General features: G+C 42.4%; 1 protein-coding gene across 1 annotated transcript; it reads left to right on the forward strand.

Annotated features, from left to right (window-relative positions):
- Window positions 1-13,943: 13,943 nt before the first annotated feature.
- Window positions 13,944-63,791, forward strand: RNF144B (ring finger protein 144B). The gene is made up of 8 exons (XM_074897905.1): window positions 13,944-14,043; window positions 30,829-31,017; window positions 44,130-44,234; window positions 53,983-54,043; window positions 59,504-59,708; window positions 60,864-61,008; window positions 62,701-62,790; window positions 62,987-63,791. Exons 2-8 carry the CDS (start codon window positions 30,853-30,855, stop codon window positions 63,125-63,127), a joined length of 912 nt encoding a protein of 303 aa, XP_074754006.1. The 5' UTR covers window positions 13,944-14,043; window positions 30,829-30,852; the 3' UTR covers window positions 63,128-63,791.
- Window positions 63,792-144,179: the final 80,388 nt, after the last annotated feature.

Consider the following 144,179-nt stretch of genomic DNA (forward strand, 5'->3'; position numbering starts at 1 on the left):
AGCATATGTATTTGACTAAAGGTTGTCTAACACTCCAAATGTTGATGACATGCTGTGTGAGCCTTTTGACTTTTGGGCTAGACTCTGCTGTCAGCTGTTGCTAGTTGTACTGCAGCTTTATTCAATATGGGGCAGTTCTTGTGAGAGGAAGTCTACAAGTGTAGCACAGCCCTGAAAAGGCAGAAGAGCTGCAGGGAGCACAGATGGACTGATCAGGTGTTCTTGTACTGGGTGTCAGTATGGTGGGAAGGGACTGAAAAAAAAAAAAAAAAAAAAGGAAAGCTTGTTCAGTTGGGGCTGGCTGGGAAAAAGATAAATTGTTCTCACTTGGAAAGAGGAGGTGGAAGTGGAGTAGGAGCTCTGGAGTCTGTGTCACTTCTCAAAGACAAAAAGCTTTCCTAGAGTCTAAAAACACTGCAAAGCAATGCTCAAGAGGAGATATGAGCTTTGGGGGAGCAGGGTACCCTTCTGTACACATTAAATTTCAGTTGCTCTGCCAGGTAGTATTGAGAATCTTCCACTTGACTGAAAGCAGGCATGATAAAGGCAGTGTTCATGATGATTAAATGGCTCAAATGGACTTTGAAAAGGAGAAACTTTTAACTGAAAAATGTTTGAGATCAACTAATGCTGAAGTGTTCCGTGTAGCTCTTGGGTCCAGAAAACCGTTCTGCCCAATTCATAAAATCTGCTTGAAAAAGCTTTTTTTTTTTTTTTTTTTTTTTTTTAAGTGACAAAATGAGCAATTCTGGAAACAGTGAAAGGAAATGTATGGTTTGGGTTTTTAGTGTTTCTCAGGCATTAGGTGTTGCCATCAACCATGCTGTGGTGGTGATGTGGCTGTTCGGCTGTGGCTGTTCAGTTCCTATGCTGACTTGTAGCTCATGCCGAGCGCCCTCTCTCTCACAGGGAGGATTGATGCTTCCCTCTAGTTTTCAGGTCCTTAAAAACTTATTGCTGCTCCCTTGTCTTCTGCCAACGATGTCAGCCTTGCTCATATTGTTATGATCTTTTATGTGACCCCTTCTGTAAATAAAGCACCTTGCCTTATTATTCATAAAGGAAACATCTTCTCTTCCTTCAGCTTCTTCACTTCCTCTATGACTTCTACCTGTGGCTAGCCAACAGTGATGACTAGTTAATATTGGTCAAGAATTGCAGTTATTTATTTTCTTGATGAGGAGAAAAGGAGGCTGAAGAAGAAATGTCAGTTGTTCTGAATCACTTCATTTTGTACAAAGGTAGCTTGTACCTTCTTCCAGTCATATTTCTCCTGTCTCACTTGTCTTGTTTCACAACTCTTCCTTGTTCCCTCTGATTGCAACTCAAGCTATGAACTCTTTCTGACAGTGCAGCTTCCTGCGTGTTTGGGTTATGCCTTGCATGGGGACCACAGTTTGAAGTAGAGTACAGAAAATCCGTAAGTTAAAATGTAATGATACCAAGCTGCTTAATTAATTTCTCATAGTCTCACAAAATATGGCCTCTTGTGATTACTTACATTTTAGTAGTAGAAATCTTAGTAGTTAGAAATTGTCAAATACACGTTACCTAAAGGAGCTACGTTCTGATAATCCTATGCACACATTAATGGCAAGCATAAAAATATCATGGTCATGCATATTATACTTCCAGTAAAACAGGAACTCAGATGTATATACTGACGGAAAAACTGTTGGTTCAGCACATTTCACAAAGAAAGCTTTTAAGGCAAAACCAAAATCAGACACACTGAAGCATGTTATATATTTCTACAGATACAAAAAATCATATACTACTGCCTGTAGTGCTAGGGCCTGAGTAATAGGCCCTGAAACAAAGTAGATCTCTAGATGAACCTCAGAACAAACGTTATCCATTATTAGTATCTGGTCATTAGTAAAATCTGTATTACCATTAGCATTTATTAATTACTATCTGATCATTAATGAGATATGTATGCTCACTAGTGAAAGATGTAGCTTAGGCAAAATGTAATCAGTAGTGAGAATGAAATGTTGCGAGAATGTGTATCCAACTCCCTTCTTTAGCATTATTCAAGGCTGAGAACCCTCAGTGTTTGGCCTTGTTAGAAACTCCCTTGGTTCTCTCCCCCCAGCCCTGGACACGTTTTGGGTGGAATCCAACAGGAGGATGAAAACAGATGTTTCCGCTCAAAGAAAAGTGCGAGTCATCTTGACTTGCTGATTTTTTTTGGTATATAAGGCTGGGCCTGTTTGCAGCGACTTTGGAAGCCTCACCTATGGATGGACGCATCATGTAGCACTTCCCACTTGCAGGGAAAGGTACTCCAAATCCTCACTGCAGCTGGGGCTTCCCAGTGACTGCGGATCTGGATGTTGGTAATGTATGCAAGTGGTGATGTATCTTTCTTAATCACTGTTCTCCCCATCATGTAGTAATGATTAGGTGCATGACCTTGCTTATTTTATATAATTAACTGTATATAGTAATAATTAAGTGTACTATTCTGTATTTTTCTTATTGCATATTTTCTATATTACTTGGTTATATCCTTTAACAGTAAAATAAGCCTACTTTTTTTACCCTGGTGTCTGAGTTTAATTGGCATCCCTGATCAGCAGAACACTGCCATACTCACAGTGGGATATTTGGGGTTTTGCTGACTGAGTGAAATGACTATTCTGAAGAAAAAGTGAAAAGATTTAGACTTTTAGAGTAGATTTAGCTAGGTTTCAGTAGATTTAGCTAGGTTTCAGTAGATTTAGCTAGGTTTCAGGCAGGTAGTGCAGGGATGACCAGTGAGGTGGCTTTAGGAACTGCCTGCCAAAGTCTTTGTGTGGCTGAGATAACAAGACATGCATGGTATACATTGAAGAGTCAAAGGGAAAATGGTTGGAAGTTGGACAGAGGAACTCAGGGAGAGATTCAAAAATGAGAGGTATCAGTGGCCCCTCCTGATCCCATGGATCCTCTGCAGGCATTCAGTATTCATTTTGTATTAGCATCTAGTATTCAAGTGGTTAGAGTATGCATGGCATTTATCTATTGTACCTTAGGTAAGGCTGGATTGATTGAAATATGCCACATGTAGACACTTTGTATTGTTTGAATGATCATTTGTATTCCAGACAAATATAATCCAGTTCATCAGATCAGTGATGTTCACTAGAAAACCTTTGTTGTAGTGACCAACTTTTCATTCTGTTAATTCACTTCATATTTCCCTGTTGAACATTTCTCTGCTTTGCGCTTGAATCCATCTAGCCTGGAAATCATAGAATGTAAGACGCTTTACAGTCTGTAACAAAGTATACAAGACACTTGGGGCACAAGTAAGTAAGTAAGGGTTTTTTTGTGGTGTTAGAGATGATAAAATTAGTGTACTTTTCCAAGGTCAGAGGATGTTTATGGCAAAGCCTAGGAAAAAAAAAAAATCTAAATCTTGTATTTGTGCTGCGGGTATTTTGTGTTAAGGAGGTGGAAAGCCTGTTTCAGAACTCCTGAAATTGGCTTCCCTTGGTCAAAATCAGAATGTAAAATGAAAGCTTTTCCTCTTTGCTTCTTACTGTGTATAATGAAACAGAAAAGTAACCATGAGATGCAAACGTTGTACTTAGTCACAAGTCTGAAGAGTACTTGGTAGAGTGTAGTGACTTTTGCTACAATTTTGTGAAATGATCAGTCTAATCCTTAAAGGTTTGAGCTCAGTTAAGTCTCTGCTTACCAAATTTCTTAGGGAAATAGAGCTCATGTGGATTACACTATTTTTCTGCTGCTACACTTGATAGCTTTTTAAGCCACTGATGTAAAAAGGCAGGTAGCACTCCACTGTTGTACATTTTCTGGTAGCATCCAGTCAGAAAACCACCATCATATATGAGGCTTACTAATCAGCATGCATGTGGGTCAACACAAGTCATAACTTAGGTTTCCCATGGTCCAGGGGCACATTGTAAGTGATATCAGGGAGCTGGAGGTTATTGTTTAGTAGTGTTAAGGCACAGAAATCCTTAGAAACCAGGCTTCATCAGCTGTTCTGCTCACCCATTTCTTCACATACAAGTTTGGAGCATAAAATCTACCTAATAAATCTTCATTCCTGAGGAAAACCACAGATTATCTTCTGAATGAAGAAAGTAATTTTCTCATTGACTTTTTTCCAGCAATATGCCTGGAAACACTTGTACAACAATCAAGTCATTCATTATTTTAAATTCATCAGCATTTTGTAATCTTCCCATAGAATTTTCAATTGAAAAAATAAAATTGTTTGGCAATTGATGGTACAGAGACGGAAGCGATCTTCGTCATCAGTTTGGGGACACTCTGATGTGAAGCCATCTTAAACCTTGATAGATCATCAGTGACAAACTTTGGGTGGTCTGAGTGATGGATGGGCCTCTTGGCCCATAATAGTATCCAAACTCAAAATGTCATGGTATGTGGAGTGTTGCACATTCAGGTTATCACTAAATGACAAAAGATTTGTTGTGCACTTGTTGCCAGTTGAAGGAAGCTAAAATAACTTCTGTGTTTCCTGGACAGACAATCAAAGCTGATTCGTGGAATTTTTCCTTCACCATCACAATCTCCATACAGACCATACTCTGCTGTGTTTAGTGGAAACTAACTGCAGCAGAACATCATCTAATTTCCTGTAAAACATTAATTTTATTTATTCTTCCCACATGTTTTTCAGTTCCCTCCTCTCCCTCCTAATCCTATTGACAGCAGAAGAAATGACACAAAAGATCAACTGTTGGCTTTATGTAAAATATTGCATCAAAATAGTGAGTCACTAGAAAAAGATTTCCCATAGTCAACACACACACAAATATTCACTCAGGTCACAAAACCAAAAATGTTATCAATAAGGGCAAAGGAAGTTCTAATTTTTGTTTTTAAACAGTCTTGATTCATGCTTCCTGTCATTTTGCTTGGGAGGAGAGAAACGACTGTTCCTAAAAAAACAGTTAAACAGAACTGCCAGAAACCAGAATCAGGAATAAAACCATAGTGGAAATAAGTTATCTTCTCCTGCTGTCCACATTCTGTGTACAAAGTTTTGATGCTACATATCATGTCATGTTCTGATAATTTTTTTATCCCAAAGACAAGAAGCCATGACTATAAACCTGTTTCTATGGCATATTCTGGTGGAACTTCTTGGTTCTTACCAAGTTGTGCTGGATAATTTATCTGAGGTTTGCTCAGTAGGAAGGAGTGTATTTGTTCCAGTTTCATCAGCCCAGAGAGGTGCTTCCTGCTGCTTTCACAGCTGAAGCCTGTGGCAGCTTGCTCCCTGGGGCACCTAGAGACTGGTGAGATGTTTGTGCTCACCAACAGGGATGTCGGAGGTGCTACACGTCTGGATTCCGTCACCGAGATTGCTTTCTGTGAGGCTACTAGGAAATGCTCTTTGTCATCTTTTTGGTTAGTTGCTCAAAAATCCATGAAGTTATACAAAGCTAAAAGGTTATTTTAAGAGTTGGTCTTAGAAAGGAAAAAAATCAGTTAGCAAAATTGAAATAGTTTTTCCCTATTTTTGGTATGTTTTCATGAAATGTTAGAAATATTCTGTAAGTGTGTATGATTTTTCCTCCCTTTCACTTGCTTTTTTTTTCAGTATAGCAAACGTACTCTATGCATGAACCAAGAGCAGGGAGAGAGCTCAGTCTCTTCATGCTGTTAATTTCATATTTAAGAGAGACAAATCGTTTCCCTGCCTTTGGCCCTTGTTCCTCCTTAAACTTCATGTTCTCTCATACCTCTTTGGCACACTTCAAGATCCTGGAAATTTCTTCCCATCTGCCTCCTGCAGGTAGGAGTTGACCTAACTTTGGTCATATGGGAAGTGTGAGAGATGTCAGGACTTTCTCCCTGCAAGTAGACCAGTTGTTTCTACTCTTGTCTAAAGCCTCTTTTTCTTCTTCCATGATGCAGCATTTCCACTCCCCATGACTTGGGAAATTTCATTTTCCTCACATTTGTAAATTGCAGTCATGTAGACAGTTATCCTAAGGATAATGTAAGGAGGAATTTAGTGATTTACTCATAAGCAGAGTTCATTGAGCATGTTTTCTTCCCTTTGAATTCATATACTCTGATAAAGATAGAAATCATGGCATCTATACAGATTCAGAGTTTATACTTGAGAGCTTTTTTTATATTATACATTATGAACTGATTCTCTGTGGGAACAAATTTATTGATAAATTTTGCCCCTGACTAGTTTATTTTGTCATATGCTGGGAAATACATATGTATGTATAAAACAAAAAGTTGGAGGATATGCCTAAATCTCTTTAAGTTTCTTCCTGACAAGTATAGGAGAGTTAGTGGAGCCAGTGGATTTTCACAGATTAAATCATGCTTAACAAAAAGATGAGTTCCCTTGTCATTTCTTAAATGACCACAGATAGTAGTGAAGCAGAAAACACGGTTTGCTTGGATTTTAGCAGTGTTTGGAAAAGCAAAGGTTTTGGTATGCTTCTTGCCCTTCTGTCCCTGCTCAGTCTCATAAAACTTGTGTTTCTTTTCCTAGAGATTCAGTCAGCCCAAATGGGTATATGTAGTTTTATAAGAGACGTTTAAAAAATTGCTAGATAAACCCAGATATTTTTAATAAACTTACATGGCACTTGAATGTAACAGACACAAAAATAAACAACATGAAGTTAAAACCCCCAAATTATTTCAGTGCAACTGAATAAATTGTTTCATCACTTGCAGCAAGCAAGCAATCTGCTAGTTTTTGAGTGCCCACTACTCTAATTTCGGGATTGTTGAATTTAAGAACTGCTTGCTAGGTGGTGCATGTTAAAGATGACCTCTCAAAGAGATTATTGTAATTGCTGTCTTCTCTGCTCTGAGCAGAGGAGGGGAAAAATTTTTATCACTATCCTAACAAGGGACCTGAATGTGGCGCAGTCCTGGATTTTGTTACTATAGCTGTGATATGGTAAGATGACAGCAAAGAATTGCATGTGTTTTAAGAAGTTGCTGCTTCTTATCTGGGAGCTGGTACAAGTGTCCTTGTTGGATGCTGCCATTGCAGAGGTGGCCAGAGCAAAACAAGGAGAAGATAGCTTCACTTAAACAGCCCTACTGTGGCACACTGAGAGGCTGAAATCCTTAAAAGCTCTTATTAGTTGAGATCAGCTAACGACATGATTAAATTCCGTAGGGAGAAAAGTGGATCTGGACAAACCTTTTCACATCTGGTCTCACCATAAATAGGGGAGAAGTGAACTAGGGTAGAGAATGATAGGGTAAAGATGAGGGGAACAGCATGGCGAACCCTCCTTGGAAGCTGAGTGAGGGGAGGGATGCTGGGAGAGAAGGAGAAGTTCCTGGTTTTCCTATGTGGGTGTTTCAGTTCCAGCATTTCCCTGCATAGCCAGGCATAGCTAAATACTAGGGAAGAGGTACGAGTCAAAGGTATGCTTTACCTCCACACCTTGGTCCTGCCTGTTGGATGTCTGTGGAAGCCCCATTGTTGGCTTTAATAGCTGTAGAAGTAGGTGCCTCAGCTCTATCTCATTTCTGACCTGCCTATCCCCGACTCCAGAAGGTATAGTTAAAACAAGGTCTGGGCTGAAATGTATTATCAAGCCCCTCCTGTCGGGGGAGGCAGTGGGTCTGCCAAATGCCTGACAGAGAACGAACAGTTTGACCTTGACCAGCTTGTTGTGTACCCCTGAGCAGCTGGAAAAGTCCCGGAGGAGTGGTGTGTCAGCCTGAGAAAGGAACTGAAGATAAGTAGAAAGAAGAAAAATACTGTGTTTTTCAGATACCTGAACAGTGGGGGATTTCAAGAAAAGTAGCCAATGAAGTAATAGACAAACAGCCATGTAACCAATGAGAATGATGTGTGGATAAAAGGATAAAGTATATAAGATATGAGAGGAGCAATAAAGATGGCTATTCTGCTGCAAAAACATTGTCGTGTCCGTCTCTACCGCGACACCCCCCCATTCTAGCTGTTTTTTAAGCCTGTAGATAGAGACTCACCAGGCTAAGGTGAAGCCATGACCTAAGAGACTGGAAGGAATAAAGCTCTCTTATATTTCCAAAAAAGGGCAATTAAGAGCTTGAGGCAGGACAGAAGAAGCAGCAGAAATGGAGAAGTGAAAACAGCATGCACATTTTTTTCTCATGACAAGGACAGGTTAGTGACCTCCTCTGTTGCAGAGGAGGCTTCCTGTGTTGGCTGCCAGGATTTGCCCTCTCAGTTTTGAAACTGATGGTGATTCCGAAGTCTGGAATCACTGCAATTCTAGGTGCATTACTAAAACACCTGGGTAAAAGTCAACAGATTGTGTCACTTTGGGCACACAGTCAAAAGGAAAAAAACCCCACCTGTGCATAATTGAAAGTCTGTGCCATGCTCTGAAGCTAGCTAGCTGTGAGCATAGTTAATAGAAAATAAATTAATTTAATCAAACCTTAAGTTTTTCCCATGCAGTCTTTATATACTCTTGCTAAAATGTCTGCTTACTTTAAGAGAGAGCAGAAGAGGACAACTTAAGTGTTTCCTCTTTTGTATGTATGTATGTAATATGGTCCCCTTGATACTATTTTATAAATTATTCTTTTTTCAGCTAGAAATTCTCACCTGTTACCTGATCCTCGGAAGAACTGAGCAGCTCCATGTATGTGTTGCACATGAACACAAGAGCAAGGCAAGCTGTTTGGTTTTATTTTAATTTTTTCCAGCAGTTCATGAGGTAGCACTGGTTTGGAGGAAGCAATGTGTGTTGTCCAACTGGGGAATTGGACCCACTTGCACAGGGTGGCCTCTGAGCCTGATGCTGCCATGTCACTAGAAGCAGTGCCATCACATTATTGATGTGCCAGGTCTTCTTGCCATCTGGAGGATGTGTGTCTGTGCTCACTGTGCGTGTGGGGAGGGACGTGACTGCTTTGTGAACAGATGACTGACACGTCTCATGTCACAGGAGAAGGTCAAGGGGAAGAGTGACAGTAACCTGCTTCTTCCCTGCATCTGAGTGCAAAGAGATGGCTGAGGATGGGCACTAGGCTGAGGGTGTTGTGCTGGCCTCCCCTGGACTGGATGTCTGCAGTTCATCAACATTTTATTTATGGCAGACTCATATCAACTCAGCTTGGGTTTTTTTTGCAGGCTGGGTCTTCACACATTTAGTGACCAGGCAGGAGTTAGCAGAAGTTAAACATTTATGTAGAGCAGTTGCAGAGCTGTTCAGTTGCTGGTGGCAAAATGCCTGCCCCTAGCGGCATTACCGATAGAGCTCTGCCACCAGCAGCGTTTCCTGTGCAGGGGCAAATATGCTTTCTCTTAATGCTTCCAGGTCCCGAGAACACAAGTTGCATTGGAACTCCAGTACAGTACTGTCAAAGCCATCGGTCTGGAAATTTAAGCTGAGATTTCTAAGCACCCCAAATGCAGCTACCCCACTGGGGTAGCAGGCTGTCTTCTCACTGTTTTCTGGTGACGCTGTATGGTTTTTTCCTCTGTCACTGTTCTGTATGGATCAAATACCAAAAGCTAGTTTCCAGTATGTCATGAAGTCCTTCAGAGTATAACAAAGGAAAAAATATCAATAGGGAAGAAATACAGAGCTTCATGGAAGCTATATGATCATGTTTTGATTGGAGATGGTCTCCTGTGCCAGCAAATTTTAATGAATATTGCATTTTATCTTGTTCATAAGGCAGGATGAGTGTAAGTCACTTTCCACTTTTCTTTGTCTCTGAGACAAATCCACGTGTTTTGAGATCATACTGATTATAAATGTTCAGTAGACAGTGTGCCATCCCACTCACTTTTTTACTGTAAAATACAAAGGTCTTTAGATTCTTTCCAAATAATTTAACTTGATTTATTTCACTCCAATACAAAACATCTTATAATAATAAAGTTTTACTAGGTTTTAGCTAAAGGGAATAATGATGATTTCAGGACTGGTTTGTCAGTAAATGACTTGCATACTAAGTTAGAATTGCAGAACAATAAGGTTATTTAAACAGGAAAAGATGTGATCCTGATTTTCTTGTAGCTATTCTGAGTAAAGCTTGTCTGCATGCAAAACATTACATAGGTCTGTATTTTTTGCCCTGACATCTGATTTCTAGCATAGTGTGGTTATATAAATACATATATTGAATAGATTCCTTTTTCAGAACATTAGGTTTATGAAGGTACCACAAATTACTTTTGATAGTGTAATCCCCCTTTAAAATAGTTCCTGCTGAAAACTATTCTTAGCCCATGACATCAGGGGTGTCATACTTGCAACTTCAGATAATGTATGTATACTCACTGTGCAAAAACCCTTTCTGTTTTGTTTTCAGCGTTGGTTATGTCACACATTATTACCTATTTTTCTTGTGAAACTCTATCTTGCATATACAAATACTTTTTATTTATAGGAAGATGGATTATTTGCATGTAGAGTAAGTGGATAAAGACACATTTTTCTTAGGCTCTGGTTTTAGAAAGCTTGTTACAAAACCTGTTTTTACACCTATGGATAGAAATTATTTTTCAGGATATTTGTTTTTTATATTTGTTTGTTGAGAACTGTGAATTGGGGTAGTGAAAATTTCTCTTTTTTTGTAACAACCTAATCTTAGTTCTTTATGTAGAATTATAATGAAACTGTTTGTTAGTTATACACTAACTCAGTGTTTTCACTTGCTGTTAATAGAATTCTGTTTGTGCGATGTGAGAGATCTTTTCAGTGGTCATGCTATTACTTTTTAAATTTTATTAAATTTTAATTTTAAATTTTAATTTTATTAATTAGTAATTTTAGTTAATGCCAGAGTGGCTTAGTCATTTTGTAAGTATTTCAAGTAGCTGCAAGTATGACACAGCGATGTTAGTAATTAACTGGCTAGTAACTCAACTAAAAATTCATGGTGATGTTGTGTTTTGGCATGTATCGTCTTGGAGGCTCAGCCATTCCCCCAGCCCTGGAGTTATAAAAGCATCAGTTAGAAGTGTCCAAAAAATTAATTATACCCTCTCAGTTCTGTGCTTTATATCACTGTTACTGAAGAAGAAAGCAAATGGGGAGGGCTTAGCTTGTGCCTTGACTGGCATTGCGTGACATTCTGAACTTGTGTTTTTTATTTATTTGTTGGCTCAAAAAGGAAATCAATCAATCAGAGTTAAGAAATGCAGGGATTTGAGCTGGGTAGCAATTTTAGCATGACTCATAACACGTCACAAAATTAACTTGGCAAGAAGACGTGCTTCCGTGAAACTATGAAGTACCTGGGCTTGAGGTATAGCTGGAAGAGAAATCATTTTGACAGAAGAGCTCATAACAGTCCAGCTCATGCTTTTTGGTGATGACAATGGAAAGAATCATCGGTATTGATCATCTCAAGTCCTTATAGCCCGAGGTCTTGCACAGTGCCACATCACCTTCAGCTCCTCTTTGCTGCGCAGATCCTGTATAAGCACAGAAGCAGGGGCAAATACAGAAGTGAAGATGAAAGCAAGGGAATAGCCAGCTGTTCACAGAGGATCAGTAAGTGATTGTCCTGCATGTAAATCCAAGGACCACAGTTTAGGATTTGATACTGTAGAAGTGGAGTGCTTCAAATAAGTGCATCTTAGTATTTTCCTGAAAATTAAATGTCTTTAGAAACATTCATGATGTTTTTCACCACTTTTGTGATGTTTAAGGAAAATTAATTTTGCTGTAAGCAGTTTTACATGTTTCTGCAGTCACATTATATCTTTCATGCATAGAGATATATAGTAGGGAACTGGATAAAAATACCATGTGATGTTTGCAGCTGAAGTTTCCAGAATTTATCTGCATTTTAATGGACTAATCTAGCTTTCTTAATCCAAAAGAACAGCCCCCCTAGATACAAGTTGGCCTCATCATTTATCTGAAGGAAAGATGATTAGCTTTTATTTGCAGTGGTTTCTCTTGACTGGTGGAGGCTACTGCAGTGAGGCTCCTTTTTGTTTCATTGTGCCAGCAAGAAGTACCAAACCAAATGCTACTTTTGCTACTTTGCTACTGACAGCTGCCCTGCTCTACTTCTGGACCTACTGCCCTGCCATTTTCACTACACCTGCATGAATGACTTGGTTTCTTTCATCCTCCCTCTTTTCACTACCCTCCTCCTTGAGATAATTGTCCTTTTGCTGTTGGGGTGCTGTGGTGCTGCGCACAGGAGCTGAGAGCAGGAAGATTTTTCTTGCTGCACTTCATCTGTGGCCTAACAAGTGCCTATGTGGTGGAGACAGAGTAGCAAAGGTGGCGGCTGCAGGAAGAAAATATAGGACATGGAACAGAGGGAGGGAGAAGAGAGGGGAGGTAGTGAAAAGACAGTGATAGAGGCTTAAGCTATTTCATACTAGAACAGAAGATGGAGGATAAAAATCTAACCACTGAAGGAGACTCCTTTTCTAATTGTGAAGTTTGACACAGAATTCCACATTTTCACTACTGCTCTGCAGCCTAAAAAATAGCTCTGAGCGCCAGCTATTTCTTGAGTACTGTTTAGGATTGGTTACTGCTGAGGATAAAAGTCTGCTGCTGCTGGGAAATACTCTACTAGCTCAAGTGGCAATATCTGTGACATGGCTCTAGGTTGCCTAATCCTATTGTAATCCTGTGGATGAATACTGTAGGGATCAACATGATCCCACATGTTAGTACTGCTGTATTTTTTCTGGTGATTATTCCCTCCCTCCCCAGATATAAAATTATATATAACAGCTGATGTAAAATAGATTGATAAAGTTTGTACTTATTCCAAGGAGAAAAGAGTATCTGATGATAATTCAAGCAAAGGTATAATGCATAGGTGCAAGGAGACTGAATTAAAGTTGCATGAGCTTTCTGCCTTTTCCTTAAATTAATCTGATGTACTGTAATTGTCTGAAAATGACTGAAATCTCATCTGTGAGCTTCTGTACATCCTGGAAGAAATGCCTCTACATCAGTCTTCACAGAAAAGTACTGAAGGCAAAATGCTAGCAATAAGTGTATGAAGTACAAAGTAAATTTATTTCATCATACAGAGGAAATCATAGATTAGCATCTATATTTGTTTCTCCCTCTGTTTTTCTGCACCCCCTGCACTCCAGTGTATCTGTACTTCTTATCTGTGGGTGTGGTGCATTTCCTACAGCAGGAAAAGTTCTTGAGGGTTCTGTGTCATGTGGCACAATAATACCTTCCCCTGCTGCTTGGCTGGTGTGAATCACACCCGTAGGTTTGGAGTACAGAACTGCAGAATTTCCAGGCACTCTTGCACACAAGCCCATCTTAAAGAGTTAAAATTTAGTATTGGTGGAATAAGAAGAGCACCATCATCATTAAGCACTTGGATTTGAAATGTCACTGATACTTTACTTGTGAGTTTAGATTTGTTGCTCCCTTCCCCTCCAACGTGAGGAAATCAGTTTTGTTTCAGATGACATTTTTCACATGTGGAGATAAGCAGAAGCCAACAATGATTCAGACATCTGCTGGTAGGGCAGCTACTATACAAACTGCTACCCTACAATAGGTTAAATGGCAATTGGGAGGGTTTTCATGAGTGTTGCGTCTAATGCCTTATCTCTTTCAGTTTTATCTTGCCTGGGCTCAGATGAGAGTTACGATTAAAAGCAGCACAGATATCCAAATAAGAATGTAGGGCATACATTGGCTGGAAGCTGACAGGGTTTAAGTAATCACCTGCAGTTGAATTGAGACTCAGATGGGAAGTAGGAAGTGCTGTACTCAAGCTTCCTGTATAAATAAATGCAGCTTTCCCACAGCTACTGCATACAAGCTGTGACGTGCTTTTAAGATATAATGGCAGCATGCTCTTAATAGCAGGGAGGGGATGATTTATCAAAGTGGCAAAGGGGCTGGGAGACAAGTCCTGCTGCAGTCCTAAAAAGTGTGCGGCTGTCAGATACCCGGGGAGAAGGAAGGGCGTGCGAGAGCAATCCGCCTCCACTCCTGGTTGCAAGCTTCAGGGGTTTGTGACATCGTGGTTCTTTGGAACGCTGGAGTGTGAGTGCAGCTACTGAAAAGTCACACAGCTGGCAGTGAATGCTGTTCTCCTTTCAAGGTATGGTGGAATACAGCTTTCTGTTTCTTTTTTTTTTCCTTAAAAGCAAAGGATACCCTGAAAACATCAGAAAGACACCATTTGATTCTAATGGAAGAAAGTAGAAAAGGGTTAGTTAAAAAAAAAAAAAAAAAGGAAGAACTAGAATGATTAAAGAGCTAAAATAAATGTTACTTGCTAAAGTTGAACTGTATGGTGTTCAGAGCTGAGGCAAAAGGAAATCTTGGAAGTCCCGACTGTTAAAAGGCACAGAAAATTAAATAGATATCAAGTACTCACCCTAAAGGGTGAAATTACTTTTGCCAGTGTAACTTTTAAAGACATATCTGTGTGAAGTGTTTGCTGTAGTATTAGAACATATTCTGTGTGGAAAGCAGTTGCTAAGATGGCATACTGTCAGTCATTTATCTGGTTTAGTTTAAATACAAGAACTTCGTTCATACTGAAAACACATCTAATTAAGCTGGATGGAGCCCAAGTTTGAAATGCAGATATTTTCTCCTAGTTTGAAGTAATTTCTTCTGCCACAGTCTTGTACAGCTGGTATTGGGAAGGAAAAATATGCTGACCTGTATTATAAGTGTTAATGTACACTTTGATCTGTTCAGGGTTTAGGGTTATGTGGTTTATGTAAGCACATACTAAATATGTCATACATTTATTTTCTAGTTTATGGTTTTTAGGTTTTTTACACTAAACCCAGAAAATTGCATTTACTGGTATGTTTGTACTGCTTTCTCAGCATAAGGCTTTCGCAGTACAAGGCTGCTTCAGTAGTGAGGATGTTTCAGTCTGGTTTATTATAAAGCTCCGTATTTTCTGTAATACAAAGGCACTCTGCTTCCTAACTGCATACATCAGTTATCAAATATCGTCCTTCAGAGAGCACTGTAAGTAGTAAAATATTTAGGATGGCTATAGTTAAGGAAGCATTGTAGGGTGATTTCCCATCCTCTTGGTAAGTAGACACTGAATGCTTTTAAGAAGTAAATTTTAGCAGAGATATAGGCCATGACTGGCATACCCCCATGCAGCTTTGCAACTGACTGTGAGCAGGCACAGCAACACGGTATGTTTGGCTACCCTCAGCCTGAAGGGCAAGTGGTCTTAGTTAAGGGTTTGGGGATATCAGTATTTATGGAAACAGAAGCTTCAAAATCCTGTCCTTAAATATTTTCCAAAACAAATATATTGACAAATATATAGGACAAGAATCACGTTTAGGACTTGTCTATGCGTGAATGTGAGTGGGTGTATGGGTTGTTATAGCATGAAAGTGGCTGAAACCCTTCCCTCAGTGAACATAAGCTATGCTGGAAAAAATACAGCACGTTGGTAAGGGGCTGCAGTTACGTTGCTGAAAGTAATGCTTTAGATTGTGGATCGAGAAATGTGTGTTTGTACAGTGTCTAAAGCTGTGGTAAAGTGGGAGGTATTCCTTCAAATTAAACTAGAACTATTCCGGAGCCAAGGCAGTAATGATGAGAATCAGACTCCTTTTCTCCCATACATCTTACTGTCTGATGGGGTTGTTTAATACAAGGTGCTGTTTACTCATACAAGGACACAGAAACCTCCCTACACTTCATGTAGGAATAGTATTTGGCAACCTGGTATAATTTCTGTTCCCTGTGCATGCTCCTCTCTGATAGTCAAGGTCTTCTTTCCCACAGATGGTGACATTTTAGTGATTTTGTTTGTGTGGTGGTATGCTTTGGAGCAAAAGTTAATAATATAAATAGCAAACAATACAAAGTTGTTTCTCTCTAGCTAGGTTTTTGGATTAGACTATATTCTCTAAAAGATTTGTAGAATTAAATAAACAGCACCCAAGTGGTTATCTAGCCTTTCCCTTCTGGTGGAGGAGGAAAGTATATACTTGTCCTTATTTATCATCTTAAGTTTAAAATGCAACTGTGAGAAGCAGCAAGTCACTTTACAGAAAAACAAGCAGGGCTAATACTTAACCTCGTTCCCAGTTCATTAGTATGGCTCTGATAATATCTGTGGTATGAGTCTGAGCCTGCAATTCACCTTGTCCAGACCTTTCAGTGACTTCTAGTGGTAAGACCCAGTGGACTGTGTTGCTTAGGTGTGTAGCTCAAAAAACTGCTATAGACTTGCTGTCTCTCTTCTTGAGTGGGGATTTTTCTTGAATGTGTCTGAAACTACACAGTGCCTATAGATTGTACGTATCAGATCTATAAATAGCTCCTGGGCTAGTAGTACTGTGACATCTGAGACCATAGTTACAGCTCTGGACCCATAGATGCCACAAGCACATGTGAACAAAACACTGTGGCAGGCTGCCAGTGTCGCTGTGAACTGAGTCCTTTGGACCTCCTTGCACATACCGAAGAAGACGTTGCCTTCAGCTTCATGACTCTGAAAATGGTTCTGGATCTGTCCTCTCCCTCTGTGTGCTCACTGGGGGGTGGGTGCAGTTCCCTGCTCTCCCTCTGGCTTCCCCATGCCAAAGCCCAGCCCTGTGTAATGCACTTCACAAATTCTCTTCATTACCAAACAGCCAGGAATAACCTTACATTCATTCAATCTCAAAATTAATCTTCTTTTTGTTTGTGGAGAGGAACATTGAACAAAATGAAAAAGAACAGATCCAGAGGGAAAGATAGCAATGTTTTGTAGTTCTAGGTCCAGTGCTAGACTACAAGCCTTCTCACTTGATAGAGACAAGTAGAGGTCTGAGGGCCATCGTACACTGTGAATTTACCCAGTCATGGACAAATATTTACAGACATGCTTGTGCCAAATAACTTTGTGCTGATCAGTTAGAAAATAGCGTTCAGTATCTTTCTCAGTGTCTCTTGTAAATGGTTTCAGCTCAGTGGAAACTGAGTGGGCATTACATTCATAAAGTAGATCATTGCTAGCAGATACTAAAACATTCATTAAAAAAAAAAAAAAAAGATAGTATCTCAAATTACAAAGGGCCTGATCCTTTACTTCCTGCTGCAATGGGACTTTTCCAACTCTCAGTCTTCCAGGGCAAAGCAGAGGTGCTGAGTGGAAATTTTGAGGCTTGAAAGCATGACAAGGTTAACTGCATTGCAAACACGCTTTCAAATAAAAAATGTGGCTATATAAAACACATTTTGTTGGTGCAGTTTCCTAGATCTCTTTGTATGTGTTGATACTTGCACACAATGATGTAAGTGTTCCCCCTTTTGGTTCCTCTTATTTTATTTTAGTGAAGAAAAAATATTGTGGGTTGCCCAAGAGCTGGGTGTTTTTTACTGTATTTCTAGGGGAATCTGCTCAGCCTCCAAGGGAAAATCCATAATCCATAATTAGAAATACCGTCAGTTTACCTGATTCTTTGAATGTCCTTGGTGCCTGCAAGTACAGTTTTGACTTTGGTGGAGTTGAGCTACTCAATTATGGGACCTACAAGCATCCTTGTGCCTCATGTTTCCGAGTGGATCATTATGTCTGGAGTCCCAAAGCCAGCCAGCCAGCACCAGGCACAGCGATTTGGGCCATGTGAATTTGGCTCTTGCTACCCAACGGTTAACCTCCCTCAAGTAGGGCAATCTCAGACATGCTGTAGTCGAGGGACTGTTTGTATAAATTATGTTTATATAAAACCTAGTGAGAAATTCTGTACCTGTCCAACAGACTTCAGAGACCAGAAATAAGGGCAGTTGGGTGGGTCAGAGTGGGATTATTGTGTGGCTCCAGAACTGCTGGGACTTGTTAAGGGGTATTTTTTGGTGTTGGTCTGGAGCTGTTACCAGTGAAGATGGTGAAGTCAAGATGTGCCGTTCATGAAAACTACAGTCAGCATATTAGTTGTGGAAAAGTCCAACTTGGGAGTGTTGAGTTTGTGCACGCTAGAACACATCCCCTGCACAGGGTTTCTTCCTGGGTGCTGGTGCTTGTTGTCGACACAGCTGTCATGGGGAGTTGTTCTACCAGCTTTTTGTCTGAAGGAGAGATGAGAGATGCTGATTAGGAGACAAACAGTGAAAGATTACTTTTTACTAGAAGTAAGAAAATACCATTTTACTGTCATGCTCAAGTTTTTCCCTTTTAATTGAGAATGCCAGTATTTGTGTCTCTTGTGAGCTTTTCTGCTTTTCACTTTGCTGTAATAATGAGGATAGGAGGGAGAGTTTAAGATGTGAGTCATTACTCAAAAGAGTGGACAGTGTCTGGATGTCTGACAGAAGCTTTGATATTCATGTTTGGTTATACAACCTATTGTATCTTTGGGCTGCCAGGGATTAAATATGCAGAACTGAAAACCTTTATGTGTTCTATATGTTTGCAAAAAGGAAAAAACGTTGCAGCACAAGAGCTGTTGCCTCTGTTTTCAGGGACTGAAATGGGTCCTTCAAGACTACCTCTGCTTATGCTTTTATGTACTATGTGCTGCTGTGGCTTAGGGGTGAATTCCTTGCTCATGTCTATATATAGCCACAAATCATTCAAAATTGTGTGCTCTAGACCTCTATGTAGATAGAAGGAAAAAAACATTTCATGACATCAAGTATATAGGCTAATCATTTGCATACAAAGAAAATTCCAGGATTAAGTAGAAGCTGTGATGTGCAGGCTGGCACTGGTTCTGTCTGAGAAGTAGATGGGAAAGTTCATGTGTTCTGCCTGTGCTTAATTTTGGAAACATTCTGATGGGTAAAGGTATGGAGATGATGAAGGAAAACGAGGTGGTCTTCCCCTGTCAAAAAAATGGTTACAAAGATGAAAACAAGCGGAGCCTGTGGGCTATTTACCATTGCGCTCACTTGAAGCTTTCTCAGAGCAGTGGACCCTCCGCTAACCACAGGTCTTGGAACTCCAATGGAGTTTCTCCATTATAGGGCTAAGATAACATCCATGGGGCCAGCAATAACTTGCTTACTGAAGTTTTGCACAACAGAGAGGATGCAATCTTACACCCTCCTGACCTCTTCACATTTGCACTGATGGGTTCAGTGGTGGGGAATCTCCATCACAGTCTCTGGGGAGGATTTGTGGGAAAGGCAGTCATGCTCTTTGCCTGGAGTGGAGTAAAAGCCATATATATATATATCTATATCTAATTTACCCAATACTACTTTAAGGACATGTGGTTTTTGGACTGGTCAGTGTTTTTATTGCAAATACCCAAGCAGTGTACATGACTTGACCAGTTTCAACGCACTTGTTGACCTAGCTTCCCACATTTTGGGAGGATGGGCCAACAGATGAAGGAAACATTCAGTTATAGGGAGGGGAGTAGAGAAAGAGTTGAGAATTCTTGCTGTAGCTCCATTTCCCAATTCCGTAACAATGAGGAGAGAATGTCTATTTGAGGAGCATTAGGTGTCATGGTCATAATTTAAAAAACAGCTGGCAGAAAGATGTCTTTAGAAAGGTTTCTGTAAGATTGTCACCCTATAGTAATAGTAAGTCTATGAGTTCTTCAGCGCTGTGTTATAGATACAAATTTTTCTGAGTGTTTGGGAGGTGGGACAGCTTCTTTGAACTGCTCCTAGTTGCTTATCTTTACACACATAAGCAGGTCCATTGGAGCCACTGGAAAGACTCCCACTGGCAGGGCTTCGACTTCATGGCTAAGATTATGTAGAGACTAGTCAGTTGTTAACAGATAGAAAGGCTCTTGAGGCTGAAATCTTGTATGTTTACAGGTTGCTGTGCTCCTTTGAAATTATTTCTGTAATGAAGGTTGAAATTTGGAATTGAAATGAGGGAATGATGAATGCAAACCTCTAACTGCATTTGATGTATACTTTTGCTTTATTATGTGACTTGTAGTACCATCTGGATTTCTAAGTAGTTGCATAGAGCCCCTGAGAAACTGTGTTTCCTGTGCTTAACACTGTACAAGCAGAAACCTTCTTGTGAGCCCTTAGAGCCTGAAACAGACAGAAGGTGGATGTAGAAAGTCAGGTGGGAGAGAGCAGGGCAGCAATGAGACACTGTGTCTCATGATAGACAGTGTCATCTGCTGAACTGCTGCGAAACCTTTTGGCTCAAGTTTTAAGAAAATGTCTTATTTGTCTCATATAGTTAATAAGATGCAGAGCAAAATAGATCATGCTCTGTTAAAAATGTTTATTTATGAATCTGGGAATATATAGGTGATTTAAAAATATGTAGCTCTTTAAGTTAGCCAAGAGCATAGGACTAGTTGTATTTGAAGCTATTTTTGTTATTGAAGCATAGTTTGCAATTTCTGTTCAGTAGTGTGTATGTGAAGCCTATCAGAGATTAGAGATGCCTTATATTCAGATCCTGACTGATGGGGTGGGTACCATGGGGCTCCTCTGAGCTGGGGCAGTAGGAAATACGGAAGAAATCGCCTGCAGCAGACCCCCTCCCTGAAGCTGTGTCCCAGCATGCTGGACTCACTGCTCTTGCCATGCATGGTCTGGAAAAGAGGGAAAGCAAACATGGATATTCAGAAGACAAGCAGAGAGGAGCTCAGTTAGGAGATTATTACTGGAGTTTACTTCTCTTTTTTGCCTCTACAGATCTGCCCAGAGCTGGGACTCATTCAGTCTCTGCCCTTTTCCTCACCTCCGGTTGCAGCTGACTTCGGTAGGGCTCATTTAAGAACTGGCAGCGCAGTGGCTTAGGGGTATACTCTGATTAGTGTAATAACCAGTTTTAAGAAGCAGTAAATGCATGTGTTTAGTTTCAAAACAACCTGCTCATGTCCAGGTCCAAACCTCAGCAGTTGCTTCTTAATGACTGTATTGTTTCTTGTCAAACTCCAGTATAGTCATTAGTTATTCATGTTATTTTCTTAATGGAAAATGCTTATATTAGTGATGGTGTCTTCCCCGAGGTCTAATCTTCAGTTTTGACTCCCAGTCTTTGATTCACCGAATGTTATTGTAGTTAAGACTTGAAAGTTACCACTGGGTAGTGTCCCCCGCCCCGAGCTTTCTAAGTCATTGAGACGTTTTTGGATCAAGGGCAGTTTTCAATGTTATACCTCCTTTATCTTGGTTACCAAGAACAGTGTGTTTCTTCTATAATAATGGGCAGCATATTTGACTGTAAGATTAGATAGGGACAAATTAAAACTTTATACTTACTAATTTTATTCACTGAGCAGTCACATAAAAACTGTTCTAAAAGGAAAATCAACTTATTCTTTGATTCCTGTTGATGTAAATCTAAAGTTGTGTGAAAGTGCTTTTTGATGCTTGTAGTGAATAAAGACCATAATCTTGCAAGTTTGCTGTTTCCCTCACTTGACAAAATGCAGTGACAGAGATGTTAAAGATCTTATCGCAAGCACTGAAAAAAACATTTCTCAGATCATCCCTTATAAAAATATATACCTAAATATGTGTTAATTTTTTCCAATAGATGGTGTTTGGTAATTTTTTTTTAGTATATGGTGCATTTGCAGAATTCAGTTAGGGTCAGTTTTGTTGTTTTGGTCGGCTGAGTTGTTCTTTGGCTTTTGGCAAACTCTGCATGCTTCCCTTGGCCCTAAAAAGTTTCTTGCTGTTGCTTTCAAGGCCTGGCTTTGTGTCAAGTCTCCACTTGCCTTGACCTGCTTGCTTTGCAGTCAGGATGCTGCTTGCTCCAAACACAGCATTGGCTGCTCTGAAAAAGGAGCCATCTCCAGCCAGAGGAGCCTGACACCCCAGTTAGTTTCTTCTGAGAAGAGTACATACTATGAACAAACAGATTAAGTTGGTACCTTTGTCAAATAACACTCCATTGCTTTCACTTTAACAATGCGTGTTTACTAAAAATCCTTGATGTTAGAACAGGCCAGTGTCACAGATAGCTTATGAACATGCCCTGTCTAAACTGTAAACATTCCAGCTCAAGGAGTTAACATATCCCAAGGTTGTTATCTGATTAACAAAAATAAACATTTTTTTCTGTGTCAAAGGCAAAATGTTACATCTGACTTCCTATTCCTGTTTCAGCTGAGACATCTAGCCAAGTCATCAACCCATTTGACCTCCCAAAAGCTTGATTCCTTTTTACTTAGTAAATGCTACAGTTATTGAAAGCCTTCATGTGGTCAGAAAGGAAGACCTAGCATTTGCTTTTGTCATTAATGTAATGAAGAGTATGTTTTTATTTAATAGTGGTATATTACCTGTTGTCAACAGGAGGTTAAAAGTAAAGTGCACCAAACAAGTTTGGGTGGAAAATCCTTGTAGCTTAGCATTAACAGATGTTGCATAGTGTCTTTAAGAATAGGGGGTGTTATTTAGTTAAGCTTTAGAGTCTAATCTTAGACCTGGTAACCTATAGTTGGAATTCTACTTGGTATAATTTTGTTGTTTCAATGTGTTCTGGAAGTATTTGGAAATATTTGATGCCAAAATATGCAACTTCTGTTGTCTGGCTGCACTTTGCCTGTTTCGATGCTTTTTGTGCTGACCAGCTTTCTTTAGCTCTGTAACTGCTAGGGTGAACATAAAACTTTAAGGGAATCCTGCTACTGACCGCCTGTGGGACCACACGTATCACCATAACCCGCTGCCTGTGGCTGGCACCTTCACGATACTCGGGCATAGTGAGTTTGATACATCTGGGTTATCCCAAACTTGATGTCCACAGGCCAGCACAGGACTCGCATCCAGTAGGTCTGGTGCAGGGAGATATGGTTTTCCAGCCTGCCCATGTTGACAGAGACGTATCCTGGACTTGGATATGTCCCAATTAAAGCACAGTTCCAGCAGAACTGAGTGATGGTGGTTGGCTTGTGTGATGTGATGGTCTGACCTCATTTCACTCAGAAGGGCTTACTCCCATCCTCATGGATTCAGTAGATACTGCCATTGTGTGGCTCCTGTCAGTATTGAAAAGAGACAAAGAACATGGTTTTGATCATGTATTTCGGTTTAATAACAGGCTGCATTATTTCTGTTTTAGTCTTCATGTTTTTATCTTTTAAGTGATCAGAAAGTGCTTTTCCTAGCTGCCTGTCATCTGGGAGAAGCCGCATTTCTTTCACCATTAGCTATTAGATTCCCTTTTCTTGGACTCCCCAGCTTTTTAGGAATGAAAGGGGGAAAAGCCCACTTTTTCCCCTTGCTTATTCTAAAGCAGTATTGCAAAGAAACACATAAAGGATTCCCACAACTGCGAAGTCACATCTGTTTTGGAAGAAGAAGTGGTTTGTTATATTCAGTTAATAACCGTGGTGGTCTTGCAAATGAACTCCCCAAGGATATATTGATGTAGGATTGCTAGAAGTTACTGTAAGTGGTACTCTAAAATCTTGAAGTTATTCTTACCTCACAGTATAATAGTACAGTAGAGATGTTAACTGGCAAATGTAATCTCAAAGACTCGTGGGGACTGATTTACATGTGCCATGACAGCATTTTGATTTATTAGATTGATTTTAAATTATTGAGTGAATGTGAGATTTGGGAAGCCGTTCAAGGTGTGTTTTAAGCATCATAAAGTGCTGGTATAAAAATGCCTGTCAGGAAGCTGGATAATATTCTTAATTACTGCAGTCCTTCCTTTTTTTTTTTTTTTTTTTTTTTGTGTAAGAGGCTTCCCACTCACTACATTCCTTTCAAAGTATTTGATATATTTATTTTTTGGTTGCTAGCATGATATGGAAATACTCCATACAGCCAGTGCTTCTTGAGCAGCACCTCAAGGGCTCTTTTTTAGTTTTTCCAGGCATTCCAATGAAAACAAGTGAGAGAAATTGTCTTTGTGTTCTCATGTACCAGACAACATGTTTACTTAGGCTGCTTGTTCTTTAAACAAGTTTTCTTAAAACAAAAATTCTACAGTGCAGAAAACTGTCATGAAATATTATACATCTGACTTTTCTTAAGCCCTGCTCAAGGAGAACAGATATTGAAATACCTCTATTCTCTCTAATACTTTGGCTGGGTAGCATGTTATGGTAATCCAGAAATGAGTTTTCCTTGTACATGCATGTAATCAAGTGCTTGCTGTATTAAAGCACGGATGTAATACAGTAATAATATATTTTAAATGTATTTAAAATTAGACCTTCTATTCACAGATCTAGTTGCTTTTTTTTTGGCATCACAATTTCAGAAAATCTACATACTTGTTTAACTTGTTAATAGTCTCATTGCAATAAAGCAAAATATTCAGGCTTTGGTACACAGCAGAATTTAAACATGATTAAATGTCCTTCTTGAAGATGAAGGCTTTCCTGAATTGGAACTTTAATCATATGTTTTAAAGCCTTGCTGAATCACTGCTTGATAAGTAATGCTGTATGGACTAGATAGGTAGCTCTCTGTAAGGCAGCGCATATCAAAAGAAGAAGAAATTAATGCATTGTGGTCAGTCTGTTAGACCACAGAAGTACTAGTGTGCTTGATTCAGATTATTTCTTTGTGCAGAGCTGTTTAGTTTAAAAAAGCTGCCTTAGAAGTGAATTTTAAATAACATTGTCTTGAGAGAGTTGGAACAGCTAAGGACTTGTAACCGAAACTGGTAATGATGGGGTTTTGCTGAAGTTGATAGAAATGTGAGTTTCTGACAGTTGTCTTCACATGTCCTAATTTCATAGCTCAGTTTATATCTTCTATGATCTGACCCCATTATCTTAATATCACTGTTATAATTTTTAAATCTTTCTATAATTCTTTTTTCTCCAAGGGCCTGATTTTTAGCATTGGTTTTGAACATGTATTTTTCAGGTAGTTTTCTTTTTTATTTTTTGAGGGGGGAACCTTAGTTGCAGGAAACAACAGAATCCTGAGCTGAGTGATGTCAAAACAGGTTTTTATATGGCATTGAAGTAATTTCGTAATGGGTGGAGTACTTTAAAAATCTCTAAGGCATGAGAAACAATTACAGTGCTTGCAAATGTTTCTTCAAGAAAGTTCAGTTAATACCTGGTACACTAAACAGGAGCTTAGCACAGGTGCTGTGGGTTCATTTTGATACTAAAACAAGTTTTGCAAAGTGGGGAAGTGCTGTGTTATGTGTCAAACCCACACATGACCTTAATGGTCCCACCATGTGTATGCAAGTCCATGCCTGGGTGCTGGTTTATGGCAAACCTGGGGAACGCCAGGGTAGAGGGGACTGTCAGGCTCACCCTGCCCCACAGGATGGGCACACACCAGCCCACTGGGAAAAACCCATAAAAGACCCTTTTTGTTTCATGAATGTTTCCCGGAACAACGTGTCTCATGTTTGTATATTTCTTGATTTCCTTTAAACTCCGAACTGAGCTAAAAGCTTAGAGCTCTACTAACTTAATCAGAATTGTTTGTAAACACAAGACTTGAAGTAGCTTCTCAAAGAACTCTGTTGGATGCAGCATGTGAAAAATGAAAGGATGACATGGTGCTGAATATAATCCATTCACTCTCCTTCAGCTAGAGTGCAGAGGCTTTCATGATTTTATGTGATGTTTCTAAGGAGTGAAAGTCACATTCAGGCACATTTTTTTAACTGAGTACATTGACTTGATTGCAGGCACACAGACAATATCCTTCTGATGTTGCAACTCAGCAGACAGCCTGGCTTGTTTGCTCTATCACATATACAGAGTAACTGTTGTTCTTTGAGCCTGGTAATCTTGGTTTGAGGCAGCTGGGCAGACTCAAATGAACCTTTGTGTGATTGTAAAAAGGATGTTACCTTACAGTGCATGCTCACAGGGAAAGTTTCAGCCCTGGGTTGCATCAATTTTTAACACCTTTATGGAGCTGTGGTGGCTTGACCTTGGCTGGCTGGCTGCCAGACACCCACCCAACTGCTCTCTCACTTCCACTTCAGGGAGTTAATAGTTTCCACTTCAGGACACTATTATCAAGATTTGCAACAGGTCTAGAAGCAGGCACAGCAGATACTTGCTGTTAGGAAGTCGTTTTCAAAGCCAGACACCAGACACTGTGGTGTTACGAGGCTCTGAAGGCAGACAAATTCTGTACACCTTCCTCTAGTGCTTTTGTTGTGTTTTTCATATTTTGCTTAAAATCTCCACTGCTTTTGTGTTAGTGTTTCTGCTTGTATTTATCCTTCCCACCCCCCAAGCCCTTTCTTTCTGCTTTGAGCACGCTCTGTTTTCTCGCTTGTGGATAGTGTTGAGACATTTCAGTGCTACGTGAAAGCACAAAGCTTTGTCACCTCCCAGAGACAAAGCAAAACTGTTTGCAAGCAGATAAATGAAATGGAAATGTTGACAGGTCTGTGCGCTCAACAAACTGTGTTCCTGGCAACTGTGCAGTTTACACCCTGCTAGGACTGACCCCATATAGCTCTCTTGCATTCATTCAGACATTCTGGTCATGCCTTATTTTATGGCATCAACACCGTTAGTGTCAGAATCAGGGAAGGATGAGTCTTCCCAACAGTTCTTCCTTATAAGCTGGGCAGCATACAATTTGAGGAAATACATCCTGTTTCCTGGAATTTCCATGCAATGTAAAAAGAGTATGATCTCTGTGTGTGTGTGTAGGTGGCTGATAGAAGTATGTAAAAACACTTGGATCTTCACAGTTCATGAGTGTTCATGCACGCTGGGGTCACTTTGATCCTTCCTTGCCACTGATTTATGCGGGTGCAGAATTTAATTTAGTATGTTCCTCTGGGTCAGTGTCCCTGAGATGTCTTTATCCTTATCCCACAGCATCTCACGGAGTCTTTGTTGCTGTTTAATGGAGGTTTTTGTGAGGAGTTATGTTCTGTATTTTGGTTTCAGTGATACATTTCTTGCTTTATTTAGGATTCTATCCTAAATGGGTCATCTGTGTTTGTGAGCATAAAGGGGAAGACCTTATTGCTTAGAAATTAGTTTTATTTATATGAGGGTCTGCCTTTTCAGGGACTTCCAATTTTTTATTTCAGGTCACTTTTATCAATAAAACCAAGTATGAAATAATCATTTGCTCTTTGTCCCCAACTCATTCTTCAGTGATTCCCTCTTCCCCTGCATGACACATACATCCTAGTTTTGTTTTCAACCTAAACTGTTGACAACTCACTTATAATTACCATAGGAATTTTAAGCCACTGTAAAGAGAGCTAATAGATATATAATTAACTAATGACAGTCTGTGGGACTAAGCCTATCAAAGTGAAAGCCATAAAAATTTAGAGCAACTGAGGTGGTACTTCATGGCTTCTCTGCAGTGTATGGAAGTCAGTTCTGACAGGGTAGTAAATCTGGGGAGATGTTTTGAGAGTTTGGGAGAGGACAGTGTATCTTAAAACATTGGGAAAGAATAGGAGAAGGCGTAGAGGGTGAGAGCAGGAGGAAGACATGCATCTTTCTCTCCCCATTGTTTACATCATCTGATCTGATCATGGGAATGAACCTCCCCCACCAGCCTGATTTTTCTTCGGAGCCCAGTTGCCACTGGCTACCCTTTTCCATAACCATTAACTCTTCTCCTTGCATGCTTCTCTTGGCAGCAGTAGCAGAAGTCACAATTCTGGTGAGCAAAAGCAGATACCAGCTGGTTGGGTTGCTTTGGGAAAAGGAGCAGGCCGTGTAGGCCATGCATCTGTTCTCTCTTTGGTGGTCAGGTTTTCAGGTACTAACAGGATGGCTTTGCCTGTGTCAGCCTGACCTGGAGGACCACTTATGGACAAGCCTGCCCCTTAGGAAGCAGGAGGGAGTGCTGCTGCTGGTAGCCATGGTGCCTCTTCCAGGGGCTGTGAAGGCAGGCCACACAGCTGTCTCTGTGGCTCTGATCCTGTTCACTTCGTTTGCTGAAACCTGTTGAGGTTAATGAGGCTGTGGTGAGACGAGGCAGCATGGACTGTGTGTGGGCCAGATCCTTTGGTCTGCCAGGTTTGCTTGATGTCTGCTGGAGATTTCCACAGGGTGCCCTGCTTGTTTTGGGGAGAACCTCAGCCCTGTTCTGGCAACCTGGTGTAAGGGAAGGAGGAGCTCAGGGGGAGACAAGGAGCAAAACTGAATTTAACCTACAAAGAGTCTTCAGGGACAAGGGTGCCTGTGATACCATATCGAGTCCTCACAGCCATCACACTGTGGCATCTGTCCACTAGTAGGGCAGAATGGTGCATCAGGAGCCTGCTCTTCACTGGCACAAACTCTTGCCATCACACCGAGAGCCAGATTTAGGCCATCTAAAATTAGTCCCTAGCCCTAAGCCTCAGTCATACACCTGAATCTTTCTGCTGCTGTTTTAATAAAAGCATGCAGGGTTATAACCCTTTTGGTTATAAAAAGAACACTGACTTTGGAAACACCTGTGTCCATTTTATATCCATTCCCCCATCCTGAAATATTCTTACCTGTTCTTTTGTACATCCCTCCTCTTAACATTGCTACCTTTTACTGTGTAAATGAAGAAGTGTCAGATCTGTGCAGTGTGGGGGTGAGTAGCTTACCTGTACAGATGTTGAAAAGCATACCTGAGTAAATGTGCTACAGTCCTCCTAAACACTGAGATAACATCTAGCATGTAGTTTTAAATAACAGGTAGTTCTTGATCTGCCCTAGCATTTCCAGTGACTCACTGTTCCCCCCTCCCCATTGCTGTAATTACAGAAGAGTATTGCAGTCCCTGACTCAGAGGGAGGCTTCCTTCCAGGGCTTCTGGCCATGCTGGAGCTCCAGCTCTGTAGCCGTATGGAGCAAATTCTGGGGGCATCATGGTAGCAGGTGGGGACTGCGCCAAGAATAATGTGGGCACAACATATGTTTTGAACTAGTGATAGCAAGCCATTAAAGAGAGAGTTTGCTTTGGATTTGTGGCCAGGAATTTTGTTGCCAGAATCTTGGCTATGACTCTTGTGTATCTAAAACAGGGTGCTTACAGGAAAGACTTCCCAAAGGACGCATCTGACAGCTTCCCTGTCAGGCTAGGCTAGGAAACTCCAAAGTGTAAAAATTAAAAGAGGTAAGTGTGCTTCCACCCAGATTTGTTGCGGTTTCATGCTTTTGAAGAGAAAGTGTCTTCCTGCAAACTCATGGGAACACAGGGCAGGAGGCTCACAGAGCAGGCCTGGGGGATGGGGCTCGGCTGTGGTGAGGTTGTGAGGTGGGAGCTGTGGGGTGAGGTTTTACATACGCTGACCCCTTGAGCTCCTGAGCACCATCACTTTTTCCTCTGGGGAGGAACTCAGCAAGTGCTGCAAGCCAGCACATCGCGTGTGCACTGACCGGCTGCAGCCAGCCTGGCCACGCTAGGAGCCACAGAACGGCAGCAGTGACGTGCTGCCAAATGTGACCTGACAGCCCTGCCAGGAGGACACTCAGGACTGTGGGGGAGGCAAGCAAAAGTGGACCAAAGAGCTCAAGTCTCCTATTTGCCTCATGAGATGCCAGATCTGACAGGCAGAGGCACCGGTCTTGATCCTCCATTGTTTTCATGTTCATGCAGCCTCCATTCGTGATGCAGCTTTTTAGATTCGGTAGAGCTGCGCTCTTACTTGGCGCTGGTGGAAGCAGCTGTGTGTAGCCAGCCACCAGGCCTCTGCTTGTAAAAAACTGTATGTGAAGGCCTTCTTGCGATCAGTTAAGTATATACAGAAGCAGATTTGCGGAAACAGAGCCAAGTTTCTTGGAGATGGGGATAGATTTTTGTGTGCCTTAAACACTGCACCAAACACCACTGTCTGTTTTGAGGTAAATCTGCAAATTTGCTTTCTGCTGTTTTAGCTTAAGCACAAGGATATTCTCTTTAATTTCTCTTTCAGGGTTACTGTGAAAGAATGAGGGTCCCGAAATTTTTTATGGTTATGGTGCAGTGTTTACATTACATGGGAGCATGATATTTCCGTTTGTTGCTTCTCAAAGGATAGAAATTTCTTCCCCAGTCACTGCTGTGACATAATGTGTGGTGGAAATGTGGCTATTCAGAGTGCTAGTGTGCTTAGTTCATGGTTCACAAACCTCAGTAAGATGCCCAAGAGCCCTGTGAAATAGGTAGAATAGCTGGATGCAGGTGAGTGTGATAGAAAAAAGCTACAGACTTGAGCAGGCAGCTCTCTGGCATAATCAAGGGAATGCAGAAAAAAAGACTGCACATGGAATACGCTTACTTGGTTGGATTTAAGGTCCAACCCCGTATGAAGTAGGACATGCAATATGAAACCCTTTCCTAGGTTTAGAAGCCTCTGCAACTCCTTTTGCCATGGACTGCTAGCTCATTATCTCAGTGACAACTCATGAAGAAGGTTGAGTTCATGGTACCACCACTTACATTACAGGCTAGGCTAAATGTTTGAAGTGCTTGCCTAGGAAGTGGGAATCTTTACTTGCTATTACCTTGCACTGCCCAGGAGAGCTCCCGAGCCACCAGCCAGAATGGAAGGTGGGAATAGAGACACCCACTAAAATGGTGTGAGTGCTGTGAAGGATCTGTAGGGATGGGAGGTGTATGACTCTGAAACTCATTTGAGAGGGCACAGTGATACATGTATGTACATATGAACACAGTTTACTTTTTAAATAAAGAATTTGTTGCCCCAAGTCAGATTCCTGCTCTTAGAACTTTGGTGAGGGCTCTGACCACTATACACTTACATGTGACATAGGTAATGTCTCATCTGTGTGAGTTTTGTTTTTTTTTTTCTTAATATAATGATAAGCAGCCTGACAGGTTCTTTCTGCCAGCAAGGTGAGTGATCTCTGAGAACCCAATCCTGTTCAGGCCTTTTGGGGAGCTGGGCTCTCAGGCACCTTCTTTGTAAGTTTTCAATGGCCCGAAGAGTGAGACTGGCACGAAAATGACAAAGTAGTGCATTTGGGTGTGCAGGTGTTTTTATAGATCTGAGTTGTAAATTTTCAGGTTCAATGAGAAGTGATTACATGGCTTGTGAGATGTTTCAGCTGTTGATTTCCCTTTTCAGGCCAAGTGGACCATTAATGAGTGAATGGGCTCTGCTGAGAAGGCTTGTCCTCACACCATGACAGCTGATGAGTCAGAAGCTGGAGAGTTAGCTCTGGAGCCCTTGCTCACCTGCAAGCTATGTCTCTGTGAATATTCCCTGGATAAGATGACCACTCTTCAGGAATGCAGCTGCATCTTTTGTACATCGGTAAGATCTAGCAGCGTCTTTATGTCACAGGAACAGGGTAATGGGAGATAGACAGAACTGTGAGATGGAACTGCTCGTCCCATAAAAGAAGCATTTGTTATCCATGCTGATAGAAGATGCTTTCCTAGAGAGCATTCGGTGTTAGTCTGTCTTGCCTTATTTAAAAGATTTCTCTGTCATTCTGCTTTTGATAATTCATAACTCTAACAGACAAATAATAATAAATCTCAGTAGAAAATGGGAAAAAAGATGCATTTTAAGACTGTCAGAGAACATATACCATTTATATGCAATCTCTGTATTTTTTTTTTTGAAGTAAATCGTGAAACATCATAGGATAACTTTGAGATTTTGTTTCCCCTTTATTATTTTCTGAGTACTCAGAGGCCTGTTAAGTCTCGTATATAATTTTTAAGGACAATCAGAAAACCTAAACAAAATTTAACCTTGACCTATTGAACCTTTGCATCTGCAGTCAGTGCTGCACAGAAGTTGCCCAGGCATTGCCTGTAGTTATCAGTGAGGACTTTCTGTCCCACAAATTCAGATCATATAAAGCTGGTGGAAATTATAAAGGTGAAGGTTGAGTGAGCTGATAGAAGCCCTACAGATATTAGTATTCTTCTGGTCTCTTTGTCAGCATGGGATATGGACCAAATTTCTCTGGCAATGTGACTTCGATGTACCTGACTAACAGATTTTGGAAACAGGTCAGAAGCCACCGGAGGGATGTTGGGTTTTTTTAACTCCAGAATAAATTTACTTAGTTTTACTTTTTAATAGCAAATTGTGGATAAGCATTAAGCAAGTACATTTAAGTTTTGCCCTTGATTGTTTGAACTCATGAAAGAAATCTGGTATTTGTGAAGCCAGCCTGAGTGAGAGTATCTTCATTTACTCTGAATTCAGGGTAGCTTAAATGGGATAAGAACCTAGCTGTGTGTTTCAAGAAACTAAGATAGATTAATATGCATTTTCAGCCTGAAGTTCATGAAGTTTGTTTTCAATATCAACTTCCACAAAACATTTCTGTATTTTAGTTTGTAACAAAATTTTTTAGGGAACATACCTAACAGGGAGGTATGAAGATACTGCTTTAAATTAAAAAAAAAATGTAGACGTTGATAGCTTTACAGTGGTCCCACTCTTGTCCAAGAATTCAGTGACTCTGATTATCATTAATGGCACATTAACCTCAGTGTTAGTTGGGCAGAGTAACCTTTTTGCCCCTGGGGAAGGGAGAACTGCTGAGGACTGTGCCTGGGGAGCTGGGCTTTCCGCTCCTCCAGGACACTGGCTAAAGGGAGAAGTCAGTGATGGCTGAGGATACTGCTGTCCCCACCTGTCCCCTGTTGGTGCCACAGCTGCCACTCCATATGTACACCCCTTACCTGGCCAGTAGCAGGAGGAGCATCCGCTTGGAGCTTGGCTCTCCAGTGCTGTGACAGCAAAATGGAAAGGACAGTCACAGTTGCTTGGCATCTGTGCAAACTTCGCTGACTTTGTTTAAACCAAGAGCCAGTCATGAGCAAGTGCTGAATGCAGCTGGGAGAAGCCTTTAGACATGCTTTATTTATTTCCGTGGGCGTAATATGTCTCAAGTGTACTTATGCTCCATGTCTACCCTTTGTCTGGCTGTTGTTGCCTCTGTCTGAACATCCTTCTGATGGATGTGTCTGAGTTGATGAGACATGTAGATTTTGCATTCTATAACAGAGGGGACTCTGGAAACTTTTAACCTGCCCATATGAGTTTCTGTCTTGAATCCAGAGCAGTTTCTGTGAGGCTGTATGAGTTGCAACTTTGGGCAGCCTCCAAAGAGCAGTGTCAGAAGCACCTTGCCACAGAGTGCCTCGGTACCAGGGCTTGCATGGGGGATTGCTTGGGGCACAGCCTGCAGTAGCTGCGCTGGCATGCAATGCCCTAAATTTCTTCCCACCCATGCTAGGGCTTCTAGATACCTTCACACTACCTTTAAGACAGATATTGGAGTAAGAATGTCAATTGTGAGCTATGGGATTGAGCCCCTATCAGTTTTTCAGCTAGCAATGCTTTCAGCTTGTATAGCTTATTCTAATTTTCTATCACTAAGGTTAATTATACAGATCAAAGAGTAGTATTAGATTTGAAATAGAAAAGGTCTTCATGTGGACATAACAGGTGCTGCTCTACTAAGGTGAAACTGTTAGTTTTGTTCATTTTTTTTTCTGTTACACGTGAGGTGGTTTTTTTTGTTAACTGTAACGATGATTCTGCATCTGTGATTGTTTTTCACTATAGCATTTTTGCCTGTGGAAGTAATTGGAAATTGTTGCTATTTAGGCATCTGTGGAGGCGAGCTTATATCTCCTTTTTACTTGTAGCCTGTAAAACCAAGGAATTTAAATGAGTTAGAATTGTATACAGTTATTTTTTCACCTTAGAAACTCTTGTAATAAACATTATACCTCCTAAAAGCTGTATTCTAGCCAAAGAAAGTAAACTGTGTTTAAGGAGGTGTATGTTTGCATTTTGGTGTAATGTTGCTAGTAAGACAGGAGTTTTTCAAATAGCTACAAACATTTTTACTCTATTCAGAGAATAAGAAGCAGAAAAAGCAGACAGCTTGCAGAACACACTTGCCATATTACTTGGTAGCCCGGTCAGGTCTGAAGAGGCATTAGCCTTGTATTTCTCAACATTTGTTGCAGTTGATGTAAGACTCCAGTGAAATGGGGGATAAGCACATATTTATACATCCCAAGAATTTGGCAACAGCTATAGTGTACCTGATGGCTTGGTTTCATTGTGTTTGGACTGTATTAGTTTCGAATGAAACGCTGATCTCTGAAGAGGGTTGGGCAGAGATGTGAGGTATATTTTACCTGCAAAAGTTTTAGAGGACTGCACTTTATATTTTTCAGGTCATTTCCTATACCTATAAAACCTTGGCAGAGTGCCATGCTGTGGTGCACGCTCTTACATATATATATTCAGAAATACATGTATTGCTTAAGCTGCACAGTTTAATGCTACTTGCCCCATTCCCTAAAGGGAAGGGGATCTCATCTGTACCTGATACTGCTTAACTCATTTTTTATCTTGCCAGTGATTCTTCTTGTATATTTGGTGGGATGTCCTTCCTATCTGCAGTTCCTTGTGCTTTTCTTGTTGCCTTGCAACTTTTTCTTCCCTGGGTGCATCCATGTGCAACTACAGAGGTTTTTGCCCCTGTGGTTGTCACATCACTCACATAAAATAATTATAACACTGTATGTGGCTACAGCATTACAGTGTTACAAAATACAGTATTTCAGTGCACTTATATCTGGGTCCAAAGCAAGTATTAATTACATCCTGATTTATACACTTACAAAATTATATTTTGAATATTACACTTATTTCTAGTCAATTGTCCTACATGTTTGTGTCCTTTGCTCTTCTTCTTCCTCCATCAGATAGCTCCAGTGGTGCCTCACTCAGGCTAGAGTGCTCTGATGGGGTATTGCCAGAAATGGACGGGCTGACCTCCTTGATTTGCCTTTGGAGGGGGCACTGGGTGTTGCCCAGGATTTGTCTCTCATTAGACTGGCTGGAAAGTATACATCTTGGAGAGTCCCAAGTTTTCAAAACTGGGCTGAAACTGAGAAAACAGCTGGGAGAAACAAATGGTGTGATTGCACGCACCTCGCTGTCTCTTACTAGAAGTGCCCTGGTAGCTGGCACAGCATGAGTTACCCTTTGGAATCAGTAGTGAGGAGTGCAGGACTAGCAGTAATACTGGAAATACTAAGGGCCCTATGGAAGACTTGGTGTGAGTCTGGTAGCCTCTAAGCAGTCATGGAGGCGAGGTTTTACCAGGTGTGGTAAGATTGCCCTGGTGGCAGTGATGACAGAAGGGAGCCAGTGGAGTGCTGTTATGGGAAGTGTGCTTTTGGGGCTCAGTAAAAAAGCCGGTGTCAGCTTCTTCCCCATGTGCCACTTCTGTTTGGTTTTATCTTTCCTCATTTTCCCTCTCCTCCTAAGCATTTCAGAGTCCTGATGAGAATCAGGTGAGCAATAAATGGCACTGCTGCTATTTATGTCAAGCAGCAGCTTATATCCATCTTGTGTGTCAAGATGCCTAAGACAACATGTAACAAACTCTGAAAACAGAAGATACTTTCTTTTTCCCTCTGTGCTGTCAGCACATGTTTATACAGAATTAGAATGATTCACCCTTCTCTTTTTCCAAGCACATTCTTTGTTGGGTCTTGTACTTTGGAGAAGTGTGTGAAGTAACTGAGTTACAAAATGTGCAAAACAAATACCATGATCCACCTGTTTGTTATTTTGGCGCACACAGTGCGGTCTAAATGAGATTAAGCTTCATGTAACCTTTAAAGGAGAAGTCAAGTGTGAAATGCTGACTAGAAGCACACGTAGCTTCTGTTCTCTCTTGTCTGTTCTACAAGTAGGTGATCCAAAGGCATTTGGGAGAACAGAATTCTTGCGCTGTAGCTGTCTGTGACAGCAAGGCCAGGGCTAGACATGGGCAAAAAAGGCTCTTTTGCTGCTGTTGGCAGCACAGTGCTCTGGGCAGCTGCCTGCCTGGTGAGTCAGGGCCTTGGGAGGCTGCAGCCCCTGAGAGAGGGGCTTGCATGCTACTGCCAGCTACTTCTTCTAGAGGGTGAGGGGAAACCCTTCCAGAAATAGGAGTTTCTCTGGTACACTTCACCAACCAGACACTCAAAGGCTCCTCTGCTTTCCTTAATCTTTTGAAGAGCAGCTGTGCCTTGCCCTGCTCCTTCAGGTGACAAAATTACATTCTTGGTGCCGTGAAGCCTCATATCCCTTGTGCAGGGAAGCGCTGGAGAACTGGGGACAAACTGATGTGAAGGGTCAGCATCATCACCAAAAAGCATGGGCAGAAAAGCCTGAGAGCAGAGGAGAACAAGTAGATCAAGGGCAAGGAGAAGGCAGATGACAAAGAGTGTGGGATGCCTGCTAAAAGGAGTCAATGTACATGATGAATATTCCAGTGAAAGACTACTTAGTAAAATTTATGAGTAAGAGAAAATTTGGATTTGCTTTCATCTAGCCAGTACTGGATTTCAGTATGTCTTCCATTTCTTTGTGCTAATTTTCAAGAAGGGGTTTGGTCCCCTTTTCTTCTTCCTCTTTCCCCCATCCTAGGTGACACCTGCATGTACTCACGGCTGCACCAGAACACTACCTTCTCCTCTTCCTAAATAGACCTTGTTGTGCATTGCCCCACTTACTTTATATAAAGATCACCTCAGGTTGTTTTCTGCTTCCATCATAGGTAGTAAGCTGTCAAGTTTTGACATTTTGGATTCTTATTCCCAGATCGACATTTGAAATCTTTCAGAATAGCTTTGTTTTAAAATTATAAAAAAGAAAATTCCCACACCTGCTAATATTGGCACTGAACACGTAGCACTTTTATAGTATTTAGATGGTTTAAGAACTTCTTGCATGCATATCTGTGCAGAGTCAGACCAAAGGCAGAGTTAGTAGGGGTACCAAAAGAGCACAAATGTACCCATTGCATTTTGATGCATGCTACTATTCAGGAACAGGAGCTACATGTTTCTAAAGTCAATAGACATGCCAGCATCTGGATGGTGGCCAAGGGAAGACAGGTGAGGAAGAGGGAACTAACATGTTTAATGACAGCATCACATCTGTGAAGGTGGTGTTATCTCCATTTAACAAATGAAGAAACAGATGTGAAGGAAGTTATCAATGCCTCAGAGTGCCACAGTAACTGAGCCAGCCTGTGACATAAGCCTCGAGGTCATGTCTGTTTTGTAGCTGTTGGTAAGGCCAGGTTTGGCCTGACACAGATTTGTTTGCAAGAGAAGTGGTATGCACAGCTGGTTTGATTTTGGGAAGGGTGAGTTTCTCCAGTCCTGTTTTCTGGTCCTTTTCTGTTTGGTGGTACCACTTCATGGCAATAATTACCAGGAACCTATCCTGATTTTTATAAAAGACTGCCAGGATGTGGAAGGCCATGTGTAAATTGTTTTTAGACTGTGTATCTGAGCAGAATCTAGCACTGTTGGTGGTAGATCTTTTGAGACAAAGCTGATGACAATATATTTCTCAGAAATACTTGAAAGATCCCCTAAAAAATAGTCTTGTGGAGCAGCTGGAGGCCATTATATATTCTGGTCCATTGTCATGTTTGCTTGGTGTTTTCACTTGGTCATGACAAAATAAAATGTTTGTCAGTGATGTTACTCCTCCCCTCCTACTGAGCCATGAGATGACCATATGTAATTTGAGGCTCAAGGGGCATTTTTTCGCTTTCTTTCAAGAATCTTTCTCATTAGGCTGCTCTTAAGTGGCCTGATCCTCTATCCATTTGAAAGCAACTTCATTTATCACTGCATCTGGTCTTTAGCAGTTGAAATAGAGATTGGGCAACAAATGCATGTTTCATTGAACTTCTGATTTTCACTTTAAACCATGTCTATCATAGGTTTATTTCTAGCAAATTAATAAATGGCTGTTTCTGTGCTGTACTTTTAAAAAACTTTATTTAAATGGAAAAGCCTCACATTTTTTTCTGAGGGACATGCAGATGCCTCCAAGCTAATTGCCAATAGACTTGATTCATCTAACTTTAAGACCTGTGGAGAAATACTTGAGAGATTCCAGGAGTTCAGTCACCACACATTGAAAGTTACTGGCTCATTTTAGAGATTGAACATGCAGAAGTGCAGATGTCATGACAAGGATGAATATATTACTAAACGTTATGCAGATCTGTCATAAACACTACGAGTACTGTTTGGGGGGGGTGTATATTTATTTGAGTACACAACTGATTAAATGCTGAGTGGATCAGATGGTTAAATTTAGAGTTCTGACATGAACTGTCTCATCAAAGTCAATAATACTACATATTCCATTTAAAACTACATGACTACTACGTTGTCTTGGGTATGCACTGAAGAACAAGTAACATTTATAAATGACAAGAAAGAAATGAAAGTTATATCTTATTGAATAAAAAGTATACAAACACTTCCCAGAACTGAAACTAGAACTAAATGCCTATCTGTTAATTTGTTCTGAATCATACAACACTGTGGAATGCAGACTGAAAAGTTATCTTTTCTCTCCATATACTGTCTTTTTTTTTTTTCCCACCCTGCCCAAATTTTAAATTTGTAAAAAGGCTAATGCTAAAAAAAACCCCTAAAACAAAACCAGTACAGTTTTGAGGACAAATCTGGAAGAGAGATTTAACATTTTAAATCAGTGCTGTGGATTATAAAATGAAAACTTGATGTTTTCTTAATTTTTCTGAAATTGAAATTGTCTTCAAGTTATACGTTAGTAGGAAAGACCTCGTTTTGGCATGATGCCTTCAAGCATTTCTTGTATTTTCATATTTAATATAGACCATGCCCTAGTACTGGTTAAGAAATACTGTGGATCCATTTTTCTCCCTTTCCACAATTTAGTTAAAGACAGATACCAGTACTTGTCCCCTGTCAAATGCTGCACAGTGGCTAGCAGCAGTATTTGTAGCATTCAACAGGAAAACAGGCCAGTGCTTTGCATTTCTTTCTTCTTCCTAGCAATCCCTCCATGTTTCTTAATAAAACTACCTGTTCCATTTTGTCACATCACATATGTGGTTTCCTTTTATACTTTTGCATCCAAACGAATTGAGGCTACATTTAGGGAGCTAAAGAGCTTCATGCAGATGGAAGATGAACAAGGTAATAGAACATGTCAAGGTACTTGAAAAAGTAATATGTAGGAATGACAGATCTATCTTTTGTCTCTGGTACAGAGATTATCTGAAAATGGCTTTGAATAGAAACATAAGATTTCACAGTGAGAGGGATATAGTGCCTTTATCACGTCATTACCTAGCAACATAATACTGAAATTATACTTTGAACTCATTCTTATGTTAAAATGCAGAACTGTTATGGTCCCTTTGCAGATTAAATACATTGCCAAGCAGACTTTTTGGCTTGTTTTTTTTTTTTTGTTTTTTTTTTTTTCTTTTTGTCAGTACATTAAAAATCCCCTACTTACAATATACTTTGGAGGAAAAAAAAAAAAAAAAAAGAAGTTAGAGCAGCATGTAGGAGAAGTGTTAAAATGAAGAATCCATTAATAGCCTGGACAGAATTTTCTATTCCTGGGGCTTGCAGCTGACCATAGAAAACCCTTTCGAAGATTAGAGGAAGTGTTTATTACTGAAGAAGGAATTTTTTGTTATTAGTTTGTGCATTAGTTTGTTTGGGCTTTTCAGTGTTTTTTTTAAAGATTATTCCCTCATGTTACAACATACACTTTCAACAAAGCCTTAGCTCCAGGAGAGGAATATGTACTTGAGACATATGTAAATATTTGCCTAAATTGTAATCTTACAATCCTGCAAACTAAAAAAGAAATGCATATATGTTACATGATAAATTGATCCAGGTACTTTACAGGCTTTAACTTATTAGGTACTCATGAGTAGCATTTTGTGAAGTAGGTAAATGGATATTGACTTTATTTTATTAAATAGAGGAGGGTGATGGCCTGAAAGACAAAAACAATGTAAGAGGAAAAAAATTATTGCCCTAAAATGCTTAGACAGCAAATTATTTTAAAAAGGTGTCATTATACATTATGAATCTCGGGCAGAGAAAAAATTACTTGTAGTACTCTTTCCACTGAAGTTGACAATAGTCCATCAGGAGCAAAATGTTCTTGGCAAAACTAGATAAGCACCAAAACCTTCTGTTAGGTGTACTGAGTTTTAGTGGTGGAATTACATTATCACATTTGAATTGATCCTTCTTGCTTGACTGCATCAGCATTTTGTTATGTGTCCCAGAACACAGACATGGACATGGTATAGTTGCTCAGTAGGGAAAAACTGAGTAAACTGAACGTAACTGGTTAGGGTACACCTGCAGATATGGAAGTTTAAATTCTTTTTGTTGGTGTCTACCATTTATTTGAGGGATCAACCTAATAGAGCCAAACCTCCAATTTAATCTGCACTCAGCAGGATTCAAACCTCTTCAGCAGGACCTCAGTAGATTTTTAGTCTGTTGCCTCAACCATTCTGCCTTGGCCATGTGACACATTTGTGGAAACCTCGCTGTGCTGCTGGGAAGGTCACTGCTGATGATTTGCTCTAGCCATGGAGAGTAAGATGATGATATGGCTGTCACTGTAAGCCACAGGTCCTGTGGTGTGGCCTCTCCAGCCACTGACTGCTCTCTGTGCTTGTAAGTCACCGCACTGTGGGAAATTGGTGGGAGAGTGTAGTCCAAGGGTGTTGAGACCTGGTGATTTTTTGGGTGTCAAGATTAAGATCCTTTCAAGGAACTCTAATACCACAGAAGGCTGAGTATCATTCACTTTGTAGAGTAATTAAGCAGCCTGTGTAATGTGTGCAGTTTTCCTGAGATACTGCTGATTTTTGTAGACAAAATGTATGAAAATCTTACTATTTTATGTCTGTATAATGTATTCTCCATAGTGTGGGAGGACATACTGCTGAGAAGGTCAGTCATGGTTCATTATATAGACATTGAATCCTCTTTTCATCGTATTTGCAGCTTGTACATCTTTTCAGATACTTTTATTTGCCACTTTTCAAGTAAGTAGCTAAATTAGTAGCCGAGCTGTAAATAATAGTAAAACCCCTCTAAAAACAGTCTTACTGTTAAAGGGAAGGCATGTTTATAGATTTTTAGTGTCTTTTCTTTGCCACTAACTTGTGAAAGAGGGAACAAGAAGGTCACATCTTTATTCATATACTAACTTAGGTAAGAAGCTTAATCCTTCAGTGGTTAAATGTTAAATACTTCCTTCAAGTTTCCCAGCACCTTTAAGTCCATCAGCTTCTTGAATTTCACAGACAATACCTTCTTCAAGCACAGAAAATCAAGGCAAAAGATTTACCTTTTTATATACCTATATTTAACAGGGAGGTTTTCTGTGAAACATTTGAAGATCCTTGGCACGGCACAGACCTATTATAAAATCTCCAAATTCCCCTCTAAAATTACCGTAGAAGGCTCTGGTTGCTCACCTATCCTCACCTACAGCCAAGCGGTGAGCTAGAAGAGAAGGAGAATCCAGATGCATTAGCAATCCTCAGAGATGTCTGTTCTCCTGGTTTGGTACCCCTAATGATTTAGATACTGCATATTGAAACTGATTGCAAAATCCATACTGTGGATCGAAGCTCCTTAAGAGCTTCATGCTCATCCTTGCACGGAAGGGGTAATAGTCAGTGCTCTGAGCTTCTGTCCTGGAAGTCTAAATTAAGAGCAAGCCTCTGGGCTGCTTCTAGGCCTGCAGTAACTTCTCAGGCTTTGTCCTCTCTCTAACCAGCTGACCTGAGCTGCCCCCAGAATACAAATCGCTGCACCATGCTGTCAAAACAAATTACTAAATACTGGGCAGCACCACAGAGGAGACAGAAGACAGGATCTCAGTGAAAGGAAAAGGTTGCCCTCCCATGCTTGCTGAGGAATTAGAACACGCTAAATGCTTTGGCGGGAGGGAAGCACTCCCCCTTTCCCAAATGCTGCTCTGAGACTTGATCCAGAAAGTAATCAGGTCTCCCATGAGGAGAGGGGGTGAGATGTAAGGACGCTCTGCTGGAGCATCACCTACTTATCTAAGAAGCGCACCCAACACACTGCAATGCCTGCAGGCTTTGGGGAAGGGACTCAGAGGGCAGAATTTTCTGTTTGCATCTTTCATGGTGGGGCGTGGGTACAGGCACAAACCAGGGAGGAAATTTGTGCAGGGAGTGAGCACTTGATACCCTATTTCTCCTGTGATGCTGTCTGAAGCAGGTGGGCAACTCCAGGAGCTTAAGGAATGTAAGGCCGCAGGAGCAGGTCACCCATAGTCTCCATCTGCATCAGTAATGGCACTGGGAGCCACCCTGGGCTCTGGGGATACTTTTTTTTTGGCTTTCACTGTTTCACCTGCTGCCACTGCCCCGAACATGGTGGCAGCAGATGTGGGCAGGGCCCTGGCAACTCTGGTGTCTTTAGGGTACCTGCTTCCAGGCACTACCATGGTTATGTACCTACTTCTGCTTACTGCTCTGTGGAGGAGCTGTGTGTGCTAGTGGGGTGATTTGATCTAGTGGTTAAAATGACTTTTTATAAGCACTGTGCCTAGATGCCTTTGGGAGAAGTGGGTGAAGAGATGGGGCAGGGCACTGAGACTGCTGTTTGAATAATAAAAGAATAGCTTTTGGTTAAATCTGGGCTGATATTCCCTAGGGAGCCAATACTGCCTTCAGTTACTGACATGATGGCTTTTTGCTCTTCACCTGTGAGTATCTCCCTCACCTCCCACATACTACTTGCACATAAATTCCTTACAGCCTGCTCTACTGCTTTTTTATAGGGGTGCGTGCTGGAACTGAACCCATTGGTGCTTAATGAACTAGATGTTTAAAATTTACCATTTAGGTTACACCCCTACATTCTTTTAAATGAATACACTTCAAATATTTACTAATCAAAAGTAAGCTCATTTAAAATGCCACTAAGTTAAGATGATTCTACTTGCTTGAACTAATGTCTTCATATAGTTCATCAGAATTAACCAAAACATATGGACGTGGATATTTCAGTAGAGAGACAGACAGAATAATAAGGGAACCTCATTTCCATTTGTAAAAGTCCTAATTATCCTGACATTTAAGAGAGTACCAGTTTTCCAGTAAAAATACAAATGAGGAAATTTCTTTAATCAGAGCACAATATGCAAGACCTTCTCAGAACAGCCCAAACTAATGCAGACTTGAATGTTAAATGCCTGCAAGTACTGGAAAAATGGTCTGTGGAGTCCTGGGGCTTTACCAGAACCAATGGTCTAAAAGACTGTGATTTCCCCATAACCCACCTAGTAGCTTTTGAACTCAATGCCTGTTCCTAAAGTTGGCAGAGAGGCAAAGGTCTCAGAGACCTTATGCTTCGATATGTTTCTTGAAAACTGATGGGACAATAAGGTAAGAAGGCAGTACTGAGGGAGGAGAGGTTTATCATGTGGGTATGAAATAGAATTTTGTAAGAAACAAAGCTGCATTTGTCCTGCTGCTTATAAAATAAGTTGGTTTTCATTTACAGTAAACTATGCAAGCCGATACCAAAATATGCCAGAAATCCATGTTCTATTATTTTGTTAACAAGTGATTTGTAATTTACTTCATGCTTTGTCATTATTTTGAGGAGACTTGGTTGTTTTGTTTGATTTAGAAGTGAGCTCACCTACTTGCTTGTGCAGTTTGGAGATACAATTCAAGCACTGTTCTTTGGTCCATTGCACCAGTTTTGTCATGATTTTACTGAAGACTTTGTAATATGTGTTAAAACGACAAGCTGAATATATTTGAAACTGGCATGCTAAATAAAATGTGAGATCAGAGGGCTTATTTTTCTTGGAGGGCTGAGGCCTGCCTTTTGTATACAATGAAACAATTTGGAAACATTCATCAGGTGGCCTCCATGCTGGAAGTGGATTTTGAACTCTTGATCAGTAGACTAGAGGCTGATGATAACTCACGATAAACCATGGAAATTACCTGGGTGGTGGGGGTGGGGGAAGAACTGATAGCTGCACATTTTACAGTGACAGATTATAAACTCCTAACCAGGTTATAAACCCCCTTCCCCTTTTATGCAGCTGAGAACAGTAGTCTCTTTCTTGTAAATGAGGTCTCCTACAATGGAAACTGATGGCTGAGAGTCTGAATTAAGAACACAGGAGGAAAAACAAAAGAGTGAAGCCTGTTTAATTAGGATGAAGGATACTCCCCCTTGCCCAAATCCTCCAATCCTAGTTTAGCAGAGCATAGGGGTTGTTAGTGCTAAAAGGTCTGGCTTGCTGACTTGGGGTAAACGCAATGCTTGGCAGATGAAGTCATGCATAATTAATTGTTCTTTGTTGCATTCTTTCCAATGTAATGACTTGTAGCATTCACGCTTATAATAATTGATGCTTTCTGTGTGCTGGAGCTTCAGGACAGCCAATTAAGGCAGTGGAGGTGGTAGCTGTGCAGCATCTCTAGCATCTGTCTGTTACCAATATGTGGGCTATAACTTATTTTCCTTTTCTTTACTTGTTTTTAGTGCCTAAAACAGTACATGCAGCTGGCAATTCAAGAAGGTTGTGGTTCTCCTATCACGTGTCCAGACATGGTATGCTTGAGCCATGGGACCCTACAAGAAGCAGAGGTATCAACACTTTTTTCTTTTTCTTTTTTTTTTTTTTTTAAATGTAAGCCCCCAAAACTTCTTTATCTACATAATAAATACAACCATACACTTTTCACTCCCTTCAATTACCTTTAATGAGCTTTTGGCAAGAAGCCTGACTGACAAGAGGAACTAGAAATGAACAGATGTTTTTCAAGGATTTTGCTCCTTTTTTCCTCCCTGTGTGCCTTGAGGAAAGTCTTACTTGGCATCCGGACAACCTCTGAATTACCCATGCAGGTGACTTAACCAGAATACCCAGTATCCCAGAACTGCTGAGCCTTCATTAGCACTGTCAGTTAAATCAGATTTGATTTGACTGCAAACAAATTCTTGTGCCTCTTTTAACTCTAGAGCAAGAACTCAAACTGATGGTACACAAAAGTCTAGAATTTCTTCATATACGTTTATATTGGGCTGCAACAATCAATCTGTAGTCCAATATAAACACACAAGACTCTATAGTTATATGGAAAGAAAAGGATCTGCACAGCAGTGGGTGGAAGTAGGTCTTAAGAGATACAAAGAGTGTCTTTATTCCCAAGGCAGATATGGGAGAGGTAGAGAGCTCAGAAGCTAAATAAGGTTTATGCAGAGCTGTTTACACATCTGGCATGTGCACAGTCTCTCAAGAGTAAAGTGATTTCAAACTGGAAAGTCCAGTTTGAAAGTTGGAGGCAGAGAAACTGGAGGAAAAATGTGCTCCTTAGACCTTCTTGCGCCGCTTGGGACAATGAAGTTCAAGGGGGCTGTAGATGGCCCCTGCCAGGCTGCCTGATGGCCTCCTAGCAATGCTCAAGCAGCCTCCTGCCTGATTTAGGGCTGGTGTAAAGTTTCTGAATTGGGCTTAACATCAAACCCATGACATGGGGAAGAGCTGTTGGCAGTATGACTGTGGAACCCTCAGATGTGACAGCTGTTCTGTGAATCTAGAAAGCCACAGAAGACTGCGGGCAAATATGATGTTGTCCTGCGGCTATTCTTGCTTGCTTGCTTTGTGAGCCAAGTAAGACCCTGCTAGGCCTAAGAACACAAGCAGGAAAAAAAACTTAACCAGGAAAAAAAAGGTGGCTAAGGGATTTTGGCTGGTTTTGTGTGTTCTCTCTGCATTTGTTTTCAGGGATAAAATCAAGGAGAATCAGATCTCCATCCTGAACTGAAGAAAAGAAACTTATCTTCTGCCTTCCCTTGAGCCCTGTGTATACAGATGGCATAACTCTGGGAGAACTATACAATCCCGTTCAAATGGAATTAGTGGCAGTGCAACTCCCAATACCAGAAATGCCTTTTTCTCCATAAAAATTCAGGGTTTCCTCTCCAGCATACATTTGAAAAAACATGCTTAGCTGAATCAGGGCCTAGGAGTTACAGCTATGTTTGTTATGGCATGCAGGCGTACGGTGGAGCTTTTCTTTGGCTGAATCCAGCTATTGTGGAAAGTAGCCAGCTGTTTCCCTTCCTCCTTTCTTCTGCACAGATACAGAGAGGGTGTAGCAATGTCCCTCCCACCCACCACACCTGATTGGAGACAACTAGCCTTTACTGAAAATACGGGTTTTTTAAAGAAAATTAACAAATGGGAGGAAGAATTCCGTTCTGTTAAGACAGGGTTATGATGCTATAGGAATTATAGAGATGTATTTCCAGTTAGTAAAGCAGGAGAACACTCCAGGTCATATATTAATGGACCATTACCTTAATCCATGGGTGATTTTTGGGCTGAAGGCAGAATGACTAAACAGCCCAAATGTGCATTAGTGTCCTGTGGATGAATGAATGTTCTGATGCTCCCTTTTGGCGATGCACTTGAAACACAGACCTTCCACTTGAAAAGCAAACAGGCCCCCAACCTGGTTAAAATGAACTGCTTATGTATTTTACCAAATACCTGTTTCTTTAAGGAATAAAGAACCCCCGAACCCCCAGGAGCAATAGAAAAAATAGATTATCTCTGTTAATAATCTGAAAGATTAGTATGTAAATTACAGATTATGTATGAGCACTCTATAGTGCTCATAGAACTCTAGGCTGTTCTCTGTGAAAATGTGGCCTTTAAAAGCTATTATTTTGAAAGGGCTCAAACCAGTGAATTTCTGATTAAGACTAAACTGTGATGCATGAAAGTTTTGCTTTTGTTTTTTTCCCAAGGACTCCTCAGCTGTTTTCCCTAGGCCTCTTTGTCTGTCTAGACAAAAGTAAAACGCTCCCCATATAACTCACTGATGGGCGACCCAAAGCCTTCAGTGGGCACTTGGGCAAAGTAAGATAAGGGGAACTGGAACAAAAGGACACAGAGATACCATCTAGGGAGGATGATGTCAACGCTGATTTAGGAAGAAGAAACCTGAACTTTACTTCACAGCATGTAAACTGGAAAGAGCAGACACCGTGAGGAAGACCATGAGGGTAGGGAGGCTCTGCAGAGAGACCTGGACAGGCTGGAGCCATGGGCTGAGGCCAACTGGAGGAGTTTCCATAAGGCCAAATGCCAGGGGCTCCACTTGGGCCACAACAACCCCCAGCAGCGCTACAGGCTTGGGGAGGAGTGGCTGGAGAGCTGCCAGTCAGAGAGGGACCTGGGGGGGTTGATTGACAGCCGGCTGAACAGGAGCCAGCAGTGTGCCCAGGGGGCCAAGAAGGCCAATGGCACCCTGGCTTGTGTCAGCAATAGCGTGGCCAGCAGGGACAGGGAAGGGATCTGAGCCCTGTACTCAGCACTGGTGAGGCCGCCCCTTGATTCCTGTGTTCAGTTTTGGGCCCCTCACTACAAAAAGGACATTGAATGACTCGAGCGTGTCCAGAGAAGGGCAACGGAGCTGGTGCAGGGTCTGGAGCACAAGTCGTACGGGGAGTGGCTGAGGGAACTGGGGGTGTTTAGTCTGGAGAAGAGGAGGCTGAGGGGAGACCTCATCGCCCTCTACAGCTACCTGAAAGGAGGCTGCAGAGAACTGGGGATGAGTCTCTTTAACCCAGTAACAAGCAATAGGACAAGAGGGAATGGCCTCAAGTTGTGGCAGGGAAGGTTTAGACAGGATATTAGGAAGCATTTCTTTACAGAACAGGTTGTTAGGTGCTGGAATGGGCTGCCCAGGGAGGTGGTGGAATCCCCATCCCTGGAGGTGTTCAAGAGTGTGGTCGACATAGCGCTGAGGAATGTGGTGTAGTTGGGAACTGTCAGTGTTAGGTCAGTGGTTGGACTAGATGATCTTCAAGGTCTTCTCCAACCTTGATGATTCTGTGATACTTCTTCAAAGATGCTCACTCTATTTTTACTATGCATGCTCAGACTATGTAAATGAATTCCAGGAATTCATTATCATAAGACACCCCTTTCCAGGAAATCTAACGAATGTGTATGATTGTGTGTGTGTAAACTGATGTTCCTTGCTAGTTGGTGGGAGCCCTTATGGTGGAGAATCCCCAGGGTGAGCCCAGCGCTGCTAATAAAGAATACCTGCTTAACAGTTGTATTGGAATCTGACGAGTTTATTTCTTCATTTCAATTTTAAAACAGAACCTTATTCAGATAGTAGACAATGTGCTTAAATATGGCTGTTCTTTAGTATGGAAGTACTATTTAGAATTACAGTTTATTCATTACACACTCTGAAACTCCTGGTGTAAACATATGATCTTTCTCACCTCTGGAGTGTCTGGATGTTTGGTCTCTGGCTTCTGGCAGGAAGAGATTCCTCACCAGGACGGTGCCATGAGGAAAGACATGTTGCCTGTACTGGGGAGGGGAAGGAAATTAGTCTTTTGTTTTCCCCTGTGTTAGTATCAAGGGTTTTGAAAAAGTGTCTTTTCCATGGCATGTCCATTTCAGACTCTGCTGTGGCTGATGTTTAGTATACTGTTACAGTTTGAAGAAAAAGTTGCAGTTCAAACTGTCTCTGTCATGGATATGGTGTTAAATTGGTTCCTATACTTTGGCCTAAATTGTGTCTAATTATGTTCACTAAAATGGTTTGTTTGCTTTTTAAATGCCTTTTGCCCTAGCCTGCACAAGGGAGATAAGGTGAACTTAGGCATAATTTGAAGTGAAGTAAAGCCTTTCCATTGACTTCAATGCATTTTGGATTGAGCTCTCTTCAATAAGGAAACTGAACAATTAATGACAAAGCTTATAAGCAATTTGTAACACATTATAGCTATGAAAGTTCCTCTACTCCCCTCTGTCAAGGTCCTTATTCAAGGTGTGTAACATTTCTTCAGTGCTTTCCGGTGACCTATTTGTCTTCTGTGAATTAAATCTGTTTTATCTTTTCAATAAAACTCTTCAGAGTTTATCTAGTTTGGTACTAAATTATGAGAGCTTTTTCACAGCACTTGCCTTGATGCTGAGACACGTGTTTCTTGTGTTGCTTTCAAGGGGTGGAGGGCAGCAAAAACTCTCATTGACATTTTAAACAGGGAATAGAATTTCTTCTTGTATGTCTCATGAAAAATGAGCAAATGTGAATAGCAGGAATGTGTCTCTCTGAAACAGTTGAGTATTTCATCTGTGTTTGTAGAGTAAACTGCTTATTCATAGAGTGTAAGAGATTTTGGCAATTAAGGCTTCTTTACTTTTGGTATTTGTGTCCCTTTGGACCTCAGAAGAAAATGTTCCAGATTTTTATTCTTAAAAAGCTTAAAATGAATGGTCATTTGAACAAGAAAATTGTACTTTTCAGTAGTTTGAAAATGTTTTCTGAAACCCCTCTGTTTGTTGTTCTGGGTTTTTTTGGTGTGTGTGGTTTTTTGGGTTTTGGTTTTTAAATCTAGTTAAAACGGGTAGGTTCCCCAGCAGGTTTTTTTTTTTGTTTTGACAAAGTGCATTAAAACAGAAGGAGTTGTTCCACTGGAGTGTTCAAAATAAAGTTCAATCCAAGGACATACCTTGACCTGTTACATCAAGATTGCAGCTGCTTGTGGTATAGTTGGTTTTAAGTAGAAATAAATGGGTATTGGTGATGGGAAGGCAGTGATTTTGGCTACAAACTGTTTCAAATAGCTGATTGCACCACAAAAAAAAAGGAAAGTTTAAAAGCGGTCTCATTAAACAAGATGTTGGTCCTTTCAAGCTCTAATAGTACAATAAAAATGATTTCTATTCCTTCGTGGAAGTAGAAGATAGAAGGAAGATCTTCTATTAATACAGTTCTCTTTAACCATGCAGACAGCTTCTGTCCAGAATATTCCTGTCTCCCTTGGGAATTTGCTCCATTGATTTAATTGGACCAGTTAATATCCCTAATCTAAGGGACAATTTACCATGATTTGAAATGGTTTTACTTGGTGCAAATCCAATCATCAGTGTAAGCTATGAATCAGGGTAAGTCTCAGCTGCATACAGGGATTTCTAATGCAATACTCACTTGGATAATTTCTAGGGGATTGTACTTTGCCATTTCTGATTCCTCTATTGTTTTGAAGCTTGTAAAATTGATGCCAGTGATCCATGGATACATAATCTGATTTGTATAGAAACCGTGCAGCAGGCAGTAAAGGAGATGATATTGATTTGGGCTCGCCTTTTGCCTCATAAGTTTGACAAGGAGAATTACCGCTTTGCATGCAGTGCAGATTCTGCTTATTGTCCCTCTGTCTGTGTAAATCTGTAATCTATGCTAGGGCTAACCTGACAGAGGGTTGTCAGTGCTTTGTAAAGCAATGGTGAAATGGGACAGTGACACAGATCTTTGAATTCTCAATTATGCTATATTCTATACATAGCTGAACAAAATTCCACTGGGAGTCAGTTTAAAGTACCAGTTTTATTTTTAATTTGAAAATTGTTTTACATTTTGCCAGGGGTGATTGAAATGGTAAAATGAGGAGGAAGGTGAGAAAATGTTGCAGCCTGACCTATCTTTTTCAGGGTCAAAATTAACATTTTTGTTCTTTTTATTTACTTGTTTTTAAATAAATCCAAGGGGACCAAATGAGAGAGTCTTAATTTTGTTTTTATTTGTCACTAAATTAGAGAAGAGCTCCTTAATAAATGAATAATTTAATATTTCAGATTACTTCAGTGAGCACAGTAGCTGATGGAGAAAGGTGTGGGTGTGATTTCTAACAGTAGAGAGATTGAACTCCCATACCGCTTTTGAAAACAAACCACAGCCCAAGTTAAAACTATTTTGCAGTCCTTGCAAAATTAAACAGTGCCTCTGTGAGTGGGACCTTTGTAGAGGTGAGCAGTGCAACACTTTATAAGTGGCTGTTACTGCTGCCAGTGCAGGATCTGCTCTTGCTACGTATCTGCTAAAGCGGGAAGGGGAGAAGCACTTGTCCTGGTGAACTTCCCTCCCTCGGCATTATTGAGATTTGATTCATATGGGTGTGAAAGGAAGTAAGATCTATTCAGTTTTCTTGATTGCCTCCTTGCATCTCCCTTGCAAGCCTGAGAATAGGTGGAGTAGTGATTTTCCCTTTCCAGTGTGGTAGCCAGTGTTTAAAAACAGGGGAGTTGTTCTTTTTTGGCTCCTGGTTACTGCACTGCCCGAGTTACAAGGAACAGTTTGCCCCTGTGTAAACTGAACCCAATTATTTAAAACCCTTTCATTTTCCTTTCTTTGCTTTTTTGTCTTGTGTAGTAACAACACCCCTGGTTATCGTACCACACTGGGCAGTCTTTTGGACACTTGGCAAGGGTCTAGCTAGAGCCTTTTGTGCTAGTAAGCCTTCAAAATTTTGCTTTTTTTCCATGGGTATTTTTACTTCAGGTGAAAACTGCTGTTCTTAGCAAGAGCTCCTCCATGTTCTTGTGTTCTATAACAATAGTATTTTAACAGCAGATGTTGCTTACAGGGTATAGAAAACCAGAAAACTTACTTCAACTCCCAACATACCAATAAGTCTGAACTCAAGATCTTTATAGGAGAGCAGAGTTCTTGTTTCTCATTTCTTCACAGGTTTTTATTGTAACCATTATCCAATATTAAAAAAAAAATAAAAGGCCTAAAAACTTGTCCTGTAGCATTTCTTGATGCATTGAATAATTTCATAGGCTAGAATAAGAAACATCTGATTTCTGATGTATTTATGATCTTTCTCTTTTGGCCCTTTGCCATCTGCTTGGGTTGCTGGTTTGCTTCCTCCCCAGATCTCCACCCTCTGTCCAGCCCAGACGTGTTCTACAGGAGAGGTGTTTGGGATGAATTCCTGGTGGGGCTGGAAAAATTGTATGAAGAGGAACATTTAGACCCTGATGCCAAGTAGGAGATAAACACCTAATCCCCTTACCATGCTTACGGCCTCCTTCTTGATTAAGTGTAAATGAGATTAAAAGTTCACTGAGGAAAGGATTTTGTGTTTTTTTATGGGACCTGATACTTGTTTGGTTTTTTTTTTTCAATTGAGTTTGCACATACAGCTTTGCTGTGGAAATAAATTCAAGCAGCAGCAGATTGTGCATTCCTTTCTTCATATCTAAAGATACTAAATCTGTGAGAAGCTTTGGCTCAGCATCACTTGTGCTGACCTCCATGTGGGTGCTGTCAGGAGCTGGTCTTTCAGAGCCTGGTGGAGTCGGTGGCAGAGGTGACAGACTGCAGACCTCATATGTTCAACACCTGGAGTTTAGTGCGGGGAGGGAGGAACTGAGCTGTGAAGAGGATAGGAGGAGGAAGAGTGAGGCTGGGTGAAACCAGCAGGGAAGGCTGACATGGTAAGGTCCCGTTTTCAATAGGAGAAAGGGAAGCTTTCAGCATTGACACTGCTTCCTATTGAAATCTGCAGCCACTGTAATCAAAAAGTCTGGGTTTTAATACATGGGAAATTCTGGACTCAATAGAACTGCTCTTGAAAAACTGTTAAAAGCAAAAGCAAGCACAGAAAGACCACAGACAACTAAACAATTCACTCAAGTGGCTCTTACAGCATTGAGACTCTCTGTTTTAATTTAGTTGTAATGAAGGAAAGTTTAAAGGAGTTGCCAATGTTCACCCAGCTAGAGAAAAGCAGATGACTCTTTCTGTTTTCCAGATCTATTTAGATTTGAAGCTGCCCTGGGGAGAAGTGGGCAGTAGTGAAATGATGTGTCTTGTGAGTTTTATATAGCTTTGTTGGTTGGCTTAATTCTTTGCTGAAGCTGCTGAACTTGACTCTTTTTTCTCCATTTGGTTATTATTTGTTTTCCAAGAGCATTTCAGCTGACTTCTGATGAACAGGTGAAGACTTTCCCAGGAAGCTTTCTGTGTTTTACAGTCACATTAATGTAATACTGTTTAACCATGCAAATACTTTCATATTAAAAACAGTTTACACCCTGAATTCAGAAGCTGAATGAGGACAGTCCTTTGACCCAGGGCTGACTTACTAAGCTAAGAATATGCTTTGTAAAGATTTGTTGGTGTTTCCCAGCTTGATTTTACATCCTTTGATTTCTTCAACTGTAAGTCTTTTAAGCATCTTTGAACACTTAATAATCCAACTGATGTCAAGATTTTTTTGTATGACATTGGTTTAGTCAAATAAATAGTCCAAACATATGCTTCAAAATTACATTTTAATTCAAATTGATTTGAGATTTTAATAAAGCATTCTCATATTTTATAATGTAAAAATGGATATATTATTTTCTTTTTTCCATATATGAAAACAAATGTATTCAAAGCATGATACTGAATATATAGTTTATTTTTCTGTCTTTGTATTTCTTCTCACGAGTGCCATGCCACACAACCCAGAAGGATAGCAAGGGCTAGTGTCTGCTTTACTGAGGGCATAATTTTGCTTTTTACAGTAATCTGGAGTACTGTGGTGGGATGTGAGGGTTGAGAACTCTTCATTTTGAAGCTATCAGTTCTACACTGTTTCACAGTGCTTCAAATGATCAGGTCTTGTATTAGTATTCGTCTATGTTTGTTTTCAGTAAGAGAGAAAGATGTTTTCAGTGCTGGTACAATATTATGAATGGATCCAATAAGGAGAATGATCTCAAGAGTCTGAATGCAACAAATATGTGGCTTCTGAAGTGTCTGTGAACTTTCTTCCAAACCAACCCCTCCCTACCCTGTATACAGGTTTGCTTATTAGCTTTAAATAGGGTACTTGGTTTTCTTACTTAGACCGGTAATTGGAGATTAGAGCATTTAGCCTTTTAGGTTGCTAGTTTAGTTTCAGTATGGTGTAAAATGTATCAGCAAAGTGTGTTTGTCTATGTGAGCTGAATTTGTTAACTTCAGTCCAGTTCCTAGTGGGCTGGTGTGCACCTAAGGCAAATTCCAACACCAGTGACATTAACTGTCTCTGCTCAAAACCCGTGAAGTGAATAAAAAATGGAAATCAGACTAGCTTTTAAGTTCCTGAGAGCTAAGTGACCCCTGCCATTAAGACTGGGAAACATGAATGAGGAACTGTTCATTTCAGCTGTATTCTTGTGCACGAACAACATGCTGTAGTGTTGAAGGCTGGCAAGCCATCACTCTTTGTTACATTAAACCAACGTGAAATAAAACTCAGAAACCTGAAGTAAATACAGAATCCATAGAGAAGGCTTTCCTGTGCCTGATAAGAAAGATGTGGGATGAACTACCGGGCTGTGTGGCTGAAATAGTAGAGGTCAAGAAGTACTGTACACTTTGGAGAAGGAAGTCAAGGTACGGAGGAACATGGTGGTGAAAGCAAAGAGTAAGAGAAGATGGATTTGAGAGCCAGCTGAGGAGAGCAGGTGTATAGAACAGGGTGCTTCAAGTCTGTGTTTCTAATGCTTTTTCTGTGTGTTTGTTTCTCATTTCAGATTGCCTGTTTGGTGCCTGTTGACCAGTTTCAGTTATACAAGAGGCTGAAGTTTGAACGAGGTGTGAACCTTTTTGTTTCTGTTACCTTCCTTTTTAAAGTGTCAGTGGGGGCAGCAGTATTACATACTGCAAAGAAAAAGCCTGTTAGGTGAGTTAAGAAAGAGACAGAGAAGATGTCTTTGTTTTGAAATAGTTTAAGAGCAATCCTAGTTCTGACTGTGTTCCAGAGACAAATTTGACATTATTTCAGTGGAGCAGAATTAAAAGAGTGGTATCTTACTGAAAATACCACACTTTTACTCAGGTTTGTGGGTAACACTCTCACGTTGCATGCCTGAGGCTCCATTGTTCTTGCAGCATGCTCATCCTGGGTCCTTGAAGTTGTGGTTGCACTGATAGAAACAGACAATAGAGGCTGGTGCAGGGTGCACACAGTCTTTTCATACATTCATAGTGATCTTCACAACTTCTGGGGGAGACAAACCCTGCAGTGTGATGAGGGTTTTTGCAAACATCCCTGTAAGAGAGCTTTACTTTTGTAGAAGCTTCATGTAGATTTGTCGAGTATATTTTATTTTTTCCTGAGGGATAATTGGACCCCTCATTACTGAGTAAGGCCTATTAACAAAGAAGTTTGAAACTGAAGGTTTTACTGGGGCCAAGCTTTCCTATGGCAGAGGTCAGCCTTCTGTTTCAGGAGATGGTTCCTTGCCAAGGCTGAGGAAGAAACTTGCTAGTCAGAAAGATGAAGTTTTAAAGACTGACACTAACATGAAAATCTCTGCTGGAAGTTGAAGTGTTTTTCAAAGAACTCACTCCATGGTAGCTTGCAGGGTAGTGTATCTGGGACTGATCTGCCCGACTCAGCCTGTTTTCAAACTTTAATTGAAAGACTGTATTTGTGTTCTTGCTTTGCATGCATGCTCAGATGCCAATGGATTGGGAATGTCTATGAAAATGCAGAGGTTCATAAAAGTTAGGCACAGTAATACACTTGAAAAGATGGTCAGATAGAAGAATATATGGGTTTTTACAGAATCTCATCTGGCATGAGTCACGCTGAATGACCATGCAGTACAAAAACTGCAAAACAAGTGTACCGAAGTATGCTCCAGAGTTCATGGGCAGATACAGATTGTAGCTATGATTTGCAGACACTCAGGCCAAAAAAGAAAAAAGAATCCTAAACCCTGCTTTCACTTTTTATTTCCCTCTCCTATTTTACTGTCTTTTCTCCTTAACTCCTCAGGAAGTCCCTTCAGTTTGTAAGCCAAGCAGTAGATGTTCTACAGCCCTAGACAGTGGAAATCAGAGCTTGTTAAATCACCGTATTGAAGGGTTAAGAAAGACAGACATTCTTGCAATACGTTAATCTGTTTTATGTAAAACCTTTTTTTAACTGAAGACTGTGAAACTGATGATTTCCTGGTATCTCCTCCTCTATAACTAGCCAAAGCTGAACTCATGATCTTTTCTCCAACTCCCTGTTGCATCTCTCTTTTTTACTGCCTCCCACACACAGAAACCTAAAACTTGCCTATTTTTTAAATACTCCTTTACTTTTCTTTCTTGCCTAAGTCTGACAAATCCTCTGTCACTCCCCTGTCTCTCTTCTTTATGTTTCTAAGATCTGTCCTTTTTCCTTTATGATAAGTAGAACTGTCATCCAAGCAGCAGGCTTAAACATAGCCTTTCTGCCTTGCCTACTGGCTCCAGCAAAAAATTCAGCTTACTGATGCCTGGGAACAACAACAACTGCTAACTAAAGCTCTGACCTGGACACCAGCACTGATCCCAACCCTGGCTAAGACCTTTTACCTATCACAGATCTAGTGTTTCCCCCAAGGCTGACCTTTTTGGACTCATCAGTTGGACTTGGCTTATTAGCTTTTGCTGACCTAAAGCTCTGTTCTCAGATCTGACCCTAACCTGGCAAAGCCTGCCTGCCCCGACCAATGCCAATGCTGGCCTGACAGTCTTTTTCTGCAACTAGCTATAAACCTTGCTGATGGCAGCTGCAGGGCCAGAATTCTGACTCAGAATCTGCCCAGGGACTCCTGGCAGCTGAGAGCTCTTGTGTACCTTGTATCTGTGTCAGCCTTAGTGCAACTTAGTGCTTTTAAAAGCTATAGCTATGGAAAACCCAGGCTGCTACTGCCTAACTCTACCCTCTCCTCCCTTAAAATAGGCAGGTACTAGGTTGTCCTTCATGACTTTTGCTCTTCTCAACAAAGCCCTTTATTCAAACCCTTCAGTTCCTATATTTAGACCATTCTTTTCTCAGCTTTAGTCTGTTGAGATCTTTGCTTCAGCACCTCATTTGTTTTACTAGTAGTGCTGAAAATAAATAACCAGCTTCTTGGGTCTTGCTCTGCTCTGTAGTCTTTGATTATCAGTCTTCAAGTTATTGGTAAAGCCAGTGCTTCTCGCCCTTCTAGACATTTTCCATCATGAGATGAATTTTGAGGAAAATTTTGAAGACCTGAGTGAGGTCTTATACATCGAAAAGCTATTTTCCTCATCCCCCATCTGTGCTAGCTATTTTAATAAAATAGATTTCCTTGTTTTGAAAAAGCAGGGAGAAGTAATTGCATACAATTGTATATCTGTAGACACTTGCTTAGTTTAATAAGAAATGCACTCAAAATACTCTATTCTCTTGTGGGGTTTGTGTAACTAGAATGCAGATGTTTTCAGACTTAAAACCAAGCTTTCTTACATATTTGTAACTTCTCTGCATCCATTCAGGACCTAGCCACAGAGCTTCCGTGTGGTATATTTTAATAGAAGAAACAGGAATTGCTCTGTGCCTGTTTAGGATGGGGTTGATGTGGTCATCAGAAGTAACGAAACAGAGGAAAAGATGTGGTTAGGACACATGCATTATATTTCTATTTCTGTGACAATTGCCCAATAAGCCAGAGTGGTAGATGATAACCCCCATTTAATGCCTGACCGAAAAGTAGTCCATTTCAAAAGGAGGTGTTCCTAACATTGTGTGAAAGGCCTAGGCTCATCCATTCAGTGAGTACCTTTTCTGAGCCAGAAAATCTCCTTTCTTCAGGGTGCTGCATTTCCCCTGTCTGTCTCCCACATCTCACCTGCTTGATCGTGTGTTTTGTGAAAACTGGCCAGATCCCTGCCTGATGCTGGCACTGTTTGGGAAAGCTTTCCTCCTGAGAGTGTAACAAGTGTGGCTAAACTGTCTGTGGGGAAGCAGGAGAAAGGCTTGGGAGAGAAATGGCTCTAACCAGAAGATGGAGCAGCTAGTCAGAGCAATATGATAGCCTATTTACTTTTTTTTTGGCTGCTCCTTTTTTTTCTGGTTTCGCTTGAACTCCATGGTAAGCCAAACAGTATGAGATAGCGTGGATTGCAAAATGCCGTCTGTAGGTTCATTGTAAAATGGAGGAAGTGGGAGAGAACAGAGTTTCATCTCATGCATTACATCTTGCTGCAACAAATTTGTAAAAATCAGTAAGATTTTTAACCCAACTTGCCTCCTTCTGATGATGTCAAAACCAGACATCCTGTCTTTCATCCAAAACCAGGATAAGAGAATGTAGGTTCCCAAAGTTCAGTATGTTAAACAGCTATCTGCAGGAACTGCACTTTATCTCATTTTAACTGCTGTTTATCAGCAGAAAGAATATAGAACCTACTGTATGAAGACTTAAATGCAATAGCCGGTACTAGGCCACGGTCTTACCCAGTTCAGAGTATCTTTTAAAAGACACTAAGGGTAGCTACAGAAACAGTGATTTCTCACTCAGAATATTACTTTTTAAATGTATGTAAAAATGTAAAATGGCTTGTACTGCCCATCCATGTCTCTCTTCTCCCCACAAATGAAGCTGCAAACTATTTTGTTCTGGCTTTCTTTCAGTAGAAAGCAAAATGTTTGGTTGTTTTGGGGGGCAAAGGAAGCATGTGTAAGAGAATAAGATGAAAGAATGCAACTAGATTCATGAAGTGGCTGGAGGTGGATGGTAGTGGTGTTTTGGTGGCACTGCCTAAGTTACAAATGACAACCTGTGCCATGGATGTAGAAATTCTCCACATTTGTCAGAGCACTCTGAGACAGACTTAAAAATTACCTGATGTCCAAACATTGTGTACCTGTGTGTCCTGCAGCCAGCAGAGAGGATGATCATCCTTACATGGATCCTCACTGTAAGTTTCCTGGAGAAAGAGGAAGGAGGGATGGCTTTAAACAAACTGGAAGTTTTCAAGGTGAACAGAGAGGATTATCATACTGGAAAAGAACTGAGTTTCTAGTGCACATTAGGTGATGGGGTTTGTGGGGTGTCCTTCTCCCCAAGTGTTCAGCATGTATATCTAAATGCTTGAGAGCTTGGAGGAGAGTTTTACTACTTTGATCACATTTCTAGTTGTGCAGTTTCTAGTTTCTGGGTATCTGGACACTGAACTGATATCACTGTTTTTCATCCTGACTGGAGCATCTGCTAGATATCCATCCACTAGCCCCCTTCACTGTGGGCTATCAGCACCCTCCTGCAGAGGAGCAGTGCAGGCAGGGGCATGTGCATAGAAGGAAGTGCCTTCAACTATTTCAGCAAAATTTGCCAGAGAACATATGTCTGGGGCCCTTGTGCATCCTTTTGTTTCAAGTGAGACAGTATTTTATCTGCTGGAGGTACAGAAGATCGTTATAATGGCTTTTGACATCTCACAGTAAGGGATTTCCACCTGTTCCTGAGACATCCCCTCCATCTATTTATTTTCAGTGGTGGTACCAGAGAGCTCGCAGGAAAGGAGGAGAGGCATATAGCTCCTGCAGGCACAACAGCCTTTTTCTAAGGAGGCTCTGCAGGGTGGGAGTGTTTGGCTGCACTTCATGGACTTGAGCCAGTAGAAAGTGCACACACAATGGGCATTCCTAACAGTCAACGTGTTTTCAGCTGGGTTTCTGTTGCAAGCCTAAATTCCTTGAACAAAGGTTGGCATGTGAGACGAAGAATCAATGTTTAACATTCTCTGCGATGCAGTGATGTCTGTAACTCAGAGTCTTCACCCTGAATCTTGCCTTGACTATTGCTGGAATCTGATACCTGAATATTAATCAGTGTTTATAGATAGAGGGGATTAAATAAGGCATGGAAAGTAACTTGACGTTAATTTAATGACAGTCCCTTTGCTATTTACATGAAAGACTGCATGGGTTGCACATATGAAAGACATGGAATGGCCTAATGTCACAAAATACATGCTTCTCAGCAAGCAGCACTTACGTTCATCTTTTCTATCTCCCTCTAACGGCTAAGAATATGTCCAGTATTGCCATATGTGCGATGCTTCCAGTGTAACTGCCTTAACAGAACACAACTGCAGACCTGTCTAAAGAAGAAAAGTAGGCCTGGATGCCCATGGGCATGGACACAGAGGGCCTCAACTTTCCCACCCGCACACAGAATTGGGTCTTGTGTACCTAGAGACGTGTTGCTGGAATGAGAAGGGGACTGTATAAACAGTTTTATTTCTCTCTCTGTTACGTTTCAGAAGTCCACTTGGACCCCCAGAGAACATGGTGCCCTGCAGTTGACTGCCAAGCAGTGTGCCATATTACACTGAGTGAGTCCGGAGCTCCGGTGCCAGTGGAGTGCCCAGCTTGCTGCCAGACATTCTGCTCCTCTTGCAAGGAGGCATGGCACCTGAAGCACCTATGCCAGGAAAACCAAACTACTCCAGTACCAACTGAGCAGGGGTAAGAGGGGAATCCAGAGAGGCAACATGGTCTTTCATTTCCTTTTGGCACAGGGTGCTAGCTCTGTGCATCATATTAGTTTAATGGAACAGCTTCCTTCTAACATCTTAGGTGCATCTCTAAGACTTTCCATCTCTTCTAGTGTTTCCTAAATATGATTCCAATCTAAATACTAGTTTAAATGATACATTTTATTCTTTAATACTTAATATTATTTGGGTACTTATCAAACTTGTGATGCCACTGACACTTCCAAAAGGTGAAGTCCTCCAGGGCTTTGAATCTGCCTAAAGGCTTTGTTTGCCTGCTAGAATTAAGTCTTGAGCCTCTACAAAAGATCCAATACACTAATATTCCGGGATACAAACCTTGCTTATACTGTGATTAAGAAATCACCCCTGCTTAATACTTAGAGAATCTCTGCATAGCCGAATGCTGAATCTTAACTCTTAAACAGAGTGGGTGTAAAATGTCCCATTTGATGTGAGAAATCTGATTTGTGCTAGTTTTTCATAGGTGTAAACAACCTACAGATAAGGTTACATAAGGCATTAATCTACAGGAAGAAAACACTTTTGTTTTTAAATTATGTAGTATCTGTGGCCATCCATCTTTGTTTTCAGAATCAGATTAAGTTCAGTCATGTGTGTTCAGAGTTCTCTATCATTTTTGCAAGAAATTAAAATCTGAGCATTCTGCTTACTAGAGGATTCATCAAAGAGGAGTTGCCAAAGAGCTCTCGCCATAATTCTTCTTCTCCAGGTTTGATCTTTGGCTACAGTGGTGTTTAAGGCTATTTTGCTCAGGCAGCAACAGTGCTATAAATTGCATAATCTAGTCCTATTAAATGAATGGTACAAGCTGTTTTAAAAAGTGCTGATTTTTAATGCTATGGGTGATACATTTGTGGGTATAGTGAGTGTCGATTTTATATAGCTTAAAAGACCAAGAGTTTCACTTTTACATGATCTTACACCTAGTACTGAGTATGCTTCAGTGTATTGTACTGAATATAACAAGCTTCACACATTACATGCATTAAGACAACAACATTAGATGCTCTTTAAAATAAGCACAGTACACATTAGGCAGTGGAGCTGAATATCAACAGTAATTACATTCACATTTCACTTTAATATTTCCCTTCTCTTCTAGGTTACTTATTGGAACGGAGACAGACGCACCAATTAAGCAGTGCCCAGTCTGTCGCATCTATATTGAACGAAACGAGGGCTGTGCTCAGATGATGTGCAAGAACTGCAAGCACACATTTTGCTGGTACTGTCTACAAAACTTGGATGTAAGTGCTGCAGAAAAAAGAGCTAGATAAAGGGTAATGGGGTTGGAGTTAGTCTGAGGCCCTGTGAAAGCTCTCCACCAAATTGTTGAGATCCTAGTGTATTCAATTCAGCTTGTAACTTCATGTCTTTCTTCTCATTCATCCAATGCTTTCATTTATATCAACATTATTTTTTCTATAAAGGATTTTAGCTGTGTCTATGGGTCCTATACTAGTTCTTGGAGGGAAATGGGACAGAATGGTTTCTTTCTGGAGGTCTAGCACTACCTTTCTCTGATTACCTCCTACAGTGCAGTAAAATAGTTTCGTTGAGAGCCAGGAAATGTCTTTGACCTGCTCCAACTGCAAGGGTCATAGCCTGTCCAAAAAATGCTGTGGTACTGGGTGAAGGGGGTTATTTCACAGATGTGTGCATCAAAAGCTCGTATGAACTGGGCTCTCCTTTACTAGTCCACCTCTAGTGCCATGTCTGCTGAAGAGAATGATTGATTAGTAGGCTTGAGGATAAAAAGGTTTGATTATGAACATGGATTATGAAGTGCAGGTTGCTAGTTATTTCTCAATTGATACCAACCAGTCTCAACTCATATAGACTTCAAGCTTCACAGCAGGATTAAGAGTACAGGAAGTAATGTGCTCATGTATGTGACAGCTTCACTTTTTGACACAGTCACCAGTAACAAATGTGGGAGTGTGAAAGGACTTTACCAGCACTTGAAATAAAATGTTAGATGCTGCATGGCTTTTCTTCTTTTTTTGTATTCCACAGCCAGCAAACCATGAGACTTCCTCATTCTTCATCCTTCCTTTTCTCAGCGTGCTAAACAGGTTTTGCTTAGCGTCATGTCCCATTTATGTGTGTGTGAGTGTGCTTTTTCAACAGGAGTCTTACAGCTTGCCTCAGAGTGCGTACAGTACACAATGATTGCTTAACACCATGCTGAACTGGAGGACTCTCAGATTCTCACAGACTCTGCAGACATGCCCTTACCAAGTTTTTGTCAGTTCGAAGAGGAAAGAAAAAAATAAACTGTAGTTGTGTGATTCAAATGTATTTTTTTTAAAATGTGCAGGATTCCAGGAGCTTCAGGTCTAGATGAGGGTAATACCTGAAGAGCCAAAGAGTATGGCTGAAAAATGAAATGAAGCAGCGTCAGCTGGCTAAGGGAGGGTGATGCAGTTCAGTAGTAACTTCATGAAGAAAAATTGGATAATTTAATAAGTATTAATGGGAAAAGAGAAAGGAAACAGGGATTTCCTACTTTGTAAATTTTCCTGTTAAGCCTAGGAAGAAAATTACTGTAAAGTCTAGGGACAGCAGGAGAACAGAATGTACCTCAGGAAGATGATCCCCCAGTTTTCTAGCTTTCAGGAAGATCTGTTGTTTGCAGATCCCTTTATCATCACCAAATTACAAACTAGGTATTTGTGCAATAGGTGCAGCACATATGCTTATGCTTTTTAAAAGTGGGGGAGGAAAGATGCTATACAATAGTTCAGGTCCCAAACACATCACACCTTCTGAAACTGCAAGAAGTTTCTCTAGATAATTATTTGGAAGACAGGAGAACTTGTGTGCTGGGAGCTGGTAATTTTAAAGCAGTGTCAGGAAAGTTGTATTTCCAGTCCAGTCTTGAACCTCTCCCCGCAGTACTGTAGCCTGCTCTTACAGCATCTCCTTCTGTTTTTCAGAATGATATCTTCTTAAGACATTACGACAGAGGCCCTTGCAGAAACAAGTTGGGCCACTCGCGTGCTTCGGTGATGTGGAACAGAACACAGGTGCGTTCCTAGTCTGCTGAGCAGAGCTCTCATGCATGCATGAAGCAAAGAGATTTTACCCTTCAGTGAAGGATCAGGGTGATTATTTTTGTATTTTCATCTGGTTTTTGTGACCTGTGTTGTGCTTAGGCATGCATGCAAGTATTTTATTTTCCACATTAGCTAAATACATATTTTTCCCCACCATGTCTTTCAGGTTGTGGGGATCCTCGTTGGACTAGGTATCATAGCATTGGTGACTTCTCCCTTGCTGCTTGTGGCATCTCCATGCATCATCTGCTGCATTTGCAAATCTTGCAGAAGTAAAAAGAAAAAACACAGCCCACCAACAACCTAAACTCTGTGTCTGAGCCTCCATCTGTACAGCATATGTATGTGAGAAAGCACAATGGTTGTATTTGGTGCCATACCTACCAAAATAATACTCCCTTTTTTGCCAATTCTTGGGATAAGTGCCTATTCTTTACAGGCTACTCTATCACTAACAAGTCCCAGTGTGGGAAAAGTCTAGATAATTGTGCAGTACATATGTATAAGTTTTTGGTTTATAAAAGGAAAATGGGACACTGTTCAGCTTAAATATGAGCCGTCTTTCGAGACTGCTAGAACTTCATCATCTTCTGTCAGCTGCACATGACTTGATCCTGCAGTATTATTCTGCCTTTGCAGATGCAGTCCTTAACTGTCATGCTTTCTTTTGGCTCTTGGTGACACACAGATTTCTCAGACAGTTTTAGTATTTTATAAAAGGGGGAGAGGGAAAAGCCTGAGGAAGCTCTTCTGCCTGCTAGCTTGTGTCCCCGTACAAACTGTTAAGAAAATATATTTGACAGTTTCCTGTCAGCTGGCTGCCATGGCATTTCTTTCAGCATTGAAATCAATTTAACTTATACTATTGATCTCAATTACAGAGGTAAAACCCAACAAAACTATTTCTAAGGCAGGCCTCTCTTCTGAGAGACTGGACTACCTTGAGAAAGCTGTTGTTTTTTCAGATCAAACATGACGTCTACCTTGAAATATTAGAAGTATGTGTATTTCCCTGTCATTGGGCATGGCTTTTGTCAGTAACGTGGGTGTAGTAAACTTACCATGACGCTAATATTAAGAAAGGCCATGATACAGCTCCTGTTTTATGTGCAGTATTGGAATATTGATTGTGCATATATAGAGTGGCCACATGTGCATGAATATACCGAGGACATAATGCACAGTTTATTTTCTAGTCAGTCAGTATATTTTTTCAACAGTTTACATGGGGTGGCAGTAAGAACCCTGTTAAAAACTGATTCAGGCCAAGCTAAGCCAAAACCTCCTTTAAACCTTATGGACCTACTGAAGTGAATACTTGGGAAATGTTGTGTAAATGTAAGATCTGTCCATTGGTGGGTATTTCTTCTGTCCCACTCAAGGTTAACAACTTCTGTGACTGATAATTTTTAGTTACTTTAAATCTGAAAGGCTGTCATTTAATGAACCCTTCATTTTAATTTGATGCCTCACTACCAAACTGATTCAGACCCTGATATCAGTTACACCTGTTCACTGAAGAGCTGGAGTTACTCCAGGCTCTACTTCCTGGAGTTTATTTCCTTAATGGCTGGTACTTCTCACAACCCTGGCCGGTGGTAGCTTTTGTTCTGGGCTCCTATCTTTGGATTTTATATCTGTGAGAACTAATATGAGTTTGCACTATATAATCTGTTGTAATTCCAAACCCCTTTCGATAAGAGATGCTCAGCCCGAGCGTCATCTTGGGCTCACCCTCCACCAGTCTGCCCTCCTCCACACACACAGCATGAGGCACCTGAAGAGTGCTGCAAGGAGTGTCTTTGCTGTTGCGTGTGGCCGAGCCTCAGGAACTTTGCCTTATTGGCAGCCGTAAATGTGACCTTTTTTGTTTAACTTCGCTCTCTGGTTACTGTAACAGAAGTGACAGATGTTCTTATTTTAAGAAAGTATAGTCTGTTGAGCAGACTTGCAGGGAAAAAGGCCTTAAATGATATTGTCTGGTTTACTTTTTAATTGATTTCTTTTATAAATACTGTCTAACTTTGCTACCAGTCATGACTGGAGGGCAGGTGGTGCTCGCCAGTGTGAAAGGCTAAATTTATTTTCATCCACAGCTTCAAAGGGAAGCAGAAAGGTAGTCAGTACATTCTAAATACAGAGTGCAATGCAGGCAACTGCCATTTGTAATAAACAGAGAATGTTTTCTGTATGTATTTGCTTTAAGAGCGGTAATGATAGTGCTTGGGGGTACTTGCAACAGATTAAAGCGTCCAGCCCTTGGCTTTGCACTATTTTTATACCTACATTTTTATGGCACTACTGTCCTTGCCATTTTATTTATGAACTTGCAGTTGGAAGTCTTTAATGAAGCCTCGAGGACAAAGATATAGGAGCTGTACAGTCTCTTTAACCATAACCAGCATTGCAATGTACCAATATCCTTTGCATGTTAAAATTTGTAGGTTTTTCATATCTTGTGGTCTTACCTATGTCCAATGCACTCTCTGCTAGCCTGGTTTATTTCCTTGTCCTCTTCCTCTTTCCCTTATCCTGTTTTTGCTAAAATGCCTAATGGAATGAAGGTGTCTCATGTTTTTTTCGTTAATACTGCTGTGTTAATGAAACTGCCAAGTTCTTCCCTCTGTTAAAGAAATACAGCTGAAGGCAGTTGTCTTGTCCAGAATACACTAATGGACACAAGGTCACCATTTGTATTGTAATACAAATTTGACCTTTTTCAGTTCCTTAAATGATTTCTTAAAGTTAATGCAGAACTCTCCAAAGAGTGGGAATTTGTTTAAATTATACTGTTTTATAAAAGCATTGCATACGTGCATAGCTGTAAATCCTGGGAGAACAACACTATTCAGTTTATTTTTAACTCCTCAGTTTGAGTGCAGGGTAACTCATTCCAGAGACTAATTCCTACAGAGCAGAAGGACGGTGTGTCTTTTCCATGTGGACATTTTATTGCTGGTGCCAGGTGGGGGTACCAAAAGTGGTAGAAACTTAGTGTGCAGGTTTTAGCACAACCTGAAAACCAGGACACCCATCCAGGCATCTAAGGAGCTTGTATGCAGATTGGTAGCATTGGACCAGGTTTCAGTTGGGGGTCTTTACGTAAAAGCTGGATAAGGAGAGCATGAGCTACAGGCGCACCTTCCTTTGCCATATAGATACAATAGATTGACCAAGAAAGAAGCTCGAGTAATATGTTAGAACTCAGAAAAGAAGTCTTATGAAGATTATTTTCTTTAAAAGGCTGTGTCCTGGCTTTTCATTGCATGGGAATACTTGAGCATGTGCATTAAGTAGACTCTGACCTGGCCAGCTCATGCGGCCATGCTAACTCTGCCAAGTAGAGTTGTACCTGTGCTGCAGTGCTGAGAGCAGTAAGGCCCTGTTGCCTTGTTTTCCATAAAGCAGCTATTTTGCACCAATTGGTCATGCTCACAGAGTTTCCAGAGAACCATTTTAGCGAGAACCTTTATATGGTGTTGGGATTTGGTTTTGTTTTGTGGGTATTTTTAAGCTTTATAAGAAAAATTAAAGGAACTTTATGAAAGATTTATTGGAAGCATGACAAATAATACAGAAATTAGGGAGAAAGAAACAAAAGTGGGACCCTGATTACTCGTGACTCTTCTAAATCTGTGTAGACATAAATCTGCCCTCTAGAACTCCATCTGTGTGATGTGCATGTTAGTACCAGGCTTCACTGCTCTTACCATCTCTCTTCTTTCCCCTGTGGCAGGTGGCTGGTGTGCAGGTAGCAGCCAGGGGATAGCTCAGAGCTGTGGCAGGGCAGGGTGCTGCTCAGGAGCTGGGGTCTACGGCACACTGCCCACCCTGGCTCCATCACCAATTTTCCCTGGGGCCTTTAACCACTGAGAGAGACTTTGGGGATTTTAGGCGGTTACATTACCTGAGTCCACAAATGTCTGTCTCCCTTGGAGAACAAAAGTGACAGCTACAGTATTCCCTCTGAACCAGGGGTGTTCAGCCCTTCTGAAAACTGGGCTCTAAATATTTAAAGGTCAGATCGTAAAACTAGAGACCAGTGCTGGAAATCTGGATTTTTACGGCAGTTGGCTAGACATCTCCGTGGTCACATATCTCATTGTAATTTCCCAGCAGTTGCTGGAGCTGTGTCAAATACAGCTGAGGATCCAACTTGGCATCTCATGTCGTTGTGTTAAAATGAGGATGATAATACCTGTTTCCAGAACCACCTGTTAATAAAAAGAAAATATTTGTTATGTTATAGCATAAGTACTACCCCGCAGTATTTATTCTAGAACTATAGGAGATGGTCAATGCTGCCTTTCAGTAATTCATGATTTATTAATCGTGCATGGTGTTACTTACCCCAAACAAAGGCATGAGGGGAACGGTAATTAATGTTGTTACGGTGCTTTAATGATGCTGAATGCTACTTACTGTTGTCTGTCCAGTAACATAGCATGAAGTCCAAAGTTAAGTTTAAAATGTACGTAAGTTTTACTTGAATGAACTATGAGAAAATGAATATTGCCTTCATATTTGCTTGAAAATACACAAGTGGAGAGATATCAACTGCATTTCCACAATGGGACAACAAAATCAACTTTTGGCTGCTTTGTTCTCTGGTATCACAGTGAGTGGTTGTGTTGTAGTGCGCCTGCCGCTTTAAAACTTTGAAATCTATTTTGCACTGTAATCTCTTTCTTGCAGCCACTCTCATCTTTCTCAAAAAAGTTCCTTTTAAGATCGTATTTTTCATCCTCTATCTCAGGTCAGAGAATCTTAGTAGATTTCTTTGTATGAGGATAAAAACCTTCCAACAATTTTCTCACAGGTTTTAATAAGAAATTTGATGTTGAGATAAATGACCAAAGATAGAAATTGCAAACTTGGCTTGTTTAGAAAAACTCATTCAGACTGAAGAAGTTGTCCTAGGAGACCTATATAAGGATTACTTTGTTAGAACTCATAGGTAAAGGGGCCCTACAGCTTTTGAGCTTCACAGGAGAGATGCTTCTATCGTTGAGCAGGCTTTTTTGGAAATGTGCTGGGAAAAAAACATATATACATATTTTTATTATATAAATGAAAAAATCTTCTCTTGTATGGCTTCATATTTTAGGGATTCAAACCCCCTGGAGGCTTTCTAAGGTATACAGTAATATAATTTTAAAAATACAATAAAACAGTTGAGCAGAGTTGTAAGTTGAACGGTTGTAAGACATCTCTCACACAAGTGTGTAGGATCAGATCCTAATTAATGTGGTGGGTAATAAAGATGTGAAAATTTACCTCTTGTGGGATAGTTGAGAGTTGATTCTTTGTGGTCTGCTGGAAGGTGAACTTAACTGTTAAGATTCTAGAAAACTTCAATCTAATTTTTATTTGTCCTCTAGTTAGTAAAATAATGAAGTGAGAGCTCAGTGGTTTTGCTGAAGAAGAAATCCAAAGGTCTGTTTTGTATCACTACACTCAAGTTACTCAGAACCAATGTGTTTTTGTAATTTATAATTCTAATTTATAAAATTCATATGTAATTTATAATTTGTAATTATAAAATATTAATTTAGAATTGGCATTGCCTTTTATCATATTATAGATTTATTTTAGTCGCATTCATACTGGAAACCTTTCCTCTTCTTTTTCTTGTGGAGAAGGTTATGGTGTTCCTGGCAAGCTAAATTCCTATGATTTGGTCCAGTCTACAGTAAATGTTTACGACTATTTTTTAGTTATATCAGAGGTTTAGTCATGATCGCTCAAGTTAGTTCTTGGAATCAAGCAAATTTCAATTGTTAGGAGTGGTAGTTTCCTGGCAGTGAATTTTATTGACCCTCACAGTTTGGACTATATGAGATGATACTGGTTGACAAGGTTCACCAGCTTTTTAGAGGACACAACCTCGTTCTTTCCCCTTCTGCCCAAGAGGCTTTCTCTTTGGATAAAAATTAAGGACTTCGGTCATTTACTTGTGCCTTCTGGATGTCCAAACAGAAGCAGCAGCTTCTAGTGGCCATGTGCTGGGAGATCCCAGTCAGGTTGAATGTGCAATGCTGTAGCACTGCATGCAATGAGTTGCTTAAATTTCAAGAAGGTGCCTGAGCTTTACAGCTTGCCGGGGCCCATACAGCAGATGTGGTGCATGAGGGACATCCAGGCAGCTTCATGAGTGCCGGCAGCTGTACAGCATGTGTAGTGCTGGGTTGGTGCTGCACCGCAGCCATGATGCTGGGCTTGTCTTGCCATGCGCATGTATATCCCCGAGTTTCATCAAGGTCCCTGTCTCTAGCTGGCACTTTCCAAAACTATTTGCCCACCCCCAAAACTCCCTAAATTCCACAGCTAATCTCTATTCCTTTCGTTTTCCCATCTCTGCGACAGGCCAGTTTCAGCTTCAAAGAAACCTCAGTTCATATGAGTTACTTGGAGCAAGTCTTGTGAGTGAAGACGAGCAGAACTGTTACGTACCATGCTGATGTTAGCATCACAGGGTCAAGGTGATGGGTCAAGGGTCACCTTGTGAGAACTCTTTAGCTGCCACAGCATTGGTTATTTCTGAAAAAAAATATGTATTTTAAATATGTGTGATTCAAAGTGTCTGAGTCTGACACTGAGGTGTGTTTCTGAGCGGTGGTGTGGACCAGCAACAGTCGTGGACCCCTGTCCTGCCCCATCTGAGGCAGGTGCTTGGCTCTGCACATTGCAGATGGAGGCATTGGCTTTAGCCAGGCTATTTGCAGTGCTCCTATCTCTTCTCAGTTTAAGGTCTCCCAGCTGAACTGATGCTGCTTTTGGGTAAATTTGTTTGTAGTAAAGCTGTGGCTTGAGAGGAGCAGGAGAGAGGGCACTTGCTTGCCATGTGGGGTGAGTGGCACAGCAAAGAGCAGCTTTGTCTCAGCAGGAGTCATGCTCCGCTCCACAGGGCCAGCCCTTTCTTCTTTGGGGGGCTCGTCTCCTGTGCTGCGGCACACAGGGGTGAATTCCTCCTCCGTCTACATGTTGTTTCCCTGGTACCAGTCTAGGCTTACATTTTGTTTATCTGGGTTTTTTTTCTTTTCCTCCAGGTAATACGCTTCACCACTTTTCTCCCGGTGAAGGGCAAAAGGGTTTGATCTTTGTAAGATTTGTTAAAATATTTTTGTGTTTATAAGAGGAAAGCTGACATGTATAAAGAAATAAATGCTTTTGTAAATTTTTTGTTGTATGATTCAGCATTTAAACATTTTACAGATGCAATTTTTTGCACTCTCTCTGCATATATTCATAAAAATATATTTATTTTCTGTCTTTAATGTTTACTTTGGGGTTTTTTTCTTTTGATGTTATAAAATGCAGTATGTGCAACATTAAAAAATTAGCGTAAAGACTTTGTCTCATTTTGTTGTAATTCTTAACTGCCTTTAAAAGGATGAACATAGAAAATATATGGGAAGAATTTGAACACGTCTGGGGTGCTTAATGGGAATTTTGAGGATAAAAGAGAATTGAAGAGGTGGGATCAGAATCTTGACTCTCATTTACTTTCTCAAAAATAAAAAAAAAAGACTTTAAAATCCTTTTATGGAGAGTGTGGCAGGCTCTTGGTTAGCTCCTGAGTGCTGCTGCAGTGGCAGTGGTTGCTCTCTTGGTGGGCTGCAGGGTTACCATACGTCTGCTCCCTTGCAGAGTCTAGTGGAAGACCCTAAGTGTACCACAGGCAACCCGGAGGAGCTAGAGCTACCCCAGGCTGCAGGTGAGGGATGTGTGGGAGGCTGCACGAAGAACAGTCTGCCGTTTCAGAGCCCCCTGTCTCTTTCCTTGCACCTGTCCTTGCAGCAGTATTGGGCCTCCTGCTCTGGGTTTCTGAAGGACATGATTAAACACTACACCCTGCCATATAATTTCAGATATACATGGTTTTCTCACACACCACATCCTGCAGTGCTTATGAGAGACAATCACAGCTGTGTTTTTCATCATCATATTAAAGTGATGTTTACTATTAAGTATTTCCAACTTAGCTACAATTACTCAGCATCCAAAGGTAGGATTTTCTACCTGGGTAACACATCCTTGAAAACCCAGCATGCCATCTGTGGGGCTTTTCACCTCAATAGATTATCTGAAAGGTCTTGAGAGTTTTGCCTCTGAGGATGCATTTTTGAGATGAGAGTTGAGAACGTCACCATTGAAACCTGCAGCTCATGTACATATTTTTTCCCCCACCAGTTTGCTCAGAGTAAATTCAGCACTGATGTTATTCCATTTATGTAATTTTATTTATTCTTTTATTTTTCCGTGAGGGTCTGGTCTTGTTCTGTGAATGTGCAGCAAAGCTGTGACAATGTATCAGTCCACAGTAACGTAGGTGATGTATTGCAGCAGACCGAAGGTTTCTAGCACTGCACTTTTCCTGCAGAGGTTCTTGCTGATTACTGAGGAACCAACCAGCTTTGTGGTGGAAATGTGTCAGTTCTGTCAAGCTCATGATGGACACCAGCTGCTGGCAGCCAACAAGCCTGGTGCCCTGCCAGCCTACCAGCTGCCAGTGGTGGGCAAACTGCCTGGCTCCCCACCTGGTAGATGAGTGAACTGCCAGCTCCTCACCGGGCAACTCCAAAGAAAAAACCCAGCACAGCTTTTCCAAGAAAAATTTGACATTTCTGAATTCCTCTCCAGTTTTAAAAATTCCAGATCAGATGAGTCTGAGCAATTTTCAGCAGAGTGGGAAGTCCAGAGGCCCCATGACTCCTGTCTTATTACATCTTCTTCCACACACGCTTGTTCTCCAGCAGAAGTAGGAACTAATTACCACATTCAGTTCACTCCTTTAACAAGTGTGGAAAACTGGCACTGGCCACTATTCCTGCCAACCCAAACATCTTCTGACCATTTCAGGAAAAAAAAAAAAAAGTCAATGGCTTCAAATTGGATTTGATCCCAGCTTCAACATGCAATTTTCCCTGCAGTTCCTGTACTTGTCATGAAGACTAGTTTTCTTCAACATCCTTTTTATTTCAGGATTATTTGTAGCCAAAATCCCTGAATTTTAAACTCATGGTTTTTGAGATTACAAAAGACGCCACTTACCTTCTTAACCAGCGTGTGTATAACAGCCATCCATCCACCCACCCACCCACCCACCCACGCTCCCTTCTGCATGGGGGTGAGTGTTGCCTTAAACACTACCCTCTGCCTGATCACCCTTGTGATCAGGCTTGTAAACACACCCACATCACCCTTATGAAACACCTCCTCTGGTCTCCCAGCAAGGAGGTCAGTATTTTTGCTCTGAGGTGACCCCCGGGTGATGCTGCCCACCCTATCATCATTCTGTCACGCTTCTCTGCAGGGCCTGTGACTCCTCCAGGGGATGTTTCCTCTTCTGTAGGCATCAGTGGCCTCTGAGGATGGCCCTTGCAAGTACATTTTTCAGTTGCCTTTGAGCCTGTTGCCTGTATGGCAGCTCCTTTCTCTTTCAAGCTCTACAACTCTTCCAGTCTGAAAAATTTTAGGTTTTAGAAACCAGAAATCACTGAAAATTACAACAAAGAGCCTTGTCTTTCTACAGAGCTTTTCAGGGATATTCCAGAATTTAAAAAAACCCCCAAACAAACCAACCAACTATAAAACAAAACCACCCACAAAATCATACTTTTCAGAGGAAATACATTCCATTTGGTACCATTGGTTACTTCTTGCACGGGACCTCTCAGTCTGAGCTTCTCAGCCCAGAGCCTGGCTTGTCAACAACTATGCAGTGAGCAACATCTCCAGCCACTGCCATGCTGAGCCTCACACATATGCAACAGGCACACTCAAGGCTGCAAATCTGTATTGTGATATTCAACATAAAATAAGTCCTTTCTTGTCATTCCTTTCCCTAACCTGAGTTAAGGCTAGCAAGCAGTGCACCTAGCAATCAATATGTGCCCTTTCAACTTCAGCAGGGATGCTGGAATAGATGGTTGGTGGCAGAGCTTGAGAGTAACAGCCCAGTGTCCACACCTGCCCAAAGATGTTCCTGAGTTTTACCCAAAAAGGGAAAGCTGCAGGATCTCCGATTTTTCAAACTGAGGCTTCAGAAAGTTTCCATAGAGGGGTTAGAGTAAAGCCTCTGAGCAAGTGACCACCTGGTCTTTTTCCTTGGTATTACCATGTAGCAAGGAAATAAAAAATCCTTTCTAATGCTGACCTCTTATTAGCATAATCCATTAGCAGGCACAGTTGGTAATTTCAGTCTTGCTTTCTGGAGATCCATGCCAGTGTCAAAATGCCAGACTTTGAGTAAAGCCTGGAGGGCTGACTAATTAGTAAGTAATTGAGTTTTCCTGGGTCTTGGCTAACAAACTGAATTAAAGCCCAGGTGAGTGGATGTGCTTGTGTAGTCTGTGTTGTTGCCCGTGTGAGAGGCAAGAGACTTCTGCTACCTCCAGCAGCTGTTCCTCATTCTGGATACCAGAGCTGCTGGGGAAGCTGCCTTGGGAGCTGTTGGTGTTTCCCTATATGAGTGTGTCTTGAGCACCCCATTGCCTGGTTTGGTCTGAGATGGGGGTCTGTGCGTCAGGCTCTAGGAAGAGGACTCTGGGGAGCATCCTATGAAGGTGCCTAGGAGCAGCACTAGAGGAGGTAGTTCAGGACCTTGAGGTTAGCTCAGCTGAATATCTCTTGAGAAAGCTTTGAGTCATTTTTCTTAACTGTATCTGTTCCCATTTGGAGGTTTTTTTTCTCCTCGTCTCCCTAGAAGCTCCAGGCAGAGTGGACAGTGAGGTATGCAATGGGAGAGATGAAGGGAAGACTTGAATTGATATCTGCTTCCTTGGGGGGCTGAGGCTTGAATAAATTCTCTCTGCTTTCAGCACTGCTGGGAGAGGGGATTGAATCTGTTTTCTGGTATATTGTGTTCAGTTTTGCTGATGTAATGCTTTGCATGCGTAGCTGTTGCCTGGAAAGGATGTTGTTCATGATGGTCTTTCAGCTAGAGAAGCCTTGCAGTGTGTCTGCTGCCACAGTGAGCTGAAGTATGTAGTGTTATAGTGCTAGTGGCACTACAGTGGGGTAGTGCCATTTCTAAAATATAATCAGCATGGAAAGGAAGCTTCCAGCTTTTCTTAGCTATACAAACAACTCCAATGTGACAGGCCCTGGGCTTCCAGCATGGGTCACCCACAAGTTTTGGTATGACCAGGGAGGCAGCAATCTGTGGCAAATCATCAGGGCAAGGGTTTAAAGTGGTGAGAGGGAGGCTCTGGGCTGTGCACAGACCAAAGTCCCTCTTGGCTAGGTGAGGAGGTACAGCAGGGGCTGGTATAGCTGTGGTGGCCCAGAAACCAGCAGAGCGCTTCTGTTAGTGGTGGGTTGGCTGGCTTATACAGCAATCTCTCCTGCCTCTGAGCTGTGTTATCTTCATATCACCCCACATCTCCCTGGTACGTGGTTTGGGTTGCTTGGCTGCCGGATGACTCTGGTAGGCAGGGTGGAGGTTTGGGGTAGCTGTAGAAAAACTTTCTCCTCTTTTCCACCAACTGTATAGTGTTTCCTATGGTAATATGTGTGTTTTTGCTGATCTGAGGCTTTGATTTGCATCACATGTAGCTTTTGGAGGAAAAAGCTCTCACTAGTTAGCCAAAGGTGTCCTGATTAAAGTTTACTTGGTACATATGACCATCTTCCTAATCCTATTTATGAAGATGAATGATATCCCATAAATCATCCTTTTTTTGGGGGGGGACAGAAGGTCAGTAACTTCACTGATGTCATGTATCCCATACAGACTTTGATGCTTGTGGGTTTTCTTTCTACCTGTTCTCTCCAGACAAGTGGCACAGCTGTTCACACTGCACTGCTGTAGACAGAAGTGCCTATTCTGTGGCTGGGCTGTTTGGGTGTGCAGCAGCGCTGAGCTGGCCTGGTGGACACAGCTGAGGTGCTGGGGACTAAAGTCCAAGATGCTTCAAAGTACAGGGTGTCTGGCATCTAAGGTCTAGTGACCTCAACACTAACTCTTATCTAGGATTTTCTCTTTGTTTCACCTTGTCTGGTGTTTTGTTTTTTTTTTTAATTTTTAATTATTATTTTTCTCAGACCATCCCTGTGCTTCCACATCAGCTTAAAACCTAATCCTTGCTTTGGGGAGCAGGTTTTCTGTTGTGTGCCACTGGCAGGAGTGGCTGGGGTGCTCTTGTTTATGCCTGCCAGGAATAGCCTGTTCAGTTTACAGCTCAGGAGCAGTTATGCTGGCCACAAAAATGAAGTTTGATGTTACTGTTCAGCATGTTAATCCTCTGAAGACAGAGAAGCAAGCCCCTCTGCCTGCCTCCCAGTAAGTCCATGAGCGCTGTGTGTATGGCTATGTCCTCTGACATGATGGGGAGGCCAGTCAAGGGCAGGGGAGCACTGAGCTCTGAGCGATGGGGTCTGGTAAAGCGCCAGCTGGAGTAAGAGATTCACATTTGCAGCATTTCAGGATTATTTGAATTTGGCACCTGGCCCAGCCAGTACAGCTGCTCCAGAGGACAGCTCTGTCTGAGCACTGTGAGAGGTAGCAAACATGCCTCCTTCACAGGGCTGTGCTGCTGCGTGGTAGTTTGGCTGGGACCTGTTCATCACTTGTACAGAGCTCAGACAGGAGCCTTCCACAGCAAGAAGAAGGGACAGTTTTGTTATGAATTTGCTTCTTTCACTTCTTGATGTAAGGGGCAACTTCTTTCATCGAAGACCTAAGCACATCCAGATGAGCCAGTAAAATTATCAGTGTGCTTAAAATAAGATCAGTTTAGAGAAACTGAGGACTGGCTCCCTACTCACCAGGGTGGAGGCTTAACAGGTGACCCAATCCCTGACACTGATATTGGATGCACATGCTGATGCTCCTGCACTGATGCTTTTGCATGGTGCTGTGCCCAGCCTCCAATGTGCCACAGCATCTGTGAAAAGCAATTACTAGACAACTAGTTCCTTGCTGCTGGTACCTGCCTGCCTTCGATGCTGCACTGTTGGTGCCATCCACGCTGCTTCTGGAACATGTGCTTCTGGAACATGTGCTTCTGGAACATGTGCTTCTGGAACATGTGCTTCTGGGGATGTCTGGATGGGGATGTCTGTGAGATGTGACCCTGCTGAAGGCAGAGGAGGAAGGAAGGGTTTGAGACTGAAAAGGTGATTAGAAAGATGCTTGAACACAAGGGGCATGAGCATGGTTGTGGGAGCTTTTCCTGATGTCCTGGGCTCCAGATAGGGACCTGAACAAGGTACTTCACAAGGAGTATGTTCATGTTGTGGCTGGAAGAGAAGGGTGGTCTGTGGGCTGAGGGGGAGGCCTGACTGCTGCTGCCCCTGTGTCTTTTCTGCTTTCCAGGCTCTGTTCAGGACTGCTTCCCAGCAGCTCCTGGTGGTTCAAGGCCCTTTCTCTGAGCCCCTCCAAAGCTCCCTGGAAACCTTAGAGGGATGAATGTTGCAGAGAAATCACAAACCTGACTGCAGAGAGGGGAAGAAGGAAAAACACATTAAAAGTATGGAACATGTGTAGGAAAAAACTTGGGAGTAACGTGTAAGACTACATTATTTTTATGTTAATTTTGATAAGATGACTCAGTTCAGCTGCCAGAGCTGAAGCATATGGGTTCAGTAAAAAGAATTTGAAGAAGAGAGCTTGTATGTAAACAACAGGGGGTAACTCAGATAGTATCAAGCTTGTGTTTTACTTAATTAAAAGCAAAATCCTAATTCTAAGCTTCTGGTGGCTCATAATACCTCTGAGCATTTTTGGTCACTCTCCCAGTTGCGGCTCAGGTTTGGATGGACTCAGACCTGAGTCTGCAGTTGTGCTTAGTGTTACATTTTCGTGTGTGTCCCACTGCAGTCAGTCTGGTCTGTGCCAAGTTTGTGCCTGTGTATAAACCTTTGCAGGACAGCAACTTTGGAGGAGAAGAGCCCTGTATGGTGGTGGGCACAGACTGACAAGGTTGCATGCCCACTTCCCTCCAGAAACTTTCTCTATAGCTGATGACATCCAGGGGGGAGGAGGGTGGTGCACCCTCCCTTCTCAAGCACCTTGCATCTCCTTCTGGTCCTGTGCCCATGTATTTTGGATGTTACTGATGCATGGCTGGACTCAGCCTTCCAGTTAATATCAAGGGAAGGTTAATAGTGGCTTTGCTATGTGAACAATAAACACCTTCACTCTGGAGTAGCTCCAGCAGACCCTGGAGGCTGTGCAGGCTGTGATGGGGTACAGCAGTTAGTGTTGCCTTAGGGGTCAGGCTGCGATGGTGCCCTGTAGGGGAACATATGTCCCCATCGTATGTACTCTCCTAGGGAGGTATGTCTGCAGGTCACCTCCCTGCCCTGACACCCCTGACTGATTTGTACAGGAGCAGCAAAGTACTCTGTGATTTTTATTTTTTTTTTTTTTTTCCCCTTCCACTCCTCTGGGAGGGCAAGTACCTCTCAGAGTGAGGGTTTTGTGTCAGTCTGTGTCTGTAACTGTCATTAAACTGAGGTCACACAGGAAGGATTAGCACCAGTGGCAACCAGGATTACTTACGGCCTCAGCAATGGAGGTGTTGTTATAAACCCCATTACTCATAAGTTATCATTATACAATCATGTAGAGTATCATTTTATATAATTGCCATTATCTAGCTCTTTATTTATATACACATGGTGATCTCGGAACACCTGAGGTGACCAGTTTCTTCCCAGAAATTACTATGCTCCAGCATATTGTGAGACTAAAATATATGGTAGCCATCCAAGGCCTGAAGAAGCCCAGGGATGACAAGATGCTGGGGCTATGAAGGACGTTGCTTTGCTGGGAGAAGATTAAGTTATTTTGGTTTTTGCAAATCATGTCCACACCACCCCCACCCACCCCACCCCAACTCATTCTTTAAAATGACAGAATGATTTTCGCTGAAGTTATGCCCTCTGCCTCTTGTTACTGGATTTTGCACATCCAAAGGTTCTTGTAAAGCTGGCACTAGCATGGGCCTGCTGGGGCTGCTGCTGGGCTCCAGCATTCCTATGGCTTGGCAGGACAGAGGGAGGAGAGATGCATTTATATCCTGAGGACTGCATCAAGCAGCATATATATTATAGCTTCCTCCCTGAGATTTGTTTTAAATAAATGGATGCTAATGTACTAAAAGGAAAGATAACATTTATTTTTTAACCAGAGTTTAACTAGAAACCATTTTCCCTGTTTCAGGCTGTATTCTCTGTGTTTCACTTTCATCATGTGCTTTGGGAAAGCAGTGGGGGAAAGATGTACAAATCCAAGCTGGGAAAGAGAAGAAAAAATGAATACTGCATCGGATGTAGAATTTTGCCATTTACTGTGGTGGTACCCACAGTAAATCCATGGACATCATTTGATGCATCTCTGGTCTTGGCTGGTAATACTGAGGGTCAAATGCCCTGAGGTGAAACACAACCCACCGCTCTGCTTGCAACTCTGAGGAGCATGGGGCATATGATGTGTGAGGGGAGCAGCAGCAGTGCAGGATCAATGACTGCTCGCCAGTTACTTGAGCAGAGGAGAAAGTGTGAGAAGGGAGAAAAGAGGAGACAGTGATGAGTGACAAAGAGATTTGTTTTGTACTTCCAAAGCATCTCCTAGTCTGTCATACCCACCATCACAGTGTTATTGCAGGTTGTGCTACATCATCTCTGTTCCTGGGAAGTGATGGAGCCGCCAGAAATGCTGTGGAGTGAGAGGTATCGATTTCTGGCTGCGCTCCTTGCTCTGAAACTCCTGCCTATGTCATGGCACAGAAACAACTTGGAGGGATTACATGGGTGGACAGACAAAACAGGGTCCAGGAAATTAAAAGCAGGTTGTAATAATTGCCTGACTTGAAGGCAAAGAAACGATGCGGTGTTGTGGCAGGCTGAGTTAATAAAGTGATTTAGCTCTTTTTCCTTGCATGTTGCTCAGTGTCTGCTGGGAAATAGTTGGTGTGGGCACACTGACAGACTTTTTCTGCTCCTGGAGAAATCAGAGGTGATCCTGGGCTTTGGAGGTGGGTGTTAAGTGACTGAGAGGTGGGTCTCTCGGGAACTGGCAGGTGATAGGCACCATGGTATGTATTACCCCATGAAGAACTGTACGTGTTGCTGAGCTGGTTGTTGGTGCAGGCTCCACAGGGCACAGGATAGGTACAACTACCCCTAGAGGGGTGGCATGTGGGGACCCTTCTGCCCTGCTGTCACAGGATGTCCCCAGAGGTCATGCTGGGTGGGCTTTTCCCTTTTGTCTTATGGATCCAGCACAGAGGTGGGACAGAGCCCTTTGTTGACATCTTGGACATCACAGTCTAATCTTTTTCTCTTTTCCACCTTCTTCAGGGGAAGTTTTAGAGCCTGTATTAAGACTTCAGGTGAGTACAGCTTCCTTGAGCTGACCCTGCTGAGGAGGGCTCCTGGTCAGTGAACACCTTTTGCCACATAAGACCTGACTTGACTATCCTTGTTGTGAATCCTTGAAGGATCATGGGAAGCTGTGTTAATGTCCTTGTGTCTCCCTGTTCTCCAACCTGGCTTCCCCAAAAGCTCTCATGCATGGCCTCAAGGAAGGGTGAAGCTGAGGCACTGAACACAGTCACGTCCCTGGCCCAGAAAGTAGGACACCCTTTCTTGGAGGTGCAGTCCCACCACAGTCATGCACTTAGCTAAACCCAAGCCATGACTAGAGGGTGTCCACAGTGAGTACAAGGGTTTTACATGGGTTGCAAAGAGGTATGAAGCATGCTTGTGTATGGGCTTGCTGCCTGGCTAATGGGACACTCCGTGGCATCTGGTTTACCAAGTGCCCACTCCCCAAGTCTGGGAAGGGAGGGGCAGGAGGGGATGAGGCTGTGCGAGCTGCTGGATAGTATCCAGTTCTCTGTTCCCTGACCTTTAGCAAGAGAGGGAATAGAAATGGGATCCAGTGGTGAGGTTTGGCCCTGCATGAATTCAATTACAGCAATTTTCCCTTTGCAGTGATGAGAAGGTTAAATGCCTATTTGCAGCATGGCTGAATGCAACCTCCGCTCCCCTCCCTGGCTGCTCTGCAGTGGACAATTCTCTGGAGACAGGAGCAAATTCAGCCAGTGGAAGTAGGTTATGTTTTCCAAATGCCATAACATGTGACAGGTCCAAACATGGTTTAAGTTGCTGAAGTGATGCAATGTCCCATTAACTGAGATCACAAGGGTTTTAACATGGATTGCTGTACACTTCAGTTGTGATGTGTGAGGCTTTGTGGGAGCAAAGTGGAGTTCATTCCTTTTCACAGAAGTTTAAGTATGTCTCTCAAATATTTCAGACATTTCTCTGTATGGGAATTTTCACTATTACTTGCAGGAACAGAGCTTTTATGTGTTTGGAAATAACCTGACTTTCCCTTGTGTACATAAGGGCTCTCTGGGAACATTTCTTTGCTGATTTCCCCTGTCTGCAGGCATGGCCCAAGGCAATAGCAAGGAGCAGGGTTAAGGACTGATGATCTTGCCCCTCTGCCAGGCAGCTGCCTTGCCAACAGGGCAGAGCAGAGAACTAACCCAGAGGTTTTGGCCAAGCACCATTTTAGAGCCAAATCTGCATGTGTGCTCTGTAACTGGAGAAGCAGCCACCATGGTGGGGGCTGGAGACTGACCTTTCCAGCAGCTGCCTAAACGGAGCTGATGAAGGTAGCCAGTACTTTGCCTTTTTATTTCTGGATGGGTACCAGAAGATGGAAAAGTTACCCTTTTCCTGCTACAAGCTTAATCTTTTTCTCGGTGTGGGCTCCAACGGGTTTGGGAATGCCAGTGACTCCCTTCTGCAGCTTGCGAGGGCTCCCTACAGCTGCTGTTGGGTCAGACGGGGAAGTTTGGTGTGGCTGAAGTTTGGTTACTGCCAGCAAACGAGGTGCAAATATCAGTGGGGTTGTGCTGCAGCAGGTTGGATCAAATGCCAGGAAGAGATCAGATGGGTGACATCACAGTCTCTGGGGGAAATGGGGCGTGCTCTGGACAGGATCATCTGAAAATACCAGAGGGGTACAGCAGCAGACCAGCTGGGGGCTGGGTGAGCCATCAAAAGCAAAGGAGCAGCTTTACCAGAGAGGGAGGAAGGACCCTTAACAAGGAGGGAGAAGCACATGTAGATAGTATGAAAGAATTCCTTGATTACACTTTATTACATTTTTCATGCCCCCTCCCCCTGCCCCAAGTCCTTATAAACCCAGTGCAGTAAAGAAAGGAACCTGGGCAGCCTTAGCAAAGAAGGGTGAGGTGGGCCAGCCAAGTCTGTGCAGCTTTAAGGTAAAAAGTGTAGGTCTGGCAAAATGACTTCTGAAGATTCCAGCCTGTTGACACAACACTGACAGCTCTTACACACTTACCCCCTGATATGGGGTGGGGATTCTAGCTCAGAGGTGCTGAACCTCCTCACTAACACCCCAGCCCTGCTCAGATGTGTCCTGGCTGCTGACATGGGTACTGGTTCCTGCACTGGGCATCTGTGGCAGAGCAGGTTGCAGGAGGGGAGATGAGTTGTGGGGTTTCCTCAGATGTGGGCTGGTCTGGCATAAGCATCAAGAGTGGGGTGTTAGGGAGAGAAGAGAACAGAAAAGGAGGATGAGGTGCACATGATGCTAAATACATTTGATGTCAAAGGGCAATCGTAAATTGAGCCTTGGCTGTCCATCAAATCTCATCCCTCCTCAGGTAAGAAATGTTCATCATCTCTCCTACTGCTAGTAATGGATTTGCAAGCTGGGTGTTAGGGATACAAAACTGCAGGAATAACCGATTTGTGTGTTTCTGTTTACTTTCTGTGGGCAAGTGTAGGCAGGATTCAAGGTTGGTGCTAGCAAGTTTGGGGCCCCTCGGGAAGAGGTAGGCAGCTTGCAGAAGTGAATACAGGGGGTTACGTGTTTTGTATGGCACGAACATAAGCACTGTGCTGCTGTAGACCAAGGGTTCACCTCAGTCCTGTCTTATCATCTTTACCTAAAGGATGAGCTTAAAAATGGAGCATGACAGATGATGCTGTACCCCAGTACAACCTCCTCAGCTTTTCTCAGGTGGTGCTTGAAGGCCTTTAAAATGATCTTTCAAGGTAGCCAGTGGTTGTCATTGCTCTGAGAAGCTTGTGGAGCGTGCATAGTCTGAGAGGCTGCTTGATGGGTGCCTGTATGTAGGAAATGAAGCTGGGGAAATCAGTCCTGTTGCTCCTAGTTCTTATGTCACAGGAGAGTTGGAGCCCATTGCCATAAATTTTAAACAGCTTACTCCTTATTGCTATTTCCTCCCCTAGATAGGAGATACCCAATATGTGGGTGAAAGCAGGATGTATGAGAAGACTTATTACACTGTGGTGACCCTCCTGGCTCTTGAGAAGAGCTGTCATGGGCTATCGTGTGGGGAAATGCTGCATAATATGTGGCCAGGCAGATGGCAGAAGGTGTCTGTGGCCCATAAGCAAATACTGAAAACAGAGTGAAACAAAACTAGTGGGTTATCCCAGTTATGCTCTCTCCTCTGGCCTTCCACACCACCAGGCAGGTGGGAATGGTATCTCTGTAGGTATGTCAGGACGGAGGGATGAGCTGGGGGAGCAGGAGGCAATTCTGTCATGCAAATCGGTACAGGTATATAAAGGGAAAGATGGCTCTAATAGAAAATAAATTAAAAGAGAGGCTGGTGAAAGAAATAGAGACCTTTGAGCTGAAGAAGTGAGTGAGTGGGGGAACCCTCCTGAAAGGCTGCCCAAAACTATCATTGGGAGAGAACAGCTCTGAGGGGAAGAGATGGAGAAAGTGGGTCATGGCTGGGGCCAAGGGGACACTGAAGGGCCTTGGTTTGGGGAGACAATGTCAAGGAGGGATGGCTGGTAACCGAGGATGGTTTACGGAAAGCACAGTGCAGAGCGCTGCCATCTTACACCAAGTGCATATGACCCGTTTCTACACGCAGCTTGAGAAAGCATCTACTAAAGAAACCAGGGGCTGGCAGTAGGGAGATCCGAGGAGGAGGCGTTTCCTGCTGGAGATCCTGATTTGGGGTGGTCTGGAGATGCAGGTGGCTGAAGGCTCTTTCAAGCAGATTCCTCTTCGCCACCTGGATGTACAACGTTCACTGCTGGGAAAGTGAGAAGTGATGCGGGGTAGGGGGGGTAAAAAGAGCAGAAAGAGTAATTTGGAAATGGAAACAGCCCTCCAACTATTTGCAGAAGTAACACTTGCCTGTGTTGTGAAACTTGTGAGGTTTTGGGCTCAATCTATTTGACTTTAGTGTGCATGAAGAATGCTATTGGGTTTGTAAGGCCGCTGGACTGCGGTGAGCATCAAGCTGTACTCCAAGGGACAGGTCTCCCGAGTAAAAGGGACTGATGCTCTCGAGCAAAAGGCTGACCCTGCCCGCGGCCCGGGGGAAGCTGAGGACCCCCAGGAGGGAGGCGGCCTGTCAGGCTGCCAAGTGTAGTTTCCTGCTGCCATCTAGTGACTTTCAGGGGTATAAAACTGTCAAACACCGCCTGCTTGTAGTGTCGGGCTGCAAACGGAGTCGCTAAACTTGCAAAGTTAAACAGTAGGGAAATAATCCTGAAATATCGTGGTCTTTCTGTTTTCTGTATCTCCTGCAAAACACCGTGGGAAGCTCTGGCACTCCAAGACAGATTTCGGTGGGTAATTAGTCATGAAGCATAGTTGTCTTTGAATAAGGTTATTTCCCAAAGTAGAGACAAAATTAGATCTGACTTTTCCCTCTGTAGTATTGCTGCTTCAGGTCGGAGCAGGTTTGCTTCGCCTGCGTTTGCTGGTTTTCTCTTAACGGTGCCCTTGTAATGTCTGCGCAGACACAGTGAGACGCCCCTGATAAAAACTTTGAGTAAACTGGAGTGATCCCGTTAAAAAGGGAAAACCCCCCTTTATTTTAGAACTTTCAAGCACTTCAGACTCACCTGATATTGATGGACTGTGACCCACATTTTCCTATGGAGAGGTGTAGGGAGGGTCTAACAAGGAAGACAAATGGGGCATCAATCGATTGTTTAAGATTGGATTATTTGGATCAGAGATTTCTTGGCCCTCGCAGCTTTAGGACATTAATAGGATTACAGTTGATCTTAACTTTTAAAACTGGACTTTTTTCAAGCTTCCAGGTGGAAATATGAGGATTTTCTGCAGAAATCAAAGGGAGAAGCTCTTATGGATTTTGATTAGGCCAAGATATTACCTTAAAACTTTGGAGTCCATTTACTACTTCTGAAATAATAACATGATGAAGAAAATATTTTTACTTTGGCAACATTTTTGGAAAGTTTACTGGAGTTTCTTTGTGTGTGCTGCTGCTGTGGCCTGTTCATCCCAGTACAAATGTATTAGGGGTAGGTAAGCCTTTCTCCTGTGTCTCTAAATATCACTGGCAACAACTAATACCTTTCCATCCTGCTAGCAGCTAGCAGGCTTCTCCTCTCCACCTCCAAAGAGTGATTTGCAAGAGCAGTGATGGAAACAGAGTATTACAAAATGACTTTTCCTTATACTCCCTTTCCCTGTGCCTTCCTCCTGGCCTGAAGCTTTGCAGGGAGCCCCACTACGAGGGCTTTAGCTGCTTGAAATCAGGATGCCTAGAAATACTGCAGGTATCCCATTACCATTGCTTCAGTCCTTTTTGTTCCCTGGCACCTCAGGGAGCTGTGGTGCCAGTGGTGATAAATCATTTCTGCTGCTTCTGTCCTTGGGGGCAGCTGCAGTAATTACTTGGAGTGACCCTTGCTTTCAACCATCATGAAAACCTTCCCATAATCCCAGAAGATCTTAAATCCTTGATAGGATGTAAACTGCTGGCACCAAGGGCAGTGCATGTAGCCAAACAGGAATATAATAATCTAACTACTGCCCTCCAACCTGTGTATTTTTAAAAGGAGGTTAATGATCTCTTGTTAAAAAGAGAACAAATGTGCAATGGTCTGAAAAAGCTGGTGACTGTTTATCCATCTATAATGTTTTAAAGACTATTACCAGGGAATTGGAGATGATGGTCCCCTTCATTGGAGTCTGGAGGCTTGTTTGGACACACAAAGATGATGTGTGTGTGACCAAGGAGAGCTGACAGTGCACTCGGGTGGGTCTAGGAGTGGTGAGCTGGGGCTGCTTGTGTGTCAGACAGCCTCATGAGGAGATGGTGGTGTAATACTTCCCCACTCTGAAGGTGAATCTGTCTTTGCAATGATAGGTTTGCTACACTTTGAACACTGGGGAGGTACAAAATCAGACAGAGGCAAAGTCAAAGAGCTCCTGGAGGTTTGCAGATGACTCTCAGATGGTGAAAAGTGCACAAAAAGCAGAGTTCTCCAAAGAGCAGTGCACTTCTACAAGGTGAATGACTTTACCACCCTGCTGTATGGTAAGACCCATGGCATTTCCATCCCTGTTACATGCATGCAGGCTGACCTTTTCCTTCCGTGGCATATACCATGGCACCGCTTAAATAATAACTGGGCTTTACTGATGTTTTTTCCTGCTTTGTTTCCCAGTAGGAAGCATGAGAGATGTTCCTACAAGCTTTTGGGCTTGTGGCTGTGGAGGTGCAGTGTGGGGGAAGCAGAGCTGCTGCTGGGCCCAAATGGCTCCTGATGGTCAGTGTATCTTTCCTTTTCTGCTCCCGTCAAGAGTGCAGCTTTGTGAAACGTCTGAGCACACCACATCTGGGCTTTGATTCTGGAGCAGTGTACAACCTTGGATGCTATAAGCTAGATGAGTGTATCGTCTGCATCAGTGAAGCTATTATTCGTCATGCTTGAAGACTGAGAGTCACTGCACAGCAAGGATTTTACACTTTGACTTGTCCCATTGAGGTAGTCTGGAGAAATTTACCCCACAAATACCAAACCCTAGGCATGCACCACCCAACAGGCTTAATAATGGCAAGTTATGAGTGGAAAAGAGTATTTCTTGTGAAGCATTATCTAAAACCCACACTGTTGTATACCCATGCTGCATGTCCAGACGAGAAACCAGACACAATTTGTAACAAGAAAAGTGTTTAACTCTTGGAACTGTTTGCCTGGGCAACTTGGTAAATTCTCCATCATTTGGAGCTGTCAAATCAAAATGCAGTGTCTTTCCCAAAATTATGGTAAGTCGTATGTATGACATGTTATATGGTAAGCCATAACTAATTTGGCTCAGGGCATAACGAGCAGTAACACATACACCAAGTTTATTAGATGATGGTTCACAAGTCTCAGATGTTGGTGATATCAGACCCCAGTGTTTGCATTATCTTCCTTTCAACTAGCTAAGGATTCAGGTGTTTTATGTTTCCAGAGCTGTTCTTTTTAACCTTTTGCTAGAATAAGGTCTGAGGAGCAGACCCTAGCAGAGGTCACACTCAAGTTCTTGCCCTCTACTCTCCCTTCCCTCCCAATATGTCTGAGGACAACAAAATGACCAACTGGCTTCAATGATCCCAAGAAACAAACCAGAAGCTGATTCCAGTGAAGTCACGTTTGAGGCAGAGTTAAAAAGAGAATTATTATTTTGGGTACAAATTCCCATTCACAGCCTTTCCTCATGTTAGGAACCACACGTGTATAGCAAACATTCAGATTGACTTCACAGCCAGCTGCAACAGAACCAAAATCAGAACTTCAAAACTCCATGTAAAACTAACTAAAAACATCTGAGAAAATGCTTTGCTCTGCTTTGCTTGCATGGCAGGCAGAAAACTGTGGGTGTCCTTTGGAGTTTGAATGTACACAAGTAAATGATAATCTTCTGACATTGTTTGAATTAAACAAATGGATTAAAAAAAAAATAAAATCCTGGCTTTGTCTTGAAAGGATGCCAGAAGATTTGGACAAGAAACTTAAGTGTAATTGCTGAAGTTTGTGTATCAAACCTAAAGCCCCCAGGCTGAGTGTTGGATTCTAAGAAAGGAAAAATCGCAGGCTTAAAGTTTCTGCAAGTTGTCATCTATCAGTCCTTCGGGATGGAACTCCTCAAGCAGGGTTTGATTTAAAAGTATACAATTTTTTTGTGGTGTTCAGCCACCTGGGTTTAACTGAGGGTAACCTTCTCCAGGGGAGAAGGTACGCCATGACCTCTAGTGGTGGATACATGCAGAAAGAAAACAGACGTGACCGTGTTGGTTTTTAACATTGCGATCGATTTATTCCCAGCTGGAGCATTCCCGGGGTGAGAAGAGCAGCCGGAGGCTTCGGCAGCCACGTCCACAGAGAATCGCTCTTCTGTTCGACTTGGTGGTGCAGGACTGGCTCTCCTTTCTTCACTGGATCATGATGCCTTGCAGGTATTTTAAAAAAATCATTGCTGCTCTCTGGACAATAATATTTTGTCACTCTTCCGTAAGGCTTTATGGGTCTGAAGGCATGCTCACTTTCATACAAAGGAGAACAACTTTGCCCTTGAAATCCCCCTCTTATTCCAGTACTCTTGAGGTGGGAAGCAATGGTCGTTTGCCATCAGGTTTGTCTAGTACTTTTTACGTCAGGTAAAGAGGAACAAATTCCTGACACGGTAATCCTAACCAGTCCTAACCATCTATCTGGTCAATGTCAGTTGGAGTCCCTGATTTCTGCCCTAAGGCCGTTGTACTTCTGGGTGCTGTTGGACAACTGCTGAGCTGGCTAGCTGAAAAAGGAGCTGGCCCTGCCCAGGGAAATTGTTTGACAAGCCGGATTTTAACTATGGGTGGATTAAAAATGTTTCAGAATTTAGCAGTTGTTTATAAACCCCATAAAAATCAGAGCTTAGATGTTTCTTGAACCTCTTCCAAACTACAGATGCTTGTAGAAGTGACCAGGATGCTGGTGTACGTGACTGGTGTGCTTATGCAGTCTTGTCTCTTCTGCAGCTGTGGTGGCAGAGGGGCTCTGCGGTGATGACTTGGCATCACACAGCACCTGGGTGCGTGGATGTGTTGGGTCTGGGTCTAGAGTGGCAATTCTTCTTTTGGCCTTGGTGCCATTCAGCTGTGCCTTGTGGGACCAAGCATGGGAAGGGCAGAGCTAACTCTAAGTGTGGTGGATTTGATCTGCAACAGGAATTTGACTCAAATTCACCAGAGACTTGGAGTATCGTTTTGCTTAAGATTATCAGTGTCCTACTCAGAACAGCTTGCTTAGAGTTTGAGGGATCTAACTGAGCAGGCAGCTCAGCATTAGTTGGTTGATTGATTGGTCTGTATTCCTAGGCTCCCTGTTTTTTGCAGAGTTAATAACGATCCTTTAACACATATTCTCATTGAAGCCTTATTTTACTTAGTTATATTATAGCTAAATATTGTATGTATTCTCATTAAATAGATAAATATTTGCAGCATATTAATTTTACTTATTAATTTGTTGCTAAGATACTTGATAAATGCTGCTTTCAACTGCACCTTGACACACAGGGGAATTTTTTTGGTGTAAAAGTATTTCAACTGCAGTTATACTTTTGCCTGTGTCCTGGCTCAGCTAGGATAGGGTTAAGTTTCCCCAGCAGTGGGGAGGGAGCTTCAGCCGGGTTATTCAATACCATGCTGACATCAGGTCCGGGCGCCCAAGACAGGAACAGTTTCTGTGTTGCTTTTGTCCCTGATGGTACCCGCGATGGGACTGCTGTATCTTTGTGGTATATCTGTATATCTTTTGTCCTGTTTACTGTTATTACTGCTTATTGTTACTGCTATTGTTGTTGTTTGGTTTATTATTTGTTATGCTGTTGTATTAAATTTTTCTTTATCTCAACCCCAGGGTTTGTATCTCACTCCTCGTCTGGTCCAAGGGTGGGGGAGGGACAATGGCAGTGTGGTCTTGGATCCCGGCAGGGCCTAAACCATCACAGCCTTACGCACAGTTGAATGAGAGTCCCATAAAGTCCCAGCTGCTCTGTGTCTGTTGCACTGCACATCGTCACAATGCTGGTCTTTGGCTGGAATGAAACCTCCTCTATGAAACCAGACTTCCCTCGTTCTCTCTTTTGGGCATCCCTCCTGATGTTTTTTCATCAGCCCTCTTTAGTGTATGCTAGGGCTGACGTGAGCAAATGTCATGAGTTTTGCATGGTTGCCTGCAGCAATTGGTGGAGGTGCAGAGCTGTAGACTAGAAAGACTTTTTCCCCCTGCCCTCCACTGGCATTTCTCTGCACGGACCAGATGAGGCACAGCCTCTGATTAGCACGGGCATCCCCTATCTCTCTGGTTGTGCCACGACCTGCCACCATGTGCTCTGACCAGTAATGGCAGGCTACCTCCTCTGGTTCTCTAACTGCAACTCAAGCTCATCACAAGCTTTATTTTACCTTGATTTTGCTACTGCTGCCAGCACTGCAAGTCGCCGCTTGCTTGCAGCTCTGTTAAGGGATGCTCGTTATACTGAAGATGACAAATATAGGTTACTATACCCCTGGCAAAGCCACAAGTATTTTGCATGAGTCTGTGGAACAGCAATTTTGCTGCAGTGATCATGGACAATGAACAAATGTGAGCAACTCTTCAAAAGAGCGGCTTAGCTGTGTCATACTGGAGGGAAAATACAGATCTTGCACTTTAAGTGACCACCCCGGGATGTTGGTTTCAACACAGGAGAGGAGATCTGGGAAGGACCTCACTGGGTTACTGGCTCCACTCCACTTTCCCAAAGAAGGGTCCGGCTTCTCTGAAATATTTGCTGCTGCAGGCTTGTCTAAGTGCCTTTAGAAGGGGTGAATCTCCCACTGCTTTGCCTTGGCTGCCTGCTCCTCTGCTAGCTGCCCTCATTAGAAAGCTGAGAGTCATTTCTGCCAACTTCTCACTCTCTCTTTTGACCTAGCAGTCTTGGCTGCTATGATTTTCAATGGACATCTAGTCTCTGTGTTCAGTGGAGCTGAATTTGTAGCCATCTATTGAGGACAAAATGAATCTCAGCCTAACCTTCACTGATGTTGACTTCTTCAGCTGAAGATGCCTACAGTGTAGACACCTGTGTTTAATCAGACTAATCCCATTCCTGTTGTTTAACTTGATTTTTTTCCTCACTAATGTGGTGCTGCAGGACATCTGTTCCTTGTCTTCAGTATGAAAAACAGATTTTCTTGTATAAAAATCTTTAAATTCTTAAACTCTTTCCATTGCTTCTCAGTTCTCTCTCCTCTGATTAAATTGGCATTTTTTAATCTGATTTTTCTCATAAGAAATTCCTTCAAGACCTCTGATTGTTCTTGCGGTGCTCTGCTAAATACTGTCCTATTAATCCTTATCTCCCTTGAAGTGTGATGCCCAGAACTGGAGACTGTACTCCAGCTGAGGCCTTACTCATGCTGAGCAGAAGAAACGGATCACTATGTAGAGAAGCAACAAATTTTCTTTCCATTGCCTCTGCTGCTTTTTAAAATTGGTCTCTTCAATGTTTCCAGAAAATTATCAGTGCTCTGTCATACATTTCTTCCTCAAACACCACTCTGAATCTTCAGTATATCTGGGGGTTTTGTGCATTAAATCATCGTTCATCCCTCCATTCTGTCTGTTCCTGGGTGTGCAGAGTTACAAACACTTCAGGAACAATGCTGATGTATGTAATGACTGTATATGCTGGAGGAATGGGCTGGGGTAACCTGGCACTTCCACTGCTGCTCTCCTCCCAGCCTGATCATGCCTTGGCTTCCTGGCACCTCATTCCATACAAGATCTGCCTGATGTAAAAGCAGTCTGGCTTCAGGTCTCTCTTAGACAGTATTTGGGGATTCCTGAACTAACAGGACAGGGCAGCTACTATCAGGGCATTTTCTGGGGTTTTGAATTCTGAATGGATTTTTTTGTTGTTGCATTTTGCTTCTATGTAACCTTAGCCAGTGATTCCTCAGGAATAATTTATTCTCTTAATTTTTCAAAGTCTTCAAAGTTAAACTTCTTTTGATGTGGGCTAGAACAAATTTCATAGGATTTGATTGACTGATATAATTTTTTGATCTATAGAATATATATTTCCTGATATTTTGAATTAAATACTGATAAAGTTAAGATTTTTTAAAAGGAATCCAGGGTTTGGTTTTACTGTAACCTGATGTGTTTCTTCCATTGGATGGGGGTGTGAGACATCTTGGCGAGACACCTTGGTGCCTAAACACCAGAGCATCACTTCCATGCATGTCTATTCATCTTCTCTGTTAATCTAAACTCAGGGTTTATAGTACTGGAAATCTCAGAGCAGTGCCTGTTTTAAGATTTGACTCTGCAAGGGAGAAATGGATGAAGATAAAGGTAGAGGTAGAAGGTAATTTGAGTGAAAGCAACCATGAAACAACAGAATCACTGTTCTGAGGAAAGAAAGGAGTGAAAGGAGCAGAAAAAAGGGTAATGAACTTCAAAAAGCAGACGTCAACAAGCCTGGGAAACAGGTAAATGTGTGTCTTCTGGGAAGATAATCCTGAAGATAAATGAACTGTCAGTTACTGAAACTGCCGTCAACAAAAGCAGAATGGTAAGCTAACCTTCTGTGAAAGAAAGAGGGAACTGAGCAGGAGACCAGCATCCAACTGCACCAGGAGCCAAGACCATGACATGAAAGGGACTTAAGTGATAGGTAGAAACAGGGATTCATAACTGACAGTGACTGCAACAAAGCAGCATAAACATGCTGGGGTACAGGTAGTAAAAAATCACATGCAAAACCAATTAGGAAAAAAATCTAAAATGACACCTTTCTATAAATAGACACAGGAAAAGATAAATTTTTAATGAAAAGAAGTACAAATAGCAGGTGAGGCATAAGGGCTGGAAAATTCAACGTTTTTTTTGCTGCAGTTGTGTGAAAAAAGTATCTGGCCAAAATCAATTAAAACTTAGAGAAGCTGAGTGTATTCAGATCAGCAGAATAAGGTGGAGAAGAAATTAACTTCAGAGATCTCAGAGGTCTGAAGATAAACCAGGATGTTTTCTATCTCTGAAAAGGTGCGGAAAGGAGATCCTGGAAATGTTGAACCAGGTTTCCTAACACTGACACCTGGAAAGATACCTGAACAAATTATTTAATGCTCCTTCTGTAAGTACCACGAGGATTTAAAATGTTATTAAAAACTGAACCGGTGTGGGTTTGTCATGAGCAAATCATGTTGAACTAGTCCAATTCCCTTCTCTGATGGGAGAGTCATCCAGATGAGTAAAGGGAAAGCAGTGAATGTGGCATATCTTGATTTGATTAAGACTCTGGGGTCTGTCTTATAAGCAGGTAGCAAAGCATGGCACAGGAGAAATGACCGGTCATTGGGTCTGTAAGTATCTCTAGTCAGAGAAGAGTGACCTCTGCCACACTTCCAGGGTCTTAGTCAACTCCTTCAGATGTTTCTTCTTAATCCAATTATGGCACTAATTCACTGGTATATGAACAAATTGTATGTCTAAAAATAATGTTCTGACCTCAGGTAGCACAGGGCTCGCTCTGCTCTGGCCTCAGGCTGTTGGTAGCATGGTTACTGTAATTAAAAAAGGTACTTCTCACTCTTGTAGGATGTGCAGAGAAGTATTTCTTCTGCTCTGCAGTGCTAAGTCCTCGGTGGAGAAGAGTGCTGGAAACCACATTTTAAGAAAACCAGAGGCAAAATATGGCAATAAAACAAGGTTCAGAAGGCAAGGTAAGGCTCAGAAACACTGTCCAATAGGTGAAAGCCTTTTCAGTCCAAAGAAGTAAAGAGGAGGAAACACAGTACTGATGGATTGTGCGTACACGAAAAGCTTCCCATATACAGTGAAGGACAGCTGGTGTCTGCGTGCCCTGAGACAGAGCAAGAAAAAAAAAACGCACTGTGCTTGTGGCAGGGAAGACCCAGAAGAGAGAGTGTGAGGTTCCTCCATTTCCATGGTCCCTGCTCACCATAAAACATTCACAGCTCCTCTCCTGGGGCGAGGCTTTGCAGGCCTGGATGTATTTGCCAGGCAGGCACAACCACAACGGTGGCATGTGGAGTGACATGGCATTTCTGCACAGGGAAGTTGGGAAAGCACACACGGCACTTCGGATGGAAAAATTAGAAAATTCTTAGGTATGAAATTACTCCTGTCACATTTGTGGTCAGCTTTATGGCTCTTATCGCTGGGCTTTTTCAAGGAGTGAGAGCACGTTTCCTTCATCTCATGCAGGAAGGAGCTCATTATTCCTTATTAATTAGGTCTTCAGTCACTAATCTGTTATGTACCTTTCCAGCAACTGTTTACAGATAAGTGTTGTAGGATCTAATTGATTGAGGATAATTAGCTCCTCCCTAATTAGAGTGAAGTGTGCTTCTTTTCACTCTGTGGATGATCGCTTATGAATGAAAGGCCACAAATGGAAAGCTCGAGATGTGCAATGTGTCAGGAACTAATTTGCTTAAACTATTTTTGAAAGCTTATTCAATTATTACCCAAATAGTGGGCTTATGCATGAATATGTGCAACTGACTTCAGTTGTAGGCAGGCATGTGGTTGCCACAGACCTGGAGGTTAACGTCATGCTCTGTTACCATAGGCTGCGCAGGCACCATCCGCAGCAGGTCCACAAGCATCAGCAAGAATGTTACAGCATTTGAAATAAAACAAACCCTCTGGAAGTTTTGCCTGTGTTTCATCTTACACAATTGTCTCAAGACTGAAAAGGAAGAGTTTATGACAGCCTACAGCCAAGTGGTTGGGGTAAACTTTGTGGTGCCTTTTTTTTTTTAATGCCTAGCCTCTGAAACTTGCAGAGGTATCTTATTGTGGGAGAACAGGTATTCATAATCTGGAAAACAATGCTTACATCCAATTTGGCACCAAAATTACTAGCTATTTTCCAAAAAGTTTCTCTACAAAGACTCTAGATTATTCTTTCTGTAACACAACTATGGGTTATTGTCATAATCAGTCTCAGTCACAACATACTTAATTCTTTTTAAAATGTGACCACTTTTGCCTGTGACTGCATATGGTCTCCTGGCTGCAAAAAAGAAAACTGGAGATTAGTTGACCCACTTTCTGTGAGTGGACATTCACTGTGAAACACGAATGTTGAGGCTTGGAATATGTGCTGACATCTCTGAAAACTTGTAAGAGAAGATACTGAGTTTATAAAATTAAAAATTACGTGGATTCATAACAGAGCCTGAACACAGCTCTAGCTTTATAGGCAGATGCATCAGTTTCATTCATACAAAAGTGTTATGCGTTTGACCAGAAGCCTACCACTTGAGAGCCCACTGAAGTTAATAGAAAGCCTCTCATTGACTTTTCATGTACTTTGAATGACACAGCTAGAAATACCAAGGGACCATAAGTAGGCCTCCTCTCCTGGTTGTGAAGAAACCTTGAAATTGTGTCCCTTAAGGATTTGAAAACAAGATCACAAATCTCATAAACTTCTCTGCCCCCCCCCTCCACAAGAGGGTTAAATCAGTTTAATGATTTGGGAAGTTACATTCCGCTGCAGTGCTGCCAACCTAGCATAATAAGTTAGAAGCTGGGGAGGCAGAGAGGACATGGGCGAGGTTAGGGTTACCAGCAAATTTCTAATGTTCCCTGAGACTGGAGAATTGCTTCAGTTCCCTAGAAGCCTAATACTGTTAATCAGTGAAGAAAGATTTTGCTGTTTCATTACTCGCTGCAGCTGAAACTCAAGGAAATTACTTGGGTCTCATTATCAGATAAAGTTAAGATGTCAGTATGAAAGAAAACTCTTTTTCACACTCAGGTCGAGAGTAATTTATTTTTCCTAGCTTAGATTTTAAAAATAGAGAGGCAGCACGGGAGAATACAATAGAACTGCACAAAATCTGGATACCACAGATCTGCTTTGATACAATAACAGTTTTCAGCCTCTCTTTTATCTTTATAACCGTTCCTAGGTATGGTGGGAAGAGATTAGAGTGGCAAGCTGAGCAGCGCATCTGTCCGCTGCTCGGCCCTTCCCCTACTCCATTATTTCCTGGAGCTGGAAGCCATAAAAGGGGCTGTTACCCTCACCAGGACCCAGTGCTGCCCAGCTTGCCTGGGGGACAAAGCAACGCTCAGGACACAGTGTAACCATGCAAATCCATTTAGGAAAGCAGGAACAGTCTCCCTGTCCCCACTTTTCCCCTGTGAGGGGAGTGACCCTGCATATCTTCCCTGGGGCAGGGTACCTCTCCTCAGCTTGGGGCTAGAGCCTGGGCCCTCTCCATCCCCTGTACTCTCAGCTGCTGCATTGAAAGGGATGCCTAGGAGAGCCTGCGAGGTGCCTCCAGAATCCATCCAGTCCTCAGGCACCCTCCTACCCTGACACTGAGGGGAGGCTGGGAACAAAAGTGTGCTCCTGGCAACGGTGGTGTTGGGCTGTGAATACTCTTTGAAGGGTATGGGGGGAGTGTGTGTGTTAATGCTGCAGAAATCAGGTCTCCAAGACTGTAAATCCTAAGAAAACTCCTTGCTGTCAGTCCTCTGGGCATTTTCTTCTGGGAAATCTTGCTGTAGTGAAAGCCAAGCTGAAGGGCTTGGTTATGTCCGTGGCAACGGCTGGTTTCCAGTGGAGTTTTGATGCCAAAGTTCAGATTTTTTTTTTTTTCTTAACTTGAAAAACACAGTACTGACTAGCTTAGGCTAGTTACAAGATGCGAGCTTACAGAAACAGGATATGCCAGCGGGGACGATAGCGTGAATGTCCCTTCTCCCTCATGCCATTAGAGAGAGATGCAGCTGCCAGCTCAGGTGCCTGAGCCCAGAGCAAGACTGAAACAAAGAATAAGCCCAGCAGGGTTCTTGTCTTCCTTCTAAATAACTTAGTAAGTACTTGGCAAAACCTCTGGGAGTCTCAGTGGTGAAATGTAAAACCTTCCTGCCCCCTTGAGTCCCCAGCCACATCTGAGCAAGGATATGTGACTTTCTGAAGTGAGCTGAAATATGCTAATTTCGAAGTGCCACAAACTGTGCTCTGCCACTCTTTGCTAATGTCCATCTTTTCCTCTCGGAGCTGGGAGTGTGGAGGGACTCGCCTTACAGCAGAGATGAAGGCTGGAGTGTCAGTGCTGATTGAAAGGGGAGGAGCACGAGGTCTTCCTTAGCTGAAGACGACTTGGGTCAGTGTTGCCCCAAGCACAAAGTCACCCAGTCTTTAAGGTAAAGAAAACTCTTTGGATGTGTGTAGTAGTCATTACAGGACTTTTGGCTTTCTCTTGTTCAGTGACAATTATCAAAATCAGTCTGCTTTTTCTGCATCAGCTAAATGTTGCGTAATAACCAAAGTCAAAAGTTGAGGTCTTTAAGGTTGTTCCACTTAGGAAAAAAGTCTGATAGAGAATTCAGCTGTCTCTGAAGTCAGAATGTACCTCCCATGTACAAAGTTATGTTATCCTGAACTTGGTAGCAATTAGACAATTAGAAAGCTGTATCTTTATTCAAAATCCCAGTCTCCTGTGGCTTGCTCCCTAGTTCAAACCCCATTCCCCACCACTCCCATGGGCTGAGTACCATGGCACACCTATGAAGGGCCTTTCTCCTTCTGCACCTGGATCAGTGTGTCTCAAATCCCCTTTGTCATCCTGGCTCTTTGAAACTGAGTTTGACCCCATCCCTTTTAACTAAGAGCCCTTTGATTCCTAAGGCATCTTATTTGCCTTGTCCTAGGAGGATAGGTATGCTCAGCTTTCCTCTTCCAATTATCTATAAGGAGTTAAAGCTAGCACTTTCCACAAAACTTAAATGGTAGTATTAGATGACTCTTAATTTTTTGGTAGCTAAGTGAACTGCTTTAGCTATAGAAATTGTGCATGCATATTTGGATACATGACTTACATTTCCAGCCTTCTTTTCCTAGTGGGAAGGAGGTCTGAAATGTCAGCATACAGCTACAGCTCTGCTCCAGAGAACATCACTCTTGCAGTCATGTACCCTCTGGCTTTACAGGTGCAACATCACCGGCCCCTCCTAAGCTGAGTGCTCCTTTCTTTCTAATAGGGAGTACAACAAGCCTAAACCAAAACACTTTACATGCTGCAAATTTGGATATCAGGGACTCTCCTCCAGCACTGTTGTGAGGAAGGGGCTTATGCCCTTTTCTGTGCTTCATGGGTTCCCCACCTTCATGAACCCAGGGCAGCTCACAGCACAAAGAAAAGCAAGCTGAGCAGATAGAGAAATAAAAATGAGCCAGTGCTGTAGACACCTATGTATGCTTCAGGAAGCCTGTGCCTTCAACTCATTGCTGTCCCTTAAATACAGTACAGCACATAAGCAAAGAGCAACCCACACACCCCAAGGAAACAAACCACAAAACCAGCTTTTGAGAGGGCAGGTTACTCCTTTCTCTATCACCGACACATAACTAGTGCCTTGCTGAGGCTTTCATTTATTTATTTTCTGCACATGAGGTGCAAATGAAAGGCAAACAATATGGGTCAGGTGTGATGGTCTTGGATAATTAACAGCTGGAAATAATTACCTGCTACTGGGAAGACGGATGATGGATGGAAGTGAAGAGCAGCTGTGTGGTATCTTTAGCTGGCTGCTGTGAGAGAGGGGGAATGAGAAATGCCCAGAGAAATTGCTTGGAGGGGCTCTGGGGCTGAGGCAAAATGCAAATACTAGTAACAGGTCTTACCACAGCAACCTGCTGGGGAAACTCTTCTAGGGACATTTCTTATTGTGAGACCCTCGTGCTTCCTTCTGGAAAGGAATCTAATATTAGCCTTGGCAGCCAGCAAGAGAGCTATTTTCCTAATGGGCTGTGGGAAGTTGCCACTCCACTCTTATTACCCTGAGACCGTGAGCAGAGGCGCCTCTCTGCCTTTAAGCATGGTACGAAGCAGGAGCAGAGTGTGGTAAGGAGAAAGGGGCAGCAGTCTGTGGCCAGCCTGAATCCTTGCGTGGGAGCAGAGGTCCTCGTGTGGCTCTGGGGTGCTGCACCGAGGGGGGGTGAATTGAGTCGGAGAGCCCTCGCTCTCTGGGATAGCGGAGTCAAACTCACATGCTGTGGACTGTTATATGGCTGGGACGGTTCCCGTAGCCACCAACTTCTCCCTGTGGCTATTTCCCACAGCTGGGGCTGAGAGAGCTGGGGGATTGCCGTCACCAAAATGCACGAGAATCTTCTCCATAGCTAGGAGGCCAATGAAGAGCCCAGGAAACTGTTCCCCCCTAAATAGTTAAACGGCTGCCTCTCGACAAGCACAATGTCACATTGAATTTGAAACAGGGAACTTTTTATATTTTCCCCCTGATTGTGCTGGCACCTGGCAGATGCCTATTTACCACAGGCATCAATACACATAGTAATCAAAGGAAATCAGAGGCACAGATTAGCAACAGCTGCAAGTCATTAGTGGCAGCCATGGGAAAGCACAGCTCTGCACCCAACTTCGAAATAACCAATATGAGTATTTCAGAGCACGAGGGTTACCGCAGGGCACTCTGCGAACACCAGAGAAAGCAAACAATTGCCTCGCTTGTCTCTTGAGATGGCTTCTTCCCTCTCCCAAAGGCAGCGCCACGTTATCGATGAATCAATCATGCTTTATTGGCCCATTCAACATTAACTCTTTGGGAGGCTGAATTTTGCTGACCGGGAGTTGCCAGAGCTGGAGAACAGCGTCTCTACCTGCGCTAATTTTCTAGTGGTTCTTTATTTCTTCTGGGTTGATTGCTGGTGTCTTCGGCAGTGTCTCAACAAGAGTGAGAGTTTGGCATCTCTGAGACTTAGCGCTCATTTTACAAGAAGTTTTATTGAAGCTGGTGTAGAGCAAAAGCTGACCAAAAGACTTGTGTATCTGATTTCTTGAATCAATTCATTTTGAACCAGAATAGAGTCCAAATTTTATTTAAAAACTTGGTGTTGATTGAAATTTCCATTGCAGATTTAGGCAGCTTGGATTTCTATTTTGATCGGTCTCCGGAAAAGCCGATTTTACTTCAAAGCATCTCTGACTCTTGCAGGAGCAGGAAGCTGCTGCCCTATTAATAGAGAGCAGAATGCAGCATCACCAAGGTGTGGCCGCTCCCTGGCAGTCCTTATGTGCCCGGCTGTACCTGCCCTCCTCCCTCCCTGGCTCAGAAGGGCTCTCACCATTACAGGTGCAGCACTCAAGCTGCATGTGTGGGCTTCGTGGTCCACAAGAAGTGCTTTCCTGTGCTGCCTGCCTGCCTTGCCCCTGCCAGACAGGAAACCCATTGCTGCCTTATGCTTGCCCAGCTCTTGGCCACTACCACAAGGAGGTGGGAGCATGTGAGGGGGTTGACAGCAAGAAGATGTACAAATGTTGATCTCCAGTACTTCAAAGTACACCTTAAGCTTCTGCCTTTTCTCAAGGAGGAGGAATAAGAGGAGAAGGAATGGGAGCAAGGAGAGTAGTCATGGAGGCTGGAGAAATGGCAAGCTGAGGGAAGAGAAAAAGACCTTTCCTGAAAAGCTGTCTCCCATGGTCAGCTTGACTCTCATAGCCCCTGGGTCTCTTTCCAGCCCCCAAATCTTCAGTTGCTCTCATCATCTCACCTGCACCTTCTGCCACTGACACAGACCTTATTTCTTACCTGCACTCCCAAACCTCATTAGTGAGTGAGGTTTGGTCCAATCTAGTTCTTCCAAACTCCGTCCTCCTATGTTATTGTTATTGTAAAAGTTGAATTTGCTTTCCCCAGGGATAATAGATAACGTTTATGTGGAATTTAGCCTTCTCTCCCAAGGCATCTCAGTCTGGCTCTGTAAGCAACATGGAATATGCAAACATGAAAGGTAACAAAGGAAAGTATGGTTTTAAAGTAAAAGAAAAGTGAATCATCTCAAAAGATAAAGCATATTCCAAGTGCTTGCATCTCCTAGTGCTAAGATGAAAGCAAGGAGAAAAGAGGGTGGAGGAACGCTAGTTCTGCCACTCCCTCAGTCCCACAGCTGTTTCCATTTGTAAACTAATGATTTTAGGATCACAAAAGTCTGTAGTGAGCAAGACAGGTATTTGTGAGGGGAGCTTCTTTGCTGCTAGCTGTGTGAAGTAGGGTGGCTTTCTGCAAGGCAACTAGGGAAAGCAGAATAGTTTTGGGAAAAGCCCTAGGTAAGTGCATGTTTTTAAAGGAGTTTTTTATTTGCTCTTAGGTTTGTGAAATGGAGTAGTAGATGTCTTCTTTTTTACTTTTGCTGAAAATTGTGAGTAAAGGAAGCTGCAATTTTCTGAAAGATTATTGTTTTTTCAGTAGGAGAGACTGTTTTCTGTGTGTCTTTCTATCTTCAATTTGGGCATTTAAGTGCTTTACTTGCTGAGGTACAAGTCATACTGATTTTTGTTTTAGTATTTTCAAGCCTTTCTTCCTGTGGTTAAACTCAATGTTGTCTCACTGGCTGGCATGCAAAATAATGCAGTGCTATGTTCACTTGTGCTGCCCAGGTGATCTAGGCTCTTCTCTGTCTTGTAATTCCTTCTGTACCCTGCTTTATCTAGATGTGTTAATTCAGACATATGCCAGTTATTAATCTGAGAACAGTAGATGACAATTTGTACCTCCACTGTAAGAGGGACTTTATTGTCAAAACTGGTAAAGAGTCAAATAAGTATTATGTCTTCAGGGAAATTAACTTCCTATCTTCTTGATATTCCTTTTTTTCTGCTATTTTTTTTTTCTACTTATAACTGTCAAACTCATGTTGAAAGGACCGTAGTCCAACTATGAACTATTAGAAGAATCAGTGCTTGTGTGCAAAGAAAGTCTAAGGGAAGGCCAACAATATGGTGGGGGTGCTAGAAAAAACTGCGTATGAGGTGAGATCTAAAGAGGTTAGTGCATTCAGTGTATCAGAAGCAGACTAAAGGAGAACTGTATCATTGCATGTAAGTACCTATATCTGGAAGAAGTAGACACCTTTTCCAGAACAATTTTTCTGTGGAAAAACTGATGGCAGGTCCCTGCTGGTTATATGAGTTTAATCTTGATAAGAGAGATGGTGTTCCAAGTATTTGAATAGTGCAAACAGAGGAGCAGCTCAGCAGAGGAGGGTTTCACTTGCAGCTTTAAAAAGAAGAAGAAAAAAAAGGCATGTGGCTTTTTTTTAATGATAAAGTTGTGTGTGGACACACTGACTGCTTCTTGGTACAAGGATCCCTTCATTCATTGCCATCTCAGTGGATCTTCAGGAAAGAAGGGTTTCTTTTGACAGAGTGGCAGTGCTGTGATTCCTGTTGGGGCGCAGGCTGCAGAACAGATGTCAAGCTTCACTCCTGCTTGCCAGGAAGGGTTTTTCCCTGCTTGGGGAATTGATAGGACTTGTTCTGTTTGTTTATATCTTTTTGATTTTTCTGTGAAATATCCTGGTCATCAGAGCCATCCTTAGGGGCAGAGCTCTGGATGGGAGATTTGTACCCTAGACATCGGGCTGATTACATACTGCTCAGAGTCAAAATAATATGTGGGGTCAGGTGGTGAAGACCTTAAGGCTTTGTTTGCCTTCCTTTGCAGTATAGACATGAATTGCCTTTTTTAGTTGTGTTTCAGCTATTGAATCTCCAGCCATCACAGAGCTGTGGGGTTTGCTAAAGTCACTAGCCTTTCCAACTCGTTGTTTGGGATGCATCAGCAGTGGTGTAGTCTCTTGGATCAGCCTTTCAAAAGCTCAAAGCCAGTGCTTTGTGGGTGATGTGCAAAACCCTGACATAGGTAGGATAAAGTGGTCTATCAGATCACTATTCGTATCGGCACTTAAGCCAGCGTCACATATGAGATATGAATCCTCATGAAAGACCTTAATTCCCATGTATTGGCTTATGTGTAAAAGGTAGAGTTGGGTACTAACTTTCATAACAAGGTGCTACAAGTACACTGGTGATTTGTCTGTACTTGGAAAACCAGGCAGATCCTGTAGGTTATGTACTTACCATACATGCAGAGCCTGCAGAAAGATAGGGCTGTGAAAATGGAAAGATGACAGTCTCTCTTCTATAATTAATGATTTTTAAGCTAGAACAAAGTTACTCAATGTTTTCAGCTTTTTAATTTTGAGCCTACACAAATGAGTAGGTGCATACAGGTTTGATAAGCCTTAGAAGAAAACCAGGACCTGGGTTTGTGCTGAGTGATTTTGGTCAGCTCCTCCTTAAAAATTAAAGCTAATCTTTGCAATTTTGATTCTTTCTTCACCTCAGCAGCCAGGTGAAAGAGTACATGATATTTTGGTCATTTTATTCTCTGTTGTGCTTTCAAAGCTACCTAATGCACCTGATTGTAGCCCAGTTAGCTGGGAAATGAAACCCGTCATAAAGCATTTAGACTGGTTTACTTGTATGAGGTCTGTTGCACACAGATCACTAACTTGTGTCTCAAAAAGTGCTTGATGGGGAGCAGTGGTCCTCACCCAGCCCATCCTAGCTTAGTGTAGGTAGAGCTGCACTTGGTTGGTTTCCTTGCTCCAGGGACTGCAGAGGAAACTTAAGTTTGAGTTTAGCTGCTGTGGATAATGGCCAAGTTGAAATCCTGAAATTGCTCTAAGAGGATGCTATGAATACACGTCTTTATGTAGCACTGGCATCTCTGTTCAGGAGGGCCTTGAATGGAGCATCTATACTGACTTAACTGCTTTTCACATCTGTTGGAGGCTGTATGTGTGTACCCTTTCAGGTCAAGAAAAATGATTTTGTAGAAACTTCACCATTAAAATGACTAGCTTCTCAGGATTAAAAACCAGAACGATTCCATTTTCCACTCCCAACAAGGATCTCTAAGTCTCCACAAGCACAAATACTCAGGAAAGACTATCTCATTCCTTCCAGGGAGCTGTAGTGTCTTTGACAAATCAGTTTGGTGGGTTTTTTTTGTTTTTTTTTTTTTTTTTTTCCTTTAAATAAAGCCCTGGGGTGCTTTGCAAGATGCTCTCGGTACTGATTCACCGTGTGAGTGTGTTTGTACGTGCAGGGGGAATGAGGCTGTGTTGCACGTAGCCCTAGAGGCCTCATTAAATTGTGATGTGTGGTGTCACATTTCAAACCTGCAGCTCTTGCTGTCCCTAGTTTAAAACTTGATGCAAATGATGAGTAACGATGGTCCAGAAGCTGTCTTGACAAATAGCATGTGCGAAATAATGGCTGAAATGATCTGAAACACCCACTCGTTTTATGTCTTTGGGTTTTTCAGTTGCTCAACTCCAAGACCATTGTACTTGAACTGTCAGAGGTGTGACGCACCCTTTATCCCCTCAAATACAAAGCATCAGAACCTAGTAAGCACTTTGGAAAAATGCTCTCGATGACTCACTTGCGACTGGCTGGGATATGTTTGGTCATGTCTTTACACTCTCGTTTGTGTTTCCTCAGGAAATATATCAGTGCTGTTCTGATGAAGGTCAGCATCTGTTTGTACTCATTTAACTAAAAGAAATATATCGAGAAGGTCAGCAGCTCTCTTAGACCTGAGAGAATAATTAGCAATGAATTATTCTACTATGCAATCGTGTTTTTTCCCTACTTGTTAATTATCTGCAGCCAACTTATAAAATGTGTCAGCATTAACAGAATTATTCACAAATAACTACTCGACAAAGAGTTTGAAAAGGTGCTGGCAGGTGGTATGGAGGCGGTATGTTCCCTGCCTGGAGGAAGGCCAGCAGGGTCACGCCGTGGTAGAGAATGGGCAGGACATGCAGTATTGGGCTAACTGTGGTGTGGAGCAGAGGCTCCTCTTGGCCACGCACAGTTACTGCTCTTTTCAGCTCCAAGGTGTGTTCCTGATACCGCCAAAAAGCCCCAGGTTGGCAGCAGCAGACTAATCCTGACGTTTTAGAGAATGCAAGTTGCTGTTTGTTTGTTCACAAGAAATGATTTTAAGTGAGGTGTCTTAATATAAATCTATCGAGATAAAATGATCAGCAAACCAGTACAAACCATCCCAGTGTCAGGAAGAAGTTGTCCTTATTTCACATGGTTTATGGTGTTATGAAATACCTTCAAATGGTGACTCAATCCTGTTGTGATTTTAATTTTTTTTTTTTTGTCAAATGTGTTCTGTACGTACCCTTGGTGCTGAGTCAAAGAATATGCATGAAGATGATGGAAGAACAATGTGATGGTGGTGTTTTAGTAAATGGCTGGCTTGTGGAAGGTTGAGTCAAGATGTAGGATTTGCACCATAAAGTGTTAAATAATGTCCTTCACTTTGAGCATGTTGGCAGCTCTTCTTGTGAAAGAGAACTCTTGGAAGTATCTGTCTATATCAAGTTCAGGTTCAGCTTTCCTCATATGAAACACTAATATAAACCAGGAATGTTAATATTTGCTGATCTGTGCACTCAGTATATTACTCTTAAATAATGACAAGCTGTTTTTACAGTGACTTAATAGATTTAACTGATGCAATTTCTGACTTGGCAATATCTCAGAGGAGAAAATAAGTCTATATCAAAACCAAAAGTGTGTTTTGTTTGGTTTCTGTTTTAAGGAATAAAACACTATGTCAGAATTATGACTGTTATTGTGCAGTAGTATCTTTTGTGCTTAATGGGACTTACAGGCAATGTCTTTGTGGAGTCTACCTCATTGGTTTTAAGCCTGTGATTTTGTGTGTGACTGGATACAGTAACTTGTTAACTTTTGCCCTTCTTGTGTGTGTCCTTTTTCTGGGAGTATTTAAAAGTGTTGACTCAAAGGGCACTTTCTATAGAGGTAAAAGATAAGCCTGGCCCTCTCTAGATTAACTTTAAACTTCAGGGGCATAACTCAAGGAGGACAAGGATGTAACGTTAATGAAATGAGCTCAAGTACTAGCAATCAAGTTAATTCCTCAGGATATGTTTGATCAAGTATTACACTGGCTAGTAAATAACCCTCCACCTGCACCATTTTCTTTTAAATTTTGTTTGCATAGTTTATGCTTAAGTGGATTTAAGATATCTTCAAAATAATCTTGATGTGAAGAGGCTGCCAGAGGACAAGAACAGTCTTTCCTCATTGGTTTACTCTTTCCACAGCTCAGAGAATCACAGCTAATTGATACTGTTTCCATTTTAATTACACATAATTTTTCTGTTTTGCTACCCAGGGAGCCAGGAGAAGAAAACAATACTCTGTCTACATGCAAATCTTCCAATCAACAATTTAAAACCTTTATGTTCCTAAATTTGTTCTTTTTATTTCAAAATGAAAATGTATGTGCTTGGGCAGGTCCTTACAAGTTTTTTTGAGTGGGGACACTGTCACTGAAGTTCAGACCTGTAATTAAGTGCAAGATGCTGCTCCTTTCCTTTCCCTGTACACTGGGGCTCAGGGTCAACATTCAGGGATGATGTCAGTGTTCCCAGCTTCCATGTTTTTGGGAAGAGGCATCCCACAAACAGTAGATGTTGTGTTCCACATGCTTCTTGTGCTGTAACTGAGTTGTCTTCTGTGCTGTCATGCCCCACCTTCAACCCTGTGCAAGAATGGTTGTGTTTATACTTTGGTAAATGCTGTGATGCAGGTACATGGGATGTCGCATTGCTTTCACTGGTTGCATGAAAGATCCTGAGGGAAGGTGTGACTATGGTCACAGAAGGAGGGGGGGGGGGGAAATCAGTGGCTTCAGAGGAAGAATGTGTGAGTTGATACTCGAAGGCGAAAGCTAGTGGGAGTTAGTTTTCCTCTGGGCTTAGATGGAGCTCTCAGGTGGAGAAGACTTTTTTTTTTTTTTAAAGGAGAGGGTGTTGCTAAAGCCAGGTGTGTGCACAGGAGAGACGTGTGTGTCCTGTTGTCAGTGAAGTCAGCAGAAACCTATGCAGAAAGGCAGCTTTTGGAGGGGAAAGTGGGACATGCTGCAGGGAGGAGGAAAGGGTGAAAGCTAAGAAGTATTTTTAGTAGAGAACTGCCCATATTTCCATGTATGATGGCAAAGCCTGCCTGCTCCAGTCTGGAAAAGTAAATATTGGCTGTGGTAACAGTGTTCCTGATGCACTGAATCTCCTTTCCTAATGCTGGTGTGCTCAACCCTCTAGACCTGAGCCTCAGGTTTTGTTAATCTAGAGGCTTAAGAGGGTAGGAAAGCAATGTTGCTTTGATTCCTTGCCATGTCTTTTCTGATCAGCCAGGCACCAAGTATGGTCCCTGAACAAAACTGGGCAGTCTGTGCCCCAAGCAAGCCTTACTGACTTGTACTGCAGCATTATGAGGAAGAGCTGAAAACTGTGATCCTATAATCTGACAAAAATACTGAGGCTTTTAAAGAAATAATTATAAAACATCAGCTGTGCTTTTTCTTTTGCACGACAAACATTTTCAGCGTAAGTGGAGCAGCTGAGCCTGGTCATTTGGAAGAAGGATGGGGTCTCCTGGCACCTTAGTGCATGGAGGTGGAAAGCCACCACTTGGAGTGAGCCTAGTGTGCCGTGCGTCTGCTGTTCACAGTGGGGCTGTACTGTGTTGGTCCTTCCCACCTCCCATGGCCAGGACTGCATTCTGCCCTGGGGTCTGTGGCATCTATCATCTCTTTTCTTTCCTTCCCCTTCTGTTTCAAATTCTTGCAAATCCATCTGTTCGTACCAAGGCTAGTGACTAATGCAGTAGCTCTTATTAGGTCAAAATAGCTGAAATCATACGGCAATTACACATGCACTCTCATATGCACGCAGAAGGGTTGTTCCCCCCACCCTGCTCCCCCCTTTCCCCATCTCTGGAACAAAACATTCCCTCACTGCTCTGAGGGCCAGAGCAGCTGCCCAGCTGGCAGGAGCAGAGATGTTAATGCTGTCAGTGAAAGGATGAGTCACTTTGCAGAAGTTATTTAGGGGGGTCACCCTTCTTGTCCCCTTTCCCCTCCAGCCACCGATCCTTTCGGGTTCATCAGATGCTGGAGGTCTGCATCAGCTGCTGCTGCAGAGAGCACAATGAAAGCTTTTCAGGGTGAGAAGACTCCTGATGGGAGTCACAAAAAAAACTAGTTCCATGTTTGACTGATCTGTTGGTCTCCTGAAAAAAGCTTCTGCCTGTCTTGGAAACATGTGATACTAGCTCTAAGAATGCCTTTTTCTTCCTTCCTTCCTTCCTTCTTTCTTTTTTTTTTTTTTTTTAAAGTTAATTAAATGGAATTATCAGTGAGCGTGGGGAAATGGGAAGTAAAAGGCATAAGGATAACAGAAAATGATGACACAACTTAAATTTATTCTTATTTTTTGGAAATGGGTCACCATTTCCAAAATGGTGCTGCCTTCTTCCTAGGAAAATCATGCTCTTCTAAGCTCTCTGGAGGATGCAGAGCTCTTCTAAGACACCTCTCTAGCTGAGACCCTTTCCATGCCCTGAACCTCTTCCTCAGCCCATCAGATTGTGACTGATGTTTACTGCTTCTCCAAACTCCTGTGGGACCAGAGTGCCCAAATCTGGCATGATCTCCACTTGCCCCATCAGTGAGGGCTTGGCAATGTGCTCCTGAGTCAGCACTGAATTTGTTACAGGGCAAACTTAGCTTGTTCATGCTCTCAACCGGGAGAAGCTCTGACTTTTGGGAAGGTTGTGTTTGAGAGAAAGTTGGAGGTCAACTGCTGTGAAGGCTGCTATTGGTGTAGGCTTGGTACATTATTTGTTATTAAATATCTTCTGATAAAGATAGAATAAAGGTCTGTCTATCCTGACCATTTGTTATACTTTTAATTATTGCTCTTAACCTAGAATTGCTGAATGGTTGCCATGTCTGTGCCAGTGCATACTCATGTGCATGCTGTGACTGAGACAGAGATCTACAGTTTCCCATCCACAGAGCATGGTACATCAGGCTTAGAGCCATGAGGATGTCCTCTCCGGACTTCAGGTTTGTAAAGTTAAAACTAAACTATGGCTGGGGTCACACCTCTGAGGTGGGGCTGGTGGTTGTTTTAGCCTCTTCTGTGACTTGTGACACGTGTGTGACATGCATGGATCATCTTGTGTGTCCTTCTTCTCAAGTCTCTAGCACCTGTGAGACATTGATGAAAACTTTTTATTCCTTCTTCATGTCCAGAGTATTCACATCTCCTAATGTGTGCCAGCAAGTCTGCTAGAAGTTACTCTGGCTGCTAGAAGGGCTCAGTTTCCTTGATTAAACATGTCATAGGTCTAAACCATACAGGATTATTTTTAAAATGTATAAGGTTATTTTTAAGTGGGGTGTGTGTGGGAGGGGGGAAACAAACACCATTTTTTATGAGAAGATTCAAGCATCCTTGATGACAATAGTTCTGGCTGGGCAGAGGAGGAAAACTCAGAATCAAAGCTTTTGTTTCTTTTAACGCTTAAAATGTTTTGACAATTTTCATCATTCCTTTAGAAATGTTTCTTAGCACTTCTTAAGCGATGCTCGTGACAGACAGGAATGCAGTCCCTTCCAAACTGTGCCACAAGCAGAGAAGTGTTGGCTCACAATACTGCTGTGGCAGAGACTTCCATTGATACCCAGTTGCCTGTTCCTTTCTGAGCACCCTATTCCCTTGCTGAACAGCTAAATACAGCTGGTTAATCCCACAATTAGCTGCTTTTTTTTTAGTTTGTTTGTTGTTTTTTTTTCCTAGATGATCTGATGTTGGTATAACAAAAAAACCTGTTATTTCTAAAAGCCAGGAATGTGCATGTGTGTACAAGTTTTCCACCCTTTCTTCCCTACCCCTACCGTTTCCCTAGTGTACAAAGGTAACTTTAATTTTGGTAGATAACTTGAAATTCTGATATTTGAAAATGGCAAGTAACCTAGTTAAAAAAATTTAGGTACATCAGTGGGGAAGGATGTCTCTTGGTGGCGTTTTAATTAATATCTCTTTAAGATAATATGTTGCCCCTGGAAAGATACCCGTAAGTTGACCATGAAATAGCAAGTGACTAAGTGTACTGACAGAAGAATTACAAACCCAGAGCACTCATCAGTGGCAAACCAGTCTTGTGTCATTTTGTGGGTGTCTAATTGGCCCAGTGTAAAATACCAAATTAAGCCTGAATATTCAGATTAGAAGACTAAAATAGCCTCTCCCAGAAGTTTATTCTGTTCTCTGATGTTTTTGTCCTATTTTCAACCTTTACAAAGGTGACACATCCCTGCTCAGCGTTACTGGCTGCGTATTGTCAGTCTGGAGTACTGGCGCTCCATCTGTGAGCTCCAGCTAGCAGCAGGTACTGTAAATCATAGAGATTCATGACAAGGCTGTGAAGTTTTCTGAAGGACAAATCACAGTATCTGTGTAGAAAATTACTATATCTAGTAGCCAGGAGTGGCTCTTGGTTTGTCAAATGCTGCTGTGATAATGTTGGGGGATGCTTTAACCATTGTGAATGAAATACATAGAGACCACATATGCATTGATGTACATTTTGCAACTCCCATCTTCCTCATGCATTCACTTTCACACTCATGTATGCTTGTTGCTACTGGAAGAGCTGAGCTGAAATAGAGCATGAGACTGTTCCTGCACTCTTTCAAGGTTTTCTTTTAGATTTGGGAACTGAGAAGGTTGAGTCACCCAAGAAGCATGTGGTTCCATGCTGCTACAGGCTCTCAACAGTTCAGATGAGAGGGACCAAAGTGTGCTGGGTCCAGCACCTAAATAGCCATGATCTGGAGGACTTCCAGCCTGTAATGCCACAGGCAGGTTTGCTTTGTAGTGATGTCCTTGGAGACTCAATTTGGCTAGTTTAGAGGCAGGTGCAATTTTGATTCAGACATGCACCTCTTGCACAGGTGTATGGTTTTGTTCCTGCTAATACTGTAGGTCTTGGGGGTCCTATGGGATGCCAGTGGGTGAGTGCTCCCAGACAGTGGAGGCTGCCAGCAGAAGCTTTTGGGAGTCAAGATCTAGGATGAGGCTAAGGGTGACCAGCTGGATGAAAAAGGTTAAGCAAAAGGACCTGCTCATCAGGATGAGCCCCTAGCAGCCCAAAGTAAGTACTTGTCACTGTAGGATGTGGTGGAGCAGGACTTATGGCAGATCATTGCTTGTGGATCAAATCCAGCAAAGTCCAGTTCAATCAACATGAGCACTACTGTGCTGGTGGTTAGACCTGACCTTCTGTATTGGGTGAGGGGCTGCCAGTCCTGGCCTAGCTGGGGGGGAATGGGGGTGACCGAGGATGGGGTGAGCCCTGGGGCTTCTCTGCACAGCCTCTGCTTGTGCAACCCTACTCCATCCTCTTGAATTCAAATAGTGTGCAGAGACATCCTTGGTCTAATGTGGATGTACTCAACACACATCTGCAGTGAACTGTGCCTGGAGAAACAGCCCTGCCATGTCCTTCAGTGCATCCTTGGGACATCTGTTTGTGCCTAGCTTCATCCTCCCAGTTTCCAGCTCTTCACGTGTATTCTGAAAGGAAATGAGAAATAAAACTTTCCTAGAAATCCCACTGCAGTTACATGTCTCTTCCCTTAATTGGCGGACTCATCTTTGCTTCTTTTTGGTGCTATTGTTAACTTGTCTTTTGGTTGTTAAGGGGAGTTTTTAGACTTGTTTAGAAGAATATCCTACCTCTTTCTTGTGTGCCACTTGCTGTGCACTGAGGATGGGTGCAAACCCATGGCTTTTGTCAGAGGCTTTTCAGCTGACACGTTTCTGTCCCCCCAAGAACCTGAGCTCAGCTCAGGGCAGCACAGCAGTGCAGGGGACACCAAATGCATTGCAGAGGGTTTCTGTGTGGTTCCTGAAGCCTGTGCTGTGTGGGGTACTCCAAAATGATGCTTCATTATTTAGTTTGGGGATACCAGTTTACAGCCTAGTATGAAGACTGTGCATAAAACCGTGAGAGAAGGGCACGTATGTGTGTCCACATGCATCAAATCTCCTTGCTTGGGCTGCATTGTCATCCTATGCAAGACTTTAATGCAAAATATGTTTGTGTCCTTGGTGTGCCTGCTGTGGTGCTTTTGAAAACAGGAGAGAGACGTGATTCCTTTAGGGCTGGCCCCACTCCAGATTTCATGGAATCCCAGATGTGCCCCACAGAGCACCCTTACCACCACTGAGCACCGCTGTTAATGCTTCTGGCACCAAAATACAGCTGGTGACTCCTGCGTCTTCCTTCCCCCTCCACCACGAAGGGGGAGGAAGGGGAAAAAAAAGCCCCAAAAGCACATGCATTGAAGGAGACTCTTCCTCCTACCAGCTTAATCTAGGACCAAACCGCTCATCACCCCACTGCCCCGGAGAGGTGGTTTTTGGTGGTGGTGCCTTCAGCATCATGCATGACAGCAGCTGTTCTCTTCAGTTTGCTGCTCCTAAAATGTACTTAGGGAAAACTGTGTTTCTGAGCCCAGTTCACAGGAGTGTTTCCACTTAGGACAGCATTTAATTGAATGTTGGAGTCAAACTGAGATTGAGTGGGACTTGAGTGATGCTTAAAGAGAGGGAATGTATGGCTGAGACCTGGATCTCGTTGGCTGTAACTGCTCTGCTGCACCAAGCAAGACCCACAGCTGAGGCAGGCCTGATCCTTCTCTAATATTAGTGGATGGATACAAGGATTGAAAATGGGGCTGACCACCCCTGTCAGGGCAGGAGTTTGGATTTTGTTGATCCAGTGTGTCCTGCATCCCTAGGGCATCAGTGTGGTCTAGGCAAGAGTGACCATGTCCAGCCAGCTGCACAGGTCTCCCTCTGGTCCTCATCTTAGCTGAGGTGCTGGCTCTGGCATCATGTCTGGGTGGTCCTCAGAGAGAAGCCAGAGGTGTGGTGCTTGGGGGAGAGGATGTAGAATGGGATGGGAGTCCCGCAGAGGGACTGTATCTAGACTGTTGCAGGAATGGGCAATACAATGTAACCCCTCTTCCTTGTCCCTGTTCCCACAGAGATTTCATAGAGGATTTATGCTGTTGACTTCCTCTTCCTGGTGCGGCAGGGACTTCAGGCCACCAGGGACCATGTGTGTGTGACAGACCAAAAGAAGGGTGTGTGAAGTGTGTTTTCTTCTATAGGTGCCTGCTGGGAAGAACTCCCAACAAGGTCTGTTTGGCGCTCTCAGCCTAGGCCATAAGATATAAATGTGGCCTTTCTCTCCTCCGATTTGAGTAGCTCCAGGTGGTTTAGGATTGACCCCATGGCAAAGGATGAGGCTCTGGCTCTGCATATTGCATAGGTGAGCTTTAGTTGTATGGCTCATTGCCAGGGACAGGGAGTTTTGAAATTGCATTTTTTGGTTTTGGCATCTGGTATCAGAAATGTAGTGTGTTTAAAAACTAGTAATTTTTTCTACAGAGGGGCAAGCCCAAGGAAGATTTCCAGCAAGCTTCTTTGCTTCTAAGGGGTTTTTTTTCTCAGTTTCAACAAGTAAGTTGAACAAAAGTAAGTAAAGACCAGGGACCTCACACAACTGTGGTTGGAGAAAGTGTGCAATTCCACCGCTGAAGCAGTGTTTCCTAAAATAACAGCCTCGGGAACCTCTGCAATCTGTTTCCCTGTCTCTTACCCTTTTACAAGAACTGAGAAGTCTTTCAGCATTGTGAAGCAAGGCTGCGAAATAGCAACCAGAACAAGAGTGTCACAGTCTCTCGCACTCTATCTGGGGACCTACTGGGCTATTATTAGCAGGGGATACCAAAACCATTTTGTAAATATTTGAGAAGCCTTGCCAAGTGGTGTTGCGAAGACACATGCTCTTTTATGAGCCCCACAATTGTTAAACCCAGGCAAAATGCAACGAAAGAGCCAGAGCAGTTCACATTTATCATCCCATTTTGTTCTTGTCTGTGTAAGGAAATGTGCTCGGATGCCGCTTGGGAATCCTCTCCCTAATTCTTGGCAGAGAGGGTTTCTTTGCAAGTGGAGATGGAACAGCCGGGCTCCTGAGCCCCCGGCCTGGGACGTGGTGGTCTCCTTGCACGCACCTCCTGCGCTGGGGTCTGGCAGCCGCGCTGCGGACTCATCCCGTTCCCCCAGTGTAATCCGAGGTGCCTTCAAATGTTGGGATTTCCTTATAGCCTCTTCATGTCCTTTCAGCATAGGAAGAGTGACCCGCAATCTCGGTTTCCATCGCTAGAGGGAGGGAAACTACACGGAATTATCACCCCCTCCGCGGATCTCCACTCTCCACTTCAGTCCGTCGGTCCATCTGCAGCAGGCAGGGCAGCAAATGCTCTTTTAACATGTCTTTTATGAGGACCAGGTAAAAGAGTGGTAGGTGGGTTGTCTACCTTCGACGGTGCCAAACCAGGGTTTGTGCGCATCCTTGTAGGCTGCCGTGAGCAGGGCCTGGGAGCCGTGCTCTGGGAAGCTCTGCGCAGTCCTGGGGACCTGCTGAAGGAGGGGGACAGCAAGAGCAAGGCAGGCTGCAGGCATCTCCAGAGTGTCGGCAAGTTCTGGCCATGCTCCTTGGGGTAGTTTTTGTGGGAAGTGAAATTGCAGTGCAATGGCGAAGAAGTTGCATCCCACCCCTGTGGTAACTAAATTGGTGGCTGAAGGGCTGAGAGAACTTAACACATGCCATGGGGTGAAGGCAGGTGCTGAACGTCATACACTGGTGTGCCTCTGCCCTTCTGAACTGAGGGGGAATGTGTGCATTGTGTCCCCAAATATATTCTCCTTCTAAATTTATCAGCTCTTGTATGCCTTTTAACCTCATAATCTGTGATGTGACTGGTTTAGTGTGGCTGGAAAAATGAAACCGTTCAAAAAAAGGCAGATTAAGGAAAGATTCTTCTTGCTCTCTAATGTGTATATTTAAAAAACTAATTGAATAAAAAAACCTTTAACAAAGGCAAATGGTGATAGAAATTTATGGGTATTCTTGAAGCAGTGTAGTATAGATGCTTTTTTCTATTCAAAAGTAATTTTGAAATTCATTTAAGAGAAAGATGATGAAAATTTCAACCTAGGAATAGGAACACAGTTATAAAGTCAACCTGTCCTCATGGGAAAGACTAGAGAACAACTTTCCTGCTTTCAGAACCTATTTCATGAAACCTGGTAACTCTTTACCAACTTCCCCTAGATTTGGGATTACAAAACCTAGTTAAGGTCAGTTTTCCTCACCAGAACGTCACTGACTAGCTACGGTGGTTTTAGCTTCATTTGCTGAGGGGACAATCCATCTCCCCTACAAGATGTGGAGGGTGAAAGCAGGCATGTCAGACCAAGGGCACATCTCTCTTCTAAATTTTCTTATGGTGGCCGTGGTCATAGCACCATGCTGTATAGGGCTGCATGCCAAGGGTGTTGTCATCTCTTGGGACTGTGTTGCTCCTGAGAGGATGCTCTTGAGGGATGACAGTAGACCGATACCTTTTTTTTTCTTTCATCTTAAACATTAGAGAAAAAAAAAAAAAGACAAGTGATTAATTGCAACATGGAAAGAATTCATAATAATAAAAAAAGGATATAAAACTGAGCAAGAATGAATGTGACCATGGCTTGTCTGTTGCTCAAATCTGGTTTATTCCTCTGTCTGTTCTTCCTCTATTCAGAAGTGAAAAAGGCACATGTGTGGGTTTGTGTTCGGTCTTTTTATTTATTTAATGTACAGGCTATTATATTATTGGTAACAGTAGGAAACAAACAAAAAAAGTCCATGCTTATTTTTTTTTTTTTCTTCCTCAATGAAAAGAAGCATGAATGGTGCAGGACTCTGGAAAAAATTGAAAGATGAAACCATAATGAGAGGTTCTTAATGTGTGGCTCAGAGGTGGTCACACTTATAACTGTCTGGGTCATTATCAGAAGGGGAAAAGGACAGGGTAGAGCAATATTGAACATACTCCTTCGTTTGTCTTTTGCTACTAAAAGAAATGTGCACATCTACTGTGTGTAAAATGTGGCTTCTGGGAGTGGAAACAACATGGAAGGGCTGAAACAGCAGCAGGTCCCTGTGGGATGGGACATGGTGATGCTGGGTTGTGCTTCAGGCTCAGCCTTCCTTAGTGAAAGCCTCTACTGGCTGCAGCATTGGACAGGGCCAGCAGTGGTGGAAAAGAGGTGATTTTCTTCATCAAAAAGCCTGCCTGAGTGTTACTGGCGGTCGGGAAGAGAGAATGGGTTCCAGGAGGGGACGAGTGCCTGAGAAGTGGGTGTGCCAAAAAGATGTGGCTGGCAGTGGAGCAGCTGGCCTCTGCTGCTAATTCAGATTGTCTGGCCCAGGAGGATCCTAATTACAGCACAACTGCTGTCTCCATAATCGCTGCGGCAGGAGCAGTGCGGGCCATAAGCCACTGAACGGGACCTGGATGCGGCAGCAGGAGATTATTAGAGTTACTGTGCTCTGTCCTGGCCACTGAGTTGCACAAAACCTACCAGATGTCAGGAAGGAAGAAATGGGTCATCCTTGGTGTAGGCTTCTGCAAATAATGTCATTGACTGCTTATATGAACAACGTGATTGCATAGTGAGACTGGGTTATACCCTACCGAGGGTGTTCATGGGGGTAAGAGTGGATATGTGGTGAGCCTGCTTGGGCATTGGGGTCTGATTTGCAAAGCAGCAGCTACTTGTGTGGCTGATGTCTGATGCGAATAAAAAAGCTGTTCAGACAACTCCCAGTGAAGGACTGTATCTGTATTGAATGTTCCCTATGTACCAGTAATAATGGCCACTCACCCACCCTCACCAGCCGCTGACAGATGAAATCATACTCAACAAACTTGGGCCTAGCAATTATCAAGAAAAGCTGTGATGAGCAATAAGAAAGCTATGTTTTAGGATGTGAATGTTGTTTTTTTTGGATTCCTAGTATGTTCCCAAGGTCAGTTTCTCCAGATATATTTTGAAATCAGAATAGTAAGCTCAGGCAACAAGCATTCAGAGGGGGTGCATCAAAGCAGATGTGATCTTTGTAGTATGGGCAGCTTGTTGGCAATCTGAAGCTACTGCTGATGTCTGCTGCACTGAGGATCTAGGGTAGTAAGTGCTTCCACCATTTAATTTGCAAGACAGAAGCATCAAAGATTTTACGATGCTTTTTTTGGAAGTGCTCCCTCAGAAAAAGACTGTGAAATGTTAAACCGCATTCAACAGCCTAAGAGTCTCCCAACTGGAAAGTCTGGCTCTTAGTTCCCAGATGTGAATAAGAGAAGCAGGGTGCAGGTAAAGAGTTATTCCCTGCATCCTCCCACTTGCTTCCCAGCAGAGTAGAGCCTCTGGCCGCTTCCCTGCAGGCTGTGCCCGAGACGTGTGTTTCTCTCTTGCATCAGACTTTAATTGTACATGATTGCCTTATGGATAGCCAGGGCAATAATGGTGATCTTAAACATTGCTGGATGACTCACATTCACTTTATCTAAGTCTGTTCACACTGTTACAGCTTTTCTTGCTGGTGACGATGTGGTGGTGAAGGACAGAGTGAGAGCGTGAGATAGTGTGGAAGTGGGAGGCCATGCCAAGGTGATGAGCTATTTTGCATTGTCATCTGATGGTGCTAATCAGTAACGACGCAATAACACGTACTTTAGAACATGTCTTTGATAATGCACTTTAATAATTTAACCCACCTCATATTTTTGGATATATAATTTGCGTAGGGATTACAACCTGAATCTGCTTAGGTGCCTCTGGTTTCTGACACAGCAGCAGCCTTTGAATCAGCGAGTGTCTGCTCTTGCTGCTTAATCTCTGAGGCAGCCAATTTGGGGACAGAAGGAGTTTTTACTTTATCTGCTCCAAACACACTTGTACTTTATTCCTTTATATTGGGAAAACAGGAGAAAAAAAAAAAAAAGGGAAAAAAACCCCCCAAATGCTGTGTGTGTGAGCACGTGTGCATGTGTTTATATAGTATGGGAGACAGAGACAAAACTGAACAAGTGTGGGAGGGTGAGAACCTTTATTGTGCAACAAACTGATGGCACCAAATATGCTGCATTTGTTGTGAGTTAAAAGGTTTATACAAAGATTTTCTTAGTAGTGTCTAAGATCTTAATAGGGTAATTAATCTTTCTAAGTGTTAGTGCCAGATTATGGGATCAGCTATTACCCCTGGCTACAGAGTACTCCTTTGTGTGTTGCTATGAACAGGACTAAGTGATGAGACTACTCCATTTGCCAAACAAAGATATGGTTGCTGCTAGCTTGTTTATGTTTGAAATGTGTTTTCTGGTGCAGTAAGAGAAGGCCGCACCATTTCCTTGGGAATATTGGTGCCCTTTAAAATGAGTCTTATTAAAAGAAGGGGGGATGAAGCTCTGTAGAATTTGCAGAGCTTTATAGAAAGCTGCATATATACTTTAAGAGACATAATGGTGAGTTGCTTGGTTTGACTATTTTTTTTCCAAACAGGAAAATAAGTAGATAGCTAACATAATTGTAAGAAAGCATCTGTAGGAATAGATAAAAATAGGTCTTTACTTAAAAACTTCTGTATGGAATGCAGAAGCCAAACACTTTCATTGAGGAATTAAAATCCAAGTTGTACTGTAGCAGAATAGAGTAGGACATAGAGGATGTGAGAGAATTTTCCTAAGAAACAGACTTTGCTCAAGACTTTATTCAAAAAGAATGAGTCAAATCTATCTGTTGTTTTATTTAATAACGGATTTTTTTCCAGTGACATTGGAGTAGGGGGAGGGGGGGAAAAGAGAGAGAGAGGGAGGGAGGGAGGGAAAATAGTATATTACCCAATGGTTGTCACTGTTGAAACAACTGGGTCATCCTGGAGAAATGGCTGCTTGGCTGAATTTTTGACATCTCCTGTACTGCTGAATGAGCAACGTCTGATCAAGGTCAGTATAAACTACTCTGTCCACATCATTTAGTCTGGTCTAGTGAAGGCTGACATGTTCTTAAGTGACGATAAAGGAAAACTCCAACTCTAGGCTTTAATATATAATATATCTGGCTTGAACCTAGGGTTGCTTTTAAGCCACCCCAGAAGTAGTCACCTGAGAGTGACTGTTCATGTGTGGGTGAGCATGCTTCACATATAATAGTGCTGGTGAGGCTGTCATATGTTGAGATGAAATGCTCTGGGCTGGCTCACATTGCTGCTGTGTCAGGTTAGACTTTCTTCTGGACACTGGCTGGGAAGACACTCACACAGGGTACATGGGAAGAAACCTTTGCTACATGGCTGGAGAGTTGGTCAATTTGCAGAAAAATGAAGAAAAGAGCAGTTAGGGAGGCTGGAGGAGGAGAGGTTCTTGCCACCTCTTGCCTTGCTGATACCTGCTGATGCTGATGGCATGCTACAAGCCCTCTAACAGGGTCATTTCCTTTACGAGGACAGGTACTTGTTACAGGCTCAGCTGGGGGGTCTGGCACTGCTCGCTCATCCCTGTGGCAACCATGGGGCCATATGCTCTCCTGCCTTTCCTGCTGTATAGTGATTTACAGCTGAACAGTGATGGAAAGGAATAGCTGCAGAACCTGGTTCATCCTCTTTTCAGTCTCAGCAGAAAATTTACATCTGTACAAGGCTTGGGGGAATCAAGGGAGAATTTTGAAATTATGCCAAACCACCAGAATGCATTCAAAATGCTCTGATTTGGCATAAGGTTGAAGAAGCCTTCCCATGGGCACAATGACTGGGTGTAGGATTGGAGGGGGTAGTCAACAAGGCCTTGTAGATGTTTATTCTAGATGGTGACAGGAGCTTGCCTGCCTTGTCCATGGGCTGAGACGATAAAGTGCCAATACTGCTGGGCTGGTAGGGCTTTTACAGCACTGCACATCTCCTTGCGGGGTCTGCTTGCTTCTGTCGTGGCAGCTCCTGCTGGCTGGCCATGTGTTGGGCTCAGGGAGGTGTGTGGCACCACAGGTGCCCACCCTGCCCAGCTGCTCTGGGGGAAGATGCTGCTTAGCTGATGGAGGTGTGGAGGTCACCAATTCCTTCCAGTGGGCTGTGTCAGTGAGGCTGCCCATGAGGGCAGAAGGTGAGGGTGATGCTCATCCCACATCCCTAGGGGTGATGGTGGTTGAAAGCCCACTAGAGCTTTCAAATCTGCTGCACTGCCATCACTCTCTCTTTTTTTTTTTTAAAGTGACTGGAGCATACCTCCTAGAAATTGAATGTTTGCCTGAAAACAACAGAGAGCTCCTGGCTCCGTCCTCTTGTCCAGGCACCCACAGAGCCTCTTGTCCCACACCTTTAGTACAGGGATTTCTCACTCTCTGATGCTGCAGAGATGTGGTCTTTTGTAAGTAGTTGTCTTCATCGGTCAAATTACATTTATAGCTTTCTACATTCAGTATTTGGGATTTGCAATTTGCTTTACAAATCTCAGTTTGATTCTAGAGACGATATGCAACATGAGATGCTAAAAACTCTGAAATAAAGTCTTTGAAGATAATTACAGCTACCTTACCACAAAAGAGCTCTGAGGGTTACAAGGAAAAAAAAAAGATCCCTATTAATGCAGAGTTAAGGTGACCCAGTTGTAGCAAAGACCTTTTCAAGTGGAAAATTCAAATCCAGGAAATATAGAAACAAGGTACATGCCAATAAAACATTAACTCTGCCCCCCTGGAGCTGGTAGTGCTCACTGGGAATTATCTGCAACTACTCCAGTTGCAGTCACTGTATTAGCTGGAGCAGTATTAAATGGTGTGAGGATTAGCCGAAGTTTGGCAGAGCTTGGAGAATAACAGGAAAAAATTTCAGGGTAGGCAGGAAGAGAAGCCGAATGCACATACCTGTGTGTGTACATGCATGCGTAAAGGAAAAAGGCACCTATGAGCCAGGGGGAACTTGAGAATTTCACTTCAGCACTGAGGTGCAGCAAGGAGACAAATATCTAGAAATGGGGACTTAATGGCAGCAAGGCATAAGATAATATTGACTTACAGGTTTAGCACTGGGCTGAGGTGCTGCTGTAGGCCACATAGCTGGGTGGGGGAGAGGTTTGTGCAGCTTCCATCTGGTACAGCACACCTATGGTGCAGTTAGCATTAGGAAAAGAAAGGTTTTGGGTGCTGTTGTCAGTGGTCATACCCCTTTCCTTGCATCTATAAAGTGTGTTATAGGGAAACTGAGGTCAGGGGACAGTTGTACAGCTGCATTTTCTTATTTCCAAATGATTGCTTATTCAGAGTGGCACATATTACTGGGCAGCCCAGACTTTCTGATAACAAAGATATTTGTCAGTGAATTTTCTGTTTATTCAATAGTAATAGGAATGTGTGGTTTTGGTTGGGATTTTTTTGTTGAAAGTAGTGGTGACTTAAGCAGCTGAAGTTAACATCTAGGTTTTTACCTGATATATCTATCTCTCTCACTAAAGAAGAAATAGGGTGTCTTACGATTAAGTGGTTGTGTTCTTTTTTTTTCTATAACAAAATAAATTTTGTTTACAGTGGAATGGAAATTACAGTCATGTTTTGAAATATCTGTGGACTAGCAGAAGAGGAAGGGAATTCAAACCTGTGGTCTGTCTCTTGAAGTCCTCAGGATTTTTTTTTCCTGTGTTGGCTGTAACAGCTTGAAGCTTGTGACAGCAGGTTGATGCATCTCCTTTTCCCCTCCCTGTATTTCAGGAAAGATGTAAAACTTGCCTGTATCTTTGGCCTGGTCCCTTTCCCAAGCCCTTTTAACATTAATACCTTAGAAGCTGTGTATTAAGCTCCACTGTGATTGTTTCCTCTAAGCTGGGTTTCTGGAGCTGACCCAGGGATGAGTCCTTGGCTCTTGTGTTGCTCCAGCAGATGTTGAAGAACCGGGGCTCCAGGTCTGAGCATGTACCCCCCCATCCTGCTGGTGTTCCACCTTGGAGTGAGCTAGAGGCACTTGCAGATAGGTGCAAGATGTGTTAAACACCTTTCTAGTAGGTGAGAGGGGTCTGGACTGTCCTGGATGCACTAGGGTCCATGATGCCCTTGCTTGGAGGCTGTCCTTGGCAGCCTTTAGGCAGGCAGGGGTGGCAGTGAGCTCCTGATAGTGATGCTGGCACGGCCCTCTCCAAGGGGTAGGGTTGGAGCTGGTACGTTTAAGCCCCAGGTTGTGTGTCTCGTAGAGGAGTCTTGGGTCACCCTTTCTCAAAAGCCCCTGACTTCGGCTGACAAACAGGCCCTTTTGAGGCATGGCAAATTCGCAGGTAGTCCGAGTTGGCAGAGGTTTCAGACATCTTTGAAGACAGCCTTTTAACAGGAAAGGCTTCTCAGGCTGTGAGAGCTAAACTGGCTCTCCACTGCAACAGATACACTCTTATCCTTGGTTTTCGGCATACCCACAATATTAGGAAAATGTTGCAATGAAGCTCTAACTTTATTTCAAGAAGTAGCTAAAAAAAGCCCCTGGGAGAGAAGTGACTTATTAACAAGTCATGGGATTTTAGTATGCCTCAGGCAACATTTTCAAACTATTGCTCTCCAAATCAGTCGCTATAATTATACCACTTCCCAAACAGAAAAGAACAACGTGGGAAATTCATCTTATGTAATATCATAGGTCTGAGCCTTGGAGCAGAACAAAATGGGTTATTGAAACATAATAGTAAAATAGGTGTGACTATAACATAGCAGGTCAAAGCAAACCCTCAGATGAGTAATTAATTCTTACTATCCTACTTGTTCTATTTCATCCTTAGGTATTTAATTACACAGTTTTCCTTTCCTCCTGTCCTAACATGCACCACAAGGCAATTTTTTTTCTTTGAGCCCTGAAAACAGTAAAACTTGAGTGCTTTATTGGAGCTGCTCTCCTAAAAATAAAACTTTGAAAGGTCTGAGCAGTGGTAGGACCAGACTTTGTAATTACGGCCCTGTCTGGAGGGTATAAGATGGATGAGGGTGTCCTTTTACTGGGTGCTGTACCCTATGTGATAAGGCAGGAACTTAGAAGCAGAAGAGCACTGAAGAAAGCCACTGTCTTCTGTGCAACCTACAGCCCTTGTCTTGAAGCTAATCCCTGCCTTTGAAATGAGTTGCGTGCAGGCTGCAACAGGGTGTTGCCTCAACAAGGTCCCTATCTGGGGATGAGAAACTAACTTTTTTTGCAAGGATGTATGCTGGCTAAACGTAGTAAATGTGTTACTAGCCTGGAAAAAATAAGACCTAAGTGTTTTCTTTGGGGAAGAAAACCCCACCCTGCCTGTTTAGGTGCTTACAATGTTCCTGTCATTTTAGTCTTCAAACGCCTACTATTCTAGCGATTCAGCTGATAGCACTGTGAAAAGTAAATCTCTCTCAAGCATTTTCCTCCCCCTGGCTAATAGCTAATCTAATAATAGTTTGACTCATACCACCACAATAGCTCTCTTTAGCCTCCTCCCACTACACGTCTTATAAAGTTTTCATCTCCTTTATGGTGATCCAAAACTTCTTGAAAGTAGTGTAGCGGTACTGAATCGGGGCCCCGCGCTACTTATTTATCACCCTACAGAACTTTACAGGCTTAAATGTTTCTCAGATTTGACTTAAAAAATAATCCAGGAAAGCCAAGCAACCAATCCTCCCCAACAATGCGTGTCCCTGTCAGTTTCTGTTAATTTTTTTCCTTTTATGTTAATATTTTCCTTGTTAGTGCTTCTACATGAGATCTTTTTATTTATTTATTTTGTGTTTTTACATCAGCCCTAAATGATCTTCCTATTAGTACAAGAAGCTGGCAGCAGCCAGTCTGCAGCCTTTGGATAGCCAACTAATTAAGGGAAAAGCAGGTGTGGATGGATGTATTGAGTCTATAAATAAGTGCCAAAAATTTAAGTTATTGGTCTGTGAGTGTTAGCAGGTGGAACACTGTTTTTATATCTTCAGTGGAGAGAAAAAGAAGGGTTAGAGGAATTTTTTTTTTTTTTTTCATGATTTAAAAGCTCTTCAGAAATACAATATGTCTATTCTCAAAAAAACCCCAAAACAGTAATTGTCTTATATGAGGTTAGTCTTGAAGACAAATAAAGGTAGTGCAGGGGCTCTTACTTTTCATTGACCTGGGCTGGGTGATGAACTGGATAGTCTGCAAAGACATAATTCATATTCTCAGGCTGACAATCAGAAACATAACTCACAAGTGACTACAGATGTTAGTGCCTATTGTTCCTTTGTGGTTCTGTTTATAAATAAACTTTCCCTGCCTTCCATCAAATGCTCAAAATGTTCTAATCTGCAAAAAGCCTCTTCCCTCAGTTACTAAAGAAAAATACGATCTATTGAACAAAGTATTATGCAAGGGAGTTTGTATCTAAGAATATATTCTTTCCCCACACCGATTTCTCCTCCTCCCCAATTTCTGTACTGGCTTTCTTCCTTTGTGCTGGATTTAGTAATTTATTCAAACACTTCTAACCAGGGGGCGTATTTTACCAGGGTGCAGTGGCAAGAGACCACAAAAGCATTTCACAACACATACAAAATACATTAAAACACTTTCAGGGTAGTATAACATGTGATAGGATAATGTTAGAATAAAACCTACTTACTTGACTGGTTTCATTAAATTTGATCTGACTGATATAGAAGTTTGTCTTCATAGATATGTATTAATATTTTATGGGCTGTGTATACATTTAAATACAAGCAATAAATGAATGCTTATAATAAAGCTTGCATGTGTCAATCTGGGAAAGGCATGGTAAGAGGAAAACCACAGCCACAAGAAAATACACATTGTTTATATTTTAAAACTCTATGCACATCTGACTAAGCTAACAAGTGTTGATCTGGAGTAGTAAGGGAATGGACTTGTGGTCTGAGGCTTTCGGGAGGCACTGCTGGTTTTTGGGACTTCAATTTCTGAATGTGCGTCTTGAAATTAGAATGGGACTTTTCTGCCTCTCTCCTTTTCTCCCCCCTAAATTCTTAAAGATGTGGAGGGGAAGGGTTTTCCAGATTAGATTGATCATTATGAATCTCCTTTCAGTGCTGAGTCTGATTCTCAGGGCATTCAACTATAATGTGGCTATGCACGTGAGGTTTCTTATCTGCTTGCCAAGCTATAGGATGCTCTGACTTGGAAAGGGGAATGTTTATAACTTGTCTTTTGCCCCTGGTTCCTCTTTGTACAGATAATGAGATACTCACTAGAGCAGGGATTGGGATCGGGTTACCAGCCTTCCCAGCTAAAGTGTACTAATTAGTCTCGCTTTCTGTGTCTCTTAATGAATCCATACATATTCATTGAGAAGTAGAACAGCTCCAAGAGGGGAGAGACTCAAGGAAAAACTTTTTCTCAGAATACCCTGCAGCCTACCTGATGTCTGTAACTTTCTCCTGATGGTTAGAAACCATGGAGTAATTTTTTTGAATTGTTTGGAAGGAAGACCTTTTTTTACCTCTGGGGTGAATAATTTGGCCACTAGACTGTTTCAGGCAAGGAGAATGGTCTCCTTTTGCAGTGTGTATGTGTTGATCCTTACTTCTTATGTTCTTTCATTACAAGTGTCTTAAATACAAACTTTTTCAAATTGGTAGGCTGAAGGATTGGCTTGCACTTGTTTACCAGGCAAAGTAAACTTAAATGTTAAAAGCTGTTTTTAGATCAAGTTAAATATTTCCATTCCTTATACCACCCCAGCAGTATTTCTGTGGTTTGATAGAGGAAGAAGGAATTGATTATTGTCATCGTTTTATTGAGGTGCTTTTTAAAACACTTTGACTCTACATGCTTTCCTATTTAATCCTCAGGAACAGTTATGTTTTTTTGCAATATATAAAAATTGTCACTAGAATAAAAAATAATAGTAGTAATAATAAAAAAGATTTGAAGATGGTGGGTAAGCATTGGCTGAGAGTACAGACAGAATCTATACTGCTGATGGAGCTGGCTGTGAAATGGATGCTAAAAATAAACCTCAACTCTAAAAGTCAGTTCTGACAGACCTGGGTCCTGCTTTTTTGTGTAACATAATTTGCCACAATCTGTGGGCTGATGTTGCAGTAAATTAGGTTCCTGATACTTACTGTTAATGAGTCACTGAATAAATACATCTCTATAAATTAGCCCACAATTTGCCTGTTGCAAAAATCAACAGTTTTGATTTCCTGTGTGAATGGCATGGCAAGCATTGTACACATGTAGTTTTGCTACATACTGAAGACATTAACCTGTGGGAGGAGAAAGAGGTCATGAACAGGTATGTGAGCAATGCGTGGTGGGATGGAGAGGTTCAGCCCTTTTGCTGCATCCTGTTAAGTGGGAATGGGACTGTTCAAGGTAGGGCCAGGGGCTCAGTCTATGGACCTGGAGAATCAAGAGTTCCAAGTCTTTAAAGCTGTCATTGAGACTGTGTGTCCTCTGCATCAGCTTGAACAAGAACAGCAGCAATAAATCCTGTACCCAACAACAGCATTCAAGATGTTATTTGTGTGTTGGTAGCACGGGGGCTCCGGCATTGTGGCACTAGATGCTGTGTAAGACCAAAGTAGGAAATGTTCTACTCTCAGAGTATTTTACAGTTCAAGTCTGAGAAGATATAATAACACTTGGAAAGAAGACAATGAAAGCAGAAGTGAGGACTTGGGTTTATATAGGCCAGATATTTGCACAGTCACAGTAGAGGACTTCTATGATTCTGTGTATTTTTAATCTCCAAGTATGGTAGTCTAAGTGCTTTGCAAGGTACTGAGTCTGAAAAAGACTCAGCTACCTGTTATTTTGGTGAAAATACCTCTACTCCTATGCAATGACTTCAGCTGAAGATGGGTGGAAACAGAAATAAGTTCAGTTCTCAGTTCTTGTGAGCTGGGTAGTGCATTTAGCTGTGGAGCTGTGCTTCAATACAGGGCATAATCATATCATGTCAGTCTCCCTGAAATGGTTGTCTGTATTAAGCACTGGGTTCTTTCCAAGGGTTGCAATGAGTTGCCTGTCTGCTGGTACTAGACACGTGACCTTATTGAAAAGTCTCCTTTAATATCTAGAGGCTGCGATGTGTCACACTGATACACATTTTTACCTTAACACTCACTTGGCAGCAGCTCTCTGATGTGATAGTGCTTGCCTAGCTGGTCTGATAAAATGAGTATTCTTGCACAAAGTCATTATACAAGTGCCTTATGATGGCATGCAGGAATATGAACTTAATTGCTTATTCCACCCAAGGTCTGAGTATTCCAGGGGTGTTCTGTTGCAGGCTTTTATTCTGAAGATGACTGATTGTATGTAGTGTGCATAAAAGGATGAGTTTCTTGTGTTTGGTCACAAGCAATGGAGTCTGCACAGGGCTAGGACAGATGTGAGGGAAGAGGTACTCAGGGTTAGAGATGCCTTAAAAAGTACCTGGCAAATCTTTCTGTCTAGTCAGTACTATTTCATATGGGTGGCATTTGCTAGGCAAACAGATGTGAGATTTTTATGCAGCCAGCTTCTGTGTCTCCTGCCATCAGGCATGGTCCCTGCTTGTTGGCACACAACACTGCGGTTCCTCATCCATTTTGTGTCTTTGTACACTGCATGCAGCTGGTCAACCTGATCTGGAATTTACTGGCTGTCTGCCAGCCCAGGAGGCACACGAGCCCTGCTAGAGAACGCACTTGTCAGGATCCACCAACGACAGAGGACCAACTGTATATGCAGATCTCACTTCTGTGTACATGTGGTGATTTTGTGTGCTGTGGGATGAGAAAGTCAAAAGATGTATGGAAACCACAGGATGAATTAATGAGCTAACTATGCAGAGGCAAAATATAACCTGATCAGGAAAATACAGGGAGAGGAGGTCTACTTAAACTTAACTTTTTAAAAAGATATGCTTCTCTGAAAGGCTATTTTATAATGAAACAATAATTATTAAGTTGTTTATTGTGCATATGTGGGTGCAGGTTTACACACATGTGTGCACATATACATCTGCACATGGTGTATACGTACCTGACCCAAGTCAATGTGATTCTGCAGAGTGATATGCAAGCTTGTACTGGGTGGGGGATTTGTAAACTCTTTCATATTGCACAAGAAGTATTTGCAGAGATTATCTTTTGCCCACTGAGGTTAATATCTCTAGGCTTCTGCTCTGGTCAAGGGGAATAGAGGAGCTCCTGTCAGGGGCGAGCTAGAGCAGCAGAGGTAGACATTATTTTTCTGGTAATTTTCCTATGAGAGAGGTTTTCTCTCAACAGCTAGGGCCAAGGCTGCTGTGAGCCTGAGTGAATGCCCTTCATAGGGAGACATGAACTAGGACAGGCCAATTGTGGTGTTTTGTGGTTTTTTTTACTTTTTTTAAGAGAAGTGTCTAGAAGTTAAGCTTCTAAACTCCTACTTCAGCACTGAAAAGAAACACCTGGCTTTTAGAAAGAGTGGAGGGCTCCCAGCTCTGCCCCCAGCTGCCAGCAGCAGGACCCAGAGGGGGGCTGCCTCACTTGCTGCATGGTGAGCCAGGGGCTGGGGGCTGTGCTGTGCTTGTTTCCCCCTTGATCTTCTCTAAGCTTTGGCTCTGTTTCACAGCTTTTCATGGAAATGACTCCCTGTTCTGGGAGTGGCTCAGTCTCTTTCTCAAATGATAATGCAATCCAGACATGAATTGGCAGAAATGTCATGAGACTTCTTATTCTTGCGTATTTCCAGCATGAATGTGCTCAAAATATCCTGAGAAAGGCAGACTTGGCATTTCATCTGATGAACTGACACTGACCTGATAGTTAATTGTGGTTTCTTCCCCAAAAGATGGTTATACAGGAAAGAAACTGAAGGATCTCTTTCCCATCCTTAGCTCGTTTTCCAGCTGTACTAATATTAAAACCTACTATTTTTCCACTATGTATTTTAATAATTGCTGCCCCATCAAAATACTTACAGTTGACCACCACCTTTAAGCATATGTTAATGTTGACTTAAAACCTATCTATCTCTGAACTATGTGTAATAAGCATTTCAGGAGGCTTGGTGCATGAGGTAGGAGAGGACAAACAGAAGTTTAATACAGTCCTCTGAGCAAAAATTCAGAGGGGTACCTTCCTCTCATTATATAGGCAGCTTAGGATGACTTATCTTCTTCAGTGTCGGCACCTAAATATGCTGCCTAGAGTTGGGCAGAGTGAATAGCTGCTGTTACTGTGTTTGTGCCTTGAGATGATGGGATCCCACTTTCTCTGTCTTTCTGTTTCCTGGAGTTGCAAATAGGGATTCCTGATATAACCTGAATGATGGAGGAAGAGAAGGTGTTTCACAGGCTTTTTCCAATTTTGTTTTCCCTATGCGAAGGAGACTACTGATGCAGCAAAATAAAAGCCACTGGGGAAAAAGACTCTGAGGATGGGCTGGGGTCAAGTACTGTGTTTTCTCCTCTAACTGGACAACATGAAAGCCTGATTTAGTGAGCACTGTTGTGGCTGTATGGTGATAGAGAGGGACCTTAACACAGATCCTGCCCCCCACTGTGTGTAGTCTGTCCATCTTGGGGGCAGACTAATCTTGATTCCTCTGTCTAACCTAGACGAACTTCCCTGAGAAATAGATCCCCACTCACAAAAGCCAACTAGGAGACTCAGAAAAGATGAAGACATTATTTCTTCACATGTCTTTCAAACATAGCAATGAATGGGTAGAGCAAGGTAGGTATGAGTGATTTAGCTAAAGTCTCCTTGGGAGAGCTGTAGTGGAGCTAAGACGAAACCCTGCTCTTCAGCCACACAGCATTGATCTCCCTGTGGGCTTCTTGTTTTCAACCCCTGAACTAGAATGGCAGCGTTTCACACCACACGTATGCATAATTCTGTGGAAGATGTAAGGTATGAGGCACTGGAGGGCTGGATCTGCTGCTTTTTTTCCAGCTGGTTGTTGTCAGGCAGTCTCATTTGCTGTCTATCTGCTCTATTCTTGGTCCTTCACCAGGGCCAGGCACCTCTGTGGTTCCTGGACATCAGTCCTCAGCACCCGACCACCAAGACACCAGGGCAGGTGGTGTCGTAGGTGCTGCTCAGAGAAGAGCTTGGAAAGAAGCTTTCTTTCATTTTCTACCTCTCCCAAACACTTCTCCATGGCAGTGGTGTGTGTGTTGCCCATAGAGGGCTGAGCTTCCATGAAAGTGTGGGAGAGAAGCAGGTGAGCCTCATCATACTGGTTTTGGGCTAGTGGCTGTGCTGAGCTAATAGTTCATATATGCCTGATATCAAGTCAAATATGTCGCTCAGTCAAGCACAACACTTTATTTTTAAAATAAATTCAGCTTAGATATGTTGGTAATATTTGTCAGTGATTCTTCACAGAGAGTTGAACTGCTGCATGCTTGTTAGAAAGGGAGGAAACACAGTTTCTACCAAAGCTGCAAGAGCACTGTACTGGTAAAATATCATAGCTGACAGGTACATCGCAAATCAATACGACAGAAGAGTTTGAAATACAGTGTGTAGAAATATTTACAGACCACGGAGATTGAGAAATATTGCTGGCATGGTTGGAGGAATCAATACATGAGGGTAATTACAAAATGATGTGTTCTTCTGAGGCAAAAAATACAGGTCCCTATCCTGCCTTAATAGCAGTTAATGTGGACCTTTATCAAGTTTCACTGAAACCAATGGAAAGTTCAAGGGGTTTCTGTTCCTTGACTGAGTAATCTAGCTGGAGCTAGTATTAGGTTATAGAAATGGGTCCCTTACTTCTAGCTGTTTTAAGGAAGAACAGAAAAAATCCTGGAAAGCAAGAAAACTCTGAGATGATAAATGATTGGAGAGAGAAATGTTTAAAATGCAGAAAAATTAAGATAAAAATTCTAAAAACAGTTCCTCAAGTTTTCATGCAGGTCTAGGTTTGATTCTGAAAATGTAGGGATCAAAATGAAGTATGTAATTTAGGATTTCTTTTGTCTTTGGATTTCTTCAAGTGTGACTTAGTTTTCTTTGTGCTAAAGCAGATGCAGGGAGGACAATACTTTTGATGGTGTTTCATATAGCCTCTGTTCATAGCTGGTGAGTGGATTATTGGTTTTTTTTGTCTTATTACTGAGGTGTGAGTTAATATGTGGCCTGTCAAAGATGTTGGAAAGACCCTATTTAACTCTTGGGAAAGAGAAAGCGCCTCATGCCTGAGGTAAATTTATGAGTAGGGTGGAGCTACAGGCAGATTGGCCTTGACTGCTTCAGCTGCTAAAACTCTTCCAAATGCGGTGTGAAGTTGCTGCCTGGTTAGCTGCAGCTTGCAGAGGTCAGGATCCATGGAGCCATCTCTGGTCCCATAGATACACGGGAACATAATGAAGAACAGACTTCTGCCTCTTCCGCTGGTCTGAATTTTCTGGAGCCAGGGAGAAGATGCTCTTGACATCTCTGCTGAGATAAGCAAAGGTGGGCTTTAGCTAGTATATCTCAGAAAGTAAAGTTTATTGAGAGATTAGCCTGAGCTTAATGAAGACTTCCTGACGTCTTCAGCCTCTATGGCAGAGAGTGTTCTTATGGTGAAGCTGTGCCATTAAGCCAAGCAGGAAATTGGGTATCTATTTCTTCAGGTTCTGCAGACCCCACAAAGATGCTGGAGGAATGCAATGCTGCTGTGTGAGCTTGTGGGCCCATGCCATGAGACATGAGGAGAGGTCTCTGGGTGCTTCCAGGAGAGGCAGCAGCAGTACTTCCCACAGTGGCAGGATGCTCAGAGAAACTTCTCCCAAGCAGAGCTGTTACTCTGGCACTTGATCCATGTGACAGCCTGGTAGAGGCTGCAGTGAGGTCACTTACCAGCTAGTGCTCTGACACTGCCCAGTCAAGATGGGACTGCTAGCCTGACCCAAATGGTGCCTCAGCAGAGTGTTTTGAAAGGAAACCAACTCCAGAGGGTGGTTAAGCCATAGCTGTAAGGTGGACAGCCTTAGAAGAGAGGGGGTGAGTTGTGGGCATGTGTTGGTGCACTAGGTCTCTTTTAGATATTAGTTGAATGAAGAGAAGTTACAGCAGAACCTGTGGGTTTGGAAGCAGCCAAGGAGGAAGAGCCAAAAAATCTGGAAGCAGCAGAAGCTGAGCTTCTGCTAGCACCAGAGACCAGTCGACCCAGCCCAAGCATATTGTTACTGTTTTATTAAAAGGGTTGATTTGGAGAATGTTGTGTTTGCAATTCAGCATCATGCCTCGGAGCCTTGATTTCAAGCCTTTATTTATATGCTTAATTGTTGCTATGGAAATTCAATATTTAAAGAGGTAATTATTGCTGATCTTGTTGCATGTGTCCATTTCTGATGTCCAGCTGTTAGCTCTTTAGCTTCAGTCTAGCAGATTAATTACTACTATTGATTACTTTGAGCTTCTCTCTTCACACCTGCAGTCTGTGTAATTAGCCGGTGGCCTCCTCTGAAAATTAGGAGCAGTTTCATTTTGGCACCTTGCCATTTCTCAGCCATGTGCATTACACTGATGAACAAAAGCAAATCTATTTTAAATAGAGATATCTGGGCAATGAACTCTTTTTGTATTTTTGAACTATCAGTGGATAACTCAATTTACTCTGTGTTAGCAAATATTGCACCCCATTGGAAGACCATTGATAGTGTAAAAAAAAAAAAAAAAAAAAAAATTCAAAACCAGTGTCATTTGTTCTGTCTGCCCACCAGTCAGTAAATGCTGTCCTGGTTTTTTGAAGTTTATAGTCCAAGGTGGTTTTGCACTAAATGGGACCCAACCACCTGAGCACAATCACTTCTCCTCTCAACCTGCTTTCCTGAGGTGGTGGTGTCCTTTCCCTGTTGCCTGCATGAGAGATTTCGTGCTGTTATTAGTGGATGCTACCAGGCACATCAGAGGAATGTTTAAGTAGGAGTGTAGGAGGGGATGCTTTTATACCCAGGAGACCCTCATCTATCCTCTCCCTTTCCAAGCACTGTGCTTGTCTCTGACCACTTACTGTTTTATCGCCCAAAGATTGCGGCCCTTCTTGGAAAGACATGTGCTGAATTTCCCTCCCTTTGTATATCATAGAGGGTTTGAAGGCTTTGTTTTAAGAAATAAATTATATTAATTTTGCCACCAGGGTCATGGCTTCCTCCTCCCAAAACCCAAAACCTTTTCTTTATGTGAGCTGGGTTGCTAAGCATAGGTCATGCTAGCATCATGTGATTTCAACATAAGCAGTGTGCTGGGAGGAGGAGAGAGTGAGGGGTGAACTCTATCTTTGTTCTCTCTGGGCAAGCATCCAGTCTAGATTTATAGCAGACCAAGGACAGTCCAAAAGCACAATATGGGTGGCCTGTGAACCGAAGTGTGCTGAAATTCACTGTTCAGGAACTAACTTTCATATTAATGCTGCATGACTGGACACTCTTCACATTGCAGTTTAACGTGCTGTGGTTCAGGGTGGTGAGTCTCCAGAGTCAAGGTGGCAATGAAGGCACTCTCTGCTTCACGGGTCAAACGCCACCCTGAAAATTGTGAAGTTCAGGGGAAGAGAAAAGATTCATCTCCTTTCTGGTTGGGTGAAGTAGTTGCTTTAGACTGTTTGGTACAACACCGGCCTCCAGACCAGAAGGTCCCCAGCTGGAATCTCATCACTGCCACTGTTTCTAGATTAAATTCTAAATTGTGTACTGTCATTTGGAGGCCTTCTGTGCAGGGTCTCACTGAGTCACCAGTTATTAGGAATGCCTCCTATTATCGCAGCCCTAAAAGCTATTTGAACAGAAGCCTAATGCGACTGTGATTTCCAAGGACCATTTGCTGTTATTGCAGCTCTGCTTTGCTGTGAGTGAGAAACAAACCAAAGTTGCTTTCGGATCACATGAAAGGGAGGGACAGAGGAGCAGTGGAGCTCGAGTGACATTCAAGCTTCTAACAAATGTAAAATCACCAAAAATAAACAATCTTCCTATTAACTCGAGTGGGGTCATTTCTACTGCAAGAAAACTAACAGGTTAATTTTGTTCAAGCAGATACACATCCAGGTTTTTGTAACTCTCATTTTTTCTAAATAGCTGCCAAAAGTAGCTGCTGAAGAAGTACGCAGAGACTACGCACTGCCCGGCCCCATGGGCCAGAGCCACTTTCTCCATCAGAGGACATAGCAGAAAGGCAAATGTCTGCTCTCTGGGAGAGACGGGCATGACTTGTGTGCACAGAATGGGAAACTACAAACAAATGTTATTGTGAAGGCACACAGTTGTGTTTGAGAAGTCTATATAATGTGGGGGAGTTTGGAGTCTGAATAATATATTTTATCGTCTGGATTTCAGAGCAGTCCTGATTTTTACTTTATTGCTGACTCTTTATAAGGCTTCTTAGTCCGAAGTTCCCTCCATAAAATGAAAGTGGAATGTGACTGAAGAAGGGATGATTAAGGTACTAGGAAAACAGGGCTTTCATAAAGAAATTTAGAAGTTCGTTTGTATCTACAGCTAAACGTGCTGTGAACAGCTTGCTCCTGTTTAGGAGGACTGATGTGAAATGGCATTGGTCCATTACAGCTAGTGATGCTAGGTTCAATGCTGGTTGAATATATGGCCAAATATTTGTATTAGTCCTGGGTAATACAGTTGTATACACAATTCAGCCCTGGCTCTCCCTTATCTAGCCTAGTGCTGGGGTGTTTGCCAAGGATGAGGGGCGACATCAGAGAGTCTATTTAGAGCATGAGGTGCCAGACATCTTCTTTGTATCAGATGGTCTGTAGCCAGCCATGCTCGCAGAAGAAGGACAGACGGCTGGCGAGGGAGAAGACAACTGAAAGCTGGGACCATTAGAGGAAGGCAGTGGTGCTGCCAGCTATTTGCCTTTCTTGTTCCCAGCTGGATATATTGCATTTAAGATGCTGCTGTACTGTCTCTAGCAAATAGATTAGTAAATTGGGAAGGGACTACAGCTAGCTGTGGGGTAATGAATATGTGGCCAGGCAAAAGAGAGAGCAAACATGTTTGTGCATCCATGTTATGTGTCTGAGTGCTCACAACAGCTTGGCACAGGCTGAAGCATGGGGATGCTTTCAGGGTTGACCTGACATTCTTGGAAAGCTCTGAAACTTCAGCCCCATGTTTCAGAGATTTCAAAATGGCAGAAATCCCACCTTCTGCAGCAGAGGTCACAGTTTCTGGCCAGCCCAGGGTGCAAAAAGGCCATTCCTACCATGATTGTCCCCTGGGATTATAAGAGCAGCAACTGATCCAGTTCTGTTAAGAATTAGCAAGCCACCCTGGAAGAAGTCAGAACTGCATGTCCAGTGGAGTCACCTGAGCACCAGCTTCCTTTATTATGTGTTCTAAATCACCTACAGACATTGCTTTTTACCTAACTGAGGTTGAGCCTGGGATAACTTGCTCCTTCTCACACAAGGAACTAGATCTTATGGCTTGAGGGTGCAGGCAACGTGGTTGCCATATCAGTGATGTGGCAAACCCACCAGACTTATGGTCTGCGTCCATGGTCAGGACCAGTGTGCTGAGCAAAAGTGGTGACAAGCTGGAAAACTTCTGGGGCACCTGCTTTCTTCCCGGAGAAAGGTAAGGCCCCTGGTAACACCTCTCAGGGGTTGCCAGTAAATGAAGAAGTGCTCTATCTACAGGCTGTGGTTAAAGGTAATGAGTGTCTCCCTCATCCTGAAGTTCTTACGATAAGTTTGCTCAGCAAACCATTCAAAGGCGCCTGCGGGCATTATCAAAAGCTTCAGAGTGCCCAGTTCAGGAGGATGTGAACATGGGTGATTTTAGAGATTGTTGCCTCTATCATTCTGCTCTCTGTATCTTTAGGTGGGTAGACAATCTGATGCGTTCCTGTGTTTAGAGTGTGTTAAAGATGTTACTTGAACTGCTGTCACCCTTTCTGAGAGGTCTTATCATTCAGTTTCTCATCATGTTGCAGCTTCTTTCCTCCTTTTACTAGACTGTGAGGTACTGCCTCCTGCCACTGTACACTTATGTGGCTCTTCACACAGCTGACTGAGACTGAAGTCCTGAAATGCAAGTAGTAAACAGGAATAAGAGCATGAGGTATGTATGCAGTGACAAAAGTGAGTTGCTCACAGCCGGTAAATTGTGTGTCACAGGTTGGTAGATTTGAAATAACATTTATTTCTCGACTCTTTGTCTCAGTGCACTGACTTTGTTCATATGCCAGGCGTTGTGTTTGACCTTCGGTATCAGCCTATGCAACCATCACTGACTTCATCTGAAGCTCTGCTAAAGTGCTGCATTGCATTGTTTTTTCCTTCCCAGGGATCTAAATTGTTTGAATTGCTATGTGTGTGATGCTTCTCCCACCTAATGGCAAGCCAGTAGTTGCACTTTGTCTTTTGTCAGCTTGGAGTTTTCCTTTAGCCAGATACAGCTGGGACCTGCTTTGGAGCCCTTGTGGGCTTTTTCACCAGTCTCATAAAAATATGTAGCCGTTGCTGGAAGATGCATCTGGGAGCGCAGAGTGCTCAGGATAGGCTTCAAGCTCTGATCCGCATTTGAGGCGCTTGTTATGTCCTGCTTCTCTGTGATACTGTCTTAGGAAACCCTACCAACCCGCTGCCTATAGGAGCAGGCTGAAGGAGTGGATGGCATGCTCTGCACCAGGCTGCTCCTGCCGCACTCCATCTGCCTTGCTTAGCTGGAATGTTTATTGTCGAATGTCCTCTAACAGGAAACATTCTGGCTGTAATGAAGTATCCACAGAGATTAATATGGTATTTTTTACCAGGACATCTCCCAAAACCGCAGTACTGACTTCTGTGTCCTAATTGTGCCACATCTGTTTCCAGCCTCAGAGTATTACTTCTAAGGTAGAGGCGCTGATGTAATCAAACTGTCTCTTGGTATCCATTGCTTACTAATGTGGCTTCTGCATTGCTCATGAGCTAAGGAAATAACATGGCGCTGTAAGGATCCTAGGAAACTCAGAACAATCTGTAAATATGACTTCAGGAGACATTTGAAATCACAGAATCACAGAATTATCTAGGTTGGAAAAGACCTTGAAGATCATACAGTCTCTTTCTTGAGAGCACTCATTTCATGGCTCACACTTTTTCCTCTCTGAATGTAAATATGTGTATATGTGTATGCATGTGTCTGTGTTTGTGCATGACACATCTGAGAGACTTTCGTCCCTAAATAGGGAAAATATGGGTTGGTCTGTGTTTTTGTGAGCCTGTGCATCCCATCCACAGCATCAGCTTTCACCCTAATGAGCTGAAGCTGCATTAGCAAAATCCCAGGCAGATAAATTGACTTTAAACCTTGGTTTGATGATCCTACTAAGACATTCAATTAATTCTGTTTTGCTACAAGCTAATTTATGACTTTGTGTTTATTCCAAAAAAATGTTGAATGTACAAATCAGTAGGAGACAAGGTAATGAATTATTCTACCTTCCTTCATGCTCTTGTCTTCACACTTCACTACTATAAGAATGGAAGAGGAAATATGAAAGAAATGTCTTTTGATGTATGAAATGTGGGTATTTTCTCATACTGAGCTGTATCTAACTGGTGTAAACACATAATCAAGCCCTCTAGGAGATGCTAATTAGTGCAGTAAATGTTAGTTTATTAATTGCCATTACGTTTCTCTTTGTTTCACTAGTGAATGTGTCTTTTCAGGAGAACAGATTTGATATGGTGTGTGTAGGATTTGTTTGTGTTCATGGCAAATGAAGACAAGTAGCCTAGCAAAGCTGTGATGAATTAACAGCGTCCGTACGATCAACGTTCCTGTAACAGAGTCCACAAAGTGCATGGGCTTCTGTGTGATCTGAGAAGAAAAACAACACAAAGCAAAAAGCCCCGGAGGATTTGATAACAATTTTCTGCTCCATCTCTCTACTTGGTGTGTTTTTAATGAGCCCTCCAAAAGCACAGGTAGTAAAACTTTCCCTTTTTGATGTGGCAGAATACACTGCCAAGACATACTGCAGGAGAGGTACTTCAAAGGCAAACAGCCAGCGAATACAATTACATTAGGTGAGGCTGCTGGGTATAATTGAGTTCCTCCCATCCTTCGAAAGTGATAGAAGACAGTCCCTTAACAATTCCCTCTTTCTGCTCCTCCAGCTTGTTATTATAAATCGGTACTTTCCCTGTGAAGTTCATGTTTGTAAACTATACCATTATCACATGCTACGTTGCCTGTGTCAGGTACTGAGAGCCAAGATTATGTCTGCTGGTAAAAAATAAATAACCAAGTGAGCGGTCCCCCAGTCAGCAGCAGCAGCATGGGCTATGGAGAGGGCAGAAGAAGCATGCAGTGGTCTGCCAGTCTGGAAGCCATTCTTGCCCCTCTGTGGAGGCTGCCAATAATTGCTGGAAACCCTTGTGTGGGGAGGGTGCCAGTACTTCTAGGAAGCAGCAGAGGACACTGTGTGTATTGAAGCAACTTGGTGTCCTAGGAAGACCAGGGTGGGAAGCGACTTTGCTGAGGGTGGATCTAGGTCATGGTTTGTCCAAGCTCTCTACTTTTAGACTTGGTATGGAGAGGAAGACTTTGAATGTTTTTAATCACTTTACTTGTGAACCCAAAGTGTAGGGAGGAGGTTTTCTCCTTCTGTGTGGAATGTGAGCTCTTGTGTTTTCATAGACTTTGGTTAAAGCACATCAAAACCCAGATATCTCTTCATGCTCCTTCCCCCGTAGAATCGGCTCTACAAACAGTTACAGTAGGAAACAGTGAATATGTTTTGCTCAGACAATTGAAATTGCTTTTTTATTGTTTTCTTCTATTATTTGCCTAGGTAAGTTTTAGTACACCACTGAAAATCTGAGGCTAGAATGCTTATTTGATCTTTATCCTTGAGGGCAAGGTTGCTTTGCAATGTCTTTGAATACCTTGAGTCCCTAATCCTGTTCCAGGGCAGTTTCTAGTTTACATTCTTATACAAATAATGACAATCCCATGTCAGAAGCTTCTAGCCTGGACTTCTCTGGATGTCTGTTCAAGAGGCTGGATCCTTCTTGCCTCTTTCCACTAAGGCACATGTCTTGCCTCTGTGCTTCATTTACTGCAGACGTCAAAGGCAGGCATGGCTGACTCTCTTCTGGGACTTTGCATGGCAACAGTGGCTGTTGCAGGTCTTAATTAGCATTCATTGATTTATTTTCTAATGATAAATAATCATAACTAGAATATAAATATGTAGTTCTACTCTGATTGGAGCACTGAATTAAAAGGTTCTGTCCAAATGTTTGTATGATGAATGAAAAGAAAAAAAATTACTGGAGCACCTTTTATTTTACAGATTGGGAAGATTTTAAAAAACCTGCAAATGTTGTGTTGGGTGTATTTCTTCAGCACAGCTTGAGCAAAATTCCACCTTTTTAGTAAGGGGGATTTTTTTTCTGGACTCTAGTAGCAGAAGTATGATGGAGATGGACCTAGCTTAGAAATTTGCTAGAAAACTAGAGAAAGAAATGGGCTTGTCCTCTGAGACACGCTCCATATATGCAGAATCTATCTGAATAAATGAGCCCCTTACTTAACTGGGAACGTACTGTATATTCCATCTGCAGACTGAATGATTGCTCCATTTCAAGCCTCCTGACTCCCATGGAGCCATCTGGTACACGCTAGTTTGTACGAATAGGTGAGGATTCCTGCTAACACAACAGCCTTCAACTAGGCAGAGTGCTGATATTTAGCACTCTGCTTCACATCTGCGCGCAAAGCCGTAACAAAAACCCTAACACTTTCCAGGTTTAATATTTAAATGAACCTTCGTTTTTCTCCTGGAAAGTCAGTTGGGACAGGAACAATTAATGCAATTACATCAGAAAATGGGTTGAGCTATTAATACATCTGACTAAGCAGAGATTTCATGTTATGTGACATTGTGAATTTTTTTCACCCATTGCTTGCTAGAGATGAGTGGAGAGGAGGGTGGAAGAGGGGGAGAAGGTATGTGTCACAGATATTTTTATATCACTTTGAGATATTGTCAGAAAATTAAGATAATGGATATAATTCATGTCTGTAAGTAATAGCAGGCTGGTCACAGGACCTATCAATAGGTGTGTAAAACTTGCATTGTTTCTGGCTGCCCTGTTGCATCCAAGATGTCCGTATGGAATCGGCAGTCTGTGGCACAGCACCATGGCTCAGTGGCAGCTGAATTGCTATAAACGGTTTCAGTGAAAGTGGACAGAACAAGGTGAAAAAGGGAGAAAGGGATGTGGGCTAAAACCCAAAGGCTGCTATGTACTCACACTGTTTTATTCTCTGGCACCCAGATCCACAGATATATTTAAGACTAGTATTTAGCTGGAGAGACCTGTGTGTTCTTTATCAATTTAATAAGAATAAAGCAACATTAGATCCCCTTTTCCTCCCAGATGCTGCTCAGGAGCCCAAAGGGGAAGAAGATCAGGAGAACTTTTCAGCTGCTGTCCTGGGTTTGAGCAGTGGTGGCCCTCATGCCTCTGGAGTTTGTAGGGAGGTCTCAGCTCCCAAAACTCCCACCAGGTCTTGCTCTCCTCAGGTGTTTTGCAGAGTACAGGTTACTTAAGTCTTTTGCTTAGTCTTGATGAGATTTGGATCTGTGGCAGACAGCTGTCTGGTTTTGGCTTGACTCATTTATTTCCTGCATTGGGAATAATGGTGGATCTTTCCAATAAAAAGTATCTTTCTGGGTTTTTTTTCCAGTCATTCAATTTAGCTCTAGTTTCTGATGCATCCTGACTAAACACAAGTCAGTGTGAATGGTGCAAAGACTTACTCGTGTTTGCTCATAACATGGCAAGTACGTGGTTTACCAGTGTGGGATTGGGTCTGTGCAGATTCTTGCTATTCATGTCAGTGCAATCTCACTTTGTTTTAGTAAATGTTGCCCCTCAGCCATGGGATCACTTACAAACTGGGATCTGCACTCATATGTCTATTGCAAAATACAGCCTGCTAAAAACAGCTGTAAGGAGCTCCCTTTGTCTGGTTGGGGTTCTTCACTTAAGTGCTTGTGGTGCCTGATTAAATTAGTAATCAGAGATATAGTCATGCTATTTTGTGACTCTGAGAGCCTTGATTGTGGATTATATTTACACACTGCAATTTCTTTCTAAATGGAGCTCTTTGTATTCAAGGACTTTAAGAGTCTTTCAGCCTGTGATAAAATCCAGTTTGCTACATAGACTAGTTCTTGCAGTGGTGCCAAGCTCTTGGTCAGGCATGCTGTGTAAAACAGTTTTTCATTTGCACAATAAATACGGCTATGTAAAAGTTCATATGTGGTGCAGTGGTTTTGCTGACCCTTTACACTGAAAAACTACAGACTGGCAGATGCACTGAATGCCTTCACGTTGTGTTGCCTCAAAATGACAGTTTCCTTTCTTGTCAAAACAGGGGATGACTTGAACTAAAGCCACATAAATGGTAATAACAAACTTTGTGGTATTTAAAATGCCTGCATGGATCCAAACTCTGTGGCCTGTTCCTGGTAAAAACAATAGAGATGGAAAGTCAGGCATCCCTTACAGCATATTTTGTTGTGTTTAAAACCCATGATATATGCTAAGACAGTGGCTCTGCCTCATGCATGTAGGTAGCAGAGGTAGCCAGGAAACCTGACTATGCTGATTTTGAGGCTCCGGAGCCCTTCAAGTAAGTCCTATGGGAGGAACCCTTTGATTGGAAGCACCTGGTTAAAATTTCTTCTTGTCCTGTTCGGAACAGGGTCAGGAAACCTAATCTCCTACATCAGGCCAGCTGCACTTGCTTGCAAAAGGGTGCAGGGAAAATGAGAAGGACTTTGTCCATCATGACGAGGTGTGCCAAAGTGGGGGAAGCCTTAAGGCCAGGCTGTGCTCTGAATCATCTCAGAGTGGGCTATGCCCCCTTAGGGCTTTCTCTAGACATGGCCAGAAGTTTCACCCTGGGTTGGAGGAAAGTTTCCCAGAAAGGGTTTTCTTGTTTGCTTTGCTTTATTTTTTGTTTCTTCCGGAAACTGATGGGTTCTTATGAAAAAAAAAATCTTACTTCCTTCTCTGGTGACGTGTGATTCAAGCTGTTAAAAATTCCTGACTAACTTTAGTGGACGCTGAATTTTTTGGGGTTTTTTTTGATCACGTTTACTAGCAGAACAATTTATTTGAATGCCTTACATTGATACTAACATGAAGGTCCTGTTTATAAATGTATCAGTGGGACTTAATACATGTGAGTCTATTGCTTTGCTACACTCCTGCAGCAGCACTTAAATATCCGTGCCTTAATTTCCCTTCCCCCATTACTTGCCTTTTCCATAAAAATTATTTGGAACTAGATTTTTATTACTTTCTTGTGCTAGACAGTGGAATTCTGATCTCGCTTGGTTCTTTGTATTGTTATAATGTAAATAATATCCAATTCGGTGGAGTACCTCGAATGATTATTCTGAGGTATCCTATCAGCTACAATAGCCATTGAGCCTATTAGAATGGTGAAACCTTTGGATGAATTAACAGACCAGATGAACAGATACAACTCACGCACTTATGAAGAAATTAATTCTTTCCAGAAAATTAGAGTACCATCTTGCAGATTGTTGGAACGATGCTGCCTACTGGCATTTTCCTTCTGCCACAGAAATAGCTGCAAAGCACCCCCCAGTGAACTGTAGAGTCCTACAGGATAGCAAATGGATCAGGAATGCCCCTGGAGTGAACCCTCTTTGAGTTCAGTGAGTCTCTGTTCAAACAGCTGGAACTGCATTTGCCTCTTGTATTTTCTCTTCCAGCATAGATGCAGCTACAAGCTTGTTGAAGCAACCTGCCAGGAAAAAGAGTCTGAACTGGTGAGAAAAAGCCAAACCACCCTTGCGTGATAGCAGCTGTACTCACTGTAAGATCATGCCTCTAATGAGGCTCCTATCCTCATCCCTGGCCAGCAGTAGATGCTTGGTGAAGAGTGTAAGAAGGATGACATGGCTATGGTGATACACACCTGAATACCCTCCTGTGGCTCCCCAGCTCTTGACCATGGCTGGTCATGGATCAAGCTGGGGCAGGGTCCTGCCAGCATTCAGGCAGCCATCGGTGGGATGTGTACCTCCAGAGCCAAGCCTGAGGGGATGGAGAGGAGGTCAAGGAGGCACATGAAAACATGGAGAAGGGTGTCCCCCGGGTAGGCTGGAGCTTGCCTGAGGCGTTGTTTAACAGTTGTCTCCATTTAACTGCAACTACCGTCTTGAGTACAGTTCTGTCTGAGACCACTCAAACCAGCCTTTGTTCTTCAATAGCTATATAAATACACTGGTTATTGTGTCTGGTTCTGCTACTGGTTCTTTTTGGTAAGTGGTGTTTAGTGATCTCAACCTTCACAGGAGAAATGTGACAGATTTAGGATTTGGTCTCTGTTAGGTATTTGGTTTGGGCTCACCCTGAGCTTGGCTTAAATGTCCCATGAATTGCAGGAGCTGCAGGTTACCCTCTAGCCTAATTAGGTACAGGAAAAGTATGGCGTATAGGTGTGATCTCAACCAGCCCTTTTCTTCGTACATACAGCCTAGCTGTGATCTTGAAGAAACGTTTTCTCAGGGGCACCGTGTGTTGTTCAGTGTTAATGGTACGTCATAAAATCCTAGCCCAGGCTTCCTCCCCAGCCTGAGTACCTCTGCTGGCAGCCTGCTGCTCTTGCTACAGGTTCCTCTGCTTCATGCATTCAGATGCTTTTATTTTCTGTGGCTGGATGTAATGGACTCACTTGGTTCAACCACGATGTTAAGACAGGAAAATAATCTTGAATCCCTTCTCCTGTTCTCCTGCAGTGACTGGATTACTACTCCCCTCCCCAAAATGTTAACATATCCTCCCCCACCACCAGAGAAAACCCAAAGACCTCCAAACCATCAGTGCAGGAACTAAAACTGTCATGGTCACTGCAGTTTCCATAGGTAGCTCTTGTGTTGGTTAATGAGCTTTTTGAAGGCCTTATTACTATGGCAGTAAACCTGTTTGGTGGCTTGTGTGGCACAGGTAAAGTGGGACTAAAATTGTGATTGCAAAAGTTGAAAGGAATACAGTTACTGAGTGTTTGTTAATTCCATCTTTGCAAGAGGATAGCAGCTGCTTTTCTTTTCTTTTTTAACAGATGGAGTGATTTCTCATGTAGTGTTACAGTAATGACCAACGTGACACAGAAGGAAAATTCTGTGACAATATGGTGAGCAAGATCTTATTGACAGCTCCACTTGGTTGTAATTTGTAAGCTCTATATTGTTGCTCTATTCTTTTTTCTCCCCCCACCTCCCAAATGCTGCCTGTATTTTTTGCTGTATAGAATTAGATTTCAAATTGAATGAAACAATTTAATTTTAAGGACTCTTAGCTAAAAGCTGTTCAAAACCTTTACCAGAATTTACACCCCATCATAAGTTTACAAAAAATTTTAAAAAAATCTGCATGATGAAGCGATGGTGCTAAAATTGTCTCCTATTTAATTTCTCTGGGATGGCTGCTTTGATTTCTCCTGTAGCAGCTGATGCCCTCTCAAGGAGGGGACTTATTGCACAAAGCAGCCTAGCCCTAGAGTGAAGGTGGTGCAACTAAGGACCAGCTCACCATGAGGGCACAGCCCAAGTGTGTGAACCATGAATGACCAGGGTGGAGTGCTTGTACCCTGCCCTATGAGTAAACAGTGTGCAGGGGATGGAAATAAACCCAGGGACATGATTATCAACCAAAATCTGCAGCTTCTGCCATGCACAGAGGTGCTCAGAGCAAATGCCACCACCTATTTGTAGAGGAGCTAAAAATCCAGCTGGAGACACCCACCCACAGCCCTTTTTTTGCAAGGTGTGGTTATCTCTGCATCACTATGTGCATTTAGCTGCATGCATAAGGTAAAGGGCTCTCAATGTCCTCATAAATTTCTCAGTAATCTGTATGGGGCATAAGTCACAAGGCAATATGTCTGTGGAATAGCTGGGATGTTGTTCTGCTCTTCCTTTGAATCTATTAAGTTTGAAACTTGAAAACAGAAGAAAACAAAAAGTGAATGTTTGTTAGCTTGATGCTAGTAAAGTAAAAAGTACACCAGGAATGTTCTTTTTAAAGGGAAAATAACAAAGAAGCTATTTGTCCATGGATGATAAGGAAGATTAGACAGAACCATCCAGTGGATTCAGCAACAGCATAAAGCAGAACTGCAGAGAATATTGTGTCAATAGGAGGACAGGTGGAACAATCCTGACCTTCTCTGTGCTCGTCCAAGGGGTCTATAGTCATCCTTGTTCCTGAGCAATGTCAACTGGCAAATTCTGCTCTTGGAAACAATTCCCTAAAAGGTAGTCCCAAGGGCTGGTTTTCATGCTTGTTACCAAATGCTGGTGGCTCTTACAGTCCTGTTACACACTGTGTACAGTGCAAACACAGCCGTTTCTTGATAACAGGGAGAAATACCCCTAAGAGAGACATTTTCTTTACAGCCCGTAAAGGAGACTTACTTTTAGTGTGTCCTGCACACACAAAACAAGGATGTTTTAATCTCTGTAGCAGACTTGTCTTTAATTTCTGGAATTGGTGAAAACTTGTGATATTGTTTTTGAGAAGGTTAGTTAGAACGGGGGAGATTAGACTGATTCTGTATTTCGCATTAACCACCTTTTAAAATTTCTCAAAGTGAAGGGCTACCAGCCTGCTGCTCAGTGACTAATAAATTTGATTCATCCTCACTCCCCACAGGGTTATCCTCCTTCTTACTAATGTTTGACATTTTACATTTTAATTAAAATCACCCTCCAAGCAGCAAACCACTAAGAGAATGACAGATCTTCTTACTGCAACAAGATATAAGCAAAAGGGCAATTCACTAACTATATCTTCGATAGTGCCTCTCACTTAAGCTCTACATGACCACCTAATGTTTGTGTGCATGTGTGTGTG

The sequence above is a fragment of the Athene noctua genome, chromosome 2 (genome assembly GCF_965140245.1).
Source record: "Athene noctua chromosome 2, bAthNoc1.hap1.1, whole genome shotgun sequence".
In the NCBI taxonomy this organism is placed as follows: domain Eukaryota; kingdom Metazoa; phylum Chordata; class Aves; order Strigiformes; family Strigidae; genus Athene; species Athene noctua.

What these genes read in the sequence shown, in the direction of transcription:
- RNF144B (XM_074897905.1), top strand. Translation starts at nt 30,853, where the DNA reads ATGGGCTCTGCTGAGAAGGCTTGTCCTCACACCATGACAGCTGATGAG. An exon ending in ACTGTCTACAAAACTTGGAT is followed by an intron (nt 61,009 to 62,700) that starts GTAAGTGCTGCA and finishes TCTGTTTTTCAG; the next exon opens with AATGATATCTTCTTAAGACA. An exon ending in TGATGTGGAACAGAACACAG is followed by an intron (nt 62,791 to 62,986) that starts GTGCGTTCCTAG and finishes CATGTCTTTCAG; the next exon opens with GTTGTGGGGATCCTCGTTGG.